Here is a 127,838-nt window from a genome sequence, read left to right on the forward strand (position 1 = left end):
ACGATTTTAAATAAAGTCTGTGTTTCAAACTAAGAGTATGGACTATGGTGGCATGGGTAATTAGCCAGCAGCGGAATTTCGAATTTAATTCTCTAGTTTGTATTTTGTACTTTACTATCACTACACTGACATTGCTTTTAAGATTGGTTTTGCATGTCTACCATTTCCATTGAAAACCATGTGTCTCCTCATTTTACATTGAATGATGATTGCAACACTGTTTGCTGCTTTCAGTGGTCAATTGTTTTGCAAGTTCAGATTTTCTCAAGCACATTTTATTTTCTCAGTGTAAATTCCACTTATGATGCATGAGCCATGGTTTCACACAAAATCTACTTGTTCATTCGCTTTGGACTTTTCTTTATTTTTGGAGCAACTGTCATTTGCCCTGCAGTTACCTGCCACACCCTTCACCATCAGTCACGTCTTGGCCTTAAAAAAAGATGACGTTGCACTTTGTAAATACCGTTTTTCTTTTTGGCATGCATTCTTCAACCTATCCCTCTCAATCACATAGGAGGGGACAAGGTGACTCAGACAGAAAAGAGGAACATTTTACTTTCTTCTTGTTAAAGTTCACTGTATTTGCATTTAATTCTAAATAATCAAAAGAATATCATAATGTTTGGGCAAGACAAACTGTTTTAAAATTAAACAAATTTGTATTCATTTATACCTTTTTTAAAAATACGTGGACACTGGGCTGCTAAACTGTTCACTGCCCATGACTATAGGTGTTATCCCCTCATCAGTTAATTTTAGAAATCAGATAAAAGACTTAGAGTTGACCCAAGAATTATCACTGCTATTGAGTCATTAGTTGTGTCTTCACAGTGCAGCGTATCACCTCAGAGGGGGACGTCGACGTATCCACCTCAAAGTATAAAAGCTGAGAGTTCTCCAAAGATGATCCAAAAGCCTTTGAACCACTAGATTTGAACCACTTTTCACTACTACTATACTGGTTTTAGATCACATCGTCCAGATCAACCCTGCATCAAGTGGGCAAAGCAAACCGTGAGCCATGAGATAGGCGCAGTATGTAGTACTATAATAATAATAATAATAATAATAATAATAATAATAATAATAATAATAATAATAATAACTAGTTGAGTTTTTCTTTGTTACAAACCAAATGAGTTGGGAGTAGGATGCTCTAAAGACATTAGAGGTAGTGAAGGGTTTACATAGCTCAGTGATGTAGAGGCCAAAGAAACACTGGGTTTTTCCAGACTTTCTGGATGAGCCTGGGACAGATCATTTAGGACGCAATTAGCAGTTTTCCAGTGTATTGTTAAACGTGTTTTTGTTTTTTTTTTCTCACATTTCTTATTGCTTGTGGGGGAGGGCAACACGACCTAGCCACAATTTGCCCTATATTATAGAAAACATAATATCGTCTGACGTGATGCAACATGATGTAATATAGCCCAACACACATTCATTCTCATCCCAGTTTAGGCTTTCAGGTTCGGGCTTTTGTGACAGTCCCTCGGCTAAACATACAGAAATGTTTACAATACAGAAAATATTTAGGAAATGCCGCTGGTTGATGTTTTTTTACTTGTCGGAAACCAGAAGTGGGAGGCGCTCTAAAGACATACTAGGTGCTGAGAACTTTTCTCCACAGCGTAGTTCAGTAATGGAACAGGGGCACTCTAAGAATTGTCCGGACCTGACAAAACGTTGGTATGGCGTGTCACGCCAATGTGTGGACTGTCCCAGAAAGCCAGGTAGGTCATTATTTGCCTACATATTAGGCTACATCCTTATATCAGGTTACATCATATTACATCACATAATATATAATTTTTTCTATAATATAGGATATGAAGTTACCCCAAACTGTGGCTTTGATGACGATGGAGGACGTCATGAGATACCCCTAAAACCGTGCGGAAACAACACTTTCAACAATGGAAGCACCGCCAAATGCCAGACGTGTAGCGTTTGTGAGACAGGGTATGACATTTTCACACCCTGCAACTCAACTACTGACACCCACTGTCAACCGAAGTAAGAAAAAACCAAAAGTGGAAAACTGCAAATTGTGTCCTAAATGATCTGGCCCAGGGTCATCCTGAAAGTTAGGAGAAACCCTGTGTGCCAGGAGCAGACTCTCTGCGTCCGAAAAACGCGATTTATTATTTTTTATCTCTGCAGACCTCCGACGACCCCAGGTTCCACCGTAAGTAGACTGTCCCGCAACTTACAGCATTGCTTGTCTTTGCCAGGAACTAAACCCATCTCGGGATGATTCGGTTATTTCCAGCACTGAATCAACGGTCGCTGCTAGACACGCATTTGAGGCCAGGAAGGGGGTCCACACTGCTGAAACATGGAAGGTTTCACGTTTGTTCGGAAAAGGAAATGAACCAGTTGTAAAGGGAAAAAAGATCCATCAGTCTCACGGGTCAAAAAACGGCTTTATGAGTGTTAAATAAAATTAATTAGAACAGCAAATGCAACAAAAATGAATATAGCTTTGAAAGCGTTGTATAAATAACAAATAAAACAAATTACATAAATAATAATATATCTTAATAAAATACTGAATTTCGCTTTGGTTGGCTTGTAATCTACCCATTTGTGCCAATAAAATTAATGATCTTTTTAAACATATTAGGTCATTAGTACGTGCAGCACGTGTGGAGTTTGTACGTTCACCCTCTGCTTATGTCGTTTTCCTACCATAGTCCTGTTGACTTTAAATTGCCTGTAGGTGTGAATGTGAGTGTGAATGTTTTTGTTTGTTTTGTCTGTGTATACGTCTCTCTCGGCCCTGAGACAGACTGGAGACCTGTCCAGTGTGTACCATTAACAACCAGGACAGACTCCAGGCCTGAACATCTCTAAACAGGATAAGTGGGTACAGATAGTAGTGCATGGATGGATGAGTTATTGGTGCAATTAATTGACAGCAGGGGCATTTCCTTTTTTTCTTAAAGGCTTTTAAAAAAATATTTTCAAAAATAATTGGTTTTGGTTCTTGTGTCGTCAGCACTTCAGCTTAACACTTCAATTTAGTTTCAGGCAACCAAAGGACCCACAGGTTCACTAGATTCAGCTTCTTATGTTTTATCATGTAAGTCAATCATACATTACACAGTTGAATTAAAAAACAAAATTGTACTCTAGATTTAACATGAACTTTTTTCTATTTTTGCAGGGGCAGCACCATTAGCCATCTTTATTTTCTGTGCGCTTGTGCTATTTGCCTGGATAATGTACAAGAAGTGGAAAAAAGGTTTGCATACTCAAAAGAAAACTTCTACACAGATAACAGAGTGCACAAGTAAAGAAAGTCCTTGTGGAAAACTCTGGGAAACTGCACACAGGCCCTACCAAATGTAGTCTTGTTGATAGAATGAGTGAAACAGACATTCTGACATTGTTTATAACCAACATTCTCTCATGCTTTGGGTCACCACAGATACACTTGCTGTGATACGGTTTTCTCCACTCTCTGCTGCAGAAGGAGATGCCGACCTGAAAAACATTCTCAGTGAGTGGAAATTACACTAAAGTTAGTGAATGTTTACCTGTAGGTACAGCCAGACATTTTTGTTATGTCACGTGACACTGATAAGAAACAGGGGTAACTACAATGGATAGATGCAGTTTTATGCAAACCAGCAATGCCTGTCGAGTTTGAAGGACCAATAGTTTTTTCTTAATCCACTTTCAGCCTTTTATCGCGATGAGCAACAAACTGAATAGAGCTGACCAGACTGGCAACTGATCACCAAATAACATGCATATGCAATTGTTGTATTCTTCATTTATATTTTATTATATTTTTATTATAGAACAGTTCTGATAACATAAATACAACTAGCTGGTTGTAAAAAAAAAATGAATGTAAAGGAACACATTTTTATATCTCGTATCTTTCATCTGTAGACCCTAACATCCTGTCAGCTCCTTTACAAACCCTCCTGGATAACCTAGATGTGGTGGAAGAGTTGGTGATTTTGTTGGATCCAGAAACCCATGGGGTAAAGAACACCAAACACCTGGCATTCCACTGCAAATTTCCTTCCACCTGGATTACTTACACCTATTCTATGAAGGACAGCAAGAGCCCCCTAAGAGCTGTGTTGGAGAACATCTCCAGCAGGAACCCTGATTGGACTGTAGAGCACTTAGCTAAACTGCTCAAACTTATCGAGCGCAATGATGCAATTGCTGTTCTTGCTAAACTCTAATTAAATTCAGTGGTTGTGTAAGGATTGCTTTGTGTGATCGTGACACTCAACCTTTTTGACTAAACAATCAAATGAACAGACTTATTTTTCGTCATTTAGACTAACACATCATGCAAGATTAGCTGCCAGTAACGCTTTTTAGTCATTTTTGTTTACTTAATCTAATGTAACTTTCCTTTTTCCACTTAACACCTTGTCTTATTTGTGTGGCTATACATTCAAGCCAGCCATAATAGTTCCTTTTTAATTATCTACACCCACATTTTCCTTAGTAATGAGTAATGATTTTACATATGCTAATCTCTTTAAAATAAAACCTTTATAAGATTGCTGTAAATACTTTTTCTGTGATATTTTCTACCATTTCTAATAAAGACAGGCAGTCTGTTCAAACATCTTAACATCTTTATTAAGCAAATAACATTATAAATAAAAAAGTGCATAGAAAAATTAAACAGGTTTAGAAATATGTATACAAATATTTACAAACTCAGGGTTTCTATTGTACATGGTAACAAAGATGTAAATTTAAAGATCACATATCTTCTCATGTTTATGTCTTTTACGTTTACTTTAAAATAATCCTATACTTATATATATATGTGTGTGTGTGTGTGTGTGTGTAAGTAAATAACAGATTTTTCTTAAACAGATCCTGGGAGAGATGGTCATACATTTTGACTAGTGCTTTTTATCCTTCACAGCAATCTTGCACATACACTTAAACACACACACACACAAAATTACACATGTGGATGCTACCACAAACACACATACAGACCAGCTTTGCGGGACATTAAAACCAAGCTACGCTTAAATTATCAACCTCTCTTTTTGCATCAGTATTCCCAGGCATCTGTCTGAACAGCTGAGGTAGAATCCTTGCAAGGAGTTGGGAGTGACTCTGCTTTTGTCAGCTAGGTGATTTACACAAGTTAATCTGGGCTCCATCCCAGTGATTGGACATGCAACAAGGAAAGGGCATTAAGATAAAAATGAAACAAGATGGAGGGGAAAGGATGGGGAAAGAAAGATCATGAGCTTTGGGAGGAAAACAGCGCTCACTTGACTCCTGTGGCGGATTCTAAGACCGTCAGTAATGACCGTAACAAAAATAAAAATGATTATTTAAAAATACCTGCTTTAGGACATTTTTCATAAAGGCTTAAATGCATAACATATCTGCCTCAAAAGAAAATTCAAGTAAATTAGCAAAGAGAATTATATGTAAAAAAAAAAAAATAAAAAAAAAAAGAGATCTTATAATATACCAAACCCCTGTTGTTTATACAAAGCACAATCTTTTACCATTAAAAATATAAATCAAACCATGAATAAATATAACTACCAATCTGAACAGTGTGTGAATTCAATTAGATTAATTACTGACAGCTCTGACCACTAAGAACAATATTAAACATTATTTTAAGGTGCTGAGTGCATTCTTTCAGCTCCATGCAACATTAAATGTTTTCTGCAACAGCAACATTTAGAAAGTCTGTACACTTTGCTCTCAATGAGCCTGGTGCAGGAGCTGATTGCACACACTCAGTGGCAACGCTTTATTTCAGTGCTTCCCCTGATTAAGAGATAAGCTGTAGCAAAATAAGGAAAGTAGTTAGCATGTTTGATGGTTATTTATGCACAATTGTCTTATTGCAATAGGTAATGAGGATCTGCCATGAGACTAATAAAATATATATATTTTTTTAAAAACTGATGTTCACCCCAACTCTTCACTTTTGGCTTGGGTAGTGTTTGCTACATTGACTGTACATCAAGGAAAAAACTGTCCTAAAAGGAACATTTCCATCTTTAAATATATGACACTTACTGGCTGGTCACACTGCAGAAATCTATTTTCAACTGCACACAGGAAGAGAGCACGTAAAAAAATTGCAGACCTGTAATATGACGGATGAAAGTAGATTCCAATGGTGACATGCTAACTTGTTTGACGGCATAAATGTATGATACATGACTTCAGCAGGGTGAAAAAACAGCTAACTTCCTGATTCGCGGACATTTAGTCCAACTAAAGGTGTTACAAACCTTAGCACCATGGTTCTTCTGGTATTCACAAATAATTAGTCTAAAAAGAAAAATTATTTCCGTGAGAAATGTTAAATGTAAAGTAAAACACACAAATAAAGGTTTCGGATGAATCTATGGCTCAAGAACTGACATTACAAATACAAAAATGGGACTATAATGTTCCCATCACTGGAACATGGAGCAATCGTGATTACAAGTGCACTATTGATGGACATACAACCCGGGAAAAAAAAAACAAACATATATCAAATCTCTCAAAGTCTAGCTATAAGTTTTCAGCAATGATTTAAACAGATAAGGCTTGACGTGTGTATCAAAGAACTTCTGTTGGTGTCATCCATATAGATCCAGGGGCCCACACACTTAAAATATCCGGCTCAAACGTCCTGTTCTCATGAAAAACAAAACCACTTCCTCCTAAAAATATGCTTCTGTTTTGACTGTGCAGGGCCAGCTTTAGATGAAGTACCCTGTGAACACAAGCTTTTCAAATGTTAATATATTTTCTCTCTTATTCTGTGATTCAGAAAATTTCCACATACGACTTCTAACCCTGCCAAACGTTGTAGACATCTCATAGTGGCTAATAATCCTGCTGTGCAGACTGATCACTGCCTCCGCAAGTCTAATCCAGTGCCACCTAAGTTTAAGGCTGACTGATGAACAAGATCCTCCCCTTTAGTACGAGGGATCTCTCAGTTAAGGAAACGCCGACATCGCCGGGCCCCACAATTGCAGTTGAGTTTGTTGCTGGCGTCTTCAATGGGAAACTTGTAGTCATAGGTGAGCTCCTCTCCTCTGTAGATCTTCCTAAGGGCAAAAATGACGATATGCTTCCGGCCCTCCACGTTGATCACTCGTGAGTAGCAGTTAGGTTCACAGGAGTGGTTGATGAATCTTGCTGCGTTGCCATGCATGGTTGCATCCACCACATCAAAGTCATCAATGCGGAACATATAACAGCCGATACCCTGTGAAGGTAAAAAAAGCTACAGATGAGATCTTGCTAATACTAAATGTAGTTACTTTAAGTACAATTTTGATGATCTTCTAAATTAATGGTATTGTTTACAATAAACAAAGTCCCTTCTGTACATTATGTTGTTTATCAGTCAGCAGTCGGCATTAGCCTGTTCGTTTGAGTAAAACACCTCCAATGTTCAAAACCTAAGAAAAACACATTGCTCAGACACACAGCTCCACAAGGTGATATATATATATATCTTAATTTAAAAACAATTCCGCTGATTATAAATATTTTCCAAACTGATGTTGACGTTAATAAGGCTGCCGGGGTTTTCCCTGCATAGAAAATTTGCTCTCAAGAAAATCTACTGGGTCTCTTTATGGTAAACACATTGTTTTCAAAGTAATGTTGTCACCACACCACCTTTTCCAACAGCTTTTACAGACTTGATTATTGATGACGTAAACATTAGGCGCTTCTCTTTCTGCTGATGAAAAAAAAAGCTTGTTGTAAGCTAAAGCTTTTAGCTATACACATTTTAGCTGTGCCAAGGTAATGTCTGCAGCTCAGATCAGTTTTCGCTAACTAATGTTCATACAGTCACTAAAAAATAAATAAAACTGGGACTCACTGGGGAAACAGACACCAACACAACAGTATTGTCTGTAAGCTTACTGACTGTCTATAAGAGGCAAGGGACACCACTCTGTTACACTGACGGAAAATCCATTTGGACTGAGTCTTCCTGTAGTTTTAACTCAGAGTTAAGTTACCTCTCTAGGGAAAAACAGCAGCGGATCTCAGATGTAGCAATTTCAGTAAGCGGTTAATATGTAAACATGTGGAAACAACATTTAATTACTTCTGTTACTGAGTAGCCTACTGTATTTGTTTTACTGTACTGTACTGAGCATCTTTGTTGATTGCTGATTGTTTGATGTCATTTTCAGGTTATAGCTGGAGGTTGTGGATATTCAACTGCCAATGAAAACTCTCTTCTTAACCTAAAGATTTTTTGTTTCATCAACTGGGCATGATGAGATGCAAGATAACACAACATGTCTTTCATGAGTTGTTCCTACATCTACCTTATACTGGGAAGTACAAGCTTAGAGACCTGGATTGAAAACTGCATTATGTGGATACACAACAATTACAGCTGTTATGCTGTGGCCACTAATCAAAACATATGTATATTTGATTATGAATTTAATCACATAATTTTCTCTCTTAAAATATGCTGTTCGTAAAAATCCCAGAATTATACAATTGCAAATATTTTTGAGATTTTCATGTATTCGCACGATTTCATTGCCAAAACCCTACCAAAAAGGTAACTGTGAAATCAAGTATTTTAGCAAAGAACAATCACATAAAATGTCATCAAATTCTGGAGGGGACTGTAGAATAAACCTAAAAGAAACTAAAAACCTGACCAACCTTGCCATCGTAGTACTTTTCCCTTTTGTCAGTGAGCACTGAGCGGATGACAATGCCTGCATATTCTATAACCATTTCCCCTGCTTCAATGTTTCTCTTGCAGAAAAGACCACGGCCGTGGATAGCAGACCTACAGGAGACACAAAAAGGTCAGACCTGCTAATGTCCTGGGATACTTACAACAGGCAGGGTTCATACACATTTTAATAGGTCAAATTCCAGCAGTTTTTAAGCACGTTCAAAGTCATTTTTCAAGCTTTTCCAGCACTTTACAGCTGTGTTAAATTTGATATTTCCACAAAAAGAAAAAATGATTAATGATTATCACTTATAAAATCATATTAAAAATGATGGCCATGTGCTATAAACAACACAAATTGATTTAAGAGCAGCAGTAATTAAGATACACATTGACTTGACAAAACACTTTCAATAAATTCGTAACTCAAAAATGTAAACAAAAATAATTACATTTGTCTTTTTATCGTGCATATCAAGCAAACAAACAACACAAACTAAAGCAAAAACTTGCATTATACACTGATTAGGCATAACATTATGACCAGCTGTACAATCTAATACAATCCAATACAACAGCTCTGCCATGAATTCTACATTTACAAGGTTATAATTTTAAAATTTATTATTTTTCAATATTGAAAATGTTGGTAATTAAGGTGATAATTCTACCCTAAGTTTAATATTTAGGCCATAGCTGGTAGTGGAGTCAGACTGGAGTGCAATACAGTAAACATGTTTTTAATGTTTTAAAAATGACTAAATGCTTTGGCCAGGCTATTTAAAATGAATGAGAAACCAAATTAAGGCTTGAGAAAAAACGGCTGATTGCAAACCACGTGAAAACTCCCCCCCCCCATTTACTATAGCCTACTTAGTTAGTCAAAAGTTGGCTGGTTACCCAGTGAGATAACATTTGCAATTTCTTTCCTTTAAGTTGCAGAAAGTTACTAAGGTTATCGTAACTGTTCAGTAACGTTGGGTATGTTCACTGCAAATTCCATAAATGAGCGTTTGGTCCTTTTTTATCCATGCAATATTTTTTTGTTTTCGAGCCCACACTTATTAAATCAACAAACTTCAGTAATGTTGGTGCAGTCATGTGGCGGGCAGGCTCACATGAAAACAGACTGGCCCATTCGTCACATGCAGACCTGGGCATTTTCCAACACACAATCCAAAATCCAAACACACTTAAGACCTAGAAAACACAACATTATATTTAAAGCATTATCAAGGATTTCCAGCACCTGTACGAACCCTGAACAGGCACTTGGGAGTATTTTTCACTTTAGAGCTGGCCAAAAAATTTTTTACCTCAAGTTTTTCCAGTGTACTGGGCTGAATTACAAATGTATTTAAACATGAAAAATGAACAACCCTTGCTACATTGCTGTGTGTGACAGAAAATCTCGTGATTCAAAATACATTTATTATTAAAACTATATGCTGTTCTCAAAAGTATCTTTTTTAACATAAATAAAAAAGGAAAACATTACCAGAAAAGATATTGTTACATATTGTAAAAATTGTAAAGAGTAATACATGGAGTGGCTGTGAAACAACAATAAGTAACACCCACCAATAGTAACTGCATATTTGTCTATGTAAGCTTCCAAAACACAGATGACCTACATTCATTCATTTTGCATCCTTATCATTAAATGCAACAGTGCAGCAGCAGTGCATTATCACACAGTAGCTGTTGCTAACAGGTGGCTAACTACGGCTTCTAGAAAGACAGTGAGTTTTTTCTTCGATGTGAAGCCTCCCCACAAACATAAGTGAAAAAGTGAGGCAACTAAACCTTCTTTATTTGGTTTATTTGTCGTTTATTTGCCAATGCATGTGCTGGCATCTCTAAAGAAATGGTGACAGCTGGCATTACTGTCATAATTCCAGAAAACTACTGGCACTGCTGTTGGAAGTAATCTCAATTTTGTAATTTTTCATATTGTTCAAACCCTAAAAATTGTATTCAATATAACTCAAATTGTACACAAGCTTCCATCATGAACACCCTTGCTAAAGATATGCAGGATTGTTAGCCGTAACTATCAGGCCCTTGTCAAGACAGCTTAAACCTGGCCACTTCCCCTTGCTGCAAGAAACAACTGCTCACTTTGTGTCTAATAGATCCCAGATCTTGATCTTCACTGTTGTTATGAGAAAATAAATATGATTTACCTCACCTGCTATTGGTCACAGTATTTTGCTCATCAGTGTGTAAATTACATACCCCAATGTTTTTTTCTAGTAATTTAACAATGGGACAAACATATGTTTCCATATTTACACATTGACTTAAGGGGTGTTTTACATTAGAATGAATAATAGCAAGACTGCACCAGGTGAGGCCTTTTCCTCCTTTGTTTGATTAACATTTGCCTGTACAGATTTTACTGTAATCACAAGCCTCTAGTAAGTACAACTTTAATGACAACATGACTGTAAAATCTTGTTTTTAGTCACCGTGAGCACAACCTTAGAACAATTTATTTGAAAAAATTGCTTTACAATTTTATCTTTTCTATCCCAGTACTGTTACAGATCAGATGATGCCCTAAGAAAATGCTTCCCGTGGACAGATACACGGACTATGGCTTTGAGGACAGAAATGCTGAATGCAGGCCGGAGTTGATGTGAACCACATAGATTGCACAAAATAAATAGTTTGAATATTTGTGTTATTTTTTTAAACAAATGACCATATCCCAATGTCGGCCAATTTTGACAGCCCTAGTGTGCAAAGACAGTCAGTTACACATTACATTTAATTGAAATTGTGGCAGTTCCATGTTTTTCATGCTATTGTACATTTTACTGGGTAACACTATTTCCAATGTCACTGCAATCATATGTTTTATGTAAAAAACAATAAATTATTACTAAGTAGCAGTTATTCCATATTGGCAAGTACCAAAATTGGAACCACCTCTAGCACCACCCACTATGACTTCAATAATAAGCACGGAAAACGATTATCACCTTTCTCAGTCTTTACCCTAAAGACTGAGAAATTAAAACCTTGTTATAGCAGAATTCATGGCAGGGCTACTGTATTGGACTTCATTAGATTGTACAGCTATACCTAAAATGGCCACTGAGTGTAGCACTTTGCTGACCTGTACACGCCAACAGCCTCCTTGGAAGTTCTTTCCAAATGTCTGAATCGCATGGCCATGGGCAACTCCAAACTTGTAGCCCGTCTGAGAGTAAGCACAAATGGAATTATGCAGAACAGATTATATATTATATATGCGAGTTTGGCGAAGGAGTCCACCAATCTTGCACTTGGTGGTTCAATCTCCTCCGGTCACATGTCGAAGTGTCTTGAGCAAGACACTGAACCCCAACTTAGTTTCTCCCGGTGAGTGTTGGCCAGCTGCACAGCAGCTCCCCCATCGGTGTATGAGTGTGTGTGTGAATGGAGAGAGAGAGAGAGAGAGAGAGAGAGAGAGAGAGAGAGAGAGAGAGAGAGAGAGAGAGAGAGAGAGAGAGATGTGTGAGTATGTATCTGTGTGTGTGTGTATCCTGACCTTGTTGACTTTAAAAGAACATCATCTTCCTCATCATCATAAGGTCCAATGTCAGGGAGCTGTCGATGCTGAGAAGCAAGGAAGTTGAATATGTCAAATGTTGATTTCCTGTTAATAGAAAAAAAAAGAATGTGATGTCTATACAGTGAACATCAAGTTATGCATATCAAAACACTGTTAAATATCATTCGCAGAGCTATATCACCTGTGGTTGTTTTAATCTAAATTTATATAAATTAACTAAACAATATAATCAATTAAGACTAAAATCAGTCACAATTAGCCACTGAAACCATATTAAAAATTATCATAGTAAATCATAGTAGTGTCTTTATAGTGCTCCTAATTACGATACAGTAGAAGTAAGCTATAGCATATTCATTGGTGTTTCTCTCTGACTCACAGTTCGCAGCAACAGTAAATGGTAAACTTACCTAAGGTAGAGCTCAGAGCGGGCACAACCGCTGGGATTGACAGGCAGGTCGTCCTCCTGGCTGAACTGTTTAAAGAAACGGAAAATGTGGCCCTGACAGCGGTGAGCTCCTTCAAGTTGCTCAAGTAAGAACACCACTGAGTCATGGATCAGACCCATCATGCGGGCACCAGTGACTTTCTGAAAGGTGAGAGGTCTCAACCTTGCAATTGCTCGAGCCTCCTGCACCCCATTTATGACTGCTTTCCAAGCAACTGAACGAAGAATAGACAACAAATGAAGTTAATTGAATCAAACAAAAATAGAAAGTCAAGAAACAAAGTTTATTATTTGTTAATTAACTCATAAAGACCTAGGGTGTCCCCTTAAACAACATTCTAAACTGGAGCCTTTTCTTAAAAAACCTGCAGTGTTTACTAAAACCACTACTTCTCAGCCTCTGTAGCTTGTCATCAAATTAACAGCTGCACACTGTTTCATTGTTGCTCTCCTCGCTCAGGACTTCAGCCATTGTCACTGTCTGAAAAGCAACTTCAGAAACTTTCTGAGGTCTATGTGGAGGGGAAGAGACTCACTTGCTAAAAACTTCCCATGTGGCATTGGTACCCGACACTATTTCAGCCAACTACAGTGCATTTCAACAGTCACAAAACCTAAAAACAATAACAATGTCAATAACAATAACTTGTGCACAAGTCACATCTGGCTGTAAAGGTAGAAGCGCAAAAATGTCCCTGACTTAAAGTTATATACTGTTATAAAGTTATATACACCCTATCTTAAATCGGTTAATCTATACCTGTGGAAGACGTTTTACAATAAACTGAACGTTATCCTTACCCTCAATGCTGTCTGCCTCTACGCTAAAACCATCATCGCTAGTTATCTCAAATCGTAAGTGTGGCACGTCTCTGTTAGTTGGACATTCCACATCTTCATCAGATGTTGGTGGCTCATCATCGGATGTAGAAGCAGCTCCTAACAAGATACAATTTATTAACTCAAGATAAAGTTTTTTTTTTTTACAGAAATACATTTTAAAGTTTTAGCTTAAGCTTACCAGAGTATTTCTTCCAGTCAGTAATGGTGCTCTGTCCAACTGGTTCCCACGCATTCTGTTTGCCTTGTTCACCCCGAGAGAAATAGTCCCAAGGCTCTGACCTGAATAAGATAACATATACATGTTTAAAAAGATAACACTCTCTTTATCGAATACTTCGCAATAATAACAAAATGTCTGCTGATATTGCACTTTTATCCAAAGTGCTTTACAATGTTGCTTCTCTTCACACTGACACACCGATGGCAGCGGCTGCCATGCAAGGACCTCACCTGTCCCTGGGAGCAACTTAGGGTTTAGTGTCTTGCCCAAGGACACTTTGACATGCAGCCCGGAGAGACCGGGAGTCGAACCACTAACCCTGTAGTCCATGGACAACTGCCTTACCAACTGAGCTACTGTGCAGTACTCATCTATGTAAGAATTGTGTTCAAAGTCCACAATGGGAATAATGTACTGGTTTAGTAGATAAAGAAAAAGGGCGAGTCATGAATAAGACAAAGCTTAATTCAATATGTAAGTTTAAGTTAAAGAGAGAAGAAAATATTACTTGTCAGAAAGGCGATCCGCTTGCTCAACACTAGTTACAGCATTTTTTTCCATTTGTTGTATTCACAGCATTTAAAAAAAAATCAGGTTAAGTGTTATAAAAGCTTATTGAAAATAAAGATTTAGCTGTTTTTTTTTAATCATTTTTATCATTTATGAAAGTTAAATTTTGGGTTGCCTTGTTGACAAAAAAAACTATCTGAAAATTTTAATTTGGACAGTTGTGGAATTTTGTAATATTGTGATAATTTTGCTTTATTTTACTATTCAAGATAATAATTTCTTGCATATGTAAGTAAAATCTTACCCTGAGCTATCAGAATCACTTATATGCTCCTCCTTTAACTCATCCAGGTTCAGTACTTCTTTCACTGTTGGGGTCTTGATGCGAACTCCCGAAGCTCTACTGGAGATGCTGGGAATGGTAGGTCTCCGCCACTCTTCGTTCTCATGGAGGGGCTCTGGTTGCAGGAAGTCAACTTTACACTTCTTTGTGACAATACGGTCTGAAAGTGAAGAAACTCTCTTCATGCGGACATGGGTGCGAGGGCGAGTTGTGGGAGCAGGTGTTGGTGATGGAGAACGAGGCGAGACCACGGGGTCTGGTTCAATTAAAAGGCCAGGTGGCAAAACAAGCGAGGAGGGGCTTAGTGTTCGAAGCCCACTCCACTTGGGTGTGTAGTTACTTGCCATTGCCTGATTAATAATTGCTTGGGCACTTTCAGCAGGAGTCTTGGGTGGATTTTCAACTGACAGGTCAGGCTGTACTAAAGCCTTGGATGACTTAGATTTTCTGGATGCAGTGGACTCCTTCTTCTTCTTTGGCTTTTTCGATTCTAGAAGAGTTTCATCTTTTGATGGTTTCTCATTCTTTCTTGACTTCTTTGCATTAAACGATGCCACAGCACCATTACTATTGTGAGTGAGCAGCTGTGTAATTGTTGTTGGATTCTGAACTGCAGGTGGAACTGATGGAAAAACTGTTGTTGTCGTCATGTTGGCCCCAGGGGGTGCAGAAGTCATATTACCAGCTGCTGCTAGTGTGGCTGACAGTGCATTACTTTGCAAGAGGCTTGCGATCTGAGTGACACAATTAAATGAAGGGGAGTTTGGAGTGGGCAGCTGGAAAGTGTTGTTTTCTGGATGTTTTACGAAGATCTGCCCAAGGCGGTTTACAAGCAGGACATGTGGTGTAGGATCCACATTTGGGCCTCCCACCTCCTTTACAGTAAGAATTGCATGACCAGGTAACGCATGTGGTACTACTGGCTGCTGAGGTTCTAAAGCTGACCTGGGAGCAGAAAAGTTGATAGAGATTGTGTGGCCAGAGGCAGCTTCTTTCTGCACAGATGAAGAGCTGTAACCATTTAACATCACAGGTGCTGAATTTGTTGGAGCTGGAGCAGCAGAACACTGTGTTGACAGAGCGGACAGAGCTGAGGCAGAAGAAGTTACAAAGGTGACAGCTGTAGAACCCAATGGCTGTGTTTGTGTGGAGTAGATAGGTACAGAAACAGTTCCACAAGTTCCCACTTGGGGAAAAGTGCCGGATGACACTGATAACACAGGATCATTTTGAGGGGCCACATTTAGCAGTGTTTGTGTCACATCTGCAACTGGACTGAGGGTGCTTAGTTTAGTAGACTGGGGCTCCATGGATTGGAGGGTTGCTGTTTCTTGTGAGGAAGTTACTGGTTCAAGTGTGATATTTGATAAAGGTGGCTGACTGAAACCTGGCAAATAAGAATACATCTGCAAAGAGTCAACAAGGCCTTGAGAGGAGTTGTGTACATCTGTAGAGATTAAAGGAGAGGGATGAAGTAGATTCAACAGGGTGCCCTGAGTGGTATCAGCAGCATCTGCTAATGAAGGTTCCAATGTATTTGCTGTTGAGTGGTTTATTAACACAGCAGACTCCTTGGCTGAGGATACAAAATGGCTGCTTTCAGGATTTGAGTGGAGGGGTTTACCAGCTCCAATCTGTTGGGTCTCAAGTGGTGTGCCTTCTAACTTAACCATCTCAGTTAAATGTGGAGTGCTGTTACATGTCTCAAGAACAAGAGATGGTTCAGAGGTAAACCCTAAACTTGAACCCTCAAATAGCACCCCTGAATATGAGGCTGGAGGCACCTTTGTGAGTACATTAGGCAGGGGATTATGAACCAGAGTAGGAAGCACGGTCTTCTGATTTACTAATGTAGTTTCAGAACTTTGCTCTTTGAGTTGAGAGTTTCTGAAAATATGTGGACAAAGAAAATCCATGCTACCCTCATTTGACTGAGGGGCATGGCAGGAGTTAGGTGGATTTTGAGGTGAACTATCTGTAGTACTTTTGCTGGCAACCAACACAGTGACTGACGAAGATCCCGTGTGTTTATCTTTGGACGATGCTTCAGGGAACAGGCTCTGAACAGCTTGTGTGCCATTTGTAGTTTCAGGGACATTTTTATTACTTAGGTTTTTGGCTTGGATTTGGGCTGGAGTAGAACCCACATTTTTCTGAGCATCATCATTGGTCACTATACTTGCATCACTTTCTGTACCATCATCAATTCCATCCAGCTGAGCCAATTGAGGGGAGGTGGGGGAGGAGGGAGACTTGGAGAGATCTTGTGATGCAGGAACACTGACTATTGTCCTTGAAAAATCAAAATAGTGTTCCATGTCTTCGTCAGAGGAGGTGTTTTCTAAGTCATCCCTGCCTGAGGCTGCAGACCGTGGCAAACTGGCAACAAGAGAGTTCTTCTTGTGTACTTCTTGAGTTCTTCCCCAAAATTCCTGATCATCCCCTTCTACCACAATTTGCCCCCCACAGTTCATTGCCACACCTTCGTTTAGGAGTGTCTCTTCAATCTCCAGTTCTGTCCGCATCTCTTGCCCTAGACTCAAGCTGGGATCCTTGTGGAATGAACTGTAGGGAAATTTATCTTCATGCTTCTGTCGGTCTAAGTCCCCTTGGGGTGAAGAACCATTTGCTGGAGAGACATCTTCAGGCTCTGGTGAAGCTAAGAAATTGTGTGGCACCTCCACTGAATCTGATTGGCTCAGATCAAGTGACAAACGAGTCCTGGGTAATTGTTGTATGGATGAAGAGAATGGCAGAGTTGGAGAGGAAAAGCTTCCCACACTGTCTTTCCAGGGAGACTGGGAGAAAAAAGATGAGGTACAATGGGTCATTGTAGTCCCAGGGCATCTAACTGAGGAAGCACTTCTAACTCCAACTTGGCGAGATGGTGGGGAGTTCAGCAGGGTATCTGTGGCACCGAGTGGGAACAGTGGGGAAGTGGGAAGGGAAGTTTTTCCAGCACGAAGGGTGATATGTCCAGTCAGAGGGCCGAGTGGAGGGGGGGAGATGTGACTGCGACGAGCTCTTCGAGTCTCCTCCAAATCACTTATGGTTAATATGTGGTGGGGTTTCAACTGAGTTACTCCTAAGAGGAAAACATATTTACTTAGCAGCATGAAACGTCTGTGTTTATGACTGGAGCAACATATTTTTGGAAGCAATTTATTTTTAAATTCTTACCAAAACTTTTTATGCATTTATATTTTACCTGGGGATGGCAAAGGTCTGGACATTCCTCCAGCTGGTTTCCTGGGAATCTTTGGCCTTGCACCATGATCTGTCTTGGGCGGGGGTCCTGGGACAAAGGTTTCCTCATTTACGGGTTGGGATTCTGCCATATCAGTTTCTTGGGCTTCAGATTCTGAAGAAGTATAAAACTTTTCAATTATACTATATGTATCTCCATTAATTACTTTACAGAATCTTTGCAATGTACTGCAGTTTTTCAGCAGAAAAACACATACCAGGTAATGGACAGGGGCTGTGAGCAATTGTGTGATTGTCTCCTTGGTCAGGCATCTCCTCAACAGGCTTCTCAGGGATAATGGGTCGAACCTCTTGGACTTTAAATGTATATTTGCAACGGCGTGAAGGATTAACTGTACTCCAGTACCAACGGGAACACCTTATAAAGCAAAAATAAAAATTTAGTGTTTTTCATTCATTGTTTCATGGTTTTATTTATAAAAATAAGTTTGAAAAGATAAAATGCAACTCACTGAAAACCCACAGGAAACAGTTTTCCTTTGCTAGCTGAAAGTTCTGTCAGCACACCTAGCTTATCTATCTGTAAAGAACCTGGATAGTGACAATGCCGATACCAATTATTAGTTCAATCTAAGCTCATGTTAGCAAATGCTAAGGAAGGAAATATGCAACCAACAAAATAAGGTGCTTACCAATCATCACATTGATCAATTCTGGTTCCAGTCCCGTTAAGAACTTTCTGCGGAGGCTGATCCCCTCAAAATCCACATACACCCTGCGGATTACTTCAAATTCTTGACCAGTTATCATCTGTAAAAAAGGAAAAAGTGATAACACAATCCAGAAGCAAATTCCAATCCACTGTAATTTTTGGTAGGAAACATATTGGAGGAGCTAATTTTACCCTGCCACTGATGAGATGTCGGTGTTTGTAACAATAGACTTTCTTATCATCCTGGAACACACAGTGTCGGGAGCGGGCACACATGAAGTGATAATTGCTTTGACAAGAGGTCAGACAACAGCCCACAGTGGCACCTGTCTGGTTGCAGCGTTCACATCGCTAGGAGGGGGTTGGGATTGATGGGGTGATGAATAAAATGCAAAGTTTGAAACAGAGTAATAAAGGAACAGAAACCAAAAATAGCAATGTACATAGGTTTAAGAGGCTGCCTGATGCATCATTGCCAAATAGTTATTTGCTTCTAATTTTAAAATATCAACATTCGCTGGACAGATTTGCATGAAATGTTTGTGTAATCATGACAAATCATTTTAAATTAATACATATTAGGACATAAATCAATTATAAAAGTAGACTAAGAACCAACCATCAAGCGGCCCCTTGTGACAGCACTATGTACATGTAGAAGAGAGCCATTGTCCTCTTCAAACACCTCCGCTGACCACAGACAGCAGTTGACATGTGCCCATTCATTTTGGCCTAAGTAGAGCAACCTGCCTGCTTCCTGAGAGAGGACACAAGAGGAATTTGTAACCAGACAGGCAGCATTTACAAGTACTTTTTTCCTACATTTTCTACAATGTACTACTAACTGCTGATAATTTCATGTTTCATGGACTACTTACATTAGGTCTGAGGTCTCCATATTTTTGGCACAAAGAACACTGTCGCTCATCCTCTTTAGACCATCCAGTGTCTAGATCAGATTTTGAAAGCCGGCCCATTTTACCTGTATAAGTAGGCAAAAGTTAAGAACTAAACATTCCAGAGACTGTCCAAGCCAATCATTTATTAAAAATGAGTATATAGGTGGGCAATTTTATTTTCACCTCTTATTATTGACAATACCTTTAAATTTGAGCCTGACATCTCTGCTGGCTTTAAAGTGGTTGTGGCTGGTTAGCTCCATGGACCTTGGAGAAAGCGCCTCTTCTTCCTTCATATCCAAGCTTTGACCACTGTCGTCGTGTAGTCCCAGGGAAGTGCCAGAAAAGAGCTCCTCCCTTTCTTGCCACTGGGCATAAACATGCTCTGTTGTAGGAGGATGAACAGCTTGGGACAACATCCCTCTATTGAGTAAAAAGTGAAACATTTAAAAAACTTTATAAATATTGATTCCATTGAAAAACAGCTTTTATCTACACATACATACAAGTAGGTATGGAAAGCATTAAACATATAATAAAATACAGAACCTTGAAAATGTTGTGAATGTTAAATTAAAACATTTGCACTTAATTAGGGCAAGGGTAATACATTTAAAGACTAATTATCAATTTTCACATGTAGACAAACAAGTAAACACTGTGGTGGCTGTAGCTCAGTTGGTAAGGCAGTCGGTTGTGGTTCGATCCCCGCTCCCGGCTACATGTCAATGTGTCCTTGGGCAAGACACTGAACCCCAAGTTGCTCCCGGTGGGTCAGGTGAGCACCTTGCATGGCAGCCTCCGCCATCGGTGTGTGTGTGTGTGTGTGTGTGTGTGTGTGTGTGTGTGAATGGATGAATGGGAATCAACATTTATAAAGCACTTTGGATAAAAGCGCTATAAGCGACTATTTGCCATTTAAACACAAGTCATTACTCACGTGGGTAAGTCTTTGGTACAGGGGCTCCACACCTTTGGGTCTTGGCTGTTGAACCAATTAAATACCTCCTCAAGGAGCTAAAAATCAACAAACAAAAAAACAAAAAACCTTACTACTACTTCTCAAAAACTATTACAGATTTTATTTTGAGTTTCTCAAACTCCTATTAGGATAATAAAGTTAAGTAATTACTTCACCTTCACATTGGCATTTGATTACAGTACTATGAAAAATATTGATTAATGCAGGTTTGAATTATGCCATGTTCTCAACTATTTAATGGCTTTAAAGAAATGTTTCTTTTTATTCAGAGAACCTTTAAGTAGTAGGATCGTGCCAGCGCAGTGGGTCTCTGCTCCTCTGGAAGATCCTCCTCCAGCTCAAGCCTCTTTCGCACCACCTGAACCACGTCTTCATGAAACATTTTCTTTAAAAACAAAGGACAAGAAATTAATTAATTAATTTAAATAATCAAGTAGATTCATTAAACAATTTGTTAGATTTCTTGTTTTCTTAGTTTCTACAGTATTTCACATAACGTTCTTTTTACCAATAGTCCAATCGTTTTAGCCTTTAAAAGTATACCCACATTTTTACGGAAATGTAAAAGTAAATATCCCTAAAGCCATAAAAAAACGAACATTGATGATTTTTCACACTTTAAAAAAAAGTAAATGCACCACAGTGGTAACAAAAAAGTAATCTACATCAGACATTAAATAAGAGGTTATGTATACTGCTTACCAGCGTAGTATAAAGTCCTTTGTCAAACTTTTTGCCAACAGCTCGGAGGTCACAGGCTGGCTGTCCTTCAATTCCACTGTCAGGATCAACCAACTTTTCACACTGCAGCAGAATTCAAAGCATTTGTAGTTTTGCAAGTGTTCCAACTTACATACACTGTGTAACAATTTTACTTCACATTTGCACATGATTATTTTACCTGTGAGCAGGTAACAAGGTGCTGGGTGAGCGTGGATGAAAGCAAACAAGCTAGCACCTTCTCCACCCCAGCCCGGAGCTCAATGTAGAGCAACTCCCTCCAGGCACTTGGCTGGGTCACACTGCATGGTCGACAAGAATAAACTACGCTTTCTGGTAAGCTGGACAGGATCTCATACAACTCATCTGAAATAATTTTACAGGAAGAGGAGTTTATTAATAAAAATGAATTATAAATTAGCTGCATTTTAGTGCATTCTAAACAGAAAACCACAACAACATTTTTTAACAGTAGATCATGTGCACTTATGAGAGCAGGGTTTAAGCGCAAGCTGAGGAAATAATGGTTGATAAGAAGCAATGATAAGTATTACATATACCCCTTTGAGTTGTTTACCCCTTTCCCTGCTCAATATTTTCTTACTTATTCTGATGTCCATCCTATTTAGTTTCAGGTAGCACAAATAAACCTCATAATGCCAAATTACCTGACAACAAAAATTTCATTATGTATGGTAGATTGATATGATTTCACTATCAGAAGTAGCTGCAGTATTAAAAAGCATAGAGCTTTAATAGGAATAGCTAGGGTGTTTTTATTTCATAAAATAAAAACAGAAATTACATTTATAATAAATACATAAAAATGAATAAAAAAAAACTACCTGTTAGATCTTCACACTTGGCATGTACCCAGTGGTTACATGTGCCACACTGCATCATCTGACTATCGTAGTCAGTGTCTTCATAGCACTTAAAGCAGATTGGACAGTAGTTTCCTTATGAAAGATAAAGATTAGCATCAACACAGATTAGTAATGTTGGTAGATAACACAGGAGCTGACAAATCACAGAATAATAAACAATGAACTAAGTTCTCTCTCCTCACCTTGTTCATAGAGTCTTGAACAGTCTGGACAAAGTCCTTTTTCATGGTTCCAGTCAGTATCCCAACTCTTCCCTGGTGTTACACCACAACTTTTACACCTGACACATGTCATACAAACCTGCACAAAATCCATAACATTAGGACCACAATAGACATAATTCAAACTCACCCATCTTGCTAAATGCACATGTGCATGTCTTTGTGTTTTCTAGGATGTTTGAACTTACCCAGGCTTTCCTCTTCTTGTTCTGTTTTGGATAGTTGGGTCCCAGGCAGGAAACATGATAGCAGTTCTGACACTGTTCACACTCCAACAAAGGCTGAGGAAGACATGAAAATAATCACATTTACTGACCAAACTAAATCATTAATGAGAAATAAAATAACCACAACCAATTTGCAGTTTTTACCTTTGATTGCTTGTTTTTCCTGCCGCACACATGGCAGAATTTGCAGCGATGGCAGCACCAGTTTTCCTTGTTCTCCTCAGAGGGGCGCTCTGCTGGTTCAAGGCAGAACCTGTGAAAGGGCTCACAGCATACTTGGCAATACAGCATCTGGAAAAATATAGTTACATAAAGAAAAAGTCAAATTATCTTAAAAGTATACTAATTATAAATATGATTAAAAGGCATATTTCTTGAAAATCAGCATTTTATGGTAATGGATTTGGAACTATGGACAAAACGACTAAAAAACAAACCTGTTAATAGTTAATCCAAGATGGCAGAGAAAACCAAATAACAGGTCAAAAACTTTAATTCAACAGAGCAGTATATACACTGATCACGCATAACACCTGTGCAATTTAGTGGTATCCATTACAGGGGTTCTGCTTATATTTTATATTAAGTTATAATTTCTTAGCTTTTAGGTTGAAACTGTCAGAAAGGTGATAATTATTGAGGTCAAAGTAGGCAGTGGAGTTGTTGAATGTTGTTCAAATGTTTTGGACACCCTATTTATAATGATTAAAACCACCTCTGTAATGGATGGCATTAAATTGCAAAGGTGGTCATGTAATGTTATGTCTGATATAGAGTCTGGTATAGAGCATTTACCTCATGTTGCCCTTTACTGGCACAAAGGAAGCAGACATAGGGTGGCATAAGTGGTGCAGAGGTCAATACACTTAAACCACCCATATTCCAGACGTTCTCCAAATTACAGTCCTCCTGAAAGTGAGACACAACACAGTAAGAAAATACCAGCTGGGAAGAATACTGTGTCTGCCTTACAATAATATTTATATAAGTAGACAAAGGAAGTTTTTACTTCATGCAGTTTTACTTATTATGGTATATTTAGCTGACTATGTGAATTTTATACGTTTACTAATTTAACAAAGGAGAGAATCATGGGGTATATTCATTATGGAATATCTAAAAAAGTGTGACCTCTAGTGGGCAACATTAATAATGTTAAATAAACAAGTACATTTTAATGGCTTCCATTTACAAAGTGTAACTTGGTGTTCAAGCTTAATAAACTTAATATCAAGATTAATTCACTTTCTAAGGCATAAAAAACATTACCTTCTAAACATCTCATAGATGTATATTTTCAGAAAGGAAGTCCATTTCAATTAGTGAATATTCAATAATATAAGAGTGGTTACAACTTATTGCAACTAATGAAATACACCGATCAGGCATAACATTAGGACAACTTATGCAATTTAATGCAAGCCAGTACAGTGGCTCTGCCATGAATTCTATTTTTACAAGGTTATAATTTCACAGTTTTTAGGTTAAATTCCACCTCTTCTCAAAATCATCAGAATTAATTAGAGCAGAATTGTCACCTTTTTTACATTTTCAACCTAAACACTGAGAAATTATAACCTTGTACAAGTAGAATTCATGGCAGACCCACTGTATTTGACTGCATTAAATTGAAAATGTGGTTATATTGCTATGCTTGATTGGTGTATATATCTTTAAAAGCAACCTACCTTGAAGTCAACTCTGATTTTGTGAGTAGGTTTAGAAGACTCAACATCTCTCTGCTCAAATCCATGGGCCAGAGCTGCCAGGACACTGGGAGGAGTCTGCTCCAAAGGACCCTGAGATGAGAGACCCTGAGAGAAAACCATAGCTTGGTATAATTTGGCAGTAATGGACACACTTGAAGTGCTAATATTCCTACTTTTAACTATGCATCTCAGGATGTGATTAGCAGGCTTTAACTGCTGCTTTGCTGCTATGCTCCCATTGGTACCAAGTTGACATTGAGAATAACCCTTTATTGCTCAAATATAAACAATATAAATTTAAAAGTTTTTAAAGCCTCAAGTGAAAATTAATGTGGCCAAATTATGTTATGGGTCAAAAGAACTGGGTAACATTTGCTTTATTTAAGTTCTACCATGCACAAACGTAAACAGAAGTACAACTAATGCTGTGCAATATGACATTTTCCACATGATGCAGATGAAAAATAGTATAGTAACGCAAACACAAATTGAGGAGAGTAAAGATGAATGATCACAAGTAGTTTGAGTTTTGAAAGATTTCAGTTTCTTATTTGTCCCGAGCAAATAAAGCAGAAAAACACATACATTCTGAGTAAAAGCTGTATTGCAGAGGTTACGCTGATTGATAAAAATGCAGCAAAAGATTTCCTTTGTTTTTCATTAGATAACATTGGCTAGCTATTAGCAAACATACAGCTCTAGCTGCTCAGAGGCTGCTGAGAGCTACTGGCCACTGTTAAGGTTGAATATTTACTTGCACATTACTCAATACAAGCTCACTTTGTAAAGCATTCAGCCTACTTTAAATCTTAATACAACTTTGACCATACCATGTGTTTTTATTTGTTCTCTTGCATAACAAACACTTTAGTGATGACTGGACTTTTAAGCACTTCTGGAAATGTAAATGAATTGATAGATTATGAAAAACTTTCTCCACAATTCGTGAAAAAAAATGGTACTACCACATACACAAGAATCATGTGAAACAGTACAAATATTGGGATGAGAGCCACAAAGGTATAAAGTATAAAAATATTCAAATATATGCAAGTATCTTTTTGTCAAGAATATAATTCAATTGTAATAAGAAGTTGGCCTTTCCATGTGATAATTTCAATGAATATATGGAAAAAGCTCTACTATACAGTGGTTTTCAGACCCCCTTCACTATAATTTTGCAGCCTGATACTATAATTGTTTAAATTATTTTTTTCCCCCCTCATGAACCTACACTTAGTACCCCATATTGACAACTTTTTTTTCCTTAGATATTTCTGTAAATGTATTAAAAAGAAAAAAGTATTCAGACCCATTGCTCAACACTTTGTTGAAGCAGCTTTTGTAAGAAATACAGCCCTGTGTCTTTTTGGGTATTATGCAACAAGGTTTGCACACCTGGACTTGGGGATATTCTGCCATTCCTCCTTGCAAATCCTCTCAAGCTCAGTCAGGTTGGATGGGGACCATTAATGGACAGCCATTTTCAGGTCTCTCAAGAGATATTCAATAGGGCTCAAGTCAGGTCTCAGGCTGGGCCTCTCTAGGACATTCCCAGAGTTGTCCCTAAGCCATTCCCGTGTTGTCTTGGCTGTGTGCTAAGGATTGTTGTCATGTTGAAAGGTGAACCGTCGGCCCAGTCTGAGACGCTGAGCACTCTGGAAGATGTTTTCATTGAGGATATCTCTGTATTTTACCCCATTCAGCTTTCCCTCAACCTTGAGCAGTCTCCCAGTCCCTGCTTCTGAAAAATGCCCCCACAGCATGATGCTGCCCACCACCATGCTTCACTGTAGGTAGGCCATTTGGCAGGTAACGAGCAGTGCCTGGTTTCCTCCAGATAAAACATTTAAAATTGAAGCTCAAAAAGTTTTTGTTTCAACAAACCAGAGAATCTAGTTCCTTCAGGTGCTTTTTTGCTAACTCCATGTGGGGTTTCATGTGTTTGGACTAAGGAAAGGCTTCTGTCTAGCCACTGTATTGCAAAGCTGTAGTATACTGTATAGCCCAGATTGGTCAAGGGCTGCATTGATGGCTGCCGTTCTGGAACTTTGTCCCATCTCCACACAGGATCTGGACATCACAGCAACCATTGGGTTCTTGGTCACCTCTCCTACTAATGTCCTTCAACATAGATTGCTCAGTTTGAGCATGTGACAAACTCTTGGAAGAACCCTGGTTGTGCCAAACTTCTTCCATATGAAAATTATAAAGGCTTGGTGCAGCAGAATTTTTGTTCTAACCTTCCAAATATCTGTGCTTTGCAATAAGCATGTCTGTGAGCTCTACAGGCAGTTCCTTTGACCTTGTGGTTTTTGTATGAATACACTATGCATTAACTGCTGTGAGGCCTTCTATAAAGAGGTGTGTGCCATTCCAAATCATGTCCAATCACTTTAATTTACCACAGGTGGACTTCAGCCAAGGTGTGGAAACATATTGGCAAATATCAATAGAAATGGAAGGCATCAGAACTAAATCTCAAGTGCTGTGGCAAAGGCTCTGAATACTTCTGTACATGTGATATTTCAGTTTTTCTCACTTTTTTAGAAAAGTGTTAAATTTTGTTAAAATGTTTTCACTTTGTCATGATGGGATAATGCGTGTAGATTAATGAAACATAATAATTTGAACAACTGTACTATCAGGCTGCAACATAACAAACTGCTAAAAATGTTAGAGGGGGTCTGAAAACTTTCTTAATGTGCTGTACATCATTTCAGTTTTTTCCAACAGAACTTGACTTGTGGTGGTGACGTCACTAAAAGCAGGAGATGTGGGGTCAAAGATCCTCATTTTCGATGTATTGATCTTCTAGTTAAAAAATTTTTAACTAGAAGATTTTGAAGGGAGAAGACTGAGTTTTTGGGCTACACAGTACTGGTTGACCAATATTGGACTTTGTTTTACTTAACCCTTACATGGAATTTATTAACCAAAGGTGCTACATGATAAATAAATACCCAAAATGTTATCCTCTTGCCACTGTGCCTGAAAAATCTTCCTGGGCAAATACTGGTTCCATAGTTAACTGATTGCGGATTTTCTTGTTCTCTCACATAGATTCAAAAAAAACAAAACAAACAAACAAAAAAAAAAACTGGCCAAATATTCTTGGGTGGACAGTCCACGTATACTGTATTTGTGGGGAACACTGAGTTATCAGTATAGGACATTTTGGTTAAATTGCACTACATTAAAGGACGCCTTCACTGCTTTTGAACTTGCTTCTTTTGATTCTAGTTTGGGTAGTACATGTAGTAGAGGCCATTAAACTTCCCATCAGCTTTCCTATATCAAAATATCTCTCTACTTCTAGCAAAAAAAAAAAAAATGCGTCCAGATGACATCACTTAAAATAACCTACAGTTAAGATTATGTCATGTTTTGCTCACACTATTAAGTTTATAATAATGGTCAAGCTGCTCTTCAAGAGCAGATGACATCATCTAGGGCAGGGGTCACCAATCTTTTTGAAACTGAGAGCTACTTCTTGGGTACCGATTAATGCGAAGGGCTACCAGTTGAATACGCACTTTTGAAATAACAAATTTGCTCAATTTACCCTAAATTATATATTATTATTAATAATTAATTAAATTAATGATATTCATCTATGTGAATACACGGATCATGTTAATGATTTCTTACAATAACTTTCAAATGTGATCTAAAAAAGAATAGCAACAAAAAAATTAAATGCAACTCATTGGTAAGTGGCGCTATGGTGAGCTATTTTTAGAACAGGCCCGTGGGCTACTCATGTGGTCCTTGCGGGCTACCTGGTGCCCACGGGCACCATGTTGGTGACTCGTGATCTAGGGGATAAAAAACTCTGGGTGATGTTAATTTGAGGGGTTTTACAGATAGAAGCACAGAAATACTTTAATATAGGGAGGTCAGAGGGAATTTTAAAAGCATTAATGTACATTTGCACCCTAAAGTAAGCCACAAAGAGCAAGTTAAAATTAGGTGAAGTTGCCCTTTAAAAAGGGCTCCACAGTACTCTACATGTCTGTTGAGCAGTGACTGAACAAAGCCTGGAACTGCTGGTTAATAGCAGCCAAAGTTGCAAAATGGTAAAGGTCCAAAAAGGTGACAGTTTTTCCAAGCAGAAAAAAAAATTATCACAACTGAGAATGAGGCTTCTTAGACATAAGAGAAAGACACTAGCAAAGCAATTCAAAAAAACAAGTTAGCTACCTGGTGCCCTTAAATTAAAGTTATTTCTCCAACTCTTAATATTTAGTGACCAACTTAAATGAAATATGTATTAAATATGTATAAACACCACAACATGGTTTAGTGGAGCTACCTGATAATGAATGTCCTTGGATATATAAATGGTGAATTTTGTTGAAAGGTGACAAGTTTACATTCCTGACCGACATAAGCATTCATTTTGAATATATATTAATATTCAGAACTGGAGCTGCAGAAAAAGACAGCATATTGTGTTTTTTTTTTAACAAAAAGGAAAGCAATGCAAGGAAGTTGTTTGTCTGCTACATCATACTAAAAGATGGTAGGTGGTAAACAAACAATATTATCCAGGAGACCTTTAAAATTTTTGCACAACTTTGTTTGCCACTCTGCAGGCTTTGCAGGGCATCCGCTATAATAAATCACTCACCTTCTCAGGTTTACGTCGAACAGTTGGTACACGATGCGAGCTGGACTTCCGATGTCTGACTTCATCATCTGAAATGTCTTCAAGGAATCCATCCAGTGACACAAAATCTTTAACAGACAAGAAAGAAGAACATTTAGTAATAGGAGGCACATCACAAGGCTGTGGGATTACAGCTACAGACTACCCCTCTTTATTAGAAGAAAATTTGGTGTTACAAAATTAAAATAGTCAACTGGATCAATACAGAAGCATCTGTCTTGTTTGGTCTCTCCATGTTACTCTACCTTCACTGAAACGGGGTCCAGAACCCCTTCTCCTGGCTGGGGAGGCAGAACTTGAGAAGGCTTTCTCATCTAGATCTGAGTCGTAATCCACCAGGTCAAAGTAAATGCGGGGTTTGACAACACGCTTGGGCTGTTTCCTTACTGAAGGGCTGTGGCCATCACCCTGGAGACCAGATGGTGAGTCTGCAAAACCCTCATTACCCTCATCATTGCTTGAATGTCCCCTGCTAAGAGAGGATCGCCGTCGCTTAGAGGAACCTTTAAAAAGAAAAAAAAATAAGAGAGTAAAATAGACTTGTAGTAGACGTCTTAAATGTTATGAAAGTATTACAACAATGTGTGTGTGCTAAGAATTACCTTTGGGCGCTGTTCTTCCACTTAGCCTGCGTGCCTTTCTCTCTTCGATTTGATCACATCGTTTATACCTTGTAAAATATATAAAAATGAATATCAGATTTTGTTATTTTGAACTGGGGGCACTGTGCTGTGATCCGCTACAACTAATAGTTATATAGTGAATGAACAAGTTAACTTACACACAGCACTGCCGTTTGGTATTAGGGCCACCAAACTTGGGTTTATCAAGGCAGTTCATGCACTTGCCACAGTCTTCCTCATGATTGCAGCCTTTGCACACACCACATCTCCGAGAACGGTAACCAAATGGCCCAAGACCTTTCCGTTTAATGAAATTTGATGGCTTCTTGACCTTGGCGACCTTTGGATCTGATAGCCCAGGACTGTCTGATTCTGAGGGAGACCCAATATCTGCAACAAATAAATATTAATACAATATTAATGTGTCTAATGCCATTCATTAGTTAAGTTGTGTTTTTAAAAGCATTAAATGAATTTTCAGTAACAATACTCTGGTTAGGATATTTTAAGATGACTCACAATCACCATCAAGTTATTACATTTAAGTTACTCTGTATTTTGTTCAACAAAGAAAGATCCAGATTTGTTTATCAATGAGGTGATCATTTACCTTTAATGACAGCAGATGGGGAAATGCCAGTTCTTTCATGTAGAGGCAAGGCGCTAAGTCTGGGAATGTCATCTGGTACCAAGGCTCGAGGTTGTCCAAGTACCACAGATGCAGCACGACATACATGCTTGATGCGTGGACCTCCTGCTCTACGAAACTCCTGGCACAGTGGGGAGATGAGCTGTGGCTGGGGAAAATAATTGTTGTAAGCAAGTTATAATTAAATGCTTTGACAGCTTTCTTCTTAAAATATAGAAAAGGGTTAAATAAACATTGGTAAAATTATTTCAAGTTGGATTGATTTTTCCCCCCATATACTTCTTGATTTGTACACTTACTTGCACTTGAGGTGGCTCTGTCTTGACTGGAACATCAGAATCAGGCTGTGCCCTCTGCTTCCTCCTTTGTCTCTTAGAGGACACATCTCGAGACCTGGCGCTAGTGGGGCCAGATAACAGCTATGTGGATAAAAAACAGAAAACAAGGCATCAATAGAAAACACATGCTTCAGAAAACCTGAAAATGACAGTGTCAAGAGGGTTTCATCTTCTACGTGGAGGTTGTACTATACAGAACATATCTAAAAATGTTCAATTCCACAGTGATTGAACATGTGCTTGTAGTAATTATGAGCTTACCCCAGATGACTTAAGTTGTTTTTGCTGGTCAATTTTAATAAGCTGGACTTTTGCTTTCCTGAGGAGATTGAACATTCTTTTATTTGCACCAGTGAGGCGTGCTCGTTGTAAAGCTCCCTTGTCCACAGCCCCAGAGGAATCACCTTCAGCTACACCTGACTGTTCTGACTGCAGTTCTCCTGTGGATATTGAGTAAATTGGGCAGAATTGGTGAAATGTGGTTTGAATAATTGCTCAAAATGCTTTTTAAAATCATATTGCTTACCTGGGTGAGGTTGAGGGGTATCTTTCACTGCTATATCCTCTTCTTTGCTGTGCTGCAATGCAAGGGACTTAGGGTTCGTGGTCCTAACACACACAGAAACTTTTCTCACCACTCCTGGAGTATTAAGGTCTTCTATCTTGAGTTTGGGCTTGTTCTTCTCTGCATTTGTACTACGTTGCCTAAGGCTGATGCTCATGGCCTCATCATCAAGTCCTTCTGCTAAATCAACAAGGGGGTGAAGCGATTTACTCAAGCCATCCATTTCTGTTGCATTTTTGCTTTTCGAAAGCCCAATCTGTGGCTTCTTTAGCTTTTGATAAATCTTGAGCTGAGCCGTTTGTTTATTAAACTTTGGGGGAACTTTCTTTTTGGGATCATCCAAAAGGTCAGTAGATAGTTCGTTGGGCTTATCGGCTGGTGTAGATAAAAACAGATCATCACATTTGTTCTCTGGAGTTTTGTCCAGTGTATATACTTCTTCATTAGATTCTTCTGGCATGTGCCATTTGAAAGTAGAGTTCCTTAGTGGAGCCCTCTTCTTTTCATTTTTACCACATTTGCTTTCAGAAAATAGGCTGTCAGCTATATCAAGGCTGCTGTCTAGGTCCTGAGCTGAAAACAGATCAACATCTAATTGAGCTTCACTCAATATGTCATCTTCCTCAACTGGCAAGATAGGGGATATTGCTCTGTTTGTCCCATCATCTCGCCTCTTCCCTGGACGTATTTGCAAGCCCAGTTGCAATCCCTTCTTTGGGGAGGTTCTTCGAGGCAATACAGACATTCCAGCATCATCCATAAACCTTTGCGGGGTCTTGATCACTCGTGAGGATCGGGCACTTACAACAGGCATAATGAAGTGTTTGATGTTTTTTATAAACTTTGATTTACCAGGCTGAGCATCTACAACATTTGCATGTCCCTCATCAACTAACACGTCAGTTTCTTCTTGCTTCAAGCTATCTTTGTCAAGTTGCACTTCAATTAGTTTAGAAAGTATTTCGGATGGTGGTTTGGGCCGTTTAGACCCAATAAACTGAAGGCCTGACTGTTTCTTTTTGTACTTTTTATGTACTCCAATAAGTTTGGGGCTTGGGGCCGGTGTGGTATCCTTGTGTGGGGTGTAAATGTCACTATCCCCTTCAACAGTATTCTGACTTTCAGGTGATTTTAGTGGAGCAAACTTGCCATCTCTGCCTCTGTGTCTGTGTTTCGGACGCTGTCCAATCAAACATTTACGTCTCTTCTTTACTTTTTTGAACAATTTCCTTTGTAGGCACAAAGTTCTTGGAGCATCTCCATGAATTTCTGAAACCAAAGACTGTTGACTGTCAATCAACTGAATATCAGTCTCTTCTTTTACTGGTAGATGTATCTGCTCTTCTTCCACTGACTTTGTGTCCTGTTTTGCCTCAGGCTGAGTGCAGTCTTTTGTTTCTGGCTGAGATTCCTCTATGTCTATAGGCAAAGCATCTTCATTTAGCACAGATTCAGTGTTAGTAGCTCCAACTGTACCCATCTCTGTGTTAACAGTTTCAGACAAGACTACAGCTTTCCTCTTTTGAACAGACTTCTTTTTTACTAATTTATTATTTCTGCATCTTCTTGGTTTGGAAGGCACACGTAATGGTTTGGCCTCTTTGATCTGTGGTTCTAACTTATCCTCCATCTTCTGTGGAGAATCTTTACCTGACACCTGTGAGTGATCATCACCGATCATTGAGGAACACTTATCAGGAACTTCAGAGGAGTTAATATTGGTCACCTGTGATAGCTCCTCAGTCAAAACCTGACAAGCATTTTCAGGAAGAACTTGTGAATTGGAGTCTTCAGTTGAAACCTGAGAAGAATCTTCAACATCCACCTGAGGGGTATCTTTGTCCTGATGACTCAATCTAAGCCTCTGTTTCACTGGCTTTTGAGTGACAAACGTCGTTGGTGGTGTATCAAGGCTTGCTGTCCTCCTTCTTAGCCTTCTAGTTGGTGTGACTTCAGCACCACCCAGACACAACAAATTATCCTCATTAACTTCACTTTGATCTTTCTGAACATCATCTTTCTGTTCAGGTACAGGACTAACTTGTTGAATCAAAAAGGACGGCTTTGAACTCTTATGTTTGCCTGGGGAGGAGACCTTTTTGATTTGAAGTGGTGGAACAACCTTACCACAATCTGTTTTAGTGATTTCTTGCAAAGCTGTTATTTCAGTTACATTTTCCATTTCAGTTTCCACCTGTAAAGTGGACTTTTCCTGAAATGATGTGTCAGCCTGATTTTGGGGACACTCGATAGTATTTGTGCTTTTACTCTCTTCTGGGCATGAATTATTCGATTTAGATTTTTTATTTATCTCTTTCAAAGAGTTGTTGACAGTGGTATCACAAAAAGCTGACTGATCCACTTCACTCACAGTCTTCTCTGCTGCTTTATCAGTGTTTAGGGCACCCTGTATCTGACTTCCTACCTTCACCAAAGTTAAAGTCCAGATATATTTTTTGCGTTTTTTCTTTCTAGTTGAATTCTTCCCACTGGCCTGTGGATCATATTTTGGATTTCTTATCCGTATCAGCTTTAAACTTGGGGTCCTCATTTCTTCATCTTTTAAAGGCAAACTGTCAGTGGGTTGTACAGCTAAATGTTTGGTCTCTGTGGATGATGGACCATGTTTTTCTGGCAGTGTAGCATCCTTATTAAGCCTCTTGCTTTGCCTTCTTCTGTCATTTTTCACTAATGGTTTGGCTTCGACTATTTTAGAAACTTCAGATTTTAACTCTGTCATAATGGCACCACTTTTGATCAGACTTTCTGGTTGAACTATACTGTCTGACACTCTTTTAGAGGGCAGGCTAGTGACCCTGTTGCTCCTACGAATCAAGAGCTGACTAGCTTCAGATCCTTGCTCTGTCACATTTTCCTTTTGCTTAAATTTTTTTGAATTTGCTTTTGACTCTACTAACCCACCTTCTTGTACTTCAGCTAGGTCAGCTGATTTTCTTTCTTTTGATTTTTGGTCATCAACAACAACTTTGGCACCAGTCTGGCAGACAGGTTCTGTTGTCTTTGAAGCAGATCTCCCACGCCTTCTTGCAGGTACAGTCCCTCCTCCCTTATCTTCAATGCCATGTTTATCCTCATGTAACTCAGTTTTTAATTTGACATGAGCATCTGAAATCTCATCCTCCTGAATGTCCTTGGCTTTGGGCTGATCTTGAATTCCTTTCATTTTCAGTTTCTGCTCAGATTTTTTTTGTGGCTCCTTTACATTTTTAATTTTCTTTTTGGCCACAAATTTTATAGTAATCCTCTGTGCTGTTGAGGAGGCTCTGCTTTTAATGGACTGTCGATCCAAATTGTTTTTTCCTTTTGAGCCTTTCCTGCAAACCTTTGCAGGCTTTTCTTCAAGAGATAAGCTGTCAACTTCTTCCAATGATTTTACATCTTTTATACAGTCAGGTGGGGTAATTGCTGCCTCCACTGCCGGTTTTTTAAGTGGTAATTTCTCACTTTGTCGTTTAGATTTTGTGTTGACAGCATCACCTATAAAACAAATAAAAATAAACATTACTAAATTACATTTAATTAAATGTAAAACAGAAATAAAAAGTCTATTTTTAACTGTGCTGAATGTTTAATTTGTTTGCTGTTTATAAATTACAGCAAGTTATGTAATGCAAGAAATGTTTTTCGTTACCTTTGGAAGAGTTTTGTCGAGGGCATACTGGACCTTTGGACCCTTTTCTCTCAACTTCAAATCCTCTGAAGTCATCACCCTTGAAAAACAAAAAAGGTAATTAAGACTAGAGGTAACATAAGACTGCTCTGCTGGAGGATGTCAAACCAATAGCAGTCATTTTAATTTTCCCTTTTGCACAGACCAATTAACGGACCTAGAGAAAAATTAAAATATGAAATTCCTCTAATTGTTCATCGTGAATAATAGATTGCCAAGCATAACGACTGTTTTGTTAATACACCAAACAAAACAATGTGTTTATGTCAATATGATGGACAAAAAGGATTCATTTGACAGTAATTAATAGGTAAACGGGTGTAAAACATAATACCATTTGCTTTAGATTCTAGAGTAATAACATCAATAATAAACAATGGAAACTTGTTATTAATTTTCACATTCAGACTATTTTCATTCTTCACGTCTCATTTGTAAGACATGAATAGGGGCCATATTCCTAGCAACCGAAAATGCCTCTTCGAGACCTTTTTTTTCAAAATTACTAACCCATGCACAAGATGTTTAATGTTTCCTTAGTGTGAAGAACAGTTCAGCACAACCGAGCAAATATGCAAGGAACGGTGAGTGTGTAATTACGATGCCCTACAAGTACTGTGCACCTTGCTCATGCTTGCAGCGGTGACCTCAATCATTACGATCAGCTCCACACTTGTGCATCAGTGTAGGACGGTAACAACTCCTTATGTGACTGGTTTACGTTAGAAAGCTTTCGGTTCTAACGACGGTGCCACTGTCTTTGGCACTCGTCTGCACCACCATTTAAATCGGTCGTGTTTTGCAGAATAAGCTAGCAGTTAGCTATTCCCTATACTTGAAAGCATTTAACTCACTTATGCCTACAGACAGGCTAACGTGACTAAACTAAACTTAAAGCTTGTAACTTTAGTTACATGAGTGTTTATGTCGCAGTTACGTTAGCCAAGCAAGTAAGGTCCCGTGGGATTGTGAGTTAGATCTTCTTTAAACTAGGTAAGCAGAAAACTGTATCCGCATCTGGACAGCGTATGAAAACAGAAGAGTTAGCAATTAGCCTTCCCATTCTTTGTGTTCGTGTGTATTAGCAAGCTGCTACTTCGGCCCGATAAGGAGCGGGCCACAGACAAACTGCAGTCCCTGTTTACAAACTGGCGTAGGTTTCTCGCTGACTATTTTCCTTAAAATGTAACTATATTCTACGTTATTAATGGGTTTACCCTCTTTTTAGCACCAGTAGGAGCAGCTAAGGGAACATTGGTAACGCAACCTAAAGTCCTCTGTTGCTTCGGTAAAATGGAATTTTGTGTGGCGAGTTCTCATTAAATGTCACGGACAGCTTCATAATGCTAAAATAGCTTATTGGTTAGCATGTAATACTAGCTTGAAGTTAACGTTAGCCTAGCAGAGGATGTTGACATTTCTCCATGGTACTAACTATACACACCACAGCGGACAGCACTCATTCTCGCACATTTAACGATCACACAAAATGTGAGAAGATGAAATAAAGATACTAACTCCTGGTTCGGTTTGGGACCTCACCTCTTCACTCCCACTAGAGCTGTATCCAGCCTGCCCAAGGATCTTGTGGCTCGCCTCTATCCCAAGTAAGCGCAAGTGGGACTGGTCTTCGTTTAACGATAAAACCGGGTTTGTGGGCCTTGGCCCTCCATTAGTCACATCATCAGCTTCTAAGCCCGATCGTCCCAGTTGCCATCGCTTCTCGGAGCGCAAACGACTTCGTGACGACCAAGGCCGACCGGGAAAACGACCTCTGGCCGTCGCGGTTCCTCCTTGGCCTCCTACGGCAGCCGCGGTTGCTGATCCGCATCCCGCTGCCGCCATCATTGCTTCGACAACAACACACACCGACGGCTAGCAGTTCGAGGAGAGACAAGAGGGAAGGCGCGAGATGGGAGGGGGAGCCGCAATGTTACAAGGGAAAGTGAGTTTTTCCGGCGAAGCTCCAGTGGGTGGGGAAAGTGGGCCGACCTCTAGTGGTGATTGTAAGCAGAACATCTATCGCATTTCCATTCGGAAATTCATATTACATTTGGCCAGAAAGGGTAAAATCCGATCTTCAGTTATTGCATGAATCTTAATTCTACCCTACACATTAAAATCGGTTGAGCCAACGGTGAATCTCCACCAAGGTAATAAATAAAGACTCATTCTATCTTCTTTTTTGTGAATACATCTTAATAAAAAAAAGCTTCCAAATTGACCATTGCCACTTGATTAACGCCAAACACTTTCAACTTCAATTTCGGAAATAACATTTATTTCCAACTGGAATCTTAACAGAGTGTATTATTCTGTTAACATAACATTTAGAATAACTTTACAAGCCACCAGAAAAAGCTAAATAGAAGAAGCAAGTGGATAGTGAAGAATAAGATAAAACTGAGATTGCAATGGATTTTTATAGTTTGGATTCATAAATGTTGCGTTTCAGTCGAAGTAAACTTATAAACTCGAGGTGCAGATAAGCCTTATAGAGATGCAGTTCTTTACACAGAGAGAAACATGCTTCTCCAATTATTTATTTTTAAATAAATGCTGTGTAAATAACAAAGCAAGAATATATAATTGACATTTTAAACAATAATAACAGACAAATATACATCCAAACATAGGTGAGGGCGGGTTGTTTTCAGTTAATGAGTTTATTGTCCTTATAGCAGGGGAATTACACTTTTCTTGAGCCTTTGTGATCTGGCTGTTAAGGACCTGTAGCGCCTCCTAGAGGGCATCAGTGTGAAGAGACGATGAGTGGGGGTGAGAGGGGTCAAAGGTGATTTTTATTGCTCATTTGTTATGCATTTAAAGTATAGTGTTTCTATGGATGGGACTGCATGACCAATGATTTTAGATGATTTGCCTATTATGCGCTTTTTTTTGAGAACCATTATTGAAGAGATGAGTAGAATTGAAATTATGGCAGTGTAAAATTGGAGGGTAATGTTATGTTTAACATTGAATTTTTTGAGTTGTCTAGTGTAGTTATTATTGTCAGCAATGAGTCCAATTATTGTAGTGTCATCTGCGAACTTGTGGATAGAGACTGAGGCGTGAGTGGATGTGAGGTTGTTTGTGTATAGTGAGAAGAGTCAGGTAGAAAGAACACATCAGACATGATGAGAGGCCCCCCAACCTGACTTACTGTTGCCTTTCCGACAGGAAACTCCAGATCCAGTAGCAGAGTCAATGTTCATGTCCACGTTTATTAAAGGCGGAACCCAACGTGAACTGAACTGATCTAAGACAGTAAAAATGTGCCTTTTTTTGTGAACTGTACTGTACTATTTGGAAATACATGTAACTTCAAACTTACTCACATTTCTAAGCCAGTAGGTGGCGATATCCCGCGCAGCCAAACGCGGGTTTACCAAAACACACTTGAAGAAGAATGCGATTTAGAAGAAAGGGGAAGAGGCGGAAGTGTTAGCGTTATTCAATTTATTTGGCTAACTTGCGACGGTTCTCTGGTTTGCCCTAAATATATCAGGTAATTTATCGAGTTATAGTACAGTATTCTAGTCCATCAGGAATGTTATAAAACGACCCCGAAGAGAATCTGTAGTCTGGTGTGAGTTACTCTTACGACTGTTTGCAGCAGCCGGAACAACCCAGTGTTGCTAAGCTAACGTAATGCTAACGTAAGCCTTGGCTGAATTTTGATTCATCTGACTTAAAAACTGAATCAATGAGCACTAGAGGGCTGCTTCATTGCTTTATAGTTGGATTACGTTTTTGCCTTTTCCAGGAAATTTGACCCTCGTCCTAATCGTGACGTTAGACAATGACTAGTATTATGATTGTCATAAAAGTTCTCTTAGGTTTGCTTCTGCATTTGTAACTTGTTGTTCTTTGTGAGCAGGTTTCTCACAAATCCACGATGAATCTGGAACGACTACCCAACGAGGAGAAACTCAGTCTATGCAGAAAATATTATTTAGGTGAGAGCAGTTAAAATTCTGACAGCTAAAGTACTTTTTTTCAAGCTTACCCCGCCCTTTTCTGTGGCGGTTAAGTTATGCATTTAGATTAAAATGCACGAGTAAATTTGTAAGTATTAATTCAGTAATTTTATAAATAAATGATGGTGTTTTATCTTTTGTTCTTAGGTGGCTTTGCGTTTCTCCCATTCCTGTGGCTGGTCAATGTTGTTTGGTTTTTTCGAGAGGCCTTTATAAAGCCAACCTACACAGAGCAGCTACAGATAAAAACGTGTAAGTTTCGGAATTTCTCCTTTAAAGATAACTTAACTTTCTAAATCAATCATATTATCAACAATCCAACATTATATTCCCGGTACACAACAATTCAACGAGGTGAAACTCAGGTTTTTATGCATAGTGTTTGTCCAGCCAAGATTAGAGTACTTGTCTGTGCTTTAAACCTCTATGTTTTTCAAACAATATTATAAACACATAAGTTAGACGCAGCATTCTATGTATTCCGAAATGCTTGGTTGAGATATTTTAAAGAATGTTTAGCCACATGTTTTGAATCTTCAATACGTAGCACAGTGGTCAAAGTAAGTTGGTCAATGGTGCATCTGTGAGGTCACCAGGGGGAGTATTGCAATTCCGAGCATTTTTGGGTAATATTTTTTTAATAGTCTCTCAATCAGGTATTTTGGAATGGAAAAAAAAAAACCCATGTCATCAGTAAAGTGGCTGGTATTTGTAATGTTTTTGCACCACAGTGAAGACTACAGCTAAGACTCAAAGTTTTCAAAGAAAGAATTCAAAGCTTTAGACATGACATGCGAGTACAGGGAATCCTTTGTTGGTTTAATGGGCATTGTTGATATGGTTAATTTAGAAAACTACCAACGTTATCCTTCTAATATTAGAAATGTTTACAAAGAATTACTGCCTTTAAAAAAAGGGGGAATATGAATTATATATTTAGTTACGGTTTCAGTTCTCCTAAATGGTTCCTAAGTAGATCTGGACAAAAACTAATATTTATTCATATTTATTTTAATATAGATATGTTTTTGAATATATTGGCATTGATAAGACTAAAATTCAGCAGAAATTGGCACTATCAATATTGTCTCTATTGCAGGTTTTTCCATTTAAGCCCATAAAGGGCGGCAAAATATGGCATACATTTGAGATTAGTTAGCATATGGATCGGTATGAGCTTTGTTTTTATGCCAACAAATTGTCTCTTGTGTGTTTTTCATCTAGATGTGAAACGGTCAGCATTTGGGTTGCTATTATGGGTTGCAGTGCTCACAACATGGATTACGATTTTCCAGCACTTCAGAGCTGAGTGGGGGGAGGTGGGAGATTACCTCTCCTTTACAATTCCACTGGGAATTCCTTGAGACATTCTATAATGTGAGGTCATCTGAAAAATATCTTGACAAGATCCACTATAATGGACCAAAAGAATTTCACTTTTTTTCAAATTACAGTGAGAAACTTGGTAAATTGTCTATGAAGCTCAATTTTGTAGCTGAATAACATGTTACCAGAGTTCAGTCCCTTACAATCTTAAACGACAACTGCTGTAGGACTTGGAAATTGATAAAATTCTGTGCTATCTGAGAAAGCTCTTCAGATTGTGTCAATTATTTCTGTTTATCAAACAATGTTAACTCTCACAACAATATCTAGGGATAGATGGAGGTTTTTGCAAAATGTTCAGTAATTGATTCAGCAAACAGATTTTCTTAAATGTTTATTGCTGAGGTTAGTGTTTTAACACCCTAAGTTAGTTTTTGTGTATGAATGATGAATAAAAACTTATTAAAAGTTTTGAAGTTCTGTTTTTATTCCATGTACTTCCCATAGTAAAATAGCATTTCCTACAACATTTCATCAGGATAACTTTATTCATAAAGTTCCATTATGAACCTGTAAATCAGTATCACTCATCTATGAGCTTTTTATTTTGTTTTGCTTCAGAAAGCTAAAGGTGCCTGTTGTGAAACTCAGTAACGTAATATTCCCGCCCACCCACCCGCTCCCACTTCCCTATCATCCTATGAGTCATAACATAATCAGTGCCATTTTTAGTCACCCCAGTCAAAGCTTAGGTGACAGGTTCCACATTACTAAAAGGGAGAATATGTGTCCACAGTACATCACTGAGTACAGTGGTTTGTGCCAAGAACAAAAGTCTCATAATGTACTTTCTTTTAATAATGCAGTGTCAAATAGATATACCGATTTATGGAGTACTGTATATGAATAAGTTAATGATTTAGTATAATTTCCGAGTGCGTTGTATTTTTGTGTATATTAAGAGTGATTGTAGAAAACTACAAAACTACATGTAGAAAACTACATACAACTACAGTTACACAAGAAGCTTAAATACAATTTTAGGCACTTAATATTGGGTGTTGAAATTTAGATTTAAGATGTACATTTTGTGCTTTTTATCTTGTCACACAATCATTTGAGATGTCCATTTGTTTACAAATAGACTTCACACACAAAACAACCAGCTTACACTTTGAATTTCGATGTATTATTACAATTAAAACGATCCAGCAAATTTGCAAGCACTAAAGCCCTCAAAATGCTATTTTATGCACCAGTACAAAAGTGAATTTTAAGACATTTTCTTAGCATGAGTACTTTTACTTATGATACCAGTCCTTAGGTAGCGACTGCACACTTTCAACAGTAGCCTAATGAAGTTGAAGTATGTCCACTTTGACTTGAGTAAATGATCTAAACATTTCTCACATCACCATGATGAGGGGAAAGAAGCTTTTTGGTAGCTCATGTGCTCTGGCACATGTTTGAGGTCCCTGCTGTCACTGTCCGTCTGGCAGCAGATGACAGGCGCCAACATCATCGTCTTTTGAAATTATTTTTAGTTGCATCTTCCTTGACAACCAACCTTACAGCCCGAGCCTTACAACAGATCTTATAGTGACAATACACAGTCTGTTTTCGGCGCCGCCAAACCTATAGGAATCTCGATTGGGGACTGAAATGTTGCTAATGTCTAAAACGTTATAATTAACAAATCCGCAACAGCTGCGTCATTTCCCAAACAATACGCTCTCATCTACACGGGCCTGTGTAAACACCCAAGGGTGCGCATTAGTGCAGACCAAAACAGAAGCAAGGTGCCCAACTGTGAATTCCCGACTTGTTATGTAACTCCAGTATAAAACACGCTCCCTCGCGTCCAGGACCCTGAAGGACAGGAGCTCAGATTCAGACAGACTGTCGCACCACTACATCCCTTGTTTTCGCTGTACCACATTCACAACCTCACACAAGCAGGTAAACAAGGACAATCTTTTTGCGCACTAACCCGGTCTGAAGCTTTAAAGGAGGAACGTTGTGTATTTATTGTTTCCTGATATGCTACTTATATGATATGTCAACTCCCCAATGTTTTTCTATCGATTAGAAATGGACTTCATCCTGCCGCCCACTCTGCCAGCCGGTGACATCTCATGGGAGAGGGTTTTATCACCTCTTATTCCTCGGCTGAATGGGACTTATGGACAATATAAATGGTCTCCGAAATTACTTATTCCGGAGACTGAGAATACCAGCTCTGCAGAGGTAAGCCATTTAAAGTTACATTCAAAAACAGTTTGTTTCTATGTTGGCTGAAAAAAAACTTAGAACCATTTAAAGCAAACAAACAAAAAAATTACAGAGGAAAAGAAATGTTATTTTGGTAGGTGGTCTGTGATGACACTGGCTTTACAGTTCGAGTTGATGTTAAACACTTCAACCCAGAGGACCTAATGGTCAAAGTCATAGGAGACTTTGTAGAAGTGCAAGGAAAGCATGAAGAAAAAAAGGTTGGTGTTCTCAAATGTAAATTGCAGCATTTATTCATTTATGTACAGCAGAAATAAAATGTGTCACCAAAATCCTCTAAACTGGAATTTTTAGGATGGTCCTGGATTTACAACACGTCAGTTTAACCGACGATACCGAATTCCAAAGGAAGTGGACACCATGTCTTTGGAGTCAGCGGTCTCTCCTGATGGCATCCTCATTATATCTGCACCTATGCTACAAACAGAGGACTCCAGATCCCTGGGCTAATTACAGTAATACAAAAAAATCTCTAACATCTACACCATTTATGACAATAAAGGCAACAAAAGCTTTTATAAACAGAAATGACTTCACACTTCTGCAGTCAGAGCAACACTCAGCATGTCCCAATACGCACATTTGTTCTGTTCCTGGCACGGCTCTAATATTCCCTTCTCCCTGAGGTTTGTATATACTGCTCTTGTGCTTCTCATCAATCTTTCATAATGTTTCATGCAACCAGTCTTTGTAAATATTCTGTGTTCACATATTAAGCTTTTTGTGTAACCTTTGTAAAAAGCATTTTAATTATTGATGAGCAAAGATGTAGCTCTAAACTGTTTAATGTGGAAATATTTCTTTAAAGTAAAACATTTCTTTATTAAAAATAAAATAAAAAGTCACTACTGTACATCGAGTGCTGTCTCCCAATGGTCAAGTTACTTGTTCTTGTTCAGGAATCCATTCAACATAGAGTCCACTTCACTAAAAAGTGAAAATATAGTTTATTATCTAGCTGAATTTCTTTACATTAATGGTCATTTTACCGGACAATTTAAGATTTACCTGATCTGCTCGTTTACCCATTTTCTCTGTTTGCGAAGGACTTGTAGTAAAGGGTCATCTTCAAATTCCTTTTCATCTGAATCTGAAAAGAACAAACAAAACCTTAAGTAATAATGCAACAAAATGATTCATAACATAGTCCTTCATGCTGTTGATAACACTAAGACTATTAAGTTACTGAAACTCCTGAAAACCATTTCTATGGCAAAATTCAACATATATGACACACACACACACACACAAAATCTTCTAGAGTTTTGGCAGAAGATTTTTATTATATGAATATTACTTCATAAGGAAATGTTAAGCATCTGCACTGAATTTCCAGGGAAGGGGTGGTTTCTTTGCTGCCCTAAGCTCACCTTCAGCTTCTTGCATCAGCTGCAAAATAACCTCTACAGAGTTCACTGCAGCAGGAGATTGTGCAGACGCATCACTAGGCGGAGAAACCAAGGAGACGGGGGTCTTTTGTGCTGGAGATGAATCCTCAGGGAATAAGACTTCTGAAACTACCTGTCAAGGCCAAATAAGAATTTGTTACATCAGACTTAAAAAAAATATATTTTCTGTGCATCATCAGCAGATGAGGTATGACATCTAAAAATACATGGACCGATGGATCGTAGCATCATTAAAGAACTATGTAAAAATAACTGTAAAAATGCTCGTTTTTTCATGTGAATCAAACAGTTAAAAAATTGACACCTGTGTATTTTAAATAATCAATACCACAATCTCACATATAATTAATAACTTACAAACAACATAAAGAATCATTTTCTACAAGTCCTCATATGTGGATCTTGGATTTCATTTAAAAGTAAAAGTGTGAATAGCAAATCGAAGATTTATAAATCCTCACAAATTTCGGTATTTTAAGCAGCATTTGGTTAAGTTGGTAAAAACCTTTGCAACCTGCGCATGTGCTGACCTGTCCTAAAGCACTGTGGATTAGAGAAGATGGTATATGATCACCAGTACAGCGTTCACTGTGATACTCCTGGTTACCCTGATGTCGACGCTGCTCCGCCCATGGTATGAGCTTTTTGGGACGTCTTTGATGTGAGAAGTTCTTTTTTGTAGTGTTATGTTTGTCAGAATATTCACTATTACCAGTAGATCTGCAAAGAAAAAGAAATACAGTTATATTAAGCCACAAGAATGTGTGTGTACTGTGTGGATCTTTTAAGATACGTCACCTTGCTAACTTTTTTTGAGTTTTGATGGATGTCACAGTCTTCTTTCCATCCTTGTCTAACATATTTGTCTGTGTGTTTTCTTTTCTGTTCCTCTCTGATCTATTTTGATGACTATGCAACTCTTCTTCAATAGCCTCAGATGAAGCAGGTTGTGAGGATGACTGATGCTCAACAGTAGGCCCTACATATGAAGTTCTAGGGACTTTTTTCTGTTTCTGGACAACTCTGTCCTTAGAATCAACAGATGTTTGCAAAATGTTTTGTTGTACACTAGCGTTAGACAACTGAATGGGACAGGGCAAGACATCACAGAGTAAATGCATGTGTGCAGGCACATGGGCAATAGTTTGGGGTTGAGAAACTGAAGAGCCAGAAACAACAAAATTAGGAAAGGGACCTGCAGCTGGCAGATATGATTCATGGGCTTCTGTGGGTTCTTGCTGGGGAGCAGTCATATGTAGAGGAGTAGCCATTTGTGAGTATTTGGGAGAATGATTTCTATGCTGTTGGTAAAGATGATGCAGGAAAGAGGAAATAGGTTATTTTTGTAAATTTCAAAACATACAAACACATATAAAGTAAATATCATACACTAGAACTACAACCTTATAAGCCTTTCTATTGGCTGAGGGATAGTTTAAATTAGGAGCCTGCCAGATAAACTTGGAACCATAAGGATTGGAGTGTTGAACAGACTGGGGCCATTCTCTGGCCTGCTCCATCTTTCTCCTTAAACGCCACTGATACAAGATGTCCTCCTCTGGGCAATTGGGGGTAGCCGAAGAGGGAATGGCACATTTCTGGTAGGACACAGCTGAGTCTGGGCTGTGCTTCACTATAAATTTGAAACACATAGCACAAAACCATTTATATATAGGATTAAGAAAATAGAAGAAAACATGTCTAGATATGTTATTCTACTTCACACTCGGGCCTTACCAGAAGCAAATTTAGTTAAACTGGGAATCACAGGTTTTCGAACTGGCTCATCTACGCTAACTGGGGAAGAAAAATCTGAGCAACCCAGGCCCTCTGAGCTGACAGGGACAGATCCATCACTCAGAGTACAGTTACTGTTAGAAAGAGAACAGGTTACTTCCACTTTAAGGTATATTATAATTTATCATTAGTGTTACTTGCTGGTCTTCATACCCTCTCAGCAGAAGTCTGCTGGCCCTCTCTTGAAGGTGTAGTATCTCTGTGTCATCAAATTCACCCTGGGTAGTGTCTGAACATACCTAAGGAACAAACAACAGACAAAAAGTCAATAAGGCACAATTTTGCTCAAAATGTTTTAATATTATAAACAGCTACAATATAGTGTAATTTTAAGCAAGTATGCACTATTTGGGTGAAAAAAAGGAACAAGTCCCATTGCCTGGCCTTATTAGCTAACAAATACACAGAAGTTCATTTATAAATTTTGTGAGGGTTGGGCAACATGTGCAGGCTAAACACACCATAAATGTATTAAACAAGGTTACATAAGAGCAGTCATCCCAGCCATTTAGTAAACACAGAGATTTCCAAATGAACATGTGGTGTGTTGGTAAAATGCAAATATTTATATTCACACTTCAGAATAAGGTGTCTCTTTTCTGTAGATATTGTGGTTCCTGGATATTCAAACAAACCTGGCATAACCCAGGGAAAGTAAATGTCAGCTTACACACACAGCCAGTTTATTAGGTACACCTGTGTAATCTAATGCAATCCAATACAACATTAAAAATGTTGTAGTTTTTAAGTTGAAACCGTCAGAAAGGTGATGATTCTACTCTCTTTATTATTGAGGTCATAGTGTGTAGTGGAGTCATACTGGAGTGTATTATAAGAAGAGGTGGTTCTAAAGATTTGCCCCCCTCATTTATTTTAAATAAGGTGGCCAATAAATGGACCATTTATTAGTATAATACTCCAGTACAACTACACACACTTACATATACACTTGTTATTTCTCTTTTTTATTATAGTTGCTTATTCTCTGACAATTCACGAATGCACTCACAGTAAGAGATGTTTTGCATGGAGAAAGGGTTCTGTCATGTTGATGCGGCCCCGGTGTACTGAAGATGGCAGGTCCATGGTCATCTTTCAGAGGCTCCATGACATCTGTTTAGTCGAAAGCATTCCATAAAAAGATTTTATCATAAAGGTTGCTTTCTAAATTGAAATTTCAGAGCTGAAAACTATTAATAATTATTTTTTATGCACGTGTTATTAAGTGGAAACATACCTTTGTCCATTGCTTCAGCTGGTGAGGAACTAGGAGATAAAGATGAGGGTGACAGCCACCAAAAAGGCAGCTGTTCCTCTCCAATGGCAGAGGCAATCTGCCGGCGCTCTTCTCGGCTCTGAGGCTGCCCATGTCGAAAACGTTCAATGTATCTGGAAGAGCAGAGGTCAGTGTTGGTTAAAAGTCATTATTCATAGAGTTAAATAAAAGAACCAGCTATAACAGCTACTATGCCCTTGTAATGTCAATGCTTAGATCAACCTTTTCTTATAAAATTAAGTTCTGTTTAAGGGGATAACACTGAACACTCCCATTTAAGGGTACAGTTTTAAATCTATCACGCCACAGCATACTTTGCCAGCACTGAATCCTCCTGAACTCCTGGCTTAGGTGTAACTGTGGTTTTCCTTGTTTTTGCAGATTGTTTGAGTGTCCCCATGTCAGATGTGGTTCTTAAAATGGTAGGAGTAGATTCACAATCGGTGGAGGGCCATGACTCTGCATAAACAGGTTGTCCACCCCTGGCAGCAAAACGGTGGTCACGTTTTTCAAAAGTGTGTTGACTCTCTGGACTAGGAGTGTGTACATCTCGAGTGGGTCGCTGGTTTAAACGTACAGGACTCAAAGCCTGAGAAAGAATTAAAAAAAAAAAAAACTCTAATTTTATGTATGTGATTACTTTGGAAGGTAAGATTTGAAAAATGTGTCTTCCTGTGCATGTGAAGTTTACTTTAAAACTTACAGTTTTCTTCTTTTTCTTTGTAACTGCCTGTTTCTGGGATGGGTTGTAATGTGTCTTCCCCACTCTTGGTGCTGACTGGAAGGGATTCTGTCTTGTGAACACAGGACCACTGTAAGAACAATGCATATGAACAGTTTGGAACCCTGTTGTTTAGGGTGCTATAAAAAAACGTTTATTTTGTTTAATTTTTAAATTCTTACCTGGACTTCATGACTACTTTAAAACTTCACAGGTGCACACAGGACAGGATGCACAACAGCGCCGGTCCAGATTTGTGTCCCGTCCAAACTGAGCTCTCTGACGCCAAATTATAGCTGGATCAGCCTGTTTACCTAGTTTTCATTTTAGACTAACGTTAACTTTAGACACACTAGCACTATATTAACCACCGGTCTTCTCGTCCAAATAAAGTTACCATGGAATCAAACAACAGTACGATACAAACTGTCCACAAGATAGCAAATTAAGTTGCTAAGGGGTGGATTCTGATCATACAGGGGCAACCATTCGACTAAAAACAAAACAACTTTGCTCTTTTTGATCAATACAAAACGTACAATGCGATGAAACCAAAACGAAACGTTACGCCGATCGTTGCAGCCAGGACTCTAGCCAATAAGCAACGAATTTAACATGATTGACGCAGCATTAACCCAACCACGTTGTAGTTACTTGCAGCACAAGAGCCAATGAATTAATGATAAAGCAACAGCGCGCGGAAGAGGAAAGTCTGTAAAGGCTATTCGTTTATGTAAAATAAGCTAAGTTAGCCACGGAAATTTTAGCTTGTACGCGCTGCAGTGGAATATAATATTCACACAGTATAACGCTACTAGTAAAACGACCAATGTACAGTACATTTCAAGTGAATGTGTAGAAACCACTGGGTATAACTGTTACCTAATTAAATTAGCAGAGTGAGATAGGTTTGGTGTTATCTAGTGGCAACATCACTGCTAATGCTGACGCTGCTAGCTGTTTCTAAACGGTATTGACTACAGCTAGCTAGCTAGCTAACGTTAGCGAGTAAGCTTCTTGTAGTCGTCGTGCGTTTGTAACCGTACCTACAGACAGCGAATTCGGTCACCGAAGGCCAAAGTATATTTTTAAACCCCGCATTTCTCATTGAACGTGCAAAGTAAGTTTAAAAGTTGGGGATAATGTATCACGTGAAGATCAAGACAGAAAGACCAGGTAAGAGGCTGCATGCCTCTTCCCCCTGATTCAACATTTAGCATTACATGCACATCTCTTTGAAGTATTTTTATTTTTAATGTATTATTATTTGATGTATTTTATTACAGATTAGTGATTACGTTGTTAGATGGTCACCTACATTAGGCACTTTAACCATTATTGTGGGAGGGCTGATAAAATATTGTTTTATTAAAGCATCGTTTACAATTTAACTGTGCAGATTTAGAAGGGACTGGTGCACGCAGCAGATTGGATGCGGTGTTAAAAGGACTAGTAGAGAAGAGTGAAAATGAAAGGTCAGTGAAATCATAGGCATTTTTATATCAAACAAATTCAAATGTGATTGTTTTGTCAAACTATATATATTTTATCGTGAACAGGGAGCAAAATGAGGCTGATGCTGGAAAAATGTCAGCAGACTCATTAAACAAGTATGGAACAATGATTTAGATCGCAAGTGTATTTGTAGAATTATGTAGAAAGAAGGTATAAACCATAAAAGTCTGGCTTTTAAGATTCTTTTTCTACTTCATCTAGGGATTTGTCTCCATCATCTGCTGGAAAGAGGCAAGTGTATGTATTTTTCAACCTGAGCTGACAGTAACTCAAAAATTTAAACTTGTTTTTTGTCTTTAAATCAGAATCAGAAATACTTTATTAATCCCAGAGGGGAAATTGCATTGTCATTCTGTCCTGTCAATCATTTTGTCCTTTAGCATTGACAAAATGCTTGTCCACACAAAAGTACATTATAACATACACAAAGTAACACCTTTTCCTAATGTTTTGTTGATGTTATAACTTATCCATCTTTGTTTAGATTTTATTTTATTTTTTCCCCCCAGACCATCAGCTCGATTTCCACAGCATCGGAGGAAAAAACGAAAAGAGATGGATGAGGGCATACCAGAGAGCAATCAGCATAAACAAAGTAAACTGCAGATATTCACTGCGGTGTTCTTTTTCCCCCTCAGTTACGGTGTTATTGCTTTACCTGTCCTTCATTGTACAATGCTTTACCATTTCTATTTCTTTTTGTTTTTTAACCAGATGCTTATATAATTAAGTTGTTTGACCGCAGTGTGGATCTGGCTCAATTTAATACTGGGACCCCATTGTATCCTATTTGCCGTGCCTGGATGAGGAACAATCCTTCTGTTCGAGAGCCAGCTGCTTCCCCAAGCCCCCCACACAGCATGCTAGAGGAAGAGGTGAGGTTATAAAATAATATTCAATAGTTTAAATTTTTATTCACAAAATGCAGACATCCCCAAAAGGTTATGGTAACTGCTACAAAACACTTCTTCCTTGTAGAGAAGAGGGAATGCTACTGTTATTGTGGGCAAAAACATTATGATAAATGATAAAGTCACAATAATATATGAGGCTATTGCCGGAATGTATTAATATGAATATAAACATTTCTTCACACAAAGACTTGGCAATATGGTCAAAGCCACATGTGAGATAGCAATATTATTAAAACTGACTGTGATCCAGTGTTTATTGTGGCACCTGCCTTTTTGTAGTTTTGGTCTTGACTAAAATGTATAGCCTACTTCAGTACAATATTTGTTATTGAATTTATTGATTTCATCAGTGAAATTTTATTTTCATTTTATCATGTATTCATATTTATTTTTACAATTATAGAAATATTGGAGCGTGTTGAGGGAGCAACTTTGTAAATCCTCAATGTAAATAGAAATATTGATTATATACTATTTTTATGTTCATATTATCAGCGATACTACATTATTGTCTCAGAGCTAATTATTTCAAATAGGCAACTTAATGTCTTGATTTAGAACTGCAATTTAATTTCTTGACATTATATGAAAATTTAGATTGGGACAATCTGAAAAGAGAACAGGTGTGTCTGTTTGTTTTGAGTTTTTTGGAACTACAGAGCAGTTGCTGACCGATATAGGTTTGTCAGTGGTTTGTCAATACAGCTGCATAATCAACTCCTCTAAAAACTGTTTAAAACCATACTGGACATTTAGCACCTTCATGAAGTGAAGATTTATTGTAGGACTGTTGGGTTAACTTGACTTACATTTAGCTGTAGGTGGTCATGATTAGCCAACATGTTTGCTGAGATTAAGGGACGGAACATGAGTGCTGGTAAACTACTTATTAACCTTTTACTTTGTGCTGATCCACATACGATAACAGTTACAATGTAGATAGAGAGGAGACTGTAGCATGACCACCACAAATGGTTAAGTCAGTGATACTGCTGCTCCCAAGCAATTTTTACATAAACACAAATTCTCAGGCATACATGCAAGTAAAATGCTGCTAGTATAGGCTGGAGGTGTTTGTGCAGACCTGTTAAATGACCAGCATTAACAAAGTCATTGTCCAATGCATATTAATTAAAAATGTCAAACATTGGACAGATAAAATGGCTAATCACTACTACAGAGACACTTAGTACACTGGTTGTTCAAGTTGTTACAGACTGATACGTCTTACAGGCAGTAGTGTTGTACTGAGGCTTGTTCCCGATAATGATCCTAGTGCTATATATGGGTATCTGTCAATTCATCATTTTCACTGGAATTTGTTTTGTAATAATGAAAATAGTTTTATTGCCCAATGCTACATACTAGAAAATTTGAACTGTAATTTTGGATAGTATAACGCTTTGGTATTTGATCATGCCTATAATATTTGTGTTCATGGCATCTCATTGTATTTCTTTTTCCACTTTTTGTTTTGCCAGGTTACAGACATGATCAATGGCAAAGGTCAGAATGTCTATAGACTACCTCCTCCAGCCCCTTGTCCAGTCATTACCTCTGGTGAATCCATTAATCTCAGGATCCCACAGACTGAAAAACCCACTGTTACCAAGGTTTTGTATAATATGTGCATAAGGATTATTGATGGTAATCTATTTGTAGTTTGATAATAAATTGGTATCATTTACAGTTTCCTTATTCAAGAGTTAAGCATTTAACTACAACTAACTCTTTTTGTGTTTCCACCCAGTTAACAGATTCAGTTCCTGTTTCAGGTTTTCTTTGTGACCATATGGAACGATGGAAAAAGATAAGGCAGAAGTATGTATTTAATAAAAAAGCTTTTCACATACACTATATTGTACCTTTTGTTAGTTTTATTCATATGTTCAGTAACTTGTACTGTACACATCCCTTCTTGAGGTCGGTGTTTATCTCACGGTTATTTTTGTATCGCTTGGTGGTTACGGGTGAAATGATAGAAAGAGCTGTCAGTAATCATAGATTATATATAACATGTAGTAATGCTCACAGTTTTTTGACAACTTTATGTTTATCAGTACATGCATAGTACATAGATTCTTCATACTAGTATTGTCATATTAAAGTTTCTGGTGATACAGTAATTTTGAATTACTGAAGCATACTAAATGCATGAGATGCATGCTAGGATGGTAGTCCACACTTGTTTTGCTCATTACATAAGAGACTCATCTTAAAATGTAAAGTTTTTGTGTGAAAGGAGTTTTAGAGTCATACTTACAAGACCTACTGTAAAACACTAACAGTAAAAGCAGTAAATTTTACTGTTTACGTAAGTAATCAGGTTACTGAAAAGTCATGTATATGTACATGCCGCAAAGCAGTGATCTAATTTCTCCTCCACCTCAGACTTATTTTAGAAGCATTGGTCACAAATTGTAAGTGTATAGTGACACAAAAACAACTTTTTTTATTTATTTATTTTTTAAATTTTTACTTTACTGTTTTTGTGTTGTTTTTACATTAATTTACAGTGGATATAGAAAGTCTATGCACCTGTGTTAAAATGCCGGTTTTTGAGATGTAAAAAATAAAATGAAAATCAGACTAAGATCAATACGATCTTAAGATGATTATATCGGTAAGATTCTTAAAGAGATGAAGGAGCTCTATGATTGCTAAATGCCTTCCTCGTGACTAAGACTTTCCAAAAATTATCATTTTCATTCTTTGTGATCTATTCGCAGAAAATGGCTTTTGCTCTAAGTAAATGTCTGACTAATCCTACTAGATCACCAGGTGTGTGTGTGTGTGTGTGTGTGTGTGTGTGTGTAGAGTTTATATCCATTGTATAAAATCTAGAAGGCATCACCTTTATTCCACCCCATCATCCAGCTTTCACTGAGGTAACTGTTCCAACTGCAGCCTTCTGTTATGCACATGCATTGCTGGAGATCCTGATATAACACACACACACATACATATATACATACATACATACATACATACATACATACATACATACATACATACATACATACATGGCAGAGAAATCGGTGTACTGGGGGATAAAAGTACCTGGGGAAATCAGGTTTCCCTACTCCTCTACCCCGATTCAGTAACTATTCAATTCAACTTTACATGACGGTTAAGAGATCAGCTTTCTTGGTTACTTAGGTGCATCTAACATACCATGTTAGATGAGATGTGTTACCATGTAGACTTTGGTGTTTGTGATTTCAGAAAAAACATGAAAATGTCCAAACTTTTGGAATATGGTCAGCTGACTTCCAGTTTTTTTTCCCCAGATGGAAGGAGTGCTCCAGCAAGAACCAGCTCAGATACAGTGACAGTATTAAGATTCTTAAAGAGATGAAGGAGCTCTATGATCGCTAAATGCCTTCCTTGTAGCTCTCCACCACAGAATGGATTCTATGCAGTTGGAATGGAGCCATAGTATGGAATAAACGTTTGAAAACACCTGCCATCTAAAAAAATCTGACTCATAGCTCAGAGCATTATCTAAATCGGGAGCCTTAAGTAGAACATATGTCCTATGCTTTGCAGAAATTATATTTAGAAGGTTGTTTAAGTTTCTTACATTTTTACATTACTTTTGCGTGTTTTACTTTTGAGTGTTTTTCTAATGTGACTGTTTTTCATAAAGTATTCTGTGTAGATGCTTGAATAAAATACTTGATTAGTAATATAATTGTTTGGGGAGGGAATAACTTATGCATATTGTGTAGTTTCTAATACAGGGTTTAATTGACAATAATATAAAAGCTTAACATGTACCATGATTTTTTTCTTTTTGCATCCAGGAAGCTTGTTTGGTCTTCCATTATATTTGTTAGTCAACTAGCAAAGAAATATTAAAACCAGATGTGTAAATGTGTCTCTAAAAACGGGGTGTGTGTTGTATGATGTCTGGCAGTTACAGAATTTTTTATTGAACCCAGAAAAGGCTCAAACAATGAAAATATTTGTATTACAGGACATTGCAGATGAAGTTGAGCAATGAAATGAAGAGAATAGGAATACTTGGCTTTTTTTTTTTTTCATTTTACTGTGCAATATTGTTTTAATAAAAGGTTCTGGAGCACAGTGATAAAAATGATAACATGCTGTATGTATTTACAAGAAGTGAAGTGTTAACAGCTTCAGCAAAGAAATCCATTGTATAACTGTCACAGAAGACACCAGCTCCACAATATTTTTATTTACAATACAAAACAAGCCTAAACAAGTTAACAAGTCTTGTTATTTTGCTGTATAAGTTGCATGTTAACAAACATAGCCAAATAGGCTGTGGAGCAACAGAAGCTCTGTTAATTAAACTTTGTTTCTTTCTTTCAAATGAATCAGGTATTTTCCTGTATGATGGTACAAAGTACAAAATTAGCACTTTTAATGATTTACATCAATTGCAACAAAACTGTGATATTTAGATAAAATTACAGGAAACATACAAATGTAACAGGTGCAAAGAGGAGAAGGAAATCATGTCTTACCAACATCTCAATCAGTGCTCAATATCTCTTTCACCTCAGTGACAACCACTTTGCTTCCTGTAAAGTTCATGGGAGTGGCTGAGCTCATTTTTTCTGAGGGTGAGCCAGATTCAGACTTACGTGAAAACCGGGAAAGGTGAGATGATAAGGAGCGAGAGGACATAAATGACAAGTGGTCCTCTGCCAGTGCACTCTCTAGGACAAAGCATATGGACTGCTTGAGCTTCTTCTGGAATTCATCACACATGAAAACATAAAGAATAGGGTTCATGCAGCTGTTTAAATAAGCTAGGCTCAGACTCACAGAACCTGCCATTCTAATTATGTTTGAGTTCTCTACATTTATAAATGTCATGATATGAAAGGGCAGCCAGCAGAGGAAAAATGCAACAATAACTGAGAAAATCATTCTGCGACATCTCTGTCTCCTCGTCCTCTGCAGACGCCCTGCACGAACAGCTATGGCCACATAAGAGACAAATATTACCAGGAATGGGAGGAGAAACCCCAAAACAAAACGGAACGTGTTGAGAGTCTGAAGTGGTGTCGTGAAGGGGTAAGTACAGTAGGTCTTATCTTTGAATGTCAGAGTCTCCCGGAAAGTGGCAGCAGGGGCACTACAGACCACAGCAGTCACCCAGACGACAGCAGTGATGAGCTGAGCTTTTCGGACAGTGCGCTTGTTCTGCGCCCACACGACCACCCAGATGGAAAGACAACGATCCAGACTTATGGCCATCAGAAGAAAGACGCTGGCAAACATGTTGACTAAACTCACAAAGGAGTTCAGCTTGCACATAAACCTTCCAAAAGGCCACTGGTGGTTCTGAGAGGTAGAAATAATTGAAAATATCAGGAAGGCAGTAAAGAGGAAGTCAGCCAGAGCTAGGTTCAGAAACCAAACGGAGTTGACTGTTTTCTTCATCCTGAAGCCTGTCACGTATATGACCAAACCGTTGCCAAGTAGCCCAACCACAAATATCACGCAGTAGATAACTAAAGAGAACTTGAGGACCCCATCTGTCAGAGTCGAAGAAGAGTTGTTGGTAGCTAATAAACAAAGAAGAAACCTGTTATTAGAGACATCACTGCAATCACTACTGCAATACAATTAGCATTATGCGCTGGAATTGTTTTACTTTTATAAACAGATTACATTAAAATATTTTATTTTATTGTAGATATTTTCATGCTCTTTATCACTGTATGTAAAAGTGTTCTTATCTTGGCACACATTTAATGTAAAACTAGACTTTAGCTATAGTAGCCCACTAGACTTGATGGAGAGATGACAGAAAACTTTAAGTCTTTTTACTTTCCATTCAGTTTCTGTTGTGATCAGAAAACATGACATATAACGTAGAAATAAGGTTTTTGCAATTCCATTAATGTTTTAATGTAACTATACATGATCATGGAAAGCCTTTCTGGTCATGCAGTTTAAGAGCAATGTAATGACACTTTGCAATAATGTGTCTTACCATTCGCCATCGTGCTGGTGCAGTCACGGTCTGTTTTCTATCTGGTTGATCTGTATCTTGTACAATCTAATACTCATTCTGACAGATTACTCCTCCTTCTCAGTACATGCAGCTGCCAATGGGACAGTACTTCTGCTGCAGTATTTGGCAAACAACATGGTATGTTAACATGCACAGAGTGGTGAACATAATAAGGACATTTTAGAATAAAACTGCAGGATCTTAAAAGCTTACTAGAGCTGATTGAGCGTGAACAAATGATAAAGTCATAACAAAACTATTAATTGCAGGGGTCATATGTTTTCTGTTTTGTTATATTGAAAGGTAATAAACATTTTAGAGCCCCTGTACTAATAACTAAATTTGCTCTTAAAGCTTCTTAAATTTCTTTCTCATTTCAATCTTTACCGCGAAATTATTTTTTGCTGCATGCTGCACATTACCATTTCATCCCCTTTCCACAAATCCCCATGCCTGTTCCTTGTTACTCTCTCTCTCTCTCTCTGTGCCTGTCTCTCTCTCTCACAGACACACTCCAACACTAGTTTTTTTCAAGAGTTTTATTTATAGAATTATCTCAATGCACCAGGTAAAGCGGCACAGCGAGGAAACCTTTTCTGACACTTAATAGGAGCAGAATGATGGAGTCTGGGGAGCAATATAAGAACATTTATGTTGCAGCCTTTGTGTTTCTTCAATTTAGCTGGAAGCAACAGTCTGGTCGATCCAGCTGCGCAGGTAGGACACACGAGCATACACGGCAGGGGTGCGCACGTTGCAGTTAGAGGTTCCCCACGACACTATACCCACAAGGGACCACACCCCGCTGTTCTCACAGACCAGAGGGCCACCAGAATCACCCTGCAATGAGACAAACTTGCTTTTCTAGTTTTTAAGAACATGCAGAGGGTCATATACTGGAATAAAGACATTTGATCAAGCTCTCGTAAGTAATCAACAGTGATGCAAAAAGGAATCGTGTTATCTTTGTTATAGGATGTGGGCAGGCTTGCTATTAGCTGCCTTCAAAAACAGGAAACAAACCAGCAAGAACATTATTGTTCAATAAGCAGATTAAAATGATCTTAGTGCAGCAACATTTTCACGATCAATTCATTGGCAAGTCTTTATTCCATAAAAAGTAATCATGATCAACTAATTAAGTAAAAATGGCTTTAGTAGTTCTTATTTACTTATACTTTTAATTTGATCAATTATATTAATCATATTGTTTTTATCTTAAATTTGTACATTTATGTTTTTGTAATTGCTTGCTTACATATTCTGTTTATCTGTTGTAAAGCACTGTGGTTGTTTTTAAAGCGCTATATAAATAAAGATTGAATTGAATTTAACTGCACAAATTGTAAATACCAAACTAGTGATACCAAGTTAGACAATATATGTATATTATTTGAAATGTTTTGAGTATTAAATGTAAATGTAAAGTTCAATGACGATCAAATGTTGTCCTTTCGGCTTTATCCCGTGAGCTAAGGGTCGCTGCCTTGCCCAGAGACACTTATAGCCGGGACTGGGGATCGAACCCTGGACCCTGTGGTCTAATTGCTTATTTGTTATTCATTAACCAATAATCAAACTGTTACCTAGATTTACAAGATATTAACACTTTGTATCTTGTGAATATATATATATATATACACGCGCCTATATATATATATATATATATATATATATATATATATATATATATATATATAGGTTTTGTGAGTTGTTAGTTTATTATGATCAGTTGCAGTTGATAATTGTTTTGAAGAACCTTTTTTTCTTTAATTTCAGGCTTTTTAGGCTTTTACCTGGCAGGATGATACTCCAGAAGAACCAGCACAGATCATGGCATCAGTGATTCTGTTAGCACCCCAGTACTGCTTGCACTGAGCTGGACTGAGCAGAGGCAAAGCGGTCTGCTGGAGGTAGCGTGGGCTTGCTGAACAAAGATGATAAAAGAAATGCAGACGAGCCTAACTGCACGAATAACTCTTTTACATTTTTCTTATGGCATTGTGGTGGATATTAAGCAGTGCCTATATAGTTTTTATTTGAAGAAAGTGACCTGTTCATGCATTAGCGATACAAAGCAGTTGCTCACTTACAGGTTTGCCCAGTCTTGCCCCATCCAGTAGTGACACATTTTGTTCCAGCAGGGATGCTGGTGCTAGAGGAGACCAAGCACACAGGAGAAATACGGGATGTCATCTGTACTGGGGAGGAAAGCTTCAGAAGGGTGATGTCATTGTTGAAGGTCTGAGCATTGTAGTATGGGTGAGTGATGGCCTGGAAAGAGGTGAAAGCCATCAAAGCAAACGCATTGTAATTTTGCCTGTTGGCGGTGCAATGACAGACCTACCCAGGAAACAACTCACTGAGGCTTAGGTTTACATTCATATAGCACCAAAAGCTTTTGATGCATCATGGAGTTGCTTACCCTGGTAATGGTCTTGACCTGAACCGGCTCAGTGTTGGACTGACGATCATGTTCACCCAGGATAACGCGATGGCTTCTAGGACTATGGAGAAGAAAAGCAGAGTTATTGCACAGATGGAAATGTTGGTGATTCCTGTAGGGATTTGGCCCACATTAGAGTTACTTACGACACACGGCAGTGAGCAGCAGTGACAACCCAGGAAGGGCCGATCAGGGATCCTCCACAGAAGTGGAATCCAGTACCATCCTATGATTGAGAAAATGCATGTTTGCGATTTTTTTAACCACACTCTTTCATCTGAATCATAGAAGGTGTTACAATTTAAGCAAAACCACAGTGGCAGTGCTGAATGGATTGCTTAGCTTACCTGAAGTGAAACCTGCCAGGGCCAGGACCCAGACACAGCATTCTCCCCATTTACGATTTTGTTGTATCCACTCACCTGAGGTTTGATAGCAGGTGTTCCACACCCTGGAGCCCAGTCACACAATATAAGTTAAAGTACTTATCCCAAAATGAGGGTTATAAGATGAACTATGTCAGAAAGTGTCAGAATGGGTTGTGTTTATTATTTCGAAAGTGTTTACAATTCTGGTGATGTGAAAGCATCAGAAGTAAAAAACTGCTAACCGATTGTAACAAACAAGTCTCCCCTCAGATAAGAAAATCACTTAGTGGTGGACCACCTGGACTCACCGAGTGCAGAAGCCACAAGAGCAAAACAACTGATAAGCAAGAACATGGCTATGTCTCTGTCGTGACACACGTCCCTGAGTCTCAGCTGAATGGGACACATGCTTTTATATGTGCATCTCACACACTTGACCCTGAGCTCCATGTGCAGCACTCCATAGGGCACGTACCCTACACCCACCAAGCCACCCACCCAATGGATGTGATAAGTCTGGGAAAAGAACATCTGTTGATAAGCACCTGAGATTATTTGTAACAGAACTACACATCTACTTAGTTGTATGCTTGTGTTTGTTATATGAAATGAGTCATTGCTTTAAGTGACAGTGTTGCATAATAATGCTAATGAGAATGAACAGCACTTTCTTTTTTTAATCTGAAAAGACAGAAAAATGTGTTTTTTGTAATTTAACATTGGACCTGTTCTTCAGTGCATATTTAGGATATAGTTGCAACACGTTGAACATGTTAAGCTGAAAACACACTGGAACCTTTGTTTCAAACCTCATACGCCAGCAGAAACGAGAAGGAAACACTGCAGATCAATGATTCACCTCATTTTATCAGATGATCTTTGACAACTATAGATGTACCTTTTTATCATGTTGTTTTCACACGGTGATCGGTGCTAGCTAACATACAGGAAAAAAATACTGATCCAAATCTTTGTGGTCGTGGTTCAGTAACATGTTTTATCTGCACGTTTCAACATTTGCACTTTAGACCTGCCTGTAAATACCAATTCTTTTCAGTGTACATGCATTATAAATTAGAAGAAGCACATTACCTTTTCCAAATATTAGTCCCATCTTTATTGATTTAATGTTTAGAAATTAGAGATACAAATAGATTATTTTTTGACAATGGTTATGCATGAACAAATGATAGAGGTAATTTAAACAAAGACCTTAGTTGTGTCTTATGTGACTTTTGTCTCTGCAAATGTCAGATTTTGTTCAATTTAGCACAATTTAAAAACCTTTTTGCAAAGAATTTAATTACAAATAAACCTGTGGTGTACTGTTCATCAAATATGTATTCTGGCAGAGAGAAAGGCTTTAGGACAGTGACTACTGGGATCTGAGGCAAAGACACTGTCACTATGTGTTTAGTCAACCTCCTCAATAGTTGGGCCAGAGGAGGAGCCGCTTCCAGCTCCCCCAGGAAAACCACCGGGCATTCCTCCTGGCATTCCACCGGGCATCCCACCAGGCATCCCACCAGGCATACCCCCCTGGTACAGCTTTGAGATGATGGGGTTGCACACCTTCTCTAATTCTTTCTTCTGGTGTTCGTATTCATCCTTCTCTGCCATCTGGGTGACAGAAGCAACTAGGAGTTAATTGTCGGTCAGGATTTAGTGCCTTTCTTTATAAAAACATTGTGAAAGAGGAAACTTGCATCACAATGTTTACATGAAATGAACCTCTCTGCTTTCACAATGTGAGCAAAAGAGGAACTTCTATCCCTTCTCTATTAGTGCTCAGGATTCAGTCAATTATTTTTTACCTGGTTTCTGTCCAGCCACGCAATGACTTCATTGCACTTCTCCACAATGGTCTTTTTGTCCTCCGGACTGATCTTGTCTTGGAGCTTCTCATCCTCCACAGTGCTTTTCATGTTAAATGCCAAAGACTCAAGGGAGTTCTTGGCTGTGACCTTGTCTCTCTGGACCTCATCCTCAGCCCTGAACTGTTCCGCCTCTTGCACCATGCGCTCAATGTCCTCCTTACTTAGTCGCCCTATGAATGGGATGAAACACAGAGCTCTGTACTTCTTGTCTTATAATGATCTATTCTTTTTGTAATACATTAACCTTTTTTATTTCTTTTCATATAAGTAACAATACTGTAAACAAAACTCTACCTTTGTCATTGGTTATAGTGATCTTGTTTTCTTTTCCAGTGCTTTTGTCCACTGCTGACACATTGAGAATCCCGTTGGCATCAATGTCAAAGGTCACCTCAATCTGAGGGACCCCTCTGGGAGCCGGGGGAATACCAGTTAGTTCAAACTTGCCTAGGATATTATTGTCCTTGGTCATGGCTCTCTCACCTTCATAAACCTGAAAACAATTAGTCAAATAAAATTTTGATTCATACTTTCATGAATATTAGTAATACACTTGGTCAATGGTACATAAACTATCTGTAATGTTGTTGTACCTGAATGAGCACACCAGGTTGGTTGTCTGAATAGGTTGTAAAGGTTTGGGTTTGCTTGGTGGGAATGGTGGTGTTCCTCTTGATAAGGACAGTCATTACTCCTCCAGCAGTCTCGATTCCCAGGGACAGGGGTGTGACATCTAGCAGCAGGAGATCCTGTACATTCTCTGACTTATCACCAGCCAAGATGGCTGCCTGTACAGCTGTATAGAGTTTCCAGATGGTGAAAACAATGACACGATGATTAGAAAATTAGTCAAAACTTGAATAGTGTAAAGATACCCACCTGCACCATAGGCCACAGCCTCATCAGGGTTGATGCTTTTGTTGAGATCACGGCCATTGAAGAAGTCTTGCAGTAGCTTTTGAATCTTCGGGATACGAGTGGAACCACCCACCAGGACAATGTCATGGATCTGGGTCTTGTCTATCTTGGCATCCCGCAGAGACTTCTCCACAGGTTCAAGGGTTCCACGGAACAGGTCTGCATTTAGTTCTTCAAAGCGAGCCCTGGTGATGGAGGTGTAGAAATCTGTGCCTTCATAAAGTGAATCAATCTCAATGCTGGCTTGGGTGCTGCTGGAGAGGGTGCGCTTAGCACGCTCACATGCTGTGCGGAGACGACGCACAGCTCGCTTGTTGTTAGTGATTTCTTTTTTGAACTTGCGCTTGAACTCAGCAATGAAGTGATTTACCATGCGGCTATCAAAGTCCTCGCCACCCAAGTGGGTGTCACCGGCTGTGGCCTTGACCTCAAAGATGCCATCTTCAATAGTCAGGATCGATACATCAAAGGTACCGCCACCAAGGTCAAAGATAAGGACATTACGTTCACTGCCAACCTAAAATAAATGGTAGGAATTTGTAATGCATTTAATATAAAAATTGTTATGGTTTGCATTTTATTTGTTAGTTACCTTTTTATCAAGTCCATAAGCAATGGCTGCAGCAGTAGGTTCATTTATAATGCGCAGCACATTAAGCCCAGTGATGGTTCCAGCATCTTTGGTGGCTTGACGCTGGGAGTCGTTGAAGTAAGCAGGAACTGTAATTACTGCATTGGTAACAGGCTGTAAAGATAAATAATAAATAATCAATGCTATTTTACTTCTTCTATTAGCACATTGAAAATGTGAAAACCTGTGATTAGAGGTTGCAAGTTACTTTGAGAGACTTTAATCTCAGAGGAAAGAAGAATTTTAGTGCAAGTGGACGAGCTGCAAGTATTAAGCAGTGTTTCCTGACAGCTGCATCCTTTCATTGCTACACTTTTATTTGCATAATACCAAATTACAACAGATCAAGCTTAGTGTTATATGTTAAACAACCTTGCCAAGATAAGCTTCAGCGATCTCCTTCATCTTGGTGAGGACCATTGAGGAAATCTCCTCAGCGTAGAAGGTTTTGATCTCACCCTTGTATTCGACCTCCACCTTAGGTTTGGATGAGTCATTCACAACCTTGAAAGGCCAGTGCTTCATGTCTGACTGCACCACAGGGTCATCAAACTTACGCCCAATCAGACGCTTAGCATCTGAAGTAGATTTAATAAAACAAGAGATAAAACAAGATACTGAGAGAGATAAAACAAGAAACTGAATCTCAGTATACAGTTAAATAAAAAGAGCTGCTGCTTTTTCATCAGCAATTCTCTTCAGATCACTCTGTTTCAGCTTGCTGTCTTTTACATGTTGCAGTCCTTACCAAACACAGTGTTGGATGGGTTCATGGCCACTTGGTTCTTGGCAGCATCTCCAATGAGCCTCTCTGTGTCTGTGAAGGCCACATAACTTGGTGTGGTCCTGTTTCCTTGGTCATTGGCAATAATTTCCACTTTGCCATGCTGGAAGATGCCGACACAGGAATATGTAGTACCAAGATCAATGCCTACTGCTGGTCCTTTAGACATCTTAGATGAACAAAAGAAACCAAAGTTGTAGTTGTAGTATGTACCTGCTGTAGCTGCATCTACAAATACTTGCTGGGCCCCGTTCTTTGCGTAATTCCAGATGTGTGGTTATGTGAGACTTAAATAGTGGTTGAGTTATTAACACGTCCTCCTGACACTTGAGACAAAACGTCTGCCCGTTAGTTCCCTCTCTATGCCACTTTGCTATCTCAGCAACATAACACTTGAGGCTGGTGAAGTATCATGTACTGATCCTGCAATAGCGAACTGTGAGAATATTTTCCGACAGCTGGTTTCAAATGGCTTATAGTTACTATTATAAGTATCGCTGTTGGAACATGGCAATGAATTGAAGGTGGTTACATACTCAGGCATCATTCAGTAATGACTAGTGGTGAAGATTGACTCATTCTTTTTAGGATAAAGGCCTTAATACCCACAGAAATATAGAGATTTGCATTAACAAACATATTGGGTAATGCAGAAGTAGCAGTAGTTTCTTGTGGTTACGTTTTTGTGCTGATAAAACCAGCTCACAGTGGCAAGAAACTTGAATTTTAATGATTTGCATGATCCAAATTTATTCTGTATTAATTCTGTCAAATGGGTCAAAGGAGCAGAAAATGCTGTTAAAACCCTGTTGCTCCACTGCCTCCCTCCATTTATGTCTAAAAGCTGCATATGACAGCAGTCTGGGCTGTGATAAACTCATACACATGAAGGGGAGTTTTATTAGATTCTGCCATTACTATGCTGTAAAGATAATGCAATTCTTGAATACTCTCTAGTTTAGGGACATTTATATGAACCATTAAAAAAATCAAATGGGACATTAGCCACTGAACTATGTGGCCTTTTTTGGTGATTTTGCTTTAGCCTGTAATTACGTTTGACACAAACCATGCAACCACCCTAATTTATATAGGAACACCTGTCACTTTTGGCGAATAGGTTTTTAAAGCAGTGCAGAAAGCGAGACAGACTATGACGCCATGATGAATGCAATGCTCCTCATAGAAGAGTTTACCTTTCGTTGTCAGATGGTCAAGACTCGAGACTTTACTCAGTTAAAGGGGTGCTTTGTTTTTGCCCAGTGCACAAGATGGCGTGTGAGCTCCTCAGCAGCTCTCCTTTCCCTCTTCTGGAAGGCTAAGATTGAGAGGGTGAGTGTCTCTTCTCCCCACTGTATATAGAACCCTTTTAGGAATATCCCATCAGCGTGTCAAATGACACCACTGAGGAAAGTTCTAGGCCCATGTGTCTTATAGCAGAATGGATTCTCGTAAAAGAAAGTTTGCTGTTACTTATGTAGCTCCATGCTACCTGAGCAAAACAAATAATAAAAACTTTAACATGTCAAACCAAAGTTGTTTTTATTATTAAGTGAGCATTGCATTGTTAAAAAACGAAAATTAAATGCAGGTTGTGACAGTTGGAACCTAGAAAGTCGTAATGTTGGGATGTTCACATTTGAGACACAATATGTGTGCTACATTGAAGGTACAGTTTATTAACTTCATGTGTATATATACTATTAGTAATATCTAAATTAATAATAGGAAATTAACCCACATGGTGTTTTCACTTCTACTTCTAAAAAGGCTTGATGACAGAGAAAAACTGTAGCTGCAACTGATGTGTCTCTGAAGAAATTTCTATTTAAATGTTGGGTTTCATTCAAACAAATATAACAAAACACCATGAAAACAACACACTAAACATAAATACTATTAATACCATATAATATGTCATAATAATCCTTTATAAGTTTCTCAGGCTCTTTATATTAAGGGGTAATTAACACATAATACGTTTTCCTTATCCTTGCTCCATGATCTCTCTGCCAGTGCTTAAAACCTCTATTCTAGTTACAGAGGCCTCTCTGACACTTACGCCATCTGGCATTAAATATAACTGCAGGTTGTTACAGACACCGGATATCAAGTATTCAGACATGCCTGTAGAGTGGTGTTTTTTTTTTTTTTTTTTTTTTTTGTTTTTTTGCAGCAGCAGTTGAATATTGCATAATCAGGAAGAATAAGTCAGTTAAAAAAGAGGCACTAAAACATTATGCTTAAGCTTTGTAGTTACGACAGTTCAGGAAACAAACTAAAATGATTCACAGTCAGTGTTGTCTAGTTTCATATAATAAATATTGTATGTTTCCAATAAACAGCAAGCGTCTCAGCGTGTTTACCTCACAGATATAAATTAAGACAAAGACTATGTAATATAAAAACTAGTGTCTATTAATATATCTATTAAATATATCACTTTAGAACAAATAAACTACGGAGCTGATAAAGGAAGTCCTCTTCTTTCCTCTTGTGAGTTCTGCAGTGCACATTCATATAGTCCCAAGCACAGCGTTTACAGTAGTTGTAGAAGAGGATCTCTGCTTTTTTCAGCGTGCTGTTGAGGTCCAGTGTTCCCTGAAGGCTGCGTAAAAAGACAAAGGTTTTAGCAACACATTCACACAAATTTACAAATGCCACCTTTTTTGATGTCCTAGCAACCACACAAACCTGCTAGTAAACTGAATGAGCTGCACATCATCTCTGCACTGCAGCAGAGACTCTCTGTTCTCTATCAGGATGGCTGCACAGATAAAGAGCTCAAAGGTGAAATCAGTGTTAATGACCTGCAGCTCTGATTCTGAACTGTCCTCTGCAAACACCAGAACACAGAAACATTCCACTGTATTGACATCTAATATTCTAAAGGTAAATATCCCTCCAAAACTTCCTGGGCTATACCTGTGCTGTATTTTCTTGAAAGCCTTTCCTGGTACCGGGCTCGGTCTACTTGTTGGGAGATGAGTTCTAGGTGGTCACAACTCAGGATCTCAAACAAACGTAGGGCGTCACTGTGTTCAAACTCTCTCTGGAAGCCCAGCAACAGCCACCTTAATAGAGGGACAACACATAAGACCCCAATCAGCCATTTTCAAATCATAAGAATACAATAACAGAATGGTACCAAAGATCTACCTGTGGCAGAAGGTGAAACTCTCCATGTTGTCTGTGGCTAAATGAGCATACAGCTGTGCGTCCAGTTCATTCAACAGGGCTGCCTCCAACTCTAAAGATATTAAACACACCTACTTCATATGCTTATATTTAAACAGTGTATACAGAGTAATTTGTATATTTTATAGCATCAAATTTCTTCTCATTGGAAAAAAGTTATGGAATAGACAGTCGGGTGCATGTACTGGAATTACTGTCCAGGAGATAAGTTTTCAATATCCTTGTTGTACCACTAGAGGTGAATATATTTTGCTATTATAACTTAGTATGATGATTTTAGTGGTAATTCTACCTATTTTTCTGTGTAGACCATCAGCCCTGAAGTCCTTGGCAAATTTTTCCATGTAGCAGGAGAAACTCCAGAAAGTGTCGACCTCTGAGTCGAGAACTTCCAGGAACCGGCTGCACAGGTCATTCATTCCCTGGGCATAACTAACATCTGAATCAACATCAAAAGAAGTGGTACGAAACAAAGAGTCTGATTAATGGCACGACAACAAGGCTTCTGCTGCTGTATGACCTAATCGTTATAAATAAAGCTGAGACAGTTTCTCTCTTGTTGTTTACCTGGATGAAAAGCAGCATAAGTGATGAGGATATCTCTCAACACTAAGAGATTGCCTAAGCCTTCCCCCCTGTGGACACACACATTTTCAGAATAGCACAAAAAGCAGCAACTTATTTGATACTCTTTACACTCTGCACAGCCCTTCAGGAAGTTGTCAATATCAAATTTCAATAAATAAAAAGGCCAAAAAACTCACTGATCAAGCAAAATATCATTGTTTTTTCTGATTGGTCAGAAGGGTGAGCCTTGATCAAAACACTTTGGCAAGCAAATATCTCTGTCAGTGCTGTTCAGTGAGTTTGTGTCACTGGATGTAATTCAGGTTTTACCAACCAAACCACAGTTTCATAAGATTAATTATGTTTCACTGGGCTTGAACAAACAATATGTTCATGAACTACACAATAACTGCTAGATTTTGATTTTCTCAGCTGATAATAACTTAAACTGCCTGACAATGTTTCTGTTGTGTATAAAAACCAGTGAAATGAACCAAGTTTTTAGCTATAGTTCAAGACTCACTTATTTATGATTAATCTGTCATTTCTTTCTAGTTCACTCTGATTCAGATTGTGGTCAATGACAGCGGTCCCTGCAATTTTTGCAGCCTGTTAGCGTAACCACAAAGGGCTTTATGTTTTGTGTAGCAGAGGTGTGAATTGATAGTCTATGTTAACAGAGCACGTGGCTCTGATAAGGGGATAGAATATTACAAACGCAAGCTTTCCTATAGTCTGCTTGTGGTCTGCGGCCTCCTATTTTGTGCTTCCTGCTTTGTATGTGCAAATTGTTGCAGTGACATGACTACAAATAATTAAAACTCATCAAATCTGAATTTAAGACTTTTTAAGGCATGGAGCATATCCCAGCTATCATACGGCGAGAGGCAAAGGAGCACCCTGGACAGGTCTCCAGTCTGTCTCGGGCAAACACAGAGAGACATACAAAGACAGACTAACATTCACACCAACTGGGAATTTTGAGTCACCAATTAACCTAACAATCCCACTCAACATGCAAACCCCACACAGAAAGGCCACAGTCGATCTGGGATGCGAACCCACAACCTCATAGGTGTGAGGCCCCCCACAACCATGCTGCCCTTGTAAACAGTTAGTTGTAATTTAAAACTATTAACAGAAATGTGCCTCAGCAGGAGCTTTACATAATTTTAAGATTCCAGATAGAAATCGTAATCCAGGAGAAAAGACGGCATCAGTGAACTGCTTACGTAGAAAGTACAACTTTTGTGACGGGATTCTTTGTTTTGTGTGAACTTGAAAATATTGATGTGGTCTTAAGGGTTAATTGTAACGCAAGCTCTTAACAACAAACCAAACCTGACTCACCACTCTGTGTTTGCCTTTTTATATCAATCATTCTTTTGAGCTGCCTAAAGCCAATTCTCTGTCCAAGGGTGCCAACTGAATTATACATCAATATTACTTTCACACTTCTATTAACAAAAACAATCACTTACTGGTAATAGCTCAGGTCTCTGTTTGTCCTCGGTACATCCTTGTCAATGATTCGTATGGCTTCCAGGAGTTCTTCGTTGTCAAATGTAAACCGTTCAAATAATATCTGTTAACAGGAAGGAAATGTAGACACATACATATATGACCACTGCTGATTGGTATCTCTGTGCTAACAGCTTTGGCATTGCCCATACATTCAATGTTTCTTTCACAATATTATGTTTTTCCAGGTTTGATATGATGTAATAGTAAATATATAACTGTGTAACAAAATCTGGTCTTCCTATCCCCACTTTGAACATCTGCTCTTTAGTCAAACCCAAAGACAAAATATTAAATCCAAAACAACAGAATCACAACAGAATTGTAATGAAAAAAAAATAAGTCAATAATAGGATGTGAATCATATATATATGTAAAATTAACCTGTGCCTGAAGCTCCAAGAAAGTGAGCCTGTCCTTAACCTCCTCAGACTGGTCCTGGGTCTGTTGTTGACCTTGAACCTGCCTATGGTCAAAGTACCTGACAGCTGCCACCAACTCAGCTGTAAGAGAAACAGGAGCATATGTTCACAGATGATTTGCATAAAAAGGAGGGCAGTGAAAAAAGGAAAGGACAAAGACTGAAAGAAGAAAGAAGGTTTGACACACTTCACACAGCGTAAATCCTTTTGAAACGTGATCAGCATGGGGAAAATTTAATCTTGGCTATGACATAGTGCATTGCAGCCTGGTGGTAGCTGCAGACTTGACACAGAAACCATGCTGAGCTCTGATCACCACGACATTAAAACTGGCTGATCATTAGTTTGCAGTATACTTGTTTGGGCCTTTACCATCAGTGCCGTTGAGGTGCATACGCACAGCTGAAGGAAGAACATGCTGCCACTTTTTCTTCATGACCCGGTATCGTACGACCAGCTGTTCCTGCAGCAGAGAGCGCTCTAAAGCTGTGGAGCTGCACGGGTACATCCCAAATAGAAAATGCCACACCAGGGCACGCTCAGAGGCGGACACACCACCTTAGCAGGGATTAAAAACCTTTGATCATTTACAGTGGTCAATGTGACTTATAGGCATGTGTTTGAGATGAGCTCAAAACAGCAAATGCTATATTGATAAAGAATAAGAGCTTTGCACCTGAGGAAAGAGAAAATTGTTAGGAAACAATCACTGACCTAGAATTTGTGAACTCTGCCCTTTTGAGATGAGGATGTGAGGTATCTTATGTAATGTTTTGCCCTGCAGGTTCTTTAATCTTTGGTTTCCTTATTTGTAGGCATAGAATGTGCAGAAAGGTCAACCAGGGCAAGTTTACACATTCCTGCTCACATATGATTGAGCATAATGTTTTCTGTGTTTCTGTAATAACTCATCTGTTAATATTTAGTAATAACTAATAACTAGTATAATTTCAGTAATAACTATACCAAGATGCTACCAGGATCTGTTGACCGAGTGAATGTTGAGTGTTTTTAATGCATTCTGCAGACATGACTGAAATTATATTACAGATTATCTTCACACACTTCATTGAATTTTTTGTCTCAGTGAACCTCATTTGATTTTATTCCACTTCCCAGAATCTCACCAACTCTATAAATGTTGTCTATTATTTTTTCTCAGCAGTCATGCTGGAATCCTTCACTCCACATCATTTGATGCTCAGTGAAATGTTAAGATTTTAGAGAAGGGTTCTACTGTGGCTCTGCTAATGCCCTCGAGCAAAGCATCACTTGACTTCTGCTTGAACTGAAAGAATGCTCACAATTCAGTGATGCATCTGGACATGTGATTATAAGATAAAAGCACCACTGAATTATTATATGTGTGCTTTTAAGGACAGTATTTTATTTCAAATATGGTCAAATACATAAGGGACACAATCTGTAACGTTTTTAGTCTTTTATGTTTGACATTTGGCCTCATTAAGACGTGTTTAACGTTAAAAAAACACTGTTGTAGATCCAACTGCTGCCCTAAATATCACATAATCATACAAACACGAATTTCAACGGATTAGCAAAGACTATATAGGTGTAAACACCTATTATGGGATTATTCTGAGACCCAAAAATCACTAGTGAAAAATGTTCTAAATTTAAATTAAGCCACTGAGTATTGCTAGTGTTCAAGCATATGGCTTGAAATAATCAATATTGTGTTGATTATTGTTCTATTAGATGTACCATTTTTGAATATATGCATCCTTAGCCTAGACTCGTCCACTCTGCCATCAGCGTCCATGACTCCAGGTAAAGTGAGACGTGCGGCGGACAGAGCCGGACAGCTGACCGCTGCTACACGGCGGGTTGCAGCATGGGGACTGTCGGATGAGGTGCTCTCTTGTCCCATTGTCTGGCGTGTCCTCTCGTTCGTCAGATCCTCCATCAGTGGGCACAGTGTTCACACCATGCACGGATAAAGTTTGTCATCCTCAGTTATCCTACTACCTCATTGCCTATGTCAACTGGAACCGGGACCAGCGGATGGATTTTTCCCGAGGGGCTCGAAAGGTTCACGATCACAAACTTGTTGAGTTAGTTTCTGGCCACCATTCCCAACTCTGTTGACTTTAACCACCTGGGAGTCATATGACTGCACCTTGGGATCCGAGTTTGGCCCACATTCAGTGCCAAAGTTAACTTTGAGAGTAGCACTCCACCTAGTGGTTTTATTTAGGAATTTATTTATCGGTGATGGGTGTGGGCACCAGGGTGGGTCCTGGTAGCTGCATGGGATAGTGTGGTGCGGTGAGATTTGATCCTGTGGCCTTTTGCATGCCAACCCAATGCTCTACCCATTGGGCCACCAGGCCCACTTTAAAAAGTCAAACACACGTTTTTTATAAAGTCTGTTTGCATAACAATAGTTGCATGACCTGTGAGTGTTCCTTCTGTTCACACTGATGTGTTCCTTCTTAAACAGAGTGCTGTGGATTTTGTTCCACATTACATGAAATATCACATACATTGGTTTGAGAATGTATAATGTGTGGCCTGTCTGAGTGGAAGGAACAATTGCTGCAACAGTTGTGTGTGGAAATATGAAGATTGCATTAGGATTAGAATTGAAAAGTAATTTAATTTACCAGTTTGGTTGCACCTGAAAAAACCCAATATTATATAAATAAATTGAAACAAGAGCTAAATTCACTAGAAATAACAAGTAAAAAAAGTTTTATACTTTAAAACCTCCAAGACAAGTGAGCCTCTGACTCTGGCCGATTTAATAAATGTTTAGAGAAAATGTATTTTCATCAGGGCATAACTTGGTTCAGTGGTTGTTAGTTAATCATCCTTTAAAAGTATTTCCTTTTTTATTTGCTTGATGTATGACATACAGTATGTACTCCAACCAAGGAGAAAAAAGTCCAGCTGACATGACTCAACCTCTGGATAACCAAACCTGGAAGACTAAGAACTCTCACACAAATACAATATGTGCTATACAACTATATTAAACTGATAACAAACTAAAAAAAACATCTTCCAAAACCATTTAACCCAAACTCAATAATAATTTGAAGTGGAAATCAGTCATAACACCAATCACAATATAATTCTAGTGCTTACATATGAAACTTATGAAACTAGTCTGTAAAGCAGAGTGGTCATCAACATAGTGCTCACAGTATTCACAATGTGGAGATAATCCCAAATTAACAGAGCTGACAAACCTTTTTATTGAGTATTATACTCATTTTCTGGCAGGTGTATAACATCGCTAAAATCTTCTTGTAGGTTCTTAAAAACAGCAAGCTATAACAAGTTATGTTTGCACATGTGTTTGGTTTTGTGTTCCATTTGCCACACATGCTGCTCAGTTGTCTATCTGCAGCCTAACTGTGTGAAATGTTGCACATGTTAAACCATGCAAAAAACTGCTGCAGTACTGCTAAAGTCCTGCTTATTTTCACACTTATAAGCTGTTGTAGTTTTGTTGTGTGTACTGAAACATGTAAGGTTATTATTATACTTTCTTTCCTTTCACTATGCAGTATTTATATTTTCAGATTATGGGTAAAGCACACACTCCGGGAACAAATATTTAACCACAAACACATACTTACACATACCTTAACTTTTTTTGCCCCAACTTCCCTTTTTTTTTCTTAATTTCCTATTGCTGAAAGCAATAGGCAAAGCACAAGAAAGCAACAGGTCTGTCTGAAAGTGTGTATTTCCTTTATGCTGTAAATGGAAGTATACAGGAAGTTTAACTCTAGACTTGTTGGGTACCAGATGTGACAGATAGTGTGAAACTGAACTAATGCTGGAACTTTCGAATTATGTTTAATATCCTCAGAATGTCTGTTTTGGATCTTATAAAGCTGCTGACCCTGGGTTTTATACCGATTCTCACCTCAAAAGGTGGGTGACATATTGTGTTTTTGTTTTGAATCTTTGTTCATTAAGTATTACCTTGATTAAATGTCAATTCTGCTTTGGTTTTAAATGCAGGACAACAGTGGAATATTTCTGTCTCTGACCACATTAATACAACATTGGGCTCAAATGTGACTATCAATTGTACATTTACCACTCCAAAGCAGAACAACAGTGACAAAGTTCAAGTTTACTGGAAAAAGCCAGGGAAAGATATTGTCATCAATGAACAGGACAAAAATCCATTAATTTATCATCCAAATCACACATTTGTGTCTGAGAAGTACAGAAACAGAACCCAGCTCATCTGGGATCCAACTAAAGGAAACTGCTCTCTCCAGATCCTAAACATCAAGGAAAATGAATAGTGAAATTGAAGTTACTTTATGCTTCTCCCACAGGTGCAAATGAAACAACATCTATTGATCCAGGTATAACTTGCAAACATTCACATTCATGTATTTTGTTTCTGTGTTTCTCAGTTTGCAAGAGTGCAGTATTAGTAAAACATATTTTCAACAGAAGTAACTAAAAATATCACAGAAAACGTTTAATCTTATGAAAAAGTTTCCCATGTACCACCTTTGAAGCCACGGACAGTACATTAACAGTCACACTCACCTTGTTGGGCAAGTTCTGAATAATGTATACATTAAAATCAGCAATATAGTTTTTCTTTTTAAAGGATCATAATGATAGTATTTTTCTTCATCACCTCAGAGAACCAAATCTATTGGGTGATCTCTGTACCAGTTTCTATAGTTGCGATCGTCATTGTTGGAATTTTCTGCTTCGTAAAACACAAAAGGTGAGTTCAATTTTAGCTCATTTGTGACATAACTTGCAAGCACCTGAAGTATTTTTGTTTCATGACTGACTCTGTTATCTTTATTTAGTCCCCTTGCGCTCTAAAAAGTTTGTTAAGTTTAATATTTGATATAATATTTCACTCTGCTGAATGAGTTTTCCTGTACACTTGCTGGAAGTTTCTTTGTGTTAATCTTCAATTTGAGTTTAAATAATTTACTATTGGAAGTATTGTATTTTCATATTAATCATATACATATTATATGTCTTTGCATTTTATCCATAATTACTTGCACTAACATTTTAGCAATAACCTTTTCACAGGACAGAGTCTTTTACCAGGGAGGAATCTGGATATTATGCCAATTTTAGCAGAGCATCATCAAACCAAGCCAAGAGGTTTGTCACAGTTTGGAGATACATAACTAACACGAGAACTAAAGTTTGATTTCAGACAACTGAACATGTTTAGATGTAAGAATTCCATGTCCAGTTTCTTTAAAAGGAAACCAAACAGATGTATTTTTGTCTTTTCAGTGAAGCCACATCCATTAAAAATGAAAACACACAACTTCCTCAACAGAAGACCATAGATGAACCTGTGTATGTCAACACTGAGGTATATTTCACCACTCATTTGGGTTTTAAAATAGTGGCAAAGCATGAACCACAATCCCTTGATACTTTACCAATGGACACTAACACTGTGACCCAACATCTTTGCAGGATGCTACAGGTCAGACAGAAGAAAGTATGGATCTCACAGAGAATATATATGTAAATATAGTTTATTCAAAATAACACAAAAACTGTCCTCACAACTCCCTTTGGAGTTCATTTAAATCCAATCTTTGTATTTTACGTTGTTTTGCACTCATGTTTATGTGAATAGTGTGTTTTCATAGGGACAGAAGACAATCTTTGTTATGCTTTCAGTTATGCCACTGAAGAAACAATGCAAATATTCATGTTCTACTGTAAGCCATTAACAGGTTAAAGCTAAATGGAATCTTTAGTCATTTTCTAAATTATTCATTCATTATTCAAATGATCATATTTTCAACAATCCACACACAGACACTAAAAACAACAGTGTCTCAGCGCACACACAGCTTTTTCAGTCTCTTTACAGGGTTAGCTTGTTCATCTGTGATGTAGAGCTGTGCTTTTTTAACAACTGCTTAACCAAGAGCTTTGAATGAAGACACGTGTCACACATGTGTCACACACATAGCTGTAGACCCAACGCATACCCCTTGACCATAGCCTGATATACACCTCCCCAGAAATGTTTTTGTATTAAGCAGAACAATAGGCTAAAACAGTACGGATGTTTCTCAGCGTTGTACCTTAGTGACACTTATCACAATCAGTACATCATCACTTTTGCAAGATGTTTGTGACATCTCATGACTTTGTTCTGTTTTCTGTGGAACATGATCATCCAATCTTTTAAACAAGTCCAAAGACTGAGAGAGTAATATTGAGATAGAGAGCAATATTGTATGGTTTTTGACAATTTAGTGAATTATTACAGTACTTTTTTGGTAATCTTTCTGAATATTTTTGCTTTTTTAATGTTTTTCACACCATACAATCTGATCATTTTATAACACATAATGTAAAGTTTGATTATGTAAGGACTGTGCCAAGAATAAAGACTTAAAAGTGGTTGTTCTTTTTTGTTTAAGCATCTTTCACATTCTGAAGAAGGCATCTCTAGTGTTTGGAGTTTGTGAAACTGCTAACTTAACCGGTGTTGAAAGTGTTGCTACATTCTTTTTGTTGAGCAATAGCTGCAGTGGTTTTGAACTTGCATCCAAGATAGTGTCCGTTACCATATTACTAATATGAATGAACAAGCTGTTTAATTCTTTGTTATCTAATGGTTGCACACATTTTACATTTCCTTCATGCCCCATTGGTTGTGACAGCAGAGTATGAAAAAACACTGACAGTTAGTGCACTGACATCAAATAAAATTAAATGAATAATCAAAACTATTTGATAGTTAACACTGGCTTTACAGTATTACTGGTATACCATGACTACAGGGAAAACTAAATCCATACACTGATATATCTGTACAAACCAAAAAAAGAGGCTGACAGGTTTTTATTCTCAGGAATAAACCTTTACTTGAACATGATTGTATCAAATATGTATCAGATCAGATTTTTAATTCATATCAGATCAGTGATTTAAACAAAAGAAAATGTGGTTAACTTTGAGTTTCTCATGTTATATTTAAAATAACTGTAAATCTGTAAATAAATCTACATGTAGTAATATTAAAAAAAAACAATGTTTTACATTAAATATCCATCCATCCACTTATAAATTATTAACCACTTATCCTGTTCAGATTCATGGGAGGCTGTAGCATTTCCCAGCTGTCTATGTCAGGGCCAGCACAGATAGACATACACAGACAGACAATCATTCACACTCAAATTAACACCTATGGGCAATTTAGAGAGACCAGTTAACCTAACATACATGTCTTTGGGCTGTGGGAGGAAAGTGGAGTACAGTACCTGGAGGACTGTACAGTATTGTTATAACTTCTGCCACTAAGGATTTTTAGTCACACTGGGAACTTGGTGCTTTGATGGAAATGTGGTATCGATTTAAATTTTAAAGGGTGACACCCGAACAAATGTATCTCATAACCACTGCAAGTGAAGGAATCATTTTTCAGCCTGAAAATGAATGCTGTATTTGCAATTGCCTTTTATGATTTTTTTTTTATGATTTATGAAGTTTTGGCTTTCCTTTCTGTTGTTGTTGTTATCTTTTTAAATAATACCAGTTATATTCTCTGCCCAGCAGGGCTCCTGTATTTTTATTCCCTCCACCTACACTTATCCTTAGCCCAAATAAAAGAGGATCCTGAACAGGCGGAAGGGATTCTCAAGAAAAAGAAAATAACATTATCTCAACCAACCTCCATAATTGGAAACTGCCCACAGAGTATCTAAAACTCACCCAGCAATCTAAAACCCTAGTTGTGCAACTGACCTTCATCAAACTTGTGTTATGAAATCTTGGTCTAACATTAAGAAAGGTCACTGAAGCAATTTTGAAGATTGTAATTTGAATCACAGCTAAATTAAAATATACTGATGAGTGTTTTTACATTTTTAGTCTGTATATATAAACAAACAGAAGTTATGAACTATAGCATCAGAGGCTCAAGGTAAAAACTGAGAAACACTGTTGAATGTTTTTTATACTTTGACTTTTTGGGGTCTGAGATTTAAGCCAATGGTAAAGTAGAAGTGTTGGTGTTTGAAATATGGTAAGAGATCAGTCACCATTAGCAATCCAATTGGCCCAGATTGTGACCAGGTTCACACTTCCACTTCCTGTCAGCTTACCATCAACACACTCTCAAGCCTGTCAAGGGTTATCCTACATTGACCTAAGTATTCGCAGAATGGTTTCATTTGGTAGATACAAACTGTGATGCTGCATGAAGATGTGGCTCTCACACATTACACACATCTTTAAACTGAAGGAGGTTAATATGCGTTAAAATTAATTACAGATTTCTTTTAACATTATAATAGTACACACTTTTTATAAAAACATATTTCGCTGATATGACAAAGAAAGTTCATACTGCAGTTGTTTTAGAGCAGTGAGTTCAATACTTAGCAGTAAGGTAGCATTTCAAGGCAATAGCAGCTGTGATCTTACCATTGTTCTTGTCAGTCTCATACAGAATCATACCTACTTAAATGGAAATACAAATGATACTTTTTTTCTTTTGATGTCACTTGTGGATGACTGTATAGTGATACATATGTGACACATAAATAATTGCTTTGATTGAATGGTTATTTTTACAAGATAATACTGTTGATCAAGCAGATAAAAGCACAAGCAAGTTTATTAATTTATAAGTGCATTAATCATAGTTACTGTAAGAAAAAGAATCATTACCTTAAAAAAAAAAGATGCACTGCAAGGTACAGAAAAACCATACTTAAAGTATGAACGTATAACATACAGTAAACATAAACAACATTGAACAAACAGCATTATATCATTTACATTTACTTTCTTGACCCACATCAGCTGACCCCACACAAAAGGACTGCAGCTGGTTTTCCGGTGAATTCAGCGGTGTTACATGTTTTCATATATTGCATCATCACTGTCAGTCTGTATAGGAAACAACAATAACTCAACTCTTTTCTTTTGTGCATGGAAATAATCAATCAAGAAAACTGCACATACCTCCATGTTGCCATACACATGATCATTGCTGTAAATGCCAGAACATGTTACATCATCATAGTCCATCTCAATACTGTGGACAGAATGAAGACGGCAAACATAATTTTTTAGTTTGTTTTGTTTTGTTTTTGTTAAGACTTAAGATTCTGCAATGTCACTGGGTCATTTAAATTCACAAAATTAAAGTTTTGTTTAATACAAAAGGTGAATGACTGAAACCTTTTTTTTGTTGTATACTTAGGGAACTCCACAGTTTTCTCTGCCTTTATGGTGCTCATGTCAGATGTTACTGCGTCACCTGATCTCCCCCTGCTGGTAGAAAAATTTATTGATTTAGTACGCTGACGAAACCAACTGCAAGGTTGAACACAAGCTATTATGCTCTATAGAAAATTGCAAACTGGCTTCCATAATCATCAAAGTGGTCTGAATTCTGTTTGTGTTTGTGTTGCCTTTTTACTGTCATAATTATATTTGAAAGCTAGAGCTAAAACCCATAAGGGAACCGATTTTATACTTACTTTCAATAGGAAATATTTTCCACACTAACTTACCATTTTTTAACAATTGCCACTGTGAGTACAAGTGTCACCAAAACCACTGCTGCTCCAATAGCAATGAAAATGTGAACATATTGCATTTTACCTGTCGAAACAGAAACCACATAGACTGATTTTCTCAGTATTTACAAATGCAAAGAGTATTAATGCACATTAGATGTGTCAGGCCATCTAGAAATTCTTAAAACCCTCCTTACCATTGACAGATAAAGGAACTGTGAGGTTGACGCTGCCCAGGTCATTTTTTGCCAGACACTGGACAAACTCAGAAGATCCAGACTGTGCCTGCAGAGTACCGATGCTAACATAGCCATGTGTGTCTATCTTGGTGCTTGGCAGGACTTTCTCAGAAAGCCCAAAACGGACCGAGCTGGAAGGCCTGGACTCCACAATGCACACACACTTTACCATATCTCCCTCTGAGGAGCAGGAGATGGTCTTAATCTCAGGGGCGACTGTAACAACAAGATATTTGGTTACTTGTATGTTGAAATGAAATATCAATTAATCTGTTTTTGATTGCTTGCTTACATACAACGTTGAATTCCACAGGACTCGATTTGGTTTGTCCTTCTGTGTTGATGGCAGTGCAAAACACAGAACCTGTGTGTCTGGAGACATTTGGCAGTTTGAATGACTCTCCCTGATGCAGCCGAGCACCAGTGGCATTATGCCACTGGTAGCTGCTGGGAGGATAAGCCTCACTGGAGCAATTCAGCTGCATAGCCTCTCCCTCCTCTACACGTGACTTGTAGTTAACCTTCACATTCACAGGAGCATCTGCAGCAAAACATACAAATTACTGTTCTGGATATTAAAATGCTCTTGCAGACATACAGTATGTTTAAATTTGGAGTAATGTAAAAAGCTAATCATGGTCACTGCACATAAACCATATAAGGCATTTCTCAACATTTTGAATTTTAATCTGGTCAGATTCTTGACAGCACAATCCAACTACAACCCTTTGCTGAACATATCAAAAATGAAATGGCTAGTTAAACGTTCTCTGTTGAACCTGAAAATGTATGCAACCTGATAATTGCTGGAAAGAGAAAAAGCAGGTTTTTATTCATCAGCCCCAATCGTCAACTGTGGCAGTGATGCCATATACAGTCTCTTTTCAAAGAAGGTCTCTAACCATGCACTTACTGGACTGTTACTGTCACAACCCATCACACACCAGCTGTGGTCCCATATATTTTACTGGACTTCTGGACAATCTCCCTCTGACTTAACTTGCAACGCTTAGACCGGTTGACAGAGGAACTTGAGACAACCCTGAGCTTCTTGTTTTCTAAGGACTCTTGTAAATAGAGCAAAAATTTTCAATCCTGGTCTTTACTGACCCCTACTCTGCCTGTTTTCCAACTACCCAATGATGATTACCTGCATCAGGGGTTTTCAGTCAACCAGAAGCTAGAAGATACCATCTTAGAAGAGGGCGGAGTGGGGAAAGAAAAAGTGAATTGGTATCTTCCAGCTTTTAATTGACTGAACACACTTGATTCAGGTGGATCAGCAGGAAACAAGCAGAGCAGGGCTCCTTGAGGACTGAGAGTTAAAACAACTGGGATCAAATAAATGCACAGCACCCAAAACAAAACATTTACTGGATGTATCTACTGTTCTGCTTTTGTGTCATATCTACTCAGAACCATGGCAACATAGCATCACCATCAGACTTCCACTGTTATAGTTAGAATGTGTGATGGATTTGCTTTTATCAGCCCTGCCATGTACACTTACATTTTACCTTGAGGACACTGGAATCTTTTACTCGCTGCAGTCCTCCTTTGTATGTTACGGTGCATCGTAACGGCTTGTTGTGGTCAGCTTTGGTAGGTTGAAAGGTCAGTGTAGATGTTGCTTCCCACTGGCCATCACTAAGCTGTCGTGACTGCAGCTGCTTCTCTCCAGAGTGACTCCAGGTGAAATCAGGAGGAGATGGAGGACAGGAGTGAGACACGGAGCAGGTGGCAGACACAGTCTGACTCTCCACTACTTCTTCTTTCACAGAGACAGTAGGATATAGGGCACCTGTAGCAACGAGAAAGATTATGATTGCAGATAGCAGAGATCATAATGCTATAGTAGAAGATAGCACTTTTTCACAGCTCAGTGTACTTGGCCTCACTTTTGGCCTCTTTATAAAGTGCCATTTTCTTTCAATTTTAAACATCTGTCTAGAGAAACGAAACTTAACTTGATCTATTTGATTTGAAAGTTACAATAGCACAAATCAGGAACTGGGTCTGACTGCGTCAGGTCCCTGATACATTTAGAGGCTAAAAGTACTGTTTTACTAAATTGCTTTGTTTGCTTTTGTGTTTACATACATACATACATACAATATGCATTTTACATTTGAAGATAACTGAACTACATGAAAGTGCTTTATATTTTTTACCTTAATCGCAAATATTGTCCAGTCTGTTTACATGTGACGTTCAACTAGTACAGTAATGTAACTTTAGGGAATTACCACACACTGCCTGGACAGAACTCGGATATCATGAATAGGATAAAGATTGTAAGAGAACACTGGAATTAAGTTGAGAGTTACAGAAAAAATATGGTTTTAATATTACTTACTATTCATTGCAATGGAGACTGCATTGTCTTTATAAGAATATTTCTCATAGCCTTCAATTTCAATCCTAAAAAAAAAAGGCCCTTGGTCACTTTGTTGGAGTGGGTCAATTTTCAGTGAGCAGTTCTTCTGTGCGATGTTTCCTTGTAGCTCTGTCCGGGTCTGATACTCTGGCATAATTTTAGAATGAACTTGGTGATAAATGACATGACCCGTGGCATCGGTCCAAATCCCAGTAAATTCAGTGACCTTCTTCCCAGGGTCTGGGTAGCTATATGTGCAGGGGATAACCACACAGGATCCAGGAAGACCTTTAACTGTTGATGGCACCGTAACAGTCCAAGATGAACTTTTAGTTTGAAAAACTGTGATAAAATGCAGAGGTTAACATGGTGAAACCAAACAGAGAGAGCAGAAAAGTTACATTCTTTCACTGAACAAAAGACATAATAACACACCTAAAAAATAATAAGACAATGTTTATTTTCTACAAAGGGATTATCTGAGTATACACTTTAGAAAATGTACCATACCTTTAAAGAGCAGGCACACAATTAACAGAGGCCATTTTAAATGACCCATCTTGTCTTGTCAGGATCACACTACAAATAAAGTGACAAAAATTTCCAGGTTCTTGTGATGCCGCTGTCATTTCCCCCAGAGGAGAGATGACTTGTCTAGTTTCCATTCCACTTTTAATGCAATACACATGCACTCCACAAACTATAGCATGCAGCATGTTACATTACTTTTGTTTTCTCAGAACGTTTTGTGCTCTCAACTACCGACCTCAAAGGTCTTAAAAGTGCTTTGAGAAAAATATTCAACCCCCTCCTAATTTCTTCTATAATTTTGCATCTATCTTACTAAATTGTTTCAGATTTTCAAAAAAAGTCGAAAAGAAAAGAAAGGCAATGTTTGAAAACACAAAAACGTAGCTTAAATGATTGTGTTTACTGAATAAAAACAATTATCCAATAATTAAATCACTAATGTGAAAAAGTAGTCACTTCCTGATTTTAACTAGGCCACTTTGAAAGTTCCATTTTATTTATTTTGGCATAACTGATGTCGCCTGATTCTTATTCTTTTGGTCTTTATTTTGCTGCATAACCCAGCTGCAACTGAGCTGCTGCTCACAGAATGATGACCTGACGTTATCTTTTAGGATTTTTTTTTAATACAAGTTTATGCTTTTCTTAATTATGGAAAATCACACTGGCCCCACACCATCACACCACCACAATTATTGTGTTGTTTTTGTTTCATTTTGTGATGGGTTTTTTTCTACATGTAATTGGACTGCTTTCTTCCAAACGAAGAAAGCAGCATCAGTCCATAAACAGTGAGAGTCATCTAAATGTGTTATAAAAAAAAAGAGGGTTCTCCTGTGTTAGCAGAGGTTGTGGCCTCTCCACACTCCCACAGATGCCATTTCTGCCCAATGTTTTTCAGATAGTGGAGTCATGAAAACTGATCTTACATTGGTGAGAGGCCTGTAGTTCCTTATATGTTTTCCTTGAATGTTTTGAGACATTCTGTGTGAGTCATGCCTGTGCTCTTGGACTAATTTTGGAATGGAAGGATCACTATTGTTCAGAGTCTCCATTTGTACATGTAGATCTAGAGAGTGCTTTTTGGATGTAGTATTGAGGACAATACTTTTCAGCTGTGCCTAGTTAGCACAGTAGTACATCAACTTTATCTTCAATAACTACAATTATCATTTAAAACTTGTATGTTGTGTTTGCTCAGCTTGCCTTTGTTTTATGTTAATTTCTTAAAAATCAGGGAAGATCAAATAATATTCACAGCACCGTATTATTTTTCATGGTTCACTTTCAATGCAGTCCATCGTATCATTTTATTAGCTCTCTGAATTTTTGGAAGTTCCATTACAAATTAAATCTCCTTTCTGCATCTGAAATGATAATTTTATCACATGTGCCACCTATATGCTCTCACTTCCCTTTTTGGACCTACAGGAATTTTAGCGATTATGACTTCTGCTATTTTATTTTTGTAAGACACATTTGCCACTAGACAAAATACTTCATCACAACTGACCAGCAACACCACTATTTTTGTAATCTGGGGAACTAAAACATCACTTGTGGCCTCCTCATTCATTCAGTTGATTATTTGGTCCTACAAAGTATTTTAGCCCTATATGAGGGTAAGTATTGGAAATCTTAAATTCTAAAGCGGAAAATCAAAAGGCACACTTTAGAAGTTTAACTTGCAGTTGAGAAATATTGTAACAAAAGATATTTTCTACGTAAGTCATTGTTAAATTGTTCTTTTATTCAGTTATATGAATCTATTGATCATAAATCATTATGTTAAAACTACTTTTTTAAAAAGTAACAAATCAATCAGACCAAAAAAACAAAAAACAGTACTTGTAATATACAATATTTGTAATTTATAGCTAAAACATATACACACAAAATAATATCAGTTAAAAATAAAATGTTCTTGACCCACATCAGTTAGACAACACTCAGAGGGACTGCAGCTGCTCTTCCGGTGAGTTTAGTGATGCTAAATATTGGTGTATATAGCATCATCAAACACAGTCTGTATGGGGGGAAAAAGTCATTGTCTTATTTTGTGCATGGAAATAACGAATGAATGTGTGAATGAATGAATAAAACCACACACACCTCCACGTTGCCATATATAGGATCATTGCTGCAAATATCAGAACAATGTGCATTATAGTTGTCCATCTGTGAACTGAGGACAAAAAAGAAGAAAGATAAAAAAACATTTCTAAATTCCACGTACAATGAACACTCATAATACTATGCACAGTTAGCTTTTTGTGTCATTTTAATGCACAGTTCAGTTCTTTGAAGGTCAATAGCAGAAGGTGAACATATAAACCTTTTTGTCCTGGCATGCTGCGGGAGCTCCACAGCATTCTTTGGCCTTGCGGCACTCATGTTAGACATTACTGATTCTCCAGGCCTCCTCCTACTCCCAGTAGGAGGAGGTACTACTAAATTTGTCTAAATTTTCACATTTAGACATTAAAAAATAAAAATAACACTTATAACAATAACAGGAACATATATTACATGCTTTCATGCTCTGCATTGTCTATAGACCATCATTCAATCATTGCTGCAAATACTTAAATTAATAAAGCAAATGTTTGGTAAATGCTTTGCACTTATATAGCACGTTTCTTCCTATTGGTACTCAAAGCGCTTTACACCGCTTCTCATTCACCCATTCACACACTATCATGCTCCGATAGGGGAGCTGCTATGCAGCTGGCCACCTCTCACCAGGAGCAACTAAGCTGGGGTTCAGTGTCTTGCTAAAAGACGCTTCGACATGTGACCAAAGGAGGAGGGGATCAAACCAACAACCCTGGGATTAGTGGATTACTCTACCTCCTGCACCACAGTCAACCGATTTTTTATTTTTTTTTACATTAAATTCCAATTAATCATTAGACTATGCAAAATTAGCTTCACTGTTCTATTTTAAATCGCAGTTTCAAAGAGTAAATGACTTAAAACCTTTTGGTTGAAGGATATTGTGAGACCTCCACAGTTTCTTGTGCTTTCATTGCACTAGTGTCAGATGTATCTCCAGATCTCCCCCTGCTGGCAAAACAATTATTTTTGATTAAGACTTTACACAACCATTCTAAACTGCAGTGTAAATCCCAAAGTTGCAACAAATATTTGCAAGTTGTCATTGTGTTCCCATAGTGTTTATTGGAAAGTAAACTGAATGCTGTTAGATACATTGCACCTGTATATTAACAAATAACTCTACAGGCATGACTGTGTTGTGTACAGTCTATCTTTCTGTGTCTGTGTACTTATGTATTTTCTGAAAATGTAATCATCTTTTTAAATGCAGTCAAGGACTAAACTTTCAAAGACAGAGCTAAAGCAATGATTTTTCTACTTAATCTGAATAACAAAAATATTTTCCACACTTACCATTTTTTAACAGCTCCCATTGTGATTACAAACATCACCAAAGCCGCTGCTGCTCCAATAGCAATGAAAATGTAGGTGTTCTGCTTTTTACCTGTTTAAACAGAAACAGTGATTCTCTCAGTATCTACAAATGCAAAGAGTATTAATGCACATTAGATGTGTCAGGCCATCTAGAAATTCTTAGACCTGAAGACCTAGACCTAGAAATTCTCCTTACCATTGACAGATAAAGGAACTGTGAGGTTGACGCTGCCCAGGTCATTTTTTGCCAGACACTGGACAAACTCAGAAGATCCAGACTGTGCCTGCAGAGTCCCGATGCTAACATAGCCATGTGTGTCTATCTTGGTGCTTGGCAGGACTTTGTCAGAAAGCCCAAAACGGACCGAGCTGGAAGGCCTGGACTCCACAATGCACACACACTTTACCATATCTCCCTCTGAGGAGCAGGAGTGGGTCTTAATCTCAGGGGCGACTGTAACAACAAGATATTTGGTTACTTGTATGTTGAAATGAAATATCAATTAATCTGTTTTTGATTGCTTGCTTACATAGAACGTTGAATTCCACAGGACTCGATTTGGTTTGTCCTTCTGTGTTGATGGCAGTGCAAAACACAGAACCTGTGTGTCTGGAGACATTTGGCAGTTTGAATGACTCTCCCTGATGCAGCCGAGCACCAGTGGCATTATGCCACTGGTAGCTGCTGGGAGGATAAGCCTCACTGGAGCAATTCAGCTGCATAGCCTCTCCCTCCTCTACACGTGACTTGTAGTTAACCTTCACATTCACAGGAGCATCTGCAGCAAAACATACAAATTACTGTTCTGGATATTAAAATGCTCTTGCAGACATAGAGTATGTTTAATGTCGGTGTTAATTTGAGATCACATCACAATTTGCACATAAACAAACCAGATAATAAAAGGCCATATTAAAAAAATATCTAATCCCAGTGTATAACATATCATCACCATCAGACTTCCACTGTTATAGTTAGAATGTGTGATGGATTTGCTTTTATCAGCCCTGCCATGTACACTTACATTTTACCTTGAGGACACTGGAATCTTTTACTCGCTGCAGTCCTCCTTTGTATGTTACGGTGCATCGTAACGGCTTGTTGTGGTCAGCTTTGGTAGGTTGAAAGGTCAGTGTAGATGTTGCTTCCCACTGGCCATCACTAAGCTGTCGTGACTGCAGCTGCTTCTCTCCAGAGTGACTCCAGGTGAAATCAGGAGGAGATGGAGGACAGGAGTGAGACACGGAGCAGGTGGCAGACACAGTCTGACTCTCCACTACTTCTTCTTTCACAGAGACAGTAGGATATAGGGCACCTGTAGCAACGATATGATAGTAGATAGTAGAGATCATAATGCTAGGAAAGGGGAGATAGCAATTTTATTTTGAACCTCAGTGTACTGGCCACAATTTTGAAAACACTTTTGAAAATGATTTAGTAAACAAAAAACAAAAAGTGAAATCACAAAGACTGCTCGAAGGAAATTTTAGGACTCTCAAATTATAAGCAGTGGGATCTTTATATTAGTTTGACAGCAGGTTAATTACATTTTCACAAAATCAGTTCCCTTAAATCAAACTTTAATAAAATGTATTATGCATAATATTATAAATTTAAAATGAAAATTTAATTCATATATTTATTTTTATAGAAGCAAGTTGTTGTCACACTGAGAAATAATAATTTGTAGAGTACAGTATCTAATAAATTATATTTTTCTCATTTAAGAAGATACTTTTCACATGTTTACAAGATATTTTCATGTTAAAGGAAACACACTCACTGGCCACTTTATTAGGCACACCTGTACAATTTAATGCAATGCAATCCAGCAGCTCTGCCATGAATTCTACTTTTACAATATTATAATTTCTTATTTTTTAAGTTGAAACTGTCAGAAAAGTGATAATTCTACTCTACTCTATTCTTGAGGTGATCATGGGTGGTGGAGTCATACTGGAGTGCGTTAAAAGAAGAGGTGGTGCTAAAGTATGCTATGCACAGTATGAATAAACAGAAAGTAAAAATATCACCTATCACCTACATAAAGTGGCCAGTGAGTGTATGTTTGATTTGATTCTAACAAACCATCTTGTAATAGTATCTTGTATCAAACCACGGTTTGTTATTACAAGATACAAGATACAAATTTGTTTACACTTACACACACATGTACACGCACACACACAGACACACACAGCCTGAAAACACTGCAAATAGAATGTTATCAAATAGAATGTAGAATGTTATAAATAAAAAAATAGAATGTTATGAATGTGTTATCATGTATTGTCATAGATGTGAATGCGAATGTGTTTATGTTTGTCTGTCTGTGTATCTGTATCAGCCCTGTGATAGACTCAGTGATATCTGCTTGATATAGTTTGAAAGTATCTTCAAAAAACAAAACCTTGTAAAAATGAAAATTTTTTCTCCAGAATACTGAGAATGTATTTGTTTCTCAGGGTGGCAGCAGTATGCTAACACATAGATTTGAATTGAAATATATTTAAGATAACAATAAAAACAGGACAGTAGACAAACAGAACTTGTAGAGAATCCTAAAATTTCTTTAAAGTTTTAAATATGTCTTTGAAACTCAAACTGACTTCCTCTATTTGATGAAGTTATTTGAATTGATGGGAACAAGCCACAGTATCAAAAAAAGGAACTGAAACTACCAAATTAGTTTTGTTGCATTGGGGTTTAGATACTTCAGTTAAAACCTTAAAACTTTCCAGTACAAGACACTGTTATTTCAATTCTTTTGTGGCCTGAAACACACAACATATGAGAACCATGACAAGCAAAGCAAGACATTAAGTAACTAAATACATTAATTAAATGCATCATGGATAGATGATGTTACTTTTTAGTCTTTCTAGTTTATAATTCTGGTGGACTTTTTTCCTTTGCATCTGAGATGGAATGAGTTATTTGGCAAAGTAGCAAAACTCACCAAGTTAATTTTAAGATCAGTTGGGACTATTTGTGCTATCTAATTATTGTTAAACGGTTATAGAGAATTACACCCTTAATTTCACATAATAGTCCTCTGATGGGGACAAATGATTGATATAAAATGGTCTAGCATCCAGAGATGTATCAGAACACTGGAATTACATAAGAGATGGACATTATTCACATGTGTATGTTAAACTTGAATATTACTTACTTATCATTCTAATGGACACTTTATTTTTTATGTAGGAATATTTTTCATAGCCTTCAATTTCAATCCTGAAATCAAAAGGCCCCTCGTCACTTTGTTTGAGTTCATCAATCTTCAGCGAACAGTTCTTCTGTGTGAGGTCTCCCACCAGCTGGGTTCTTTTTATATATTCCTTGTTAATTTGACTGGTATCTGTATGATAGATGACTTCGCCCGTCGTCCTCCAAATTCCAGTGAATTTGTTGAGGTTCTTCCCTGGATCTGGGTAGTTATATGAGCAGGGGATAACCACACACGATCCAGAGAGACCGTTGACTATTGATGGCACAGTAATGGTCCAAGATGAAGCTTCAATTTGAATAACTGTGATGAAATGCAGAAGAAATTTGGACGAAATCAAATAAAAACACTTCGAAACAAAAACAGAGGACATGTCTACTTATATAGAAATTCACCTAATTGTTGTTTTAAATTTTAATTAAAATCTGACCATTAGAGTAATCTGCGCATGACCAACAAATAATTTTTTTTCAAGCTATACAAATACTGTATGTTCAGTACCTTTAAAGCAAATGCACCAAAAGAACAGAGTCCATTTCACAGCACCCATCTTGTCCTCTAAGGATCAGATCTGCAAATAAAGTGACAGGTACTTCGAGGTTCTTGTTATGCATCTTTGAAGAGAAACATGGTTTGTGTCCATTCCACTTTGAATGCAACACACAACCACTATTTTACACACTTAATCAGATTTTAATCTCATCGCAACATACATTGTTAATATTCTCATAATCTTCAAACATAAACCCAGGAATTTGATGCAGAGCGTTTAATTTTTGGTGGGTTTTGTAAACCTTTGCACCAATGTAATTTTCATTATTTTAGTGTAATTCTTTTCTATATTCACCCATTGAGCATTTTTGTTGCTACTATGTTAGTTTTTCGCATTAGGTTTGCCTCCCCTTACAACCTACTAACCGTAAGTTGATGAGACTTGAAATGTTACTATTATTAAAAAAGGCACCGATAATTGATACACTTTATGTTTATGTGTTTATTTTTATAATTATGTTACTAAACAGCAAATGCTTGTTAAAAGAAGTAGAAATTAAATAACACCCAAGATAAGTAAAGTTAAATGTTAAAAGTTAAAAGTTTTTAGATCCTACACAAATGTTGTCAATGTGAAAATGGCATGGACTATACCTTCCACTGTGTGCATCAGATGCAGTATTGCAAAACAGGACTTCCGTTACTCACTAAATTTACCAGAATCACAGGATGAGGTGTGGCTTGCGATGACTATGTGATTTTCATGACTATATAAGACTGTGTTTTACATCCGTTTGAATATTTGTTTGACTACCAATGAAAAAATAGAAAACATTTCTGCTTTTAGTTGCATTCATTGAAAAAGGGACCTATGCAATTTTAAAGTAACATAAAAGTCTCCCTTCCTGTTTAAGTATTCACACCTTGTCTTGTGTTGAGAATTGGTTTAATATGGGTGTGTCTGTCAACACATTCTGACTCTAAACCTCAAATTCAGAGGAAGCATCAGTGGGGCAGTTTGCTTTTGCCCCTTCTATTATCACAACTCAGCGGATCTTTGTTCTAAACTCCATATATTTAATTGTCCACAGTTATTACAGTCAATCATAATCCCTGATCTCCAGCAAAAGCAGGGTTCAGCAGCATCTTGGCCTCGTTTGGATGAAATCTCTCTTGCACAGCTAGATCAACATAATCGGCACTGCGAGTGAGGTGGAGCTTTTCTAAAGAAAACCTTTGCTTTATTTTAACTCCCCATAGATCTTCTTCGGATTGTGTCAAAAAGTCCATCAGCTTGACTGTGTCCTCTTTGTGGCAGCCCCAAGACAGGTTCTTGGGAGTAGGGGTGATGAAGCTGGTGGATGCTGAATGACCCATGGCTTGAAATGTACTGTCTGCGATATCTAAGAGACAAATCTGTGAATTATAAAACGAGTTATTAAAACACTTTAAATGTATAAAAATGCAGTTATATGAAAGTGATGCATCTGTAGCAATGGTTTTACCTGCTTACTAGAACAAGCCTCTGTGAAGTTTCTCTTTGCTGCTACTTCATGAGCTGGAGCTCCGTAGAAAAGGTAGAATGAGAAGAGATCAGGCTCCTTCATTTTAAGAGAGTCTAGCAGGGCAGACTGATTGTCTTTTATCAAAGGAACAGTTAATCTAATCCCTCTAGATGAGATTAAACAGTGACAATAAAAGTTCATCACTGCTGATTAATTGACTTCAATTTGCATAAAAAATTAATTCACTCACAAATACTCAATCACCCTGTTAAAATATAATTTAAAGGTTGTAACTGCACAGTATGTATTGTGTATAAACTGTTGTTTTAGCCATCATCTCTTTCAATATTAAGCCATACATACATTTACTCTCAGCTTTAATCAGAATATCTCACAATATTTAGAACTGTTTATTTGCTGTTTTTAATGAAGTGATTTTGTTTTTGCCATAATAATCAGAAGACCGCAAAGAATCAGTTTACAAGTAGCTGTTACTATAGAAATGATGAGCTTATCACTTAATGTACTTGTGTAAACTGATCAGCCAATTTATATACTCACTGGCCTTCCATGCATTGCATTCCAGTAGGACCCTCCAGGAGCAGAGTAGAATGATCACCTTTTTGACAGTTTTAACTTAAAAACTGAGAAATAATACCACTGTATAAGTAGAATTCATGGCAGAGCTGCTGTATTGGATTGCATTAAATTCCACTGGTGCACCTAATAAAGTGACCAGTGAGTGGATTTTCTATACCTGAAACAACATACAGGAAAGAGAACCTGGAGTTGCAAAAAAGCAAAGAAGGGAGATATGTACTGTATTAAAATATAGCTGGACCCTTCAGATGGGTATTTTTAGCAGGAGGAAAAGGCTTCAAGAAATTAGGAAGTGAGTTTACTACATGTTTGTGTGAGCAGAGGACATTAACACAGTCATCAGTCTCCTTGGACTGAGTTAGAAAAGGCCTGAACTTACAGAAAGATGGTAGTGTGTTTGTGTGCAACACACAAAAAGACAACAAACTGACTGGTGCATGTCACCAAACTCTGTAGTTTCAGCCACACATTTATATTTTAAAGCAGCAGCGAAATAGCCCGAGCTGGAGAATGGACCTAACAAATTAACACTAAAATGTTTTATAATCAGTTTTTAATCAGTGTAGTTCAGTCATTTATATTTTAAAGGATGTTTTTTTAAAGGGATTCTAAAGCATTAAACTATTACAATTGACAGAAAGAGAACAACAAGTCATAAATACTTGCTTGACTCAAGTCTGATAAGTACTGTTGGAGCTACTTTCTATTTTAACAGGCGAGCGCAGTAAACATGTCAACTTCACAGCTTGGCTGATAAGAGACTGTGGCAAACATTTTTAAGATTAACAATGTGTTAACTTGGTTCAACACACATGTTAGTAAAATGTTGTGGTTTTTTGTTATCGCTGCCCAAATTAAAAATATTTGCTGTTACATTTACTGTTAGGGCTGAGGGATTACCAACACATGGGTAGACATGTTAAGGTGTTATTTTTTGCCCATCTCCTGAGACTCTCTGAGTTTAAACATCATGTTTAGAAACAGACATGGGACTCTTCCTTATTTGGAAGCATTTTCTAAAGATGTAATGTCATAGTTGACTAAAATCAACAAAATCACAAGGACAAATCCCTTATCTGGAAAAGGAGATTAGTTCACTTTTGCAACAAAGTGTCAATTTGTAAAGGGAAACTACAGGAACTAAACTGTTTTGACTCATTTTTAGGTCCCACCATTCAGCTGTTAAATAGTGGTAAAGCACCATCATCTTGCCAACATGGCTGAATATTGTGAAGGAGTATCCATAGTGAAATAGTGATAGTGACAGATAAGAAACAAACCATTAATTAAAGTACAAAGAAAATGTACTGCTACAAATCTGATACATCTGTTTAGACAACAGGAATTGTTAGTACAGTTGGTAATAGGTAATGGAACTAAATCCATAAAAATCACACATTCTCATAAGAACACAGGGTGACAGGATGTCTCTAAAACTAAACCCACTGCCTCCAATGTCACACACTAGTGGTCGAGTCACCCTGGCAGAAAATGATTTTAACAGTAAAATTATTTTGCTCTTTTTATCTATGTTTCTTTCTATATGAAGACAAAACAAACAAAAGTAAAGACTAAGGAAACATAATTACCTACTGACATGTAATTAAGTTTGTGGTACACAGCTTTGCCTTTCAGTGAACTAAGCTGCTAATACAAACAAGCTTTAACAAAATGTCATATGTTGTTTTCTATTTAGGTTCTAATGATAATAATGCACATTTTCTGCAGCAAATAATAATATGAAAGCAATAGGAAACAAAGCTTGTCAAAAAATGTTGATCTAACTGTTGATCTCAGGTTAAAAAATATCTACTTTGATGTCTCCACAGTGGAAACAAAGAAACAGTGAAACACAGCACTAGATGGTGCTATAGTCACTTTTTTCTCTTATTTAGATTAAAAAAAGAAAGAAAGTAAACATTTGATTCAGTTTGATTTTGTTTAAAAATGCACTAGTCAATATAGTAACACTATTGATATTGGTTTTAGACTGCAGGTTCACAAAGAAAAACTAGAACTGCGATCAGATCACAACCAGAAATAAATGTGATTTGTACAGTTTGCTCTTGTCCATAAAATATTTCCGCACAAAATGTTCCTATCATGGAAAAAAAACACAATAAATGTTATAGACAAACTCTCCTGGAAAACATTAAAGCTCACAAAGCAGCATTGTTTCCTTAACTTGTGTTTGTCATTACAATTTGATGACATACAGAAAAATGTATCATCAAGCTTTAAAAAAAGTTGGAAAAACATACTTGAGTTAATTCTATTTTTTCTGGTAGAAAAGCACAACTGATAAAAACGTGTGTGGTCTCAGAGAATATCAAAATGCCTCTTGGCTGTTTTCTTGTTTATTTCTCACCTTCAGGTTCTTCCTCTGATTAGGCCAAAGGAAAACGGAAGAACAGAAAAACAGATGACTCTTAGAAAACTTACATAGACTACTTAGAAATATAAGCAGAGATCTTATCAAGAACAGCAGAAAAGACAAACAGATCATTAAATGTGAAGCTAATGTGCGGCCAATGGTGCATTAGTGTGTGAAGGTTTATGGGTGGAACAGTCACTAAATTAAAAATATTTATTAAGCGGCTAAAACCTTAAAATAACCCTCCCCCTAAATTTAGAGTGACCAAAAACAAGTGCCTGAAATCATTTGTTGATTTATAAAATATAATAACTAACAAATGTTCTGCTTTTAGAGTCCTGATATTTTAGTGACTAACTGTATATCTGTAGTATGTCTCACGACCCAACTGCACAAAAAGGAAAAAAACTTTTTTTCACCTGTGTGAAATTCTGCTAAATGTGACCAAAAATAAAGAAGTGAAACCACCAGACCAAAACATATAAAGCATTTAAAACTATAAACTGAATCCGATCTAAAATTTCTTTTTACTCACCTGCCTTCCTGGTTTTAAAGCTCCACAATGCGATTCCTAATCCAGACAGGGGGAAAGGAGCACAGAACATCTTTATGTCTCTGTCCAAACTTCTCCAAGGTTTTGTTGCTGTAATACACTCTGGCATTTAGAAAAATACATTCAATAAATACATTATTGTAGAACAGCAATAATGTCATTTACTGGCATTACAAATCACAGTGTATATAATTTAGTGTTATGAATTCTAACTGAAATATTTATCCTACTTTGCCTTTGCCTCTCTTTTTCTTTTCTTGTCATGTTTCAAGCTGCACAATTTGGAAATTTTCTTCATAATTATACATACTTTTGTGTAAATATACCTCTGACTGTCAGTAATACCAAACTTTGACTTTTGATAAAGTTCAAATCCCCTCATTAGACACTTTTACTTCTTTCGTATCTTTTAAACCTACCATGTTGGCGAAAAAATGAAAAGGCTTATTTAAAAAGTTAAGCACTGTGTTTCACTGTGGAAAGCAGAGGAAGCTGCAGCCCATAGAGGAACCTCATAAGTGCGTTTACACACACTTAGAAACCTTTTTCCTGGAAATCCGGGTATTCATACTATCATGCAACCGTATTTCTCCTCCTGGCGCCTTCATGGCGCAAAGACTGTAACTGTACAGAGACAGAAAACATGGTTCAGTGTGTGCGTGCGCGTGTTTTGCGGCAGAGTGACGGGGTAAGATAAGAGAAGAAAAGGCAAATTCTTAACTTTTAATCACACATCTTAATAACTTTAGTAGCAGTTTACCGTCCAGGACCATTTTTGATGTATTAATTTCTACGATACTTAAATTGAGGCGTAGTTTGTTGAGTTTTTTGGGGGACTGACCCAGCAGTCGCCTTTGGCTACATTTGAAAGTCCCACATCTGACATTCAAACCGAATGTACTGACCGTAGGCTCCACACATGCAAGTGTAATGTAACGGTATCTACCCGGTTTTGCTGATCCCACCTGTTATTGTCTGCAAGTCCGGATTTCAGCTCCTTAAGCGTCACCCTCAGCGTTACTGTGTGGTAACAGCTGATGGGTCCGGAGCGAGCTTCCGCTCTATTTTCCAAACCCCTTTTTAGGAAGGAGACAAAACATGGAATCAGAACCAGACCTTGAATGACGAGGCAAGGTTGGCTCATCCCGCTATGTTTGGGTTTAACTCAAGTGTTTTGATGAGAACTTCAGGACTTTTCCTGACAGCACGCTTCTGCATCTCAATCAGAATATTTTTTCATCCACAGACAAAAGATAAAAACTTTGTCACTAAGACTATTGCAGTAACTTTCTTCTGTTTTACGTGGGTACGGAACCAAACTGGGAACAGCTTTAAGCGGCCAAAAAGCAGGAAGTTATCACATTTACTGCAGCACGAAAAACGCTATTTATTTTGTTCATTTTCACCACTCATCAGTATGAAGCAAAAATGTTGACAATATATTTTCTACTGCAATAGTTGAAGAAGTAAATGACACGGCTCTCAGGTTGTAGAGTATTATTGAGGATGTCTTCCATTCATAAAATTCAGCTGTGCATGTGACTTCTTTTTGGGTTTTTTCCCCTTCGGATTAACCGTCAATGACATCTGCAGTGTTGCTAATGAACCACTTGGCGTCGCCAGATCACTTCCAGTCAGACTGTCAGATTCACCTGCAGAGAACCAGTCACTGCTGCCTTCACCCCTTAATCTTTCGTTACAACTTTTCAAACTGTGTTATCTTTAAATCTTATCGAGTATCCATGCATTTGGGTGCAAACATGCTGAAATATTAAGATCTCCTAACAACTCTGTTCAACCTCCAAATTTTGCCAAAATCCTTGTCTTATTCTCATGATAAACTTTAGTTTTATTATATACAAGACGCCAGATCTCTCAGAGACAGAGTTTGAATTTTTTATTATTTGTGAAGAAACAGGGGGAAACAATAAATGATATAATCAGGGCAATATTTTTTTTAAAAAAACACAGGGCTGCAAATTGGTGAAAGTAGGGAAAACAGAAGTGACAATGAAAGAAACATCATCTTTAATTTAATGAACTATTGTGTCAACTTTCCTCTTTGTCTATAGTTCTGTGGTGTAATAAAATAAAATAGGTGGAGAAGATTTAAAGGCAACACCACATCCAAATCATTATACTTGAGAAAAAATATACAGCATATACTGATAGTATTTCAGTGTGTGCGTTGTTGCGTTAAATATGTATCTTCTATACCAATCAGCCACAACATTACCACCGGTGGTCCTAATGGTGTCATGGCCGCTCTGAGCAATCTGCACCTTCTAGGGGCAAGTATTAGTCTAAAAAATATTTAAATCATTCATTAATAAAACATTATTTGGTCTCATTTTCAATAGTTTTTTCTTTCTTTTTTTTTGGTGAATTAGCTTCCTTTGTCAGCTGAAAAAAGAAAAACTATAAAAGGAGTGATCACATACCGGACAAGACTAAAAACAGTGACTACAATGATCCATTATTGGTGCACTATCAACTGACCAGTGCCAAACTTACATCACCTGCCACATATGTGGGGATGACCTGACACCATGCATTTGTCCTAAATTTGGATTAGGAACTCATATCCTGTTTACATGTTCACGTCTAGTCATGTGATGAGAGAGAGAACGTTTTCCCAGAGATTTGTCTATGAAAAAACTCCTATGCTGCAGTGACTTCAGATGTACTGAATTGAAGGAATACATCTGTGAAAATGAGAACAAATAACGATTTAGGAATTAAACATTGAAATGATAAAAAAAACAACAACAAAAAAACAATGAATGCTATACAATGTATCATCTGTATAACTTACTGCTTTAACTGTTCACTAGAATAGGCCTCTACAATGTTCCTCCTCACTGCTGGTTTGTCTCCTGGAGCTTCAATGTTGAATGAGAGATGGTTTGGCTCCTTTATATTGAAAGACAGACTGATGTAGTGACCTCATCTTTCATAAAGCTAACAATTAGACTGACCTCCCTCTAGATAACGTTACATTTCTTCCTGCTGTTTAATCGATTTCAAAGTCAGTCAATTTTAAATGTATTATTACTTTAAAATATTTTACTCATTTACCTTTTTTATTTAGTCATTAGACAATCGGTTTTGCCTAAAGTTACATACAAGCGACGTGCAAATCAAGTAAAAAAGCTAAAGTAAGTCAGGGGAAGACATTGAAAGCAAACCGCTGTGTGAAGAGCTGTTTCAGTTTCACGAGACAAATACACCACAGGAAATATAAGACGACAGTCAATCTAGTTTTAGTTTAAGTGCAATCTTTTTGTGAAAGAATTTCATCTTCAGCATTTGTTGTTAATATTGAGAGTGAGACTGCAGAGCCCGTAGAGTTACAATAAAGCTTTTTTGACCATCGTGGACCACTGAGCTGTAGATGTTTGCTTGGGAGTTTTTGCTGTGTGGTGTAGGGAGAAAAGTACACTGGAAAAGGATTGTAGAACTGGATGTCATTGTTGATGGATTGTCATTTAGAGAAAATGACATTCAACATGTGATGACATTTTAAATAATTAGCAGCTATATCATCTGAAATAAGTAAATACTCACATCTTATTTAGACTCACTAGTAGCAGATAGATAGTATACTAAATGCTTTTTTAAATACTATCGAAAATGTAAATGCTGAGGCCTGGGATCACATATTAATTTAACAAATCCAGATACAAATCACATCCTAATACCAGCTGTGAATATGGCTCAGAACAGATCAAAAAGCAAGTTGAATATCGAGCCTTAACAGTATTTTTGCTTTGTGCATGTTGGAGATTACCATTGCTCTCACCATTTTTTTTCTCAACTTTATATTCTTATCCTGTCTGGGTGTTAAAGGAGGAATAGAAACCAAGGGCTCGCTTTATCATAAGACAAGATCCGATTAAAAAATAGCAACCAAGAAAATACATTTAATTTATGCAGTGATATGTCAGATAAATTACAGTATGCATTGTGAATGTTTAAGTGTAAAAGAGCCTGATAGTTACAAACATCATCCATCCATCCATTATCTGAATGACTTATTCTGTTCAGGGTCTCAGGGGCTGGAGAGGATAAGTGGTTTAAATAGATGGATAATGGATAATGTTTGTAACTATAAGGGTCACAGAGGCTACACCCATCTGTAGAAAAAAAATCCAAAACACTTGGACTTCGAATATTCATCAGTTAACCTAACACACACGCATTTGGCCTTTGAGAGGATCCCCACACGATCACAGGGAGAACATGCAACCTCCACACAGAAAGGTCGCAGTCAGCAGGTGGATTTAAACCGGGGACCTTCTTGCTGTTGGGCAGCAGTGCTAAACACTGCACCACCATGCTGCCCTACTGTTCTACTTTTAATGATTTATTTATACATTTCCACATTTAGTGATTTCTGTAGTTATCAGTCTGTATGGTGATTAGATGGGTGGTCCTCGCCCCAGTGTAAAGCAGGGTGGGTTAGGTGTGTGTGAGCAGAGGAAGGTTTGTCTTATTTGATAAAGCTCACAAACTTGAGATTAAAAGTATTCATCACATAGGCCAGAAATTACTACAGTAATGCAGATCCTCAGCATCCTCACACTCTGAAATTACAGTTTCCACTGCACATTTAACTTATATTTCATTGACTGTCATCCATGCATTCATATTTAGAAACTGATTAGTGAGTAAGGTTTATTAGTATGTAACATTGTCAGAGCTGTTTTCTGTCAACATTTTAATTAACTGATGCAAATGCAGTAAACATGTCACAGCTTAGGTGTGAAAGAACATGTTTAACATAAACATCAAGCCTGTTTCTGCTGCTCCACCTCCCTGCCTCACTAATTGCTTACATCCAATAAAATCTTGGTTTACTTTGATTTTTCTTCAGCTGAATAGTAATAACACTGAGGTTCTTGTCACAGGCTCCTGATACACCCTGTCTCCTTTTCTGACTCTCCTTCCTCTCCACATTATGAATTTGGATGTTCTCAGTAATACCACCTTATTTTTTTAATCATATGTTAATGGTATCACAGAAACCTGTTACTTCTATCTGGATGACATTGCTCACCTTCGTTCTTCTCTCACTTTTATCCTTACCTACTCTCTGGTCACTTCCAATCTTCACTATTTTTATCTGATACACGTTTCTCCATAAACTTCAACTGCTCCAGAACGCAGCTGCTTGTATTAGAACCAGGTGGGTCTTCTTTACACACCTTTCTCGTGTTTGACTACCACAGGCTCTAAATCATTTAGTCTCACTGCCCCGTCTCTGCAACTCTCCCAGACATTTGTAATTCAACCATCTATCTGCTCGATGAAAACATTAAAGATTCTTAACATGGATTCTTTATCCATATTTATATCATGTCTGAAGACTCATCTGTTTAAATTGGCTTATTCTTTCTGACTTCTGACTGTAACTTTTTAACTATAGGCAACTTTTATCCTTAAGGTCATTTGTTTTACTTATTGTTGTGCTGTGTTAATGCTGTCTGTTTATTGATTGCTGCTTTTGCGACTGTGGCGCAGGAAGGTAGAGCGGTTGTCCACCAATCTCACAGTTGTTGGTTCAAACCCCGGCTCCTCCGGTCAAATGTCGAAGTGACCTTGAGCAAGACACTGAACCCCAACTTAGTTGCTTAGTGAGTGTTGGCCAGCTGCATAGCAGCTCCCCCATCGGTGTATGAGTGTGTGTGTGTGTGATTGTGAGCGTGAATAAGAAGCAGTGTAAAGCACTTTGAATGCCAATAGGTAGAAAAGCGCTATATAAGTGCAGACCATTTACCATTTTACCATTTTTTGTTGCTTCTTCTGTACAGTGACCTGAAAGAAAATAAAAGCTTCCTATTTGGTCACGGGAGCTGTAGCCTATCCCAGCTGTCATTGTGCAAGAAGCGGGGGTTATTATTAATATTATTGTGTAAACTTGATTTGTTGTTAAAACAACTGATTCACCCAAAGTCTGGGTGAGTCATTTAGTGTGAGGGCTGATAACAAAGAGACACACAAGTGTTTTAGCTTCTCAATTTAAAACTTTCTGTTTAGAAATGAAAATCTGAGTCTTTCATACTTGGAATAATTTCTAAATTAAGATATAATGTGAAAGAATGAATACTGAGAAGTAGTACTCACAATGAAACGAACAACACAGATTAAGAACAAACCAAGATTTAATGTACAAACATACTGACACATCTGTTCAGACAACATGTTAGTCATAGTCCTAAATTTATAAAATCACACATTCACACAATAAAACACATCCTGTCATCATTGACTCTAAACCTCAACACGCTGCTTCTAACGTCACATACTAGCGGATGGTTGAGTCGTACTGGCAGAAAATTATTTTAACAAGTAAAATATTTTTCTCTTTTCATCTGTGTTTCTTTCTGTGTGAAGACAAAACAAACCGAAGTAAAGACTAAAGAAGGATAAGTACCCACTGACATGTAATTGAGTTTGTGGTACACAGCTTTTCTTTTCAGGGAACTAAGCTGCTACATAGATACATAGAAGCTTAAACAAAATTTCAGTTCCTGTTTACTTTTCCTTTTTACTTGAAGTGTCAGTTATAGTAATGTCATTGTTAATAGTAAGGCAATGTAAAAGCAAGCTTGTCAAATATATTCAGCTCTATTTTCTATTCAGGTTAGGAATAGAAAAACATTACAAGTATTTACTTTTCCCACAGTTGTAAAATACAAACTGGAAAAGACACCAGGGAGGCTGCCACAGTAACATCGTCTGGTTTCTCTTGATTATATAAAAAGAAAGAAAATACACATTTTATCCAATTTGACTTTGTTTAAACTTTAAAACAGCATTGGTCAATATTATATTAAGACTATTAGCTTTGTGTTTGTACTGTAAGTGCACACAGAAAATACTGTGAATAGAACTGTGATCAGATCTCAACCAGACACAAATGAAATCTGTACAGTGTGCCCAGATCCCAGATATAGATCACTTGTTCCTACCAGGTGCATAGAGGGAGCAAAACACAAAGACTGAATATTTGAAAAAAATACCATCTAAAATGTTGCGGTGTCTGCTTGAAGTGAGCAACTGAACAAGCTTTATGTAATAATGCAGCTTTAGAGATGTAACAAAAGCGCATTTGATTAATTCTGGTTTTACTGGTAAAACAACACAACTGATAAAAACGTGTGTGGTCTCAGAGAATATCAAAATGCCTCTTGGTTGTTTTCTTGTTTATTTCTCACCTTCAGGTTCTTCCTCTGATTAGGCCAAAGGAAAAAAGAAGAACAGAAAAACAGATGTCTCTTTTACTTAGAAATATAAGCAGAGATCTTATCAAGAACAGCAGAAAAGACAAACAGATCATTAAATGTGAAGCTAATGTGCGGCCAATGGTGCATTAGTGTGTGAAGGTTTATGGGTGGAACAGTCACTAAATTAAAAATATTTATTAAGCGGCTAAAACCTTAAAATAACCCTCCCCCTAAATTTAGAGTGACCAAAAACAAGTGTCTGAAATCATTTGTTGATTTATAAAATGTAATAATTAACAAATGTTCTACTTTGAGAGTCCTGATATTTTAGTGACTAACTGTATATATGTAGTATGTCTCACTACCCAACTGCACAAAAAAAAAATCAAACAGTTTCTCACCTGCGTGAAATTCTGGAAAGACGGTTCCACATGCTAAATGTGACCAAAAATAAAGGAATGAAACCACAAAACCGAAATATGTAAAGGGCTTAATACTATAAACTGAATCAGATCTAAAATTTCTTTTTACTCACCTGCCTTCCTGGTTTTGAAGCTCCACAATGCGATTCCTAAACCAGACAGGGGGAAAGGAGCACAGAACAAACTTAATAATAGGATGAAGTGGGGAAAATACATCTTCTTCTTATTAATGCTCATCAGCACTGATGTTTTTTTCGTTAATAAAATGAAGAGACTCACTTGTATTTTTTCACCATTAAAATGCAGAAGATGGTAAAGATCACAGCAGTACCAATCCCCACTGCACAGGGAATGATGATGTGGTTATAGCTTTCTGTACCTGCAAATTGAGAGGATTTAAATTGTGTGGCAATCTTCCTTTAATGCACAAATGAGAGTTTCTAATATATAGACATGAAAATAAACAACATCCTAAGAGCGAAATTTCTGTCATTATTATCAAACTAATGAGTGTGTGTTCATACATGACAACATATGCAACAGGTAAAACAGGTGATGGTTGGCATTAAGTTCATTTCCAACACTCACACACAAGAATGAAGCCAAAGTAAAAAATATATAAAGCTCTCACGTTTGACATAGAGTGTAATTTTTGCAGAGGACGTCTTCTTTCCATAAAATTGAGCTGTACAGGTGACATCTGTGTGATCATCTTTCTCCCCTGCAGTGAATGTCAGGATGGACTGGGCCTCCCAGATGCCCGAATTAATTTCTCTGTGAATCTCAATGCTAGCCGGATCCTTCCTATTCCATAAGAGTGTGGGCACATGGGAGGGGCAGGTGTGGATCACAGAACAGGTGATGGTGTAGGGATGACCTTCAGTGGCTGTCTTTGTGGTAATCAGAACAGGCTTTGGTGGTTCAGCTATAAATGAACAATGCAGAGATACAATAAGAGGCAAATCACTGCAACATAGAAAAGTCATTTGGTTTTATGAAATCTCAGATAGTTAGTTACATACGGAGCATTTTTAGGGAAACACAGTCCTCTACAAAGGAGAACTTGTTGACAGTGGGATTCGCATTCTCTACTAGTTCGATCCGGAAACAGAAAGGACCGTTGTCATGATCTTTAATGTCAGTCATTTCTAAGCTGCAGTTCTTCTGACCCAATTGTCCCAACAACTTTGTGCGGCCTCGAAAGTTTTCCAAGATCCTTGTCATATCCTCCTGATAGACTATTTGATCTTTGCCCGTTTTAAGATGCCAGATTCCTCTGAGTCTGGAGGTGGGCAGGTTATCTTTAGGCTGGGTGAATGTGCAGGGTAACACAACACATGATGTAACCAGGGCATCAAGGCTATTTACCAGACTGGCCTTCCATTGTTCAGTGAACACAGGGCTGCAAAAAACTGAAAGAGAGAAATGGAAGTGACAGAGAAACACATGAGTTCTGGGAGTCTGTATGTACAGATGGAAAACTAAGAGGTGTAATCCACAGAGTTACCTGCCAAAAGAAGACTGAATTTCATCATCTTTCTGTCTCTGTGCAAGCTTCTCTGAGGTTTTGTTGGTGAAATACACTCTGGAATGTTTTTAACGTAAAAACAACAAATGGGGAAAAAATTACAATGTTTTCAAAGTGTATTTATGATTGTGTTTTTAAAACAAATACCAACACTATTATGGTCCCAACATAGCTTACAGTATATGTATTTTAAATAGAAAAGAAATGAATGAATAAAGAAAACAAAATTAAATAAATGTAACTTGGCTAATAATAGCAATATAGGAAACCAGGAAACAATTTTGTAGACCATTACAATCCAATATATCCAGAATAAATCAGAAACTGTTAAAGATTTAATGGATATGTGAAGTATTTCATTAAAGAGTAGTTTGTTTTCATCAGAATCTTACCTGGTTTTCCTGCTGTCAGGTTGATAACAGATGTTTCTCTCTGAAACAGTGGAGTTTAGTTCTAAAATAAATATATAGGAGGCCCAACTCAAAATCTGCAAGCTACCAGCACAAGAGCTTTTTTCTATATGTGATTATGAGAGTGGCTGTGGTAGAGGCTGTGATCCCTGATAAAGAATGGAGGGGGTGGTCTTACTGTTGCTGATTAGTTCTGTAATTGTTTCTTGACTTTTAAGACAGTTTAGTTTTAAAATGAATTTCTCTGAAGGAAACCTCTCTTTTTGATAAAATCTCATGAGTCTATTGTTTTTATACATTAGAGTCAAAAAAGGATCAGTGACTGACTTCCAGCTTTACAAAAGGGAAGTGATGGGGCTCTGTAGTAATATTTCTGTCACCATAAAAAGAAAAGTTTAAATGGGCCATTTTGTATTTCTGGTAGAAAGAGAAGTTAATAAGTTCAGATTTTTAACTCTGTAATGATATACAAATACATGTGCATAATTCTTTGAAATGGAAGCATCTGTCCAAACCTAAAAGTTTCCCTCCCTTTCTTAATTTACTGTACACTATACAAAGTAATATGCAGTTAATTTAATAATGCAGTTAATTTGATTTAACATTATGTTTAAATCTTTAAATCTGAAATAATTGGATTTTACTCATTATTTGTTGAAAACCTATAGTCCAGTTATTTTGAGTAGATTTTAAGGAAGGGAAACCAAAGGCACAAAGAATTAGTGGAATTTTCCCTAATGAATACTTTTTATTTTCAGTTGACTTTCAATTCTGCCTTTTGGTTTCGATCTCACTGGATCTTTCCTGTTCACTTACAAGTTCCATAAACATTTGGAGCTGTCCTGGAAGGCTTCATAAAAATAAGTTTTGTGTCACGTATCATACATCAAATCCTGATATTCACAAAAACATGTCTATTAACCTGTTTTTTTATGATAAACAGTTTACAGTTTATTATTAGTGTAGTAGTAGCAGAAGTCGTTAGCAAGCTGTTTTAGCTCTTGTTTGGTCACATTTCCCCTACTTTGCATTCAAATGGGTTTTCACAGTACAGATATATAGATATAACTCCATAAATACCACTTGCACACCTCAAAAATGGAAAAACACATAGGTAGAGCTGCTGTCTGTAATAAATTGAATTACACTGTGTCCCGTAATTTACGCAGCAGAATTAATATACAGGATAGCTTCAAAATCCTATCAGGATGGTGGACTGTATAATGTTTTTTTTTCCTGTTAATAAAAGAGACCTACAGTAAGATCTTTTTCTGCATTAGAATCCAAATTGAGTTTTAGTTTTTGAGCAAGATGTTCAATGTGAGTCTTGTAGGAAAGTCTACGGCCTTACCCAACTCATAAGTATTCATAATGATTACGTATTAAATAGTTCTCTCTTTAGAGCATGGATTGGATTAGCTCTTGCAAAACACCTACATTTTGCCTTTTTTGGACAAGTTCTAAATTACACAGTAAAGGCATCGTAGTGTAGAAAGTAGGCAGTGAGCAGCTGTTTTTTTAAATTTTGTTTTAGTGTTCGTTTCTGAGTTTTTCCTTTGCATGAACATAATCCTTGAATTATATTTGACTTTGCTGTTAGTTGTTTGAGCCAATTTAAGCATTATCATGCCACTGAATAGTAATAAATCAGTCATTATCAGCTCATCATTATGGTTCGCCACGTCGCCTACAACTTACTGACGTGTACTGACGACAAAACACAGGGCGTTGAAACAAGACACACAAGTTTGCATCTCATTTGATATGGTGATACAGTGTTGTTACTCTTGTCAGGGTTGTTCTTGAATTTTAGGTGAACACTTGATCTTTTTTTGGCCCTATCGTTTCATTTTTTGCCTAACCAGGTTGTTGCCTTTGTTGCTTCCTTTGTTTACTTCATATTGGTCCTTCAGGTAGTGTTGTTTCAGTATTATAATTTTTCCTTCATCCTAACTCTCTCATTGTTTTGCGCATATGTAACAAAAGGATGTATTTTTTAGGCTAAAACATGGATCAGTGACTTACTTAATGCTGACAAAGGGAAAGTGGTGGGGTTCTGCAAAACTTTGAAACATCCAAAACAGAAACAGCTTCCAGTAAAGCAAAAATCCTGTTAATATCTTATTTGAAGAATTATGTGCAAGTTGGAGCCTAATTCCCAGAAAAAAAAGAGGAAGTGTATAATCTTTTGGATGTTGTTAGAGAAAATGTTTTAGATTTTATTGCGATACATGTAGAGAAAGTTCCTAACTTGAAATAATAGATTAATAAAACTGTTCACCTTAATAATATCAGTGTCTACACAGCAAGTGGTTGTACACAATCACAGAAGGTCAGATCAGTAAACACAGTTTCTCCCTTTCTGAATCAGTTTTAGGACATTGTTTTCCACATCCCTCCTATTTGAGACCCCCAAATACCATTGAATCCAGGCAGAGATACTTACTAGAAGAAAAAGTTAGGAAATCATTGGTGTCAGGAGGGAGTTGAAAAAAAGGAAATATATTATAATTATGTGAGTAATACTATGAGTAATACTAGAGATAATAGAGATAATTACACAGTGTATAGTCCTAGATGAAAATGATCATATTAGCAAACCTGGTAATGGTAATGTAATTTGTTTAATGCAAATATCAGATATCTGATCTGATACTGATACACAATTATTATTATTATTATTATAATTGTTACAGGGTGTGATTGTATGTAACAGTTTGCGTAACAACTCTTTATTTAAAACTACAGCTCGTCTTTGATAAAAACAATGTGTTAAATCAAATGTGTCATTTTCAGATGGCAGGTTTTTGCTGGTCTTCATTAATGAAGAAGGATCACAGGAAGGTATTAGTAATAATAAGACCACTAACAGGTTTTATGATGATGGTCTGAATGTCTGAACTGTAGTGTAGGCCTGGTAGAGCATTGACAGGAAGATGCCACATGTCTATACATCACAGACAGAAACGTTTTTCACAACAAGTTTAGTTTTTGTACTTTAACTACTGATACAATAAATATAACAATATAAAAAATGTCACAGTTCTAGTAATTTCTAACTGCAGGCTCTTACGACTGTGTGAGGGCCTGCACATCAAGACACATAATTTGATACATACTGTATTTGAAAAATTCAAAATTTATAATAATTAAAATAATCCCTGTGTACAGTAAGATTTCGACCAAAAAGGCAAAAACGTCCGGCTTTCTGCACCATTAGCACTATACATATTTCATTTCCTGTCACCTTCCACACACTAAATCAAATGGAAACAAGACGACACAATTTTCCGTCTTGCCCTGCAGTCTTTTCCGTTGCCACTAGAGTTCACATCCTTCTCAGTTGAACTGCTGAACAGCACACCACATGCCATCATTTTAAGGAGGTGTTTTTGAACACATACATTTCTCTGCCAGACAGCCAGACAGCAGCTTCAACAGGTAAGAATGTAAAATTATATTTATGTAAAATGACAATCACAGACAAAGATTGTTGGTTCCAAACATTTTCTTTAAAATTCCAATCTGACATGTTACAAGCCTAAAGAATAATGCATTTTGGAAACTGGGTATGCTCTTCATAGTTATTTATATTAAATGTTCTGACCGATTAAATGCTTTATTCAATGTGTGAGGCTGTTTCACTCTCCTAAGGAGAACCAGAAAGGAGAGCACAAACAATTCACATGTAAAAAGAACTATATTTGCCCTTAATGACAATGTAATTATTAATGGTTTCCGATGTATATATTTCGTATTAGGCATCGATTAAAATAAGTACTGTATACAAATGGCTGTTGCTTGTGACAAATAGTTTTTGAACAAGTTTCACTTTCATAGCTAGGTTGCAATTTGCATGTAGCAGTATAACTTTTTATTCTTTTAATTTAATTTAACCATCCCACAGTGTATCTCATCACCAAAATCCTCAGAACAATTGGCAAAGAGAGAAAGATGATCATTTTCTGTCTGCTTATGGGAGGTAACATAATTATTCACCTCTTTGCTTCCAGTCTTGTTCTTACATATGCAGTAGTTTATCTTCTCCTCTAAGTCATTTTTTTCTCTGTCACTTCCATTTCTCTCTTTCAGTTTTTTGCAGCCCTGTGTTCACTGAACAATGGAAGGCCAGTCTGGTAAATAGCCTTGATGCCCTGGTTACATCATGTGTTGTGTTACCCTGCACATTCACCCAGCCTAAAGATAACCTGCCCACCTCCAGACTCAGAGGAATCTGGCATCTTAAAACGGGCAAAGATCAAATAGTCTATCAGGAGGATATGACAAGGATCTTGGAAAACTTTCGAGGCCGCACAAAGTTGTTGGGACAATTGGGTCAGAAGAACTGCAGCTTAGAAATGATTGATATTAAAGATCATGACAACGGTCCTTTCTGTTTCCGGATTGAACTAGTAGAGAATGCGAATCCCACTGTCAACAAGTTCTCCTTTGTAGAGGACTGTGTTTCCCTAAAAATGCTCCGTATGTAACTAACTATCTGAGATTTCATAAAACCAAATGACTTTTCTATGTTGCAGTGATTTGCCTCTTATTGTATCTCTGCATTGTTCATTTATAGCTGAACCACCAAAGCCTACTCTGATTCCCACAAAGACAGTCATTGAAGGACATCCCTACACCATCACTTGTTCTGTCACCCACACCTGCCCCTCCCATGTGCCCACACTCTCATGGAATAGGAAGGATCCGGCTATCATTGAGAGTCACAGAGAAATTCATACTGGCATCTGGGAGGCCCAGTCCATCCTGACATTCACTGTAGGGGAGAAAGATGATCACACAGATGTCACCTGTACAGCTCAATTTTATGGAAAGAAGACGTCCTCTGCAGAAATTACACTCTATGTCAAACGTAAGAGCTTAACCCCATAAGTACTTAATTTAAGAATATAAAAATATTTTAATAATATAATATAATAATATAATAATAATATAACTACTGTGTACTTTATTATATGCTGGGCGTTTTGCCCCTCTGTTTGTGCAGTATAAAAGAAGAATGTTTGGCTATTATTTGCAGGTATAGAAAACTTGAACCACATCATCATTCCCTGTGTAGTGGGAATTGGTACTGCTGTGATCTTTGGAGTCCTCTGCATTTTCATGGTGAAAAAATACAAGTGAGCAATGCAGTACTCTGATATTAGCATACTGACAGAGCACATCCAATAAGTAAATTTGTGTCCAATTTATAGTCTTAAATTAAACTTTTTTACTTTGTTTTGCTAAAGGACCCGCATTACAGAGCTCCAAAATCAAGATGGCAGGTAAAAAGCAGATGCAAACCAGATTTTGTTCATGCTACTGTAATATCACATACTTTTTACCCACTTTTTCATTATCTACTGTAATTTTCCATACAATTTAGCATGTGGAACCGGGTTTCAAGAATGTCTCGCAGGTGAGTGAAAACAGTCATCTGTAAATTTTCTCATCTAGAAGAGTAGGCTCTTTGTTTTGTATTTTTGGGAACTTTTGATTTTAATTATGCATAATTGACTTTTCAGGGTTCGTTCTGGTGTAACAGGAAGATTTCATTCTGATCAAAGGCAAGAGGCATTTAAGGGTCTTTATCTCTTTAAAACCTAGTAAAAACTTCTTTACCGTCTAAAGTCCCACTGTGTAGGAATCACAGAATGATTCACTGTAATTTGCATGTGCAGAGTGGGGCATATATGCTTGTTTTTGACATGATCTATCCTTTTATCTATATATCTTTTGACATTTGCATAGTTTCTGTTCTTCTTTTTATGCAGAAGGTCTATTTGGAGCAGATTTTCGAGGTAAGACATAAAAAACTAGGTGATAATCTGGCATTACAGCCTTAACTGTTAAGGTTCACAAGTTTTTTTTTTTAGCTTAAATACAGTTTGGTTTTCACAGTTAAAACAGTAACATTAAAGATCTTCTTTTTTTTCTGCTTGCAAATGCTAATGATTTATCTTATATATGTATCCTTTTTTTTTTTTACAGAAGGCCTATGGGGGGCACAGGGGATTTAGGTCATACGTAAGTTTGGAAAATAAAATAAAATTAAATAGCAATTGAGTTTTTTTTATTTGCATAACAACAGAATTTACCTTCCACAGGCGCAATAATGAGTACCCAAAATCCTGTGGTGACCAGACACTCTCCAAGCCTCGTTTCCCATCTCCCAAAAGGTAGTTGACTTATTTCTCTTGAACCTGACTAGGTCATGAAAAGGATATCATATACTGTAGTACAACAATGTCTTAAATCAGTATTGTTCTTTGTTTTCTTGCCAACCTCAGCCAACCAAAGTCCTGCAATTACAAAGAGGTAATAATAGTTAAGATTTTTCCATGAATCATACACACCGTTACTAGCATCTTTGAAAATTGCGATGTTACTCTTTAACAGGACCTTGATGATGGTGACGACTACATAAACACTGCAGACCTCAATGTCTATGGAAACATTTGAAAAAGGAAAATTCACTTCTGAAGAGACGTTTCTTTGTTTATGATCAAAGTAAACAACCAAATCGCACTCATAGTGATCATTTCTATTAAGTGTATCTGTTGATTCCTGTTTTGTTATGCATAATCTCTTGCAAAACAAATTTAATTCAACCTTTGGAAATCAAGTTAGATTTAGCATGAAAGTCAAAATGAATCAATCAGCATAGGGAGTCAAATATTGAAAACACCTGTGGCACAAGATACCCTCTCATGTTTGCATGCAAACAAATGGCGAGTACTATTCAAAAACCTTAAAAAGGGAATCTCTCTGTGCCTTGACCTGTGCTGTTCTGTGAGTCTGTGAAGATAGATTTAGTAAATGTTACTAAAAAACAATTCATAGAACAGTACATACTGATACATACTGAACAGTTGGAAATTTGAGAAGTTCCACTATAGATCTAAACTTCAACACAACTTAATTAATTAATTAATTAATTTTTGCCTGTGAAATATAAGACAACAACCAGCAACCTAGCTTAGCTTATTAGCATGAGGACTGAAACATCTACCATGTCTAAATGTAAAAGTCTCATAAACCTCATAAATAACAAATTAAATAAAAGAGCTATAAAGCTGCTGAAAGGTAGATTTTGTTACCTACCGATAATATACTGTTTTCCCATTTTTATTATTATTGGTCAGCTACAATAATGCTAAATGTTTACTAGTTTCATAGTTTTATTCTTTCTATACCAAAATTTCAAATATTTTCTTTTATGAATGTATATGATTTCCACATATATTTTATCACAGAAACACTGATTTTGTTTTGAAATTGGATATGTATGGATAAAATTTCATTTCATTTAAATTTTCATTTTATTTTTTTATTTTCACAATTCTATCAGTAAGATGACTGGCATCTGTTTAAGTTGCACTGTTTTCTATTGTACATATTAAGAATCACTATAAAAAAATATTAACATCTTTCAAGAGTCTGATAGTCATTATGGTCATTCACACATAGGATCTTTCTTGTCCTTGGGAAGTTTTGGACACCCTATGAATAAACAGAGAGTAGAATTATCCCCTTCCAGATAGTTTCAACTTTAAAACTGAGAAATTTTACCATTGTAAGAGTAGAATTCCTGGCAGAGATGCTGATTAGATTTAGATTAGACAGGTGTGCCTAATGTAGTGGTTAGTGAGTCTATACTTGGGGAAGGATGAGTAAATGGAACAATTTTCTGTTGAGCTTCTTTTTTCTAGGTAAGTGTGCATTAAAACATATTAAACACTAAAGTTTATTACTATTGTATGTTAATCAAATGTGATTCAAAATACAATTTATTCTTTAAGTACTTTAATTTTACAAACCCTCTGCAGTGTTTGTTTTTGTCGTGTTTGTCCTTAAGACCATAGCATAATAACACATAGCTTGTCCAACTGTCCAATATGAGACAATGTGTATTTATATAAGTAAATACTCCTGTTTAGCCTTAATCCTTAGTAGAACCTCTCTGTTCAGGTCCATAATAACAAATCACAATTGATGAGGTAACAGAGGGTGTGGCAAAGAGTGTCATTTGTTCTGTGTGAAAAACAAACCAATCATTGAGTGGAACTACATGGACATGCAGACTTCGTTACGCACAGCAGTATCAAACCTGACCTTTATCTTAACCATCATCTCTGGGTGATGATGGTAAATCTCTGACCTGCACTGCTCAGAACACCTCAGCCTCTGCAACCCTTGGAATAAAAATTGAGTACCAACATGTCATACAACATGTTTTTTCAATTTTAAGGGTTATGTTTATTTAACTTTTATTAAATTGTACTTACAAATTTGACAAGATTGATAACATCATTATATTTGTCTAATATGAAGCCAGCTTCCAGCAAACATGTAACTGCATCCAAAAAAAAAAAAATAATCCACCTAAGAGACCACTACTGCTCATTAATTACCCAGTTATATTTTATCTGTTTGGGGCCCGAAAAAATTTTTTAAAAAAAGGAAATTTTAACCGCATCCTCTAATCTCCTGGAGCCAAGAAAAAGGTTTGAAACATCTACATATAAAATCACTTTGTCAAAAGGCTAATAAGAGAATTTCTAAAAATGCCAAACTTTTGCTCTAATGAAGAGATAATATTGAAAATAGTATTAGTTTTGTGGCAATTTTTCAGAATGTCAAACCAGCTGATGAAATAGAATGTGGGCATAATTTATTGTTTTGAAAATGCGCCTTTCTGTAATGTTAATTTACATGTGGATTTATGTCTACAGAGATCCCATCATGCCTTTGCTCACTCTTTACAGTGTCCCACAGTTCCTTTCAGATTCAGTGCCCTCACAGAGTCCTGTGTGGTGATTCCCTGCAGCTTCCAGCCACAAGCAGATCTGATTCTCACACATGGCATCAGGTTCAGAACAATTGGGGGTATTGTCTTCCATAATGGTCGGAGCTTCAAGGAGTTTCGTAATTAGGACCCAGAACACAAGAGGAAGGTTAAGAATGTTTATTGGTGAATAGATGAACGGGGATCTGAAGACTGGTGAGTCTGGTTTCAGGATCGCAGTATTCTGAGCGGTCGAGGGGGAACAACAGAGCTCTGAGAACAAGAGAGACAGGTGACTACAATATTTCTCCAGGGGCCAAGATACAGATAATCTAAAAAGGGCTTACTTGTAGTCGGAGACAACAGGTGATTAAGAATACCAAGTGTAGTTGGAGGGACAGATGAGTGAGTCGGGGACCAGACAAAAGGGTAAACCAGGAGGGAGGTTAAACAACGGATGACCAGGCGAGTGGAGGAAATAAGAATAATGGTGTACCAGGGATGAATGCCAGCCTGCAGGTGCCTAATGCGTAATTCCTGTAGGAGCTCAGGATAGGGTAGCTCAGGGAAATGTTTCTTTTGTTGCAGAACAGGTAAGTAACAAGTATAAAGCATTCAGGTTATCACAGAGCCAAAGTACATGTCCACAATCCAAGGTCCAACACACAATCCAAGATCCAAAGCTTTCCTGATACAAAATAGAAATACTTTTTAAATCCAGGCTCCAATATACACAATCCAGAAATAATAAGTAATGGGGGGCTTATGATACAGTACATGGGGGAAGGAACCTGGATGGAGTCTGGAGGGATGGGTTACAGACAGGCAGACAATGTGAGTCAGAGAGTCAGAGACAGGAAGTGAAACCAAAGGGCAAATCATGACAGGAGCGCTGTAATTGAATCTGAATCCATCCATGTGTCTGTTTGGTGCTTTGTTAGACTTAATGTCATCTCTGACTCTGAATACATCTTTCATGCTTTCATAGGAGATCATTATGGGATAGATTATCCAGGTAGGTTTGACTGAGCTGCTTCAAGACTTTTTCTTCCTCGTTACATTTTACTGTGGAATAAGCCACTGATAAACCTAAAGGTGATGAGCTACTGTTTTACCCTGTTTTACCTAAAATAATGTTTCTTCATTTCAATGTCCAGGAGATACCCTGATAACAGGGAGAGACCTCCCAGGCCAGAGAAATGGTATGTCAGCACACTGCTTCATTAAGAAATTGGACAAATTCAGTACAACCTTACTAACAAATAGCAACCTCCTGCTTTCTGCATCATCCAAGGCTACACATTGATTTTAGTCTATAAATGAACTTACACATTTACATCTCTACCTCTTTTTATTCAGTAGTGCAGAGGATGGGCGTGTTGGGTGGCAAAACAAAAGGTTTTCAGGTAGAAAGTCTGCTTCAAATTTTAAGACTTATTCTGTAATAAAATTATTTCTCAACACAATCTATGCTTTTGATTATTTACCACATAACATTTACATAATTTCTGATCCTCATTTTTGCAGAAAGTCTATTTATAAAAATATACAAGTTGATGTTTTTCATCACTTTTTTCTGCTGAAATACAGTTTTACATTTTAGATTTCCTGGAACAAGTACTTCTCCATTTTCTTTTCTCCATGACTATATTTATAGTTTATATTACATAACATCTTTTTTCTAACATAACAAACTAAAATTACAAAATCCAAGGACCTAAAGACGCATGGATTAGAACAACTAACCAGCATAAGGGAAAAGAAAGGGAAGAAGAATCTCCCTACAAAAAATGGAGCTACCCGTGTGTCCCATCCATGTTCCTGCACTACAGTACCTCTCTTTACCCCCCCGCCTCCCTCCACCTGAGTACTGATTGTACTAAGGTAATTACAGTACTGATTGTGCCCAGGTTTGCAACAGGCCAAGGGAGGAGACTAACCTGAGGGAAAAGAGGGAAAGAGAAAGAGCAGGACACACACAGAAGCATATTTAAGTTCTTATATATATTCATACCATCACACCATGTTGCCGGCATTATTTTACTTTCAAATGTATACAGTGCATGAACAGAGATATTAATCTTACAGAACATTTAAGCTTCATTTAATTCTTATAAAACAGGTACATTATAGGCGTTTTTGAGCGGGTATAAAATTAAGGGTGTCTTCTTAAAGAAAATGTCTCAGATAATATATTTGTGAGTAGTAAATATATTACGTATTAACTGAATTATTACATAAATATGAAGATCACATTATGTCTTTGAGACTTTGATCTTAGAGTAACAACTCTTGTATTGATCTTGCTTACATTTAAACAAGAAAGTATTTATAAATATGTTGTTTTATTGTTTTTATGTGCTTTTCTCTGCTGTCTGAACAAGTGGGAACAGGAAGGGTTTGAAGAGTGTGTTACCTGCCTCTGTACAGTATGTATTAACCTGTTGTTATAAAACTTTGTCCACTAAATAGTAATACATTGCTGCTTCTCTCAGTTCTATATACTGTAAGTAATGAACATTCAGATGATATTTAGTTCATAATTTTTTTATAATGTTCATCATCAGATCTTGTTCTTGGATGATGCAGTACCTATCTGTAAAGAAAAAAAATTTTCTACAGTTTCGAGAATTGAATATTGTCAAGCTGCTTCAGTGTGACCGATGGATTAAAACTGTTACACTTTTTTTTTCAGACTACAACATAAGTATAATCTGATTTGAAGATCCCTCCCAATGCAGAAAGCAGGAATAAAGAAGGGTGTCATCTTGAAGGTCAAAAGTCACTGTTACACAACATTCTTCTTTTTTCTTTTCCTCTCGGCTGTTCTCTTTCAGGGGTCACCAAAGCAAATCATGTGCCTCCCTCTAACCCTGTCCTCTGCATCCTCTTCTCTCACACCAACTAAATTCATGTCCTCTCTAACTACATCCATAAATCTCCTCTTTGGTCTTCCTCTAAACCTCCTGTCTGGCAGCTCCAACCTCAGCATCATTCTACTGATATAAATTTGTAAAACATGTATGGAGAAAAATATGCTGCAGATCAGACATCCCTTCTACATTTCACAAACTGGTTATTCCATAGAGGATCAATTTTGGTGAAAAACAGGAGCAAAAATACATGTGCATGTACATTTAATGCCAGGATACACCTTGCACTTGCACTTCCTCTGTTGCTTGGACTAAAGCTGTTAGTTTACATCAAGCATTTCTTTTAGCAAAAATAAGACACTTAGTAAACTACATTCACAGATGTTTTTAGGTTACTTGTTAATAGCTCACACCATTAATTTTTACTGTCAGTTACTTTTACACCTTACAGCTGCCAGAAAAGCATTTTGGTTTTTCTGCTTCTCCTTTTCTACACCAGAAGCTGTACATGTCACCTTTTTCTCCATAAAATATGCAGTGGGCTGCTGGATTGCTGATATGTTGTCCATGTGAGGCAATCAATTTTCAGTGTTGCTGGAATCTGCAACAGCAGTGTTGTTTTATGCAGAACATAAGTATTTAAACTTTTAAATGACACTCAAAAATGATCTTTGACCATTTCATATGATTGCTGTCTCTTTCTATGCTGTCAAATACAAATACATGCATGTTATTGTCATGTTTGACAATATACACTATATTTACACTGTATTTAGTGGTAGATGAAAGATGTTGATTTTAAATGGCATGTGCAGAGATGTTATTTATGGTTGTTTTTCACATAAACGATCTTTTTTTTTATATAATACATGACATTTGCATAGTTTCTGTTCTTCTTTTTTGTACAGAAAGCATGGAGCACATTAGACAGGAAAAGACATTGATGGTGGTTTAGCATGACAGCCTTTACTGTTAGGTTTCACATGTTTCACAAACCTATTAAAGCTAAAGCAAGTTTTATTTTCTGCATAACGATATTATAATATATTTTTATATATTATTATATATTATTATTTTATATATTATAAGATAATTTCTCAGTTTTTAAAAGTTGAAACTATCACTTTGTTTTCTATTGAGGTCATAGTGGGTGGTGGAGTCGTACTGGAGTGCAACATAAGAAGAGATGGTTTTCATTCTGGTTTGAGTATGTCTGAACTATAATATTATGTTAAATGTAAGGATACAGCCAGCAACCGAGCTGCTAAACTTAGGTTAGCAGAACGACTGAAAGCAGGGGAACATCTAGCATGGCTAAATTTAAAATTCTCATAAACCTCATGTTTTCAATAAATAAAAATAACAAACATGTAAAGGTGCTGTAAGATAGATTTGTAAGGTAATTTATGCTAAATTATGGAGTAGCTTCAGTTTCATGGTATCAATCTTATCATACCAAAATGTCAAAAACTTGTTTAAAGAATTTATATGCATTCACATATATATATTCAACACCAGTCTAGTGTATTTGATATTTCAGTACAATACTGGAATTAATACAGATTTGGAGCACATACATTTTATCACATAAAGAAATTATATGATGTTACATTGAAAGGAAGAAGCTAAAGCTATGTATTTGAAATATAATTCAAAGATATCATTTACAGTCAACAATATTTACAATGTTTGTGCATTTATTGATTTATTTCTGTCAGCGATATAATTGAAGTCTGTTTAAGTTACATTGGTTTGTACTGCAGATATTAAGAATCAATTTAAACAGGATTTTAACATACTTTGAGAAGAATCAGATGGTTAATACTTTTCAAAACCTTTTCTCTGCTTGTCATCAGCAAAACCTCCCCCCGCCCACATTGAAGGGGTGGTTTCTAAAACATTATGTGGTTAGGGACTTTCTTTGAAGTTGGTAAAACACTTTGATAACAACACTTTTTTAACTGTCACATATGAAGGTAAGTTGGTCTGATCTTTATGAAAAGTACAGCACAGTTTATATTAATATTAGTTTATATACTGAAAGACTCAGACAGCTGTATTTTTAATTAAAAATATAAAACAATTTAGACTTTTGACTTTGTTACAAAGAAAGTTAGATTTTGTTTTCTGTAATTTTCTATATTTTGTTTGATTAATTCTGTCAGTTCAAGTTATTTCAGAGAAACCTGTAGGTTTTTCTTTAACCAGAAATTTGTCTGAAGACAGCCATGGTATGACTGTTTTGTTGTTTGATACAGAAAATATATACACTGATCACATAATATGTAGACAGGCATGTATGGCATCAGTGATTGTATTTCCACCCCTATAACTTGTTCTTGTTGAATAGTCTAGAGTTAGCAAAAGATGAGGGTGAGGCCTTTAATCACTTCCCACACACTCAGCTTTTGTAGACTTGCTCGAAACATATCAGAAAGGAAACCTAGACATCTTCTACTTTAAATTGATATTTTGAGAGTTTTTTACTATTAATATTGATATTAATATTTTGATAATACTTGTTATTTTGATAGTTTTTAAATCTGTTCTGAGTGCTCAACTTTTTAAAATTCAATACTAAACTGCCTGAGTACCCCTTTAACATTAGGAAACAAGCATGTATTCACTTTATTCTATAACAGCATTTGAGTTTCCTAGACGGTATACTTCTGATAACTAAAAAGATTCAGTTATTTAGTTTTATCTTATTTATTGCTTTGTGTATTTTTAAATGTATAAAATTAAAATATAAATGTTCACATATACTTTAGGTGTGGGGAAAGATGACTGGATTTAGCTACTTCTTTTTGAACTTCTATATTCTAGGTAATACAAATATACCTTAAACATACTCAACATTGGTCTAATCTTTTACATTTTTACAATTTTAATTTTCCTCTCATGTAACGATTCACTTGCAGGATACATTTTCAGTTCCAGGGCTTGGCAGGTACAAATGCCAAGACACATAAAAGGAATGTTGGGTTCCTGCCTTGTCATCCCTTGTAGTTTTGACTACCATCAGTATCCACCTCAAAGACCAGAACGTGTGGTTTGGTACCAGTATGTAAACCGGGGATATCCTTTAGTTTATGACAGCTGGTACCCAAATAATGTCATTGATAAATTTAAAGGAAAAACACATCAACCATACAAGTTTAAATCTTGCACTCTAGAGCTCAACACAGTCAGTTGGTCTCACCACAGAGAGAAGATTTATCCCTGGGTAGATCCAGAAAACGTTGGGAGAAGCACCTACCGATTTTTTGATACAACCGTGACAATTGAAGTAACGGGTAATTAATTATTATGTGGTTACAAAATATTTATTTTTTTAAGTAGATTTGTATTTAATCTCAATAATAAGGCTTTAAATCTTCATTATAAAGACAGAGCAGAGAAACCAGAACTTGTGATCTATGGAGATAAGAAGGTTGGAAAGGCTGTGCAAGTGGAATGCTCTGTTTATCACACCTGTCCCTCTAATCCACCCACTCTGACACTCAACATCCCACTGAAAGGCCAGCGTCTAGTTCATGTCTCCATGTCTGATGGCAGATCCAGAACAACCTTAGTAGGCACATTGGACATAATAGAAGACAAACAAATTGTGAATTGCTATGTCAAACACACTGGTGATCGAACTGCAAGTACTTCTGAAATCTTAAGTGCAGAATGTATGTGATGAATCTGAAAGAAAAAGACACCAGTTTTTGTTTTACACTACCCTAAAATGTTAATACTTAGCATTTGTGTCTCAGGTTCCTTTTCACCTTTGACCATCAGCACTACATCTGTTGAATTTCTAGAGGGACATGAAAGCAAAGTAACCTGCACTGCCTCTTACACATGCTCTAAAGATGTACCAGTTCTCACGTGGAACTATGACAGAATGCCAGCCTCCACTGATACCAGAGAAATAACAAATGGTGAGTGGAGCACTGTCTCTACACTGACAATGAAAGCTTCAGCTAACGACCACGGAAGAGCTCTGACTTGCTACGCAAGATCCAAAAAGGGGCAGAGGCATGAAAAGAGCATTACCCTACGTGTAAAGAGTGAGTAGAGATATTAATAACCTTACCAGCATTTTGGGAAACTTGTGTCACATCAGCTCTGCACATCCACTGTGTTACCAAAATTATACAACTGAACTGAACAGTATGTGGATCGAATTTGATTCAGTATACAATTTATTCTTACAGTACTTTAAAAACCCAGTGGAGTGTTTTTTTGTTGTTGTTGTTGTGGTTGTAATAATTTCACAGAGCTTCATTGTTTAAAGCGATAATGTCAAACATGATTAAAAGGAAAATTATAGTTGTGCTTAATTATTATGTTTAATTATATTTAATTCTTGTAAGTTACAATTTTTTTAGATTTTTTTTTCTCTCTAAAGACAGAACTAGCAAATAGTATAAAGTATGATAAAGTGACAACCAAAATACAAACATGGTTTCTTACTTTAAAGCTCTGCTTTTGTATCAACTTACAGGTTTATCAAGGTTAGTTTCAGCATTTTTTCTGCACAGCATGTTACGCCCCAAATCAAGTTATGCCCCTGGTCTAGGGGAACCTAGGCATAACAGTATGTGCTCCCCATTATTTCCTTTCCAAGCAAAAGCCAGCAAGAGCAAGTGTTCCAAAACCAAATGGTATTTATTTATTTGCTTCACATGTGAGCAATGCCCAAAACAACAAACAAAAACCTCTAACAAAAACCCTACCTTACCTAAGCAAATACACAGATAAAAGACAGTGGCAGAGGTGGAGATGTTCTCCAAACTTTTTTCATTGTTGTTGATGTTCTTTTTCAAGTTAAGAGACCCAGGCCAGCAGATAAAAGAAAATGTTAAAAACGACTAAAACAAGAACCAAACATTTCTATAAAAGAGCAACCTTAAAAGGTTTAAGATATAAATGCATATGTTGGTGAGCCAACACACACAGAGTCAATGTTACTCTCAAAAGTTAAGTTTTTGGCAGTTATTGTTCCCAAATCTTTATACTGTTGCACCACGTCAACAGACTCACCATAGATGCAAGTTTGTGATCAAAGTGCTTAATAGTTAAAGGGCCAAATGTGTGGAGTGCAAACAGATAATTGTTGGATGTGTAAAAGAAAAATAAATATGTATATTTTTGCCACATCAATTCAAAAGGCAATGAGTGGGGTCATAATATCTCTGGATTTGAAAAGGTCCAGGAACATTGTGTGCTACACTTTTTAAAGATTAAAATCTGCGTTAAATGTTTCTTCCTTTTACAGAAAGTATGCTCTCCCGTGGTTGGTCCTTCACTACCCCTAGCAGCATCACAGGCATGAGAGGCTCATGCATCATCATTCCTTGCAGTTTCACCTATAGTACATCCCAGCCTGCTGACCTGCGAATTATCTGGTACTTGTACCGGAGTAAAGAATATCCAGCTGTATATGACCAAAGACAGGCTGTTATTACAAAGTTTGATGGGATAACCAGTTTGATTGGATCTGTTGGGGAGAGGAATTGTAGTCTCAAGATTGAAAAACTAGACATGTCACACAACCAGGACAGACTTTACCCATGGGTAGACGTGAACCCTATTACTTCCTATCATACCCTGGGCAGCCAGATTTATGAAAAAACTACTCAGCTTATTGTTTCAGGTACGTATGTGAATACATTACAAGCCCAATTCTATGCAAATCCAATTCTGCAAATTACTATTCTTGCTTTGAATTTTACAGACCGAGCACAGCAGCCACAGCTGAGCATCATCAGTATCCCTAGGGTGGGAGAGCAGAGCAGAGTGTCCTGTAGCGTGCAACACACATGTGTTTCTGCACCCCCCACACTGACCCTAAATGGTACAAATGGAGACGATGTCACTGTGGACACGTTGGTGTCTGATGGGATTTGGCAAAGGACAGTTGAGCGAACGTGGACCGTTAAAGAGACGGACCGGAGTGTGGAGTGTACTGTTAGTTACAGTGGTGGTCAAAGTGCCAGAAGTGAGCTCAGGCTCAATGTTGAATGTGAGTCCAGTATAAGATGTTATTTGAATTTATATAAGTAAATACTCCTGTTTAGCCTTAATCCTTAGTAGAACTTTTCTGTTCAGGTCCATATGAACAAATCACAATGGATAAGCCCCTTGGTGAGGTAACAGAGGGTGTGGCAAAGAATGTCAGTTGTTCTGTTTTCTATAAATGTGTGAAAAACAAACCAACCATTGAGTGGAACTACAAGGACATGCAGACTTCATTACACATCACAGATATGTCGAGCAACACTCATAAAGCAGTATCAAACCTGACCTTTATTGGCTCTCTGGGGGATAATGGCAAATCTCTGACCTGCACTGCTCAGTTTTTTACTGGGGAAACCTCAGACTCCGCAACACTTGGAATAAAAAGTGAGTACCAACATATCATACACCATGGTTTTTCGATTTTAAGGGTTCTGTTTATTAACTTTTTGTTGAAATTTTTGACCAGAAGATTGACAGCACTATCCTATTTGTCTATTAAATATGAAGTCAGCAGCCAGCCAACATTTGACTGCATCCAAAAAAACAAACACAAAATCCACCTAAGGGCCCTCTACTGCTCAGTAATTACCCAGTTATGTTTTATCTGTTTAACTGAGACAAAATGCAACAATTCACTCTTTACGGGTGTTTCTCTATGTGCCAGATAATGTTTTTTACAGCATCCAGTAATTTCCTGGAGCCAAGAAAAGGTTTGAAACATAAACATAAACACACATAAAATCACTTTGTCAAAAGGCTGATAAGAGAATATCCAAAAATGCCAAAGTTTTGCTAGAATGAAGACATAATATTGAAAAAAGTAATTGTTATTTGTTTTGTGGTCATTTTTCAGAATATGTCAAACCAGCTGATGAAATAGATGTAGAAGAAGGTGGTGGGTGTAATTTATCATTTTTTGACAATACACCTTTCTGTCATGTTAAGTTACATGAGGATTAATTTCTACAGAGATCCCATCATGTCTTCTCTCACTCTTTACAGTGCCCCACAGTTTGGATGCTGATGTTCCTTCCAGATTCAGTGGCCTCACCGAGTCCTGTGTAGTGATTCCCTGCAGTTTCCAGCCCCAAGCAGATGTGATTCTCGAACGTGGCATCTGGTTCAGAAAAAATGGGGATATTGTCTTCCATAATGGTCGGAGCCATGTAATTAACCATTTCAAGGACCGCACGAGAATGTTAGGAGATCTGAGTGAGGGAAACTGTTCACTGGAGATTGATAACATCAAGCCTTTTGACAATGGACCTTTTTGTTTCCGTGCAGAAAATGACATGGTAAAATACAGATTCAACAACAGCTGCGTATTTATTGTTATGAAAGGTGTGGAGTCACTACAAACTAATACGTTTATTGAAATTTGCAGAACTATTCACCTGTTAACTTCTTAAGTTATAACAGTACTCTGTGTTTGACATGCTCAGCTTCTCCAGAAAAACCAGTGATGACCTCAGTTCCGGCAGAAGTCGATGCTGGTTCGACTTTGATTGTCTCATGTTCTGTGAAACACACATGTCCATCACATCCTCCAGTGTTCTCATGGAGTGTCCAGAATCTCACCAGTGAGGTCATGCACACCCAGATGACACAAGGCCTCTGGGAGACGACCTCCACAATCACTTTCATAGTTCCTGCAGGAGATGGAGTCAAAAACCTAAACTGTACTGCCACTTTCTGGCGTAACAAGGAACAAGTCAGCGCAGTCAAGTTGAATGTGAAAGGTTAGAGAACATCCAGAGCACTGTCCTGTCTATTTATTGCTTTTACATCATATATTGAAATGTGTATTTCCTTTAATAAATTTTCACAAGTTTAAAATGTTCTAGGATCACTGATGTACCAGATGACAAGCTCTCTTCCAGTAGGGATTCCAGTCTCAATTGTAGTCCTGATTATAATCATCATAGCTGCATGGTTTGGAGTGTCCATCTATAGGAAAAGGTACAAAATGAACATTTCAACTGGACATATTACAGTATGTTGATAATATCAGTTCATGCTGTCTTTTGAGAATGTTAAATTTATGATTTGTGTGATTAATCACAGTAAATTGTGAGATGATTTTATAGCATTTTTTCAAACCGACAGGAATCATACAGACGACTCACTGACACCACCACCCCGGCCAGAGAAAAGGCATGTTGTTAAAACAAGACGTTTGCATGATGACCAAACCAATAATTTGACATCCATGACATGTTAGGAAGAATACCATTATTTTAATAAAGTACACAGTATTATATACAGTTGGATTAGGAGGTTGGTGTAATTGGTTATCCGAAGGGCTGTTCTGAGAGGAGCAGTATTCTGCAGGAAGAACTAAACCTGTGACAAAAACATCTCAACATTAAATATTATTTAAATCTATTCTAATATGCACAAGTGTATCAGCAGAGTTATATAAAATAAGGTTAGTTCATCACAGCCATACTGTACACTTGCTGTATTATGAGTTGTTATTACTATTCCGCCAACAGCCTACGTGGTGTGAAGCTTGAATAAAACAGCTTATGTTAATCAGCTAAAACAATCAGGACATCTGTGCTTTGTTAGACTTAATGTCATCTCTGACTCTGAATACATCTTTCATGCTTTCATAGGAGATCATTATGGGACAGATTATCCAGGTAGGTTTGACTGAGCTGCTTCAAAACCTTTTCTTCCTCGTCACATTTTACTGTGGAATAAGTCAGTGATAAACTTAAAATTGATGAGCTACTGTTTTACCCTGTTTTACTTAAAATAATGTTTCTTCATCTCAATGTCCAGGAGATACCCTGATAACAGGGAGAGACCTCCCAGGCCAGAGAAACGGTATGTCAGCACACTGCTTCTTTTAGAAATTGGACAAATTCAGTACAACCTTACTAACAAATAGCAACCTCCTGCTTTCTACACAGAAGGTCCATTTGGAGCCGATTTTCCATGTAAGATCATCCAAGGCTACACATTGATTTTAGTCCCTAAATGAACTTACACATTTACATTTTTAACTTTTCTTATTCAGTAGTGCAGAGGATGGGCGTGTTGGGTGGAAAAACGAGAGGAAACCCAGGTAGATATTAGATAGATATTTTTCAGTAAAACATTTTGCTGGCTTTAAACTTTTCTGATTATTTCTTTAAATTTTATTATTTGTTATTTTATTATCTTCTTTTTTTTCTTGTTATAGGCAATCATTTTGGAGCAGATTTTCAAGGTACAATACCATTTCCATCTTTTTATATTGAACTGTGCCATAATAAGACAGCTGTCATTAAGACACTGTCAAATAATGCACATAATATTTTGATTTTTACAGACGTCAAGACCATGCTGCAAACCTCAGTGTTGGCTATTTGTAAGTGATGATCATTGTTCCTCGACTACATCATGGAGTCCTAATAGAAAACACAGACAGAAACTGACACTGCGAATTTTTCCTCCTCCTACAGAAACAATACTGTCACTGTCGACTATGACAACCAAATCTCCAAGCCACGATTTCCATCTCCAAAAAAGTGAGATTTCAAAACACAGTTGTTCCCTGCTCTCAAATAAATAAATACAGTTTCTGCTGCTGTTTAATTTAGTCATACATTAATTATCTGTTTACTTTTATATTTGTGTTTCAGGAATCGGAAAACTCCTCACTCTGTCAGGCCTGAGGTTAGTAGTACACACATGAGAGGTGATTTTTACAGGAGAATATGATTTTTACATTTAGCTCCAGTTAATTTTGATTTTAAAAGAGTTTTTTCTGGACTAAAGGCTTGTTGTATTTCCTGACTTTGTGACTTGACAAGCACAATTTCAGTATTACACACTAATAAACCATGTTGCTTATTACATTTTTTGAAATTACAAAGTTGTAGAGAGCAATTTGAAGTTGTCATAAATTAACATTTTTTTTCAATTTGCTGCAGTTTTATTAAGTGTATGGAAACGTTCGAGTTCTTCAAGACATCTTGGAAACATCACACCATGTTGCAGTTTTTATTTTATAATCATAAGTATTACTGTACAGTGGCTCAGTTGTGATGTTAATTATAAATGTATTCATTTAGGCAATTTAATATCCTGACACAGTGCATTCAGAAAAATTTCAGACCCTCTTCAGTTTTTTCATTTTTTGTATGCTGAAGCCTGATTGTACAGTCGTTTAAATTCTTATTTCTCCCTCATTAATCTATGTACATTCAGTACAAGACAAAGAACTGTTGTGTACAAAGCCTGTGGCCTCATACCCAAAAGGACTCAAGGCTATAATTGCTGTTTGAGTGTTTTTTTTTCTTTTTAATAAATTGACAGACATTTCTAATTTTCTGTTTTCACTTTTTCACTATATGTAGAGTAATGAAAAATACTTTAATTTGAAAGATCGTAGTGTAAGAATGCAAACTAAGAATAATAAAAATAAAAATTCAGGTCTAAAAGCTTTATGAATGCACTGTACAGTATATCATAGGCATCTGAGTTCAAGGCTTCCAGAACATGATTTCTACACACACACATTAACATAAGGTATCTAAAACTGGTAAAGTGGTACTTTTAAAATTATGCATTTACATATAAAGCATGAATGAGTTGTATCAGTGTTATGTAATGTAGTTATAGAGAACATCATTCATTGTTTTAAAAGTATTTAAATGGCTATAAAGTAGCAGCTCTTTTGTATTCAATTGCATTCATAGTATACCAAAACACAACAGAAAATGATTTGCATTCTTTTATATGCTTATATGCTTCTCCTGCCTGACCAAGTGGAAAACAAAAAATGTTGAAGAGTTTTTTATTTGCCTTTATGCAGTATGTATATTACCATCCTTGTTTTAATGTTTTTCTATGTTGAGGAAAATATGCTCAGATGCCATGTTATGTTGCTTGCTGTTTGCTTGCTGTAACCAAGACAACCTTAAACTGGGCATGTGGTCTACTACTGCCATATTTTGGTCTTTACATAGCATCTCCTTTTCTTTTTAGTAACAATCATTAATCTAAAAACATCTTTCAAACCTATTCTTTACCATCACACTTACAGCAATTGGTTATTTGATTTCATGGTGTTTTACAATGTTTAACAAAATCAAATAAAATGAGATTTGACCTGCAGTATTTTTTTTTACTTACATTTTACAATGAAGTGTCTAGCTCTTAGAACAGCTTCTACTCTGCTTGATTAGCAAACCATTCACAGCACTTAGCTCACTCCTAATATAATAGTACATTGAAAATTGCCTTGTAGACTATTTATCTTGTTTTGACAATTACAACTTATTATAATTTAAATTAAGTTATTATAATTATAACTTTAATATATAATATCACTTTCTGCTATTTGCGGTAACTTTGAGTTGTATGAAGAAAGTGCAGCTGAAATCAAATTTACATGTATGTCCACATCCTGCCCAGTTAAATTCACACCACCTCCTGTGGGTGCTTGACAGGGGATATCTGCAATCACTAAGTACTTACCAAGTTTGTGAATCCACTGGAAATCACACCTCTAAAATTATGAGGCATTGAATTCTTGGAGAAATTCATTTAGGTTTTTTCTGACTATTGCAACTGCTGAATAATGGTGGAATTAGCACCAAACAACAGTCCAGGACTTGAGCTTAGGGACACTGACTTTTAGTCATACTGTAGACCTAGTTGCATATGCGACAGACTCCCAGGGGCCATATTTAGCCTGTAAACCATCTCTGGAGGCAATTTAACTCAAATTTAAAGTACAGGATCTGTTAGTGCCGTTTTGAGAGTATGCAATTCCTGTTCTGCTTTAGACTTCCATACAAAGTCATTTTCTCTGCACAGGAGTTCACAAATGGTAAATGTATTTGCAGCCAACTTGGGAATAAACTTGCCCATAAAGTTAATCATCCCTGTGATAAGCAGTTTTTCTTTTTTGTCTGCAGGTCCTGCCATGTTCAGCATGGCACTGACTTTCTACTCATCTGGCTTAATTGCTTGAGCTAAGTCTTCACAGTGCCTTGCAAAAGTACTCCTACCCCTTCATATTTACACATTTTATCACATTACAACCACAAATGTAAATATACTTTATTAGGATTTTATGTGATAGACCAACACAAAGTGATGCATAATTGTGAAGTGAAAGGAAAGTGATAAATGGTTTTCAAATGTTTTTACAAATAAATATCTGAAAAGTGTGGTGTGCATTTGTATTCAGCCCCCCTCAAACCATACTTTGTAGAACCACCTTTTGCTGCAATTACAGCTGCAAGTGTAAGATTCCAACACACACAGGGATTCAAGGGAAAGAGCCAACATGAGACAGGAGGTGCAGAAAAAGTTTTATTAAAAAAGAACATAAATTGAATTTACAGGAAGCAGGCAAAGGAAATGAAACAAACAGAAAACGCTCACTGCCAAAGACAGGAGGAATAACTAACAATTCAGAAAACAAAGCTGAGCAAAAGAAAAGTGTTTAAGAATGATTTGTACATCATAGTTTTTAAGCTGAGAGAAGCATCACATAAGCAAACTGAAGTAAAATAAATCCAGTGTTATTTGTTGAGCTTTGAACTTATTATAGAATAAATTTCACACTCCTGTGAAAATGTATGTAAAAATTTAAAGTGTACATTCTTTTGCCTGATGCAGGTCAAACAAAAAGGGAACCACACAAATCAGTGGTTCCTTACCTCCTTCCCACAGCTTGTGAGGACAAAATAAAGCATATTTGTAGGTTTTTGAGAAAGAAAGTCTGTAGGGTGTGATGCAGGTTTACTTGTTTATTTTGATTTGGTGGCATCAGATTTTTGAAACAGGTGGGATAACTATTAACTCAATGTTTACTTTTCAGATCATGATCCAGATTCTCTGAAGCCTAAAGAAGTCACAGTTCCTCACAAGGTAGGTGAAAATAAAAATATTGCTGTTTTAGTATTAGATTTTTCAATTTGTGTTTGTTTAGCTTATCTTGAGTATGACAACAATCAAATGTATTTTAAACGGACAACAATAAACAATGAGATGCTCTGGAATAGCTGAAGTACAT

The 127,838-nt window shown here is 37.3% G+C and overlaps 15 protein-coding genes across 38 annotated transcripts; 6 read left to right on the forward strand and 9 right to left on the reverse strand.

Moving 5' to 3' along the window:
• The first annotated feature begins 1,354 nt into the window (after positions 1-1,354).
• On the forward strand, positions 1,355-4,746 carry igflr1 (IGF-like family receptor 1). Its single transcript, XM_067509009.1, has 7 exons — positions 1,355-1,736; positions 1,830-2,019; positions 2,167-2,191; positions 3,031-3,088; positions 3,173-3,250; positions 3,437-3,508; positions 3,907-4,746. The coding sequence occupies exons 1-7, from the start codon at positions 1,514-1,516 to the stop codon at positions 4,209-4,211; spliced, it is 951 nt and encodes a 316-aa protein (XP_067365110.1). The 5' UTR covers positions 1,355-1,513; the 3' UTR covers positions 4,212-4,746.
• kmt2bb (lysine (K)-specific methyltransferase 2Bb) lies at positions 4,599-36,623 on the reverse strand. Of its 2 annotated transcripts, none has more exons than XM_067509008.1 (36): positions 36,263-36,623; positions 34,682-34,760; positions 30,991-34,527; positions 30,726-30,904; positions 30,426-30,545; positions 30,088-30,274; positions 29,636-29,867; positions 29,457-29,524; positions 29,100-29,357; positions 28,816-28,922; positions 24,162-24,287; positions 23,269-23,382; positions 22,618-22,764; positions 22,435-22,527; positions 22,208-22,325; positions 21,984-22,097; positions 21,320-21,504; positions 21,121-21,222; positions 20,693-20,803; positions 20,377-20,453; positions 19,639-19,859; positions 19,416-19,519; positions 19,157-19,294; positions 18,730-18,888; positions 18,518-18,635; positions 18,338-18,416; positions 18,083-18,243; positions 17,827-17,979; positions 14,580-17,703; positions 13,724-13,824; positions 13,504-13,641; positions 12,665-12,917; positions 12,231-12,338; positions 11,817-11,900; positions 8,674-8,803; positions 4,599-7,237 (listed from the first exon to the last, which is right to left on the reverse strand). In XM_067509008.1, the coding sequence occupies exons 1-36, from the start codon at positions 36,566-36,568 to the stop codon at positions 6,962-6,964; spliced, it is 11,607 nt and encodes a 3,868-aa protein (XP_067365109.1). In that variant the 5' UTR covers positions 36,569-36,623; the 3' UTR covers positions 4,599-6,961. The 2 variants fall into 2 exon arrangements, with proteins under 2 accessions (XP_067365109.1, XP_067365108.1); XM_067509007.1 differs by having other exon boundaries at positions 36,239-36,623.
• A 1,462-nt stretch (positions 36,624-38,085) lies between these two features.
• Positions 38,086-40,497, forward strand: psenen (presenilin enhancer, gamma-secretase subunit). 2 transcript variants are annotated; one of them, XM_067510055.1, is made up of 4 exons: positions 38,086-38,228; positions 38,601-38,679; positions 38,848-38,952; positions 39,925-40,497. In XM_067510055.1, the coding sequence occupies exons 2-4, from the start codon at positions 38,619-38,621 to the stop codon at positions 40,062-40,064; spliced, it is 306 nt and encodes a 101-aa protein (XP_067366156.1). In that variant the 5' UTR covers positions 38,086-38,228; positions 38,601-38,618; the 3' UTR covers positions 40,065-40,497. The 2 variants fall into 2 exon arrangements, with proteins under 2 accessions (XP_067366156.1, XP_067366157.1); XM_067510056.1 differs by lacking the exon at positions 38,086-38,228 and adding an exon at positions 38,280-38,379.
• A 985-nt stretch (positions 40,498-41,482) lies between these two features.
• hspb6 (heat shock protein, alpha-crystallin-related, b6) lies at positions 41,483-43,178 on the forward strand. The gene is made up of 4 exons (XM_067510054.1): positions 41,483-41,985; positions 42,116-42,273; positions 42,396-42,518; positions 42,613-43,178. Exons 2-4 carry the CDS (start codon positions 42,118-42,120, stop codon positions 42,766-42,768), a joined length of 435 nt encoding a protein of 144 aa, XP_067366155.1. The 5' UTR covers positions 41,483-41,985; positions 42,116-42,117; the 3' UTR covers positions 42,769-43,178.
• proser3 (proline and serine rich 3) lies at positions 43,037-48,071 on the reverse strand. 4 transcript variants are annotated; one of them, XM_067510038.1, is made up of 13 exons: positions 47,704-48,071; positions 47,504-47,594; positions 47,115-47,389; positions 46,762-46,913; positions 46,534-46,637; positions 45,678-45,763; positions 45,465-45,598; positions 45,131-45,360; positions 44,526-45,028; positions 44,258-44,447; positions 43,689-43,839; positions 43,327-43,408; positions 43,037-43,245 (listed from the first exon to the last, which is right to left on the reverse strand). In XM_067510038.1, exons 1-13 carry the CDS (start codon positions 47,712-47,714, stop codon positions 43,200-43,202), a joined length of 2,055 nt encoding a protein of 684 aa, XP_067366139.1. In that variant the 5' UTR covers positions 47,715-48,071; the 3' UTR covers positions 43,037-43,199. The 4 variants fall into 4 exon arrangements, with proteins under 4 accessions (XP_067366139.1, XP_067366140.1, XP_067366138.1 ...); XM_067510039.1 differs by having other exon boundaries at positions 45,465-45,562; positions 47,504-47,612; XM_067510037.1 differs by having other exon boundaries at positions 44,535-45,028; positions 47,504-47,612.
• Positions 48,072-48,254: 183 nt separating this feature from the next.
• Positions 48,255-54,071, forward strand: lin37 (lin-37 DREAM MuvB core complex component). Of its 7 annotated transcripts, none has more exons than XR_010914814.1 (10): positions 48,255-48,697; positions 48,921-48,996; positions 49,081-49,131; positions 49,238-49,273; positions 49,546-49,631; positions 49,751-49,911; positions 51,432-51,597; positions 51,701-51,771; positions 52,768-52,838; positions 53,241-53,309. XR_010914814.1 is itself a non-coding variant. In XM_067510050.1 (10 exons), exons 1-9 carry the CDS (start codon positions 48,664-48,666, stop codon positions 52,835-52,837), a joined length of 717 nt encoding a protein of 238 aa, XP_067366151.1. In that variant the 5' UTR covers positions 48,255-48,663; the 3' UTR covers position 52,838; positions 53,241-54,071. The 7 variants fall into 7 exon arrangements, 6 of the variants coding, with proteins under 6 accessions (XP_067366151.1, XP_067366154.1, XP_067366149.1 ...); XM_067510050.1 differs by having other exon boundaries at positions 51,432-51,563; positions 53,241-54,071; XM_067510053.1 differs by lacking the exon at positions 52,768-52,838 and having other exon boundaries at positions 53,241-54,071.
• A 110-nt stretch (positions 54,072-54,181) lies between these two features.
• On the reverse strand, positions 54,182-56,333 carry LOC137130215 (chemerin-like receptor 1). Its single transcript, XM_067510046.1, has 2 exons — positions 55,928-56,333; positions 54,182-55,496 (listed from the first exon to the last, which is right to left on the reverse strand). The coding sequence occupies exons 1-2, from the start codon at positions 55,935-55,937 to the stop codon at positions 54,454-54,456; spliced, it is 1,053 nt and encodes a 350-aa protein (XP_067366147.1). The 5' UTR covers positions 55,938-56,333; the 3' UTR covers positions 54,182-54,453.
• Positions 56,334-56,484: 151 nt separating this feature from the next.
• On the reverse strand, positions 56,485-59,224 carry LOC137130216 (chymotrypsin-like protease CTRL-1). Its single transcript, XM_067510047.1, has 7 exons — positions 59,071-59,224; positions 58,742-58,845; positions 58,541-58,620; positions 58,374-58,455; positions 58,042-58,222; positions 57,745-57,875; positions 56,485-56,788 (listed from the first exon to the last, which is right to left on the reverse strand). The coding sequence occupies exons 1-7, from the start codon at positions 59,210-59,212 to the stop codon at positions 56,627-56,629; spliced, it is 882 nt and encodes a 293-aa protein (XP_067366148.1). The 5' UTR covers positions 59,213-59,224; the 3' UTR covers positions 56,485-56,626.
• A 184-nt stretch (positions 59,225-59,408) lies between these two features.
• Positions 59,409-64,309, reverse strand: LOC137130213 (heat shock cognate 71 kDa protein-like). Its single transcript, XM_067510040.1, has 9 exons — positions 64,169-64,309; positions 62,937-63,141; positions 62,561-62,766; positions 62,150-62,302; positions 61,519-62,074; positions 61,233-61,435; positions 60,934-61,132; positions 60,577-60,809; positions 59,409-60,382 (listed from the first exon to the last, which is right to left on the reverse strand). The coding sequence occupies exons 2-9, from the start codon at positions 63,139-63,141 to the stop codon at positions 60,176-60,178; spliced, it is 1,962 nt and encodes a 653-aa protein (XP_067366141.1). The 5' UTR covers positions 64,169-64,309; the 3' UTR covers positions 59,409-60,175.
• Positions 64,310-65,102: 793 nt separating this feature from the next.
• si:dkey-238d18.4 (TBC1 domain family member 15) lies at positions 65,103-70,795 on the reverse strand. 4 transcript variants are annotated; one of them, XM_067510043.1, is made up of 10 exons: positions 70,406-70,795; positions 69,053-69,238; positions 68,643-68,761; positions 68,219-68,322; positions 66,738-66,805; positions 66,463-66,609; positions 66,132-66,222; positions 65,898-66,046; positions 65,667-65,739; positions 65,103-65,580 (listed from the first exon to the last, which is right to left on the reverse strand). In XM_067510043.1, the coding sequence occupies exons 1-10, from the start codon at positions 70,605-70,607 to the stop codon at positions 65,412-65,414; spliced, it is 1,308 nt and encodes a 435-aa protein (XP_067366144.1). In that variant the 5' UTR covers positions 70,608-70,795; the 3' UTR covers positions 65,103-65,411. The 4 variants fall into 4 exon arrangements, with proteins under 4 accessions (XP_067366144.1, XP_067366143.1, XP_067366145.1 ...); XM_067510042.1 differs by having other exon boundaries at positions 65,667-65,808; XM_067510044.1 differs by lacking the exon at positions 69,053-69,238 and having other exon boundaries at positions 65,667-65,808.
• A 6,493-nt stretch (positions 70,796-77,288) lies between these two features.
• Positions 77,289-82,966, reverse strand: si:dkey-238d18.5 (sialic acid-binding Ig-like lectin 14). Of its 2 annotated transcripts, none has more exons than XM_067510523.1 (9): positions 81,343-82,966; positions 80,812-81,174; positions 79,966-80,256; positions 78,748-78,996; positions 78,414-78,671; positions 78,211-78,301; positions 77,876-77,965; positions 77,657-77,729; positions 77,289-77,581 (listed from the first exon to the last, which is right to left on the reverse strand). In XM_067510523.1, the coding sequence occupies exons 1-9, from the start codon at positions 81,389-81,391 to the stop codon at positions 77,546-77,548; spliced, it is 1,500 nt and encodes a 499-aa protein (XP_067366624.1). In that variant the 5' UTR covers positions 81,392-82,966; the 3' UTR covers positions 77,289-77,545. The 2 variants fall into 2 exon arrangements, with proteins under 2 accessions (XP_067366624.1, XP_067366623.1); XM_067510522.1 differs by having other exon boundaries at positions 77,876-77,968.
• Positions 82,967-83,092: 126 nt separating this feature from the next.
• LOC137130409 (sialic acid-binding Ig-like lectin 14) lies at positions 83,093-94,635 on the reverse strand. 9 transcript variants are annotated; one of them, XM_067510531.1, is made up of 12 exons: positions 94,518-94,635; positions 93,535-93,654; positions 90,026-90,078; positions 88,530-89,936; positions 87,972-88,331; positions 85,821-86,111; positions 85,326-85,574; positions 84,992-85,249; positions 84,775-84,865; positions 84,343-84,429; positions 83,476-83,548; positions 83,093-83,389 (listed from the first exon to the last, which is right to left on the reverse strand). In XM_067510531.1, exons 4-12 carry the CDS (start codon positions 88,576-88,578, stop codon positions 83,354-83,356), a joined length of 1,494 nt encoding a protein of 497 aa, XP_067366632.1. In that variant the 5' UTR covers positions 88,579-89,936; positions 90,026-90,078; positions 93,535-93,654; positions 94,518-94,635; the 3' UTR covers positions 83,093-83,353. The 9 variants fall into 9 exon arrangements, with proteins under 9 accessions (XP_067366632.1, XP_067366626.1, XP_067366630.1 ...); XM_067510525.1 differs by having other exon boundaries at positions 90,026-93,008; XM_067510529.1 differs by having other exon boundaries at positions 90,026-90,669; positions 92,994-93,654.
• A 5,063-nt stretch (positions 94,636-99,698) lies between these two features.
• Positions 99,699-103,278, reverse strand: LOC137130410 (myelin-associated glycoprotein-like). Its single transcript, XM_067510534.1, has 9 exons — positions 103,124-103,278; positions 102,711-102,788; positions 102,226-102,615; positions 101,835-102,128; positions 101,483-101,582; positions 101,317-101,352; positions 101,183-101,215; positions 100,773-100,787; positions 99,699-100,302 (listed from the first exon to the last, which is right to left on the reverse strand). Exons 2-8 carry the CDS (start codon positions 102,736-102,738, stop codon positions 100,775-100,777), a joined length of 894 nt encoding a protein of 297 aa, XP_067366635.1. The 5' UTR covers positions 102,739-102,788; positions 103,124-103,278; the 3' UTR covers positions 99,699-100,302; positions 100,773-100,774.
• Positions 103,279-106,437: 3,159 nt separating this feature from the next.
• Positions 106,438-110,759, forward strand: LOC137130958 (myelin-associated glycoprotein). The gene is made up of 13 exons (XM_067511690.1): positions 106,438-106,582; positions 107,049-107,123; positions 107,234-107,623; positions 107,721-108,014; positions 108,183-108,282; positions 108,394-108,429; positions 108,531-108,563; positions 108,670-108,711; positions 108,919-108,945; positions 109,136-109,171; positions 109,252-109,323; positions 109,435-109,462; positions 109,544-110,759. The coding sequence occupies exons 2-13, from the start codon at positions 107,096-107,098 to the stop codon at positions 109,604-109,606; spliced, it is 1,149 nt and encodes a 382-aa protein (XP_067367791.1). The 5' UTR covers positions 106,438-106,582; positions 107,049-107,095; the 3' UTR covers positions 109,607-110,759.
• A 5,959-nt stretch (positions 110,760-116,718) lies between these two features.
• Positions 116,719-124,990, forward strand: LOC137130856 (uncharacterized). The gene is made up of 22 exons (XM_067511486.1): positions 116,719-116,781; positions 117,577-117,631; positions 117,727-118,101; positions 118,195-118,482; positions 118,567-118,863; positions 120,075-120,452; positions 120,534-120,821; positions 120,908-121,201; positions 121,671-121,712; positions 121,820-122,158; positions 122,260-122,556; positions 122,662-122,776; positions 122,924-122,971; positions 123,436-123,462; positions 123,605-123,649; positions 123,736-123,762; positions 123,843-123,890; positions 124,008-124,034; positions 124,137-124,175; positions 124,270-124,335; positions 124,450-124,483; positions 124,741-124,990. The coding sequence occupies exons 1-22, from the start codon at positions 116,776-116,778 to the stop codon at positions 124,747-124,749; spliced, it is 3,144 nt and encodes a 1,047-aa protein (XP_067367587.1). The 5' UTR covers positions 116,719-116,775; the 3' UTR covers positions 124,750-124,990.
• Positions 124,991-127,838: the final 2,848 nt, after the last annotated feature.

This window comes from Channa argus, chromosome 7, assembly GCF_033026475.1.
Source record: "Channa argus isolate prfri chromosome 7, Channa argus male v1.0, whole genome shotgun sequence".
NCBI lineage: Eukaryota > Metazoa > Chordata > Actinopteri > Anabantiformes > Channidae > Channa > Channa argus.

Excerpts from the sequence above, each read along its gene's own strand:
- LOC137130216 (XM_067510047.1), bottom strand. The coding sequence starts at position 59,212 with ATGGAGCTCAGGGTCAAGTGTGTGAGATGCACATATAAAAGCATGTGT. Across the intron at positions 58,846-59,070 it reads TCTTGTGGCTTCTGCACTCG|GGTGTGGAACACCTGCTATC; the intron begins GTGAGTCCAGGT and ends ACTGGGCTCCAG. Across the intron at positions 58,621-58,741 it reads CCTGGCAGGTTTCACTTCAG|GATGGTACTGGATTCCACTT; the intron begins GTAAGCTAAGCA and ends TCTCAATCATAG.
- LOC137130410 (XM_067510534.1), bottom strand. The coding sequence starts at position 102,738 with ATGATGAAATTCAGTCTTCTTTTGGCAG. Across the intron at positions 102,616-102,710 it reads ATTCAGTCTTCTTTTGGCAG|TTTTTTGCAGCCCTGTGTTC; the intron begins GTAACTCTGTGG and ends TCTCTCTTTCAG. Across the intron at positions 101,353-101,482 it reads TTAATGGTGAAAAAATACAA|GAATCGCATTGTGGAGCTTC; the intron begins GTGAGTCTCTTC and ends TGTCTGGTTTAG.
- LOC137130856 (XM_067511486.1), top strand. Across the intron at positions 117,632-117,726 it reads TTTGAACTTCTATATTCTAG|GATACATTTTCAGTTCCAGG; the intron begins GTAATACAAATA and ends ATTCACTTGCAG. Across the intron at positions 118,483-118,566 it reads TGAAATCTTAAGTGCAGAAT|GTTCCTTTTCACCTTTGACC; the intron begins GTATGTGATGAA and ends TTTGTGTCTCAG.
- LOC137130958 (XM_067511690.1), top strand. The coding sequence starts at position 107,096 with ATGATCATTTTCTGTCTGCTTATGGGAG. Across the intron at positions 107,124-107,233 it reads TTTCTGTCTGCTTATGGGAG|TTTTTTGCAGCCCTGTGTTC; the intron begins GTAACATAATTA and ends TCTCTCTTTCAG. Across the intron at positions 108,283-108,393 it reads TTCATGGTGAAAAAATACAA|GACCCGCATTACAGAGCTCC; the intron begins GTGAGCAATGCA and ends GTTTTGCTAAAG.
- hspb6 (XM_067510054.1), top strand. The coding sequence starts at position 42,118 with ATGGACTTCATCCTGCCGCCCACTCTGCCAGCCGGTGACATCTCATGG. Across the intron at positions 42,274-42,395 it reads AGAATACCAGCTCTGCAGAG|GTGGTCTGTGATGACACTGG; the intron begins GTAAGCCATTTA and ends TTATTTTGGTAG. Across the intron at positions 42,519-42,612 it reads GAAAGCATGAAGAAAAAAAG|GATGGTCCTGGATTTACAAC; the intron begins GTTGGTGTTCTC and ends TGGAATTTTTAG.
- LOC137130213 (XM_067510040.1), bottom strand. The coding sequence starts at position 63,141 with ATGTCTAAAGGACCAGCAGTAGGCATTGATCTTGGTACTACATATTCC. Across the intron at positions 60,810-60,933 it reads CACTATAACCAATGACAAAG|GGCGACTAAGTAAGGAGGAC; the intron begins GTAGAGTTTTGT and ends TCCCATTCATAG. Across the intron at positions 60,383-60,576 it reads CGTGGCTGGACAGAAACCAG|ATGGCAGAGAAGGATGAATA; the intron begins GTAAAAAATAAT and ends TCTGTCACCCAG.
- kmt2bb (XM_067509007.1), bottom strand. The coding sequence starts at position 36,568 with ATGATGGCGGCAGCGGGATGCGGATCAGCAACCGCGGCTGCCGTAGGA. Across the intron at positions 21,223-21,319 it reads ACCTTGTTACCTGCTCACAG|TGTGAAAAGTTGGTTGATCC; the intron begins GTAAAATAATCA and ends ATTCTGCTGCAG. Across the intron at positions 11,901-12,230 it reads GTTCTTTTAAAGTCAACAAG|ACGGGCTACAAGTTTGGAGT; the intron begins GTCAGGATACAC and ends GCTTACTCTCAG.
- si:dkey-238d18.5 (XM_067510522.1), bottom strand. The coding sequence starts at position 81,391 with ATGGGTCATTTAAAATGGCCTCTGTTAATTGTGTGCCTGCTCTTTAAA. Across the intron at positions 80,257-80,811 it reads AGTCTCCATTGCAATGAATA|GTGCCCTATATCCTACTGTC; the intron begins GTAAGTAATATT and ends TCGTTGCTACAG. Across the intron at positions 77,730-77,875 it reads AAGTATACAACAAAAAAAAG|TATTGAGATGGACTATGATG; the intron begins GTTTCAGTCATT and ends TTCTGTCCACAG.
- proser3 (XM_067510036.1), bottom strand. Across the intron at positions 45,361-45,464 it reads TTTAACTAAATTTGCTTCTG|TGAAGCACAGCCCAGACTCA; the intron begins GTAAGGCCCGAG and ends TCAAATTTATAG. Across the intron at positions 43,840-44,257 it reads TCCACAGTGCTTTAGGACAG|GTAGTTTCAGAAGTCTTATT; the intron begins GTCAGCACATGC and ends TGGCCTTGACAG.
- igflr1 (XM_067509009.1), top strand. The coding sequence starts at position 1,514 with ATGTTTACAATACAGAAAATATTTAGGAAATGCCGCTGGTTGATGTTT. Across the intron at positions 2,020-2,166 it reads GACACCCACTGTCAACCGAA|ACCTCCGACGACCCCAGGTT; the intron begins GTAAGAAAAAAC and ends TTATCTCTGCAG. Across the intron at positions 3,251-3,436 it reads GTACAAGAAGTGGAAAAAAG|ATACACTTGCTGTGATACGG; the intron begins GTTTGCATACTC and ends GGGTCACCACAG.
- si:dkey-238d18.4 (XM_067510042.1), bottom strand. The coding sequence starts at position 70,607 with ATGGAGGATCTGACGAACGAGAGGACACGCCAGACAATGGGACAAGAG. Across the intron at positions 68,323-68,642 it reads TCTTGGAGCTTCAGGCACAG|ATATTATTTGAACGGTTTAC; the intron begins GTTAATTTTACA and ends TCCTGTTAACAG. Across the intron at positions 66,806-68,218 it reads AGAGACCTGAGCTATTACCA|GGGGGAAGGCTTAGGCAATC; the intron begins GTAAGTGATTGT and ends GTGTGTCCACAG.
- psenen (XM_067510055.1), top strand. The coding sequence starts at position 38,619 with ATGAATCTGGAACGACTACCCAACGAGGAGAAACTCAGTCTATGCAGA. Across the intron at positions 38,680-38,847 it reads ATGCAGAAAATATTATTTAG|GTGGCTTTGCGTTTCTCCCA; the intron begins GTGAGAGCAGTT and ends TTTTGTTCTTAG. Across the intron at positions 38,953-39,924 it reads GCAGCTACAGATAAAAACGT|ATGTGAAACGGTCAGCATTT; the intron begins GTAAGTTTCGGA and ends TTTTTCATCTAG.
- LOC137130409 (XM_067510532.1), bottom strand. The coding sequence starts at position 88,578 with ATGGGTGCTGTGAAATGGACTCTGTTCTTTTGGTGCATTTGCTTTAAA. Across the intron at positions 86,112-87,971 it reads AGTGTCCATTAGAATGATAA|GTGCCCTATATCCTACTGTC; the intron begins GTAAGTAATATT and ends TCGTTGCTACAG. Across the intron at positions 84,430-84,774 it reads ATGGGAGCTGTTAAAAAATG|CAGGGGGAGATCTGGAGATA; the intron begins GTAAGTGTGGAA and ends TTGTTTTGCCAG.
- lin37 (XM_067510048.1), top strand. The coding sequence starts at position 48,664 with ATGTATCACGTGAAGATCAAGACAGAAAGACCAG. Across the intron at positions 48,698-48,920 it reads GATCAAGACAGAAAGACCAG|ATTTAGAAGGGACTGGTGCA; the intron begins GTAAGAGGCTGC and ends TTAACTGTGCAG. Across the intron at positions 49,274-49,545 it reads TCTGCTGGAAAGAGGCAAGT|ACCATCAGCTCGATTTCCAC; the intron begins GTATGTATTTTT and ends TTTTCCCCCCAG.